The following is a 144179-nucleotide window of genomic DNA, read 5'->3' on the forward strand; positions in this document are numbered from 1 at the left end:
GAAGCGGCGCGTACAGTTCCCCGTTGATGCTTCTCAGTTGTCCACCCTCGCTGACCTGGCCGCGTACGTTGAACCCGAAGCCAGTCTCGGTTTTGTAAATGGTCACGCATCTCGGCCCCTGACCGATCGGATTCACCTGGCCCACCGGGTGCTGGGGCACGCGTCCGTTGTTGATCATCGTCACGCTGCCCGTCCTCGTTACGTCCTCGTCCGCCGCGGCTGGCAACCGCTGCTGCTGCTGCTCCTCCGACTCGCAGTCCGCCATCTTACACTCTGACCGCCCATTGATGTTCCGATCGTACGCGGATCCGCCGCGAGACTGCGCCTGTGTCGGAGCCGCTCTCGCTCTCCTCCCGACTTCCCCCACTCCTCGTACGCCGCGGACCAGGTGTAGCTTGGCAGGATAGACTCGAAACCCTAGGGGAATTCATCTGACCTCCTCTGAAAGATCGATCGTATCACTACAGAATTATCAATCCTTGGAATTCACGTGCACGTCCATTGATTATAGAGGAAATAATTGGAAACGAAACATATTCTGCCGACAATTTTGTGTTATACCGAACACGGTGGTACGACTGTATTGCACGCGGTACGCATGCGCCGACGTTGCCGACACTGATCGCGGGAACGTGTAAATTTGAAATGTTCGGTCGCGTCTTTTCGAGCCTTGTGCGGGCAACCACAAATGTTCACGGTTATTGAGCAATCGGAGTACCCCAAGCATACTATTCTGACAGATTACATGAGCATAGATAATTTTACTTTCATACTATTCCGAAACTCTTAGTTTTTCCTTTCTATAATATATCACAGAGTTGGGCAAAATGTAATCCAATTACAAAATCTAAATTCCAATTACATTGTAAGTTTTATTTTAAATTTAGTGTAGTTAATTACAATGTAATTGTAATTAGATTACATTTTGCCCAACTCTGATATATCAAAAGGCTGTTTTAGACAAGAACATACACAATTGCGAAAAGAAATATAAAAATGGGTACATGGGACCCGGTTGCCCACACAAGACTCAATACTGTTACATGCACGTTGCTGTGGTGTTTATTTTTAGGGGTATATTGGTGTGAATAAGAACGAAGGGATTAATGCCATTTATATCTGCAATATATTAAATAATTATTAGATACATTTATGTGCGATAGTCGTTTCGAAGTCATGTCACTCGTATGTACAGTTATTTTTCCTCCTTAATTTAAATCTCTGTTCTCCGCAACGTATCGGTACGCTTCGATTTTCGTCCGACTCGTGAAACCAATGAATCAAACGACAAGGATCGCGTGTACTCGATTTACGCGTTTGAAATATCTTTTTACCCTTTTTGATATCGTACTCTCTTCTTACGGGTTCTCGTTTTCCATTTCACGTCTACCGTTTTCTGTGAAATTCGCGAATTGGTACTCCCACGAAATTAGTGACAACGCGTCAACGAAACTTCCGTAACGAAGCTCGGTCGAAAGGGTTTTTGGGGTACACGTTAGTTATCCGAATCCCTTAAAAAAGAAAATACAAAGAATTAAAACTTTGGTACCTGCTCCAGTGATCTCATTTCCGTTTTTCCGTTTCTCCCTAATCGATCACGCACTTTTCTCCGCCTACCGTTTTTCACGCCAGAGGATAATTACGAGATAGACACACACAAGTTTGCTATAAAATCACACCTTACATTCACGCTTAATTAGGGGACAAAGGTGACGAAAACATCGAATCGGGACTTATCCCTTTCGCTTCAAAGAAACTGGAACAGCGACGTCAACCTCCGTATTCGAATCACGCTCGCGGAGGCTCGAAACAAAGACGAAGATTTCGAGCGGAAGTTTTCATTTTACACTAGAGGAACAGAAGTGGGACTTAGATCAACCGGACGTGAATCTCGGCCCCATTATCGGGAGCTGCGACAACAATTACCTACAGGAATCGATTTCATTTTTCATATCATCGAAGCCATTGTAGGTCAAGAATTAATTCAAAGACGCTAAAATTTTTCAGGACTGGAATCGTTCTTACTGTAATTACTCCCTCTTAGAGCTCAACGGGGAGATTCTCGTGCAACAGGTTCAGAAAAATAAAAAATTTGGATGTGGTATTCCAAAAAACAATGCCTTTAACTTTTCTGTCAGAAAATGTAAATTTAAAAAATAACTTTTTCGTCTAAACGTTATAACTATCTTAATTTGTCATATTTTTCTTCCAATATAGGCATAATCCCAGCGTAAACTATTTAACTTTAAGAAAATTTCTTAGCTTTTGCATTCTGATGACTGTGACAGTGGTTATATGGTCGAAGAGGATTAGAAGTCAGGCATCAATGTCCAATAAATCATAAGAATTAAAACATTTTTTTTATCATTTATCAATAATTTTGTCGAAAAAAATTTCGAAAAAATCACTTGCTTTTAGAACTGTTACACGAGAATTCCCCTTTGACCCCTTGCTTTACACCATCGAGTCAGACAAGTGACAACGATTTCAAACTGAATTTAAATATTACTTTCTTTGAGTCGACGTGAAATACTCTTTCGCTGGTATTAACATTTAAGGTTCAGAATAAATATAACACTTGTCATAAGAATAGAATTCCTTTTGTATCTGGGAAACTATTAATAGTTAATATATAGGAAGTACTTCTTGTGAGTGAAGTCGTAAAAAAAAAATCGTTGTGTAAGGGATTGACGAATACTTCTACATTCTCATCTTCCTTCGCTTTTCTACCTTTGAGGTTGTCACTGTTAGAAAATGAACTTCGCGGAATACGGAGGTTGAATAGTGAACCTTGTAATCTGACGACAATATGTGCGTTATATATACATCATAATGAATACTTTAAAAGTTTTTAATAAATATCGTATTGATAATATAAAAGGGCACTGTGAACTAATTACAAACATTAGAGGCGTAATAATAATAATAATAATAATAATAATAATTATAATAATGTAATAGTAATAATAAACGTGATTGTACCGAATAACATGCCCTTCGTTAAGGTAACCCAAGAATAGGAGGAACGTGCATACATCGAAAATTGTTCGAACTTATACAAGTCTGACTAAGCATTTAGTACAACAGCGCGTCTCGTTATATAAAATTCGAAGATATCTCTCTAACAAACAGTGTTCACTGTCGACGCGACAACGCGTCGTCGACACACGTGAAACGCTAATAATTTTGCGCGTAATATACACATACACTGTACAGAAAAATACACGCATTCCGGGGGTTCTGGGCGAGAAAACCTATGTATACATTTCCCGGCGAGAGTGCTGTCGTCGCGACGAGTTCATTATTAATTTTCCGCGCCGTGAAACCGTCGTTTACGGCGTAAATCGAAAACACGATGCGATCGCACTGTTTTCGTCCTCGTAACAACGATCCAGCATCGCGGCGATTCACCTTGCGACTATTTCCACGTTTACATTTAACGAACAAATGGATTAGACATTTGGATGGGTAAAAATCGGCACAGGTTTTTGGACACGGGCTCGCTCGTTCCCCGTGGACATCGAAATATTCAGGGTACACTCGAATCCCACGGTTAAATACTTTACAGTGAATCCCCTCAGCAAACGCCTGTTTCACAACGAAACTCTGCGTTCGTGGCGCTAAAAGTGATCAGGTCGGCGCACACGGAACGTATCATTTCTGGTTAATATTTTTATACTTTGAGAAAGTATAAAATTGTTCGGTACTTGTTCCTACTTACGGTAAGCACGAATAGTAGATTATTATTTGTATTATTATAGTATAGAATTCATTAACGCGCAGAACGAACATTCCGTGCGCACCAACTGAACCGCACAGGGGGTGTTTCTATTACTCGTTTCCTAGGGTCGATCGATTAAACGAAATTCACGTCGAAGGATTTTTAAAAGCGTTTCCCCGCTTAACAGAAACAAAAAGAAAAAAAAAAAAAACAGTGCGACCGAATACGTGCACGTGACCGGCGTGCGCGTTCCTCCGAAATGTACACGCACGTTTCTGATCGATCCGTAAAGCTTACGCGTATCCGTTTACAAAAAAAAAAAAAAAAGCTGCCGAGAGATTGAGAACGTACAGAACCCTGGAAAAAGCCTTAAATTCGAAATCACAATCGCGTCTCGTATTCTCTCGTGTTACATTTAAGAAGGCTTATCATGGAAAAAAAAAAAAAAAAGAAAAACTTGAAAAAACCTTTCCTATCGCACGTTCGATATCACGAGGTGTGAACTTGTAAGTCAATAATGATCTTCATCGATTTATCCGTTTGAACGTGTGAACACCGCCGAATCTCCAATTTCGAATTTACATTACGTAAATGCTGATCTTTCTTTAATGTATCTATAGTACGATGATCCCTGATTAGCAATCCTCCTCACATTCGCGAAATTATTATTTTTCTCTCGGCCAATTTCTCAGTTTGCGCGCTCGTGCTTCCTTCAATGGTCTGGGATGGTTGTAGGCGATAATCTTTGGTTACCGAAAAAGTGTCTATTAATACGATCGCGTTTTGGTTATTATTAACTCTCTCTTTCTCTCTCTGCACGACCGGAAATCGTGCCTCGTAACACGTTTATTAATAATAATAATATTTCGTAGATCTCAGAAACATCCGACTATTCCATTGGACACCGATAAATGAACGCGTTTTCTTCTTTTTATATACCTTCACTCTCGTAACATTTATATTATTATCTCTCTTGATACTCATTTAAAAGGTTTCGTTAGATTTTAGGTCTTTCTTCTTGAAAGAGGCTCACCAGTTTTAACCCTCTCATATAAAGATTCTACAACAATGTAAACTCGCGCGACTTTGTACTCGACGCGATTCAAGTGTCGCGCAAGACACCCCGGAAACCGAGAGATCGTCATCCAACGTGAACTCTCTCCAGTAATCATTTGTCATTCGAGCACAAACGAAATCTAGAGTATACACGGGTTGCTTGGAATTGGACGAGAACTTTAATACAACCGGCCGATGAAAATGCAACGGCTCTAGGCCGCTGTTAATCGCGAATGCCAAATCGACCGTGTTCAGAATCTATAAAATATGCGTATGGTACAAGCCGCGAGTCATAAATAACTAAGCAGACACGGTTTTAAACACGGAAACGATGTTAATCTTCCACCCAGTTCACTCGGTCGGGTAGTCGAAATAAATAATGCTTTCGACCATTATTGTAAAACGTTCGTCACGGGACAATTAAAAGCTGTTCTCGCGTCGCGATCGGGACGTGCAAGGCTAACAGAGACTATAAGTGAATTCGTTTAAACCTATGAGACAGGATAATTCGTATCCATCTATACATATGTATATATTTAATTTAATTGACACAGTAATCGTTTTCAAATGGAATGTTCATAAAGTAAGACGCGCATTCTATAGTGCCGTAGCGCGCTTCGAACAACTCCCCCTCACCCTCCATCCATTTTCACAATGTACAAGAAAATTTACATATGAGAGGGTTAAAGTAGGATCGACGGGATCCGATTGGGCTACAGCCGTTTATTTATAACTAGCAATCTCTCTCTCTCTCGCGCACTCTCTCACCTTCCTCCCTTTTCATTTCTCACGCAAAGAACAAAATAACGGCGGGGGAACAAGAAATCATCGTGAATTCCTGTTCGCGGATTTGGCCATGAAAAATCTAGCATCTTCTCTCGAATATTCCCTAAACGTATGTTTGTTTTTTTTGTAGCCTAACGTAAGAGTAGAAATCCTGGAATATTACATCGATGGAGATGATAGCAAAAAATAACTTTCAGTTATTTAAGCTAGACATAGGCTATGTGTGTAAGGAGACTATTATGCATACTCGGGAAGAACATCAATCTCTGGTACATGATAATAGAGAATTTTATCCATTAGTCGGAATCTTCTTCTATGGTTGGAGGTAACATATCGAGATGTTGCGGACTAAGCATCCCCCTGGAGAGCGCGTACTCTGCCAGAGCACGATGACAGAATACGTATTGGTCCGGCATTTGAATACTGTAGGCCCTCTGCGCACGGATTTTCTCCACCGTTCCACGGATGTCCACGGTCCCGGTGTCCTCTAGCCGCGATATACAGATGTCTAACGTGCAGAACGTTCCTACGCAACAAATGTGAACGCCTATATTCACCAGTATCTTCCGAGATCTTGTACTCGTTAAGGTGGCTCACGGAAATTTTCAAATAATTATAAATTTAGTTGAAAACTTAACCGAACATTCTTAAAAGCTTCAATGTTCGATCGCTACCAACCAATCGCAAGGTCGACGATAAAATTATTGAAAAAGAAACGTTATAAAAATGTCTTCCTAACACGAGCCTTATGGAATTGTAGGCGATACCGAGAAATTAATCACTTCTTATTTAGTTACAATGACATTTTCATACAAAAATTAGGTGATTATAGATATTATTCACGGAGATTATGACAGCACTAACTGTTCGATGGAAAATATTTTTGGGTAATGTAACATGATTCAAGGAGTGCTTTAAGATGATTGTACTGTGTTAGTGACTCGAAGGTGTCTTAAAGAAGCTTGACCAACAAAGTTAACCGGTTAACAGGTCAAGGAGATCAACCGCGAATTCTCTTAAGTACCTGTCCTTCCTATTCCGGCACTGCAGTGTACAACTATAGGAGGTCCACGCGGATGACCGGCCCATGTGTCCCCTCTGGACGCTAGTAACTTATTCTGCTGCTGCCTCACTAAGGCTAGAAACTGTAACAGAGCCCTGGCCGACTGTGGAACACCGTAATCGGGCCACGCTGTGTACAGCATATGGCAAACCTCTCTTGCCTCGTCAGTCTGAAACGATAAACATACACATAGTGTCTGATTGCTCATCCCTGTTCGATCGATCGAAACGAAAACAGTATTACGCATAGATACGTATCCTATTCGTTTCATTACCTTGTTGTTTGTAAGGAGAAGCATCGATATCGTGTAATCGGGATTGGTGTCAACTTCGAGTGTAGTCACGGTGAAACCACCCGCTTGTCTCTCGTCACCAGGCTTCGGACCCCAGTACTGCGCACACTTCGTGCGTCCCCTCTCTATCACTCTGCAACAACGAAAATATCTCTCATCGTTAATCCCTTGCCATACGATTTCTTTTACGACTTCACTCTCGAGAATTACATTATCGTTAATAGTTTCCCAGACATAAAAGGAATTCTATTCTTATGGCAAGTGTTACATTTATTCGAACCCTTAAATGTTAGTACCAGCGGAACAGTATTTCACGTCGACTAAAAGAAAACGAATAATATACACGTTTAGATGAATACAATTTAAAATCGTTATCACGTGTCTGAGTCGATGTTGTAAGGCAAGGGATTAATAATTAATAATTCGCACAGTGTGGTCCTTTTTCCCGAAAATCTGGCGAAAATTCACATTTTGAAGTAAGCAGCAGCTTTTTGCTGGTATAACATATTTAATGAATATAAGTGTAACAATAATATAATAAATATTGCATATATGCAACGTCGATCTTCAACTAGTACTCGTCTTTACGCATGGAATAAGTGAAATAGAACTTGTTTATTCCAAGCAACAGTTATAAATCTTACTTTGTTTATTATTATTATTTTCAACGATGTATGTCAACTAGATACATGACCTGCTAAACATAGACATGCTGGTATTTTTCATAAAAATCGAAAAAAATAAAATTTTCACAATAGTTCATTTCAAAAATGTTTTGAAATTAAGATTACCATAGTGAATTCGACATTTTAATTATATAATTTTAGACGAACATCAGGAAACTATCAATTTCCACATACATCAATTTAAAAACAACATTTATTTATGCCAGTGATATTAAATTCTTCCATTGTTAATTTTGCATTTTTTATAAGATATTCGAATTCAGCAACCCCAAAAACACGAGAATACCGATTTTTATGAAAGTTCAATGAAGTTTTGGCCACCATTTCGGAAAAAAGTAATCACTATGCGTCGTGCAAGTTTTCCATTTCCGGGATAAACTCGTGAGCGTCTGCTGTTCCCAGATCATCCTCCAAAAATCTCGACAGGTCTTCGGCAGCGGTCCCTGGGTACTGATGAACGCGTTCTTTTGCTTGTAACCGTCGACGAAGTTCGCGTTTATGTAGTCGGACGTGGAATCCCCGTCTATCTGGGACAGGCATACTCGGCTGTGATCGTAGCAGAGCACGTCTGTGTACCGATTCTTCGACTGGTTCGATCTGAGCCTGGAAACAGAGAGCAGATCGGCGATCGTGTCAAGCCTACGTTGGAAGACCAAAGAATTTTTACGGAACTGACAAAAAAAATGCTACTTTGAATTTCGAACGATAGTCGAGACACTCCGAGTCAAAGACGGAGCTCAACGATGTCACCGCAACTGACAGATTTAACGAATTTATTACCATTGATGGGAAGTCTCTTTTTATACAGAAGTTTCACAATATCATCGTATGACACTTTGTACGGTAGTTTTAATCTTTTAGCTGTGGTCCCGCTTTTTAAAAGTGTGTATCTACGTTGCGTCGCTAGAACGACGCGGTGACGAGTATACTCGTCAAACACAGAATATGTACAGCTGTTGTAAAATTGAATTCAATTATAGCAAAATAGCTCTTGTTTTTTTTTTTTAAATTAATACTTGTATTGTTTAGACTTATTTATATTACTTACAAAACTTAAATATTCATAATTCTCTAAAAGAAATTATTTAGAAAAATGATGTTCGGCAAAAAGAATGTAAAAAATGAAAAGAACTAGTCTTGTCAACTAGTCTCAAAATATTCTACAATGTCTAAAATTTACAAATATGTTTTAATTTTCATAAAAATATTTTAATTCAAATCACAAACGGTAGTTACTTTTTCTCGCATGACGAGTATACTCGTCATTACATAAAAAATTGCCATTTCTTTATGACCAGAATATTGATCATTACATAAGAAACTGCCATTTCTTCATGACGAATAAAATTCCTCATTCACAGCTGAGAGGTTAAATATACATGTTATTATTAATTGATTCTGTGATAAAATTCAATTCGGTTGTTAAAGTTCTTTGCCATATTGCATATTCTGGATGTTGTATCGGTATTACTGTACCTGAATATGTAGGAAGTAGGGTAGAATATATTGGTATGCTTGGCTGCATGAGAGGGTACATTGAAATTTATTTGATTTAGGAGGATTGGGACCAATCTACTAAGCTGTTAATAACATTGGGGAACAAAAAAAATGTTGTTCATGTTGTCGGTGGATTTAAGATCGGTTTCAGAGTATACTAGAGTATCCTGATTCGCATGTACATGTTTTCAAAATAATCGAAACTGTTGAAATTTAACGTTTCTGCAGATTTGAAGTGCCTACTACTTTTGCTTTTTTCTTACCTATCCCTCTTGTGAGATTTGTTTACTTTCGGGTTAGTGATTTCCAAAGTAAAGAATAAAATAGGCGATTCGATTTTATTTCAGATGTGAACTTTATGGAAGTGATTGTGTATTTCTTTTTTCATAACTTCCTAATACTTTTTATCCAATTATCCTGTCTCTTCCTATAGCATTTCATAAACAAAATTAACCCCTTGGCCTATGATTTTCTTGACGCCTGCAGTCTCCAGGATTACATTGTTATCGATAGTTGCCCAAAAATAAAAGTAATTCTGTATTTATCGTAACTGTACTTTCACTGTAAAAACGTAAATATTAATACCAGCAACGTCATACTTCACGCCAACTAAAAAAAAAAACCGAATAACATTCTTCTTTGTTTAATCGATTTTTAAATCGTCAACACGAGTCTGACTCGATGTTATAGGGCAAAGTGTTAATTCAGAATCATAGAAACTGCTATGTTCCATTTCCTTCTCTTATTTTACATAAACATGTAAGACGTATGAATATCTCAAAAACTTGAGCCAATCGAGAAAAAAAAATATTCAGGATCAATATCACTAAATTACTAAAAATCAACTCTGAAATCCCTGGCGACGGATTCACTGTTCCCCTCTGTAATTTGTAACTGGAAATTCCACACATACTTCGCGTTGTTGAAGGAACCGTCCGGCGGTCTTTGTTTGATCTCCTCGTACTCTGCTATCAATCCGGCCCGTCCTCTCGAGTGTATGTCTTCGATGAGCTGTTCCATGGTGACGGCTTGCAGCCCGAGATCGCCGTGGAGGCTATCGTCATCGCTGAAGCCTGAACTAGCCGAGGACGGAGGCTGAACGGGAGACGGCGCCTCATCGGTTCCCATCCAGACGTCGCCGTTCGTGATCTCGATGTCCCCGATATTCGAGATACCATTTTTCGGTTTGCTTTTATCGATTATAGGACTAGTCGAGCTACTGACCGTGGTTCCATTTGGATTCTGTGCAACGGTGTGGTTCTGCGGTGGTGTCGGCGAAAGAGGACTACCCACTCTGGGGGTAACCTGTGCACGCAGAAATTTCACGTGTTAACCCTCAACGATTCGTTCGTGTCCTCGTTCACCGTAATGATATCTTCGCCCGAGTTCTTAACTGTTCTAACTCCATTAAAGAAAAAAAAAGAGATTTAGTTGATCAATCTACGTTTCGTTGGTCCGAAGAATACAAATTGACTATAATATAAAGAAAATTTAACCTATACAACAGCAAATATTCTTTCAAGACCTAACTCCGAAATTTTGAGTTTTTTTCTTTCTTAATGGTTGTATCTCCAAATATGTTCTAACTACCAATACACATTTTATGTTGATAATAAAATAAAACTTTGTTGAATATTGTATGATATTATAGTGTGCTTGTTTCACTACTTTCCTGCTTCTATAATATTAACACGTTAAACGCTATGTTGGTCCCTGGGTACATATAGTATCAAATTAAAAAATAATACAATTCACAATTCATACAATATATTTACACCAGTTTCCTGGATTTTATTCAAACGTTTCTCAACAAAACTGAAGTTTCCCTTCACAAGTATTAGAAAAAGTTCCAACCTTTTTGCTACGATTTCAACCTTATGTATTCGTCTAAATGGCCAGTAAACCAAAATTGGCTCCTCGTTTAAAGTGTCAAACTTCGTAAACGTTAAATTTCGTTTTTCAGTTTAGAAGCCAATGGACATAGAACAATTTAAGAACCAGCACGATGATATATATATATATATGTATATATATAAATCGAAAAAAATTCATTTCACGTCTCTGGACCGTCGATCGAACAGGCAACGTGGTTCCCATTCAGGTGCGTAACATGGATGCAAAAGTACTGACCTCGCAAAGTTCACCCCCGCTTCTGTTTGTCATGGATTTAAGACAGTGGAGCAGCCATGCCTCATGCTGTACCTCCAACGTGCCCCCCAAACGGTGCGGTAACGATTCTCGTGGTATATGTAACGTCAACTGAGGAATGGATACGGTGAACACACGGTCCCTCAATTTCTCACGTACGAACAACCGTAGGATCTTGAACGGCGCCTTAAACCAGAGCGGCGCGGTCACGATCAGTACCTTTTTCAGTTTCGCCGGGTAACCACCCTGAAACCAAAAGCAACGCACAACCGGTTGATATATAGACCATCACGGAGGAAAACATGTAAATATTATACTGCGCGGGAAAAGTATCAATGTCGATCTACGGGTAGCAAAAGCTGGAAAATGACACGAAATAGTTGATATTTATGCGATACAGTTTTACAATGCATTATGACACAGAGGGACTGTACACACGTAACCGATATATATATATATAGACTGCATAATTTATTTTCGAAACGGAGCGACTTTCAAATTCGACCTTTGAAAGACGGTCGGCAATAATAGAACAGTGTATAAACCGGGCACAAGCCCGCGGCCCGTTTAGTGTGCCAACTGCGAGCAATCCACCGGATATATTACCTGCGTTCGATCCGCGGTCAGCTCGAGGAACACCTACGGAACCATCCCCCCCCCCCCAGTTCTGTTCGATCCGAAATTAATGGAAAAAATACCTTCCTTTCTTTCTCGGTACAGGATCGAAATGAATAATTCGACGTATACACGCGAGGGCACGTTCGTTCGACTAACCTCCAACAGGAGAAAATTTCAGGTGACAATGGTGACAGGTCGACGAAAGGTTAACCGAGAAAAAGAGGTTTAGTTTCTGGAGGATACGAAAATGCAGGAAACAACGGTAACTTAACCCTCCGGTGTATCCTCTCCGCGGTGTATATAGAGGGCGGAAGTACCGTGACGGCTACGTCAGCAGCACCACTACACCGTCACGATCTTAAAACCCACCAGAACCTATATATCGAGAGCCCCCCCCCCTCTCCCCATTTATTCGCGGAGTGAAACCTAGAAAAATGAAACGTTTCGACCGTGCACATTTGCGGGATATTAAAACCGATCAGCCAAGGGGTCATCGTGGGCATCGTCGATGGATTAGAAAATCAGGATCAAACGGAAAGGGGGGGGGGGGATCAGTGCAGTGGCCAGAGATTCGGTCACCACGGACAGATAGCACACACTTCAGGACACAGGTCGAATCAATAGATTAGAATTCTCGTTTACCGTGACGTAGAGGCGTATCGAATTACTTCTCGATTGTGCATCGATCACCACTCCGTTTCGACAGATTTCAGTCCAATCACAGGTTTCCGAAATACATAACAGCACACACACACCGACACGTAAGACAGGAGACACATACACACGCGAACAGTTCTATCTTGTCAACGATGGGAACACCACAGGGGCTGCACCAGAAGTCACGATCGAAAAAATCACTGCCGGCACTCGCGGTCAGTCAATCGATAACCCGGGAAATTAACGTAACCGCCGTGGTACCTCGGCTAGCTCGACGCCGATCGAACGAACGCCGATTCGTGGCCGTGGACGGTGAGCATGACACGACGAATTCCAACCGCGGTGTGAATTCAGACGGTGACACGTTCGTCGACGAGGGGTAAGAGGGGGCAGTCGAGGAGGGGGTGGTGGGGGGGGGGGGGGACGTTAATACGAAAGAAAATCGGAAAAATCGTAGAGCACCACCGGAACAAACCCACCGGAAATGGGAAAAGAAAGAATCGAGTTACTGTTCGCGCGCGAGACGGAGAGAGAAAGACAGACTTGTTCCCCCCTCGATCCAATGGACGATAATGCCGCAAACGGGTCACGATGATTACTGACCGCGAGCGTCGCGACGTTCTACCCGCGTGAAGAACGCATGCGCGCGCGGCAACGCGCCCCTTCCTTCCCCCCTTTTTCGCCAACGCTCGACGCTTCTCCCCTCCCGAGCATCCCTTACGCGAATTTCTTTCTCCCTGGCGAACTACTACCCCCTCCCCCCCCCCACCGCCCCAGCAATCCCGAGAAATGTGTGTGCAGTTGACGTGTGTATCGCGGCCAGGGGTTCTCAATCGGGAGATTTTTAGGGGTGGGAAGGGACGATAAGCTTGAACTCCCCCTAACCCCTGTCGACGGAGCACGATCAACCCTCGGCGCCAGGAAGCGAATTAAAGGGGGATGTGTACAACACACCTGCTTGAAAAATCGATTTTTTTTTTACTTTTGGAAATGGGAGACCCTGTCCTCTTTCTCTATTTCTGCTCGTGACACTGGAATCTTCGTTATTGATTCTCTGGTTTTGGCGAGGGGAAAAGGAAGTTGTATGCCGATGTTAGGGCGGTATTTTTAACATTAGTGAACTGCGGATTTTTATGCAAACTAACATTTTCTGAAGTACCTTCAGCGCCACGAAGCGAATTAAAGGGGGATGTGTACAACACACCTGGTTGAAAAATCGATTTTTTTTTATTTTTGGAAATGGGAGACCCTGTCCTCTCTCTCTCTATTTCTGCTCGTGACACTGGAATCTTCGTTATTGATTCTCTGGTTTTGGCGAGGGGAAAGGAAGTTGTATGCCGATGTTAGGGAGATCATTTTAACATTAGTAAACTGCGGATTTTTATGCAAAGTAATATTTTCATAGAATTACATTTTCCTAGAAATTTATTTTGAAGTATCTTACTGGGTTAAGATTAAAATAGAAAACGCATTGGATCCGATGAAAGTTTTGTTTGTAATTTGAATTTCACAGAGCCCTATCGACTATAAATACATTAAATCCGCAATCTAAACATTAGGTATAACCCAACGGATATCCCTACAGTGGGTGGCCAAATTACACTGTTCAAAAGCCATATCTGGACTTTTAACATTCAATAGCAGCTTCGCAGAGATTTTTGTGCCCTGAATACGAATCCGAAAACGGTTTTCCGCCAGTGCCTTCAGTTTTCGGGAAATTTGACTTTGTAAAAAAATGCAAATTTTTAAATTTGATCATTTCCTGTGTTCAAATGGTAATTGTTATTCGATTGATCGTTGTGTTAAATTATTCTACAGGCTGTCCCGAATAAAATGGCATACGTTATTATTGCATTATGAACATTTAAACATGTTTCAACAACGATTAAAGGGAAAATGACACCTGAAATGCGTCAATTTTTGGAGATATTGTACAATTTTTTTTCGAAAAGTAAGGGTCCAGGAGAAAATCTGACTGATTTTTCCTTCGAAAAGCATCAACAAAAGTGGTAAGTCATACTTTGTTTTCATGCAAAACATGCGGTTAGACCCTTACTTTTCTTATTAACACTTCGTTTCATCATTCGGCGAGTGCTGCCCACCCTAGAAGTTTCAAACCCTTCTTTTGTATCACTTTATTAAAAGTGCAACCATTTCTCTAATACCAGAGGATACAATTTAGGTAAATTGGACTTCCAAGTGGCGGGCAAACTCCATATCTAGAAAAAATTTCGAATAACGAATAAAAGATAAAGAAAACTATTTCGTCGAGTTCGGGACAATAATCGAGAGGAGTCTGTAGGAAGTATTAGAAAGTTATGAAAAAAAAGTCCAAAAAAAAAATACACAATCACTTCCAAAAAATTCACCTCTGAAACGAAATAAAATCACTTATTTTACTCTCTATTTTGGAAATCATTAACCCGAAATTAAAAAAATTTCACAAGTGGGTTTTAAGAAGAGGACAGGTAACGAAAAAGCAAAAGTAATAGGTGCTTCAAATCGACACAAACGTTAAATTTCAACAGTTTCGATTACTCCGAAAATCGCAGCCAATTTATCTAAAACGAATATGTGATACAAAATCATCCACTCTGAAACTGATCTTAAATCCCTGACAACACGGAACAAAAATATTCTTAATCCCCCGTGTTATAGATGTAAAGGATGGCGTGACGAAATATTGATACATTATAGTTTTTGAGAAATTACAATCGTTATATGCCAGTAAAAACACAACAATATGTTTTGTAATAAAGATGGTGCTATTATAAGTGTATTTCCATTCCAGAGTGGTACATCGAAGTGTTCATAATAATTTGATCACCCACTGTATATCATCCGAAGAGAATTTTTCCGAACTCTGTACGCCGGTGGTAAACAACCGACTAAATACCGAGACCAGCACATATTTTTATCCTTGTGCCGTGAAACACATCTCGTTATAAATAGTCTCTGGTAAGTACTCTATAATTGCGTCATTCCGGCGAAACCTTTGAGAGACACCCTTGGGCGAGTCCGTGCCTCCTGCCGGCTCGGTTCACTGGGCAATTGCAACCGGGGTTTTCGTCGAGCGTGAACAACCCCTTAAGCTTTCCTGTTCTTTGAGATGCACCCCTCTCCTCTATGTACGAGACGCCCCGGAATTACTTTATGTACTCTACCCTCTATTATACTGGGTGACTCTGAAAGAAAACGGTCCTGCCAAGGGGGCTGAAAGAATCGAACTTTTTGTCCCGGTTCAACGGAAACTCCGCACGTTGTGGACTCTATTTCGTGAAGCTTCGCGATATACAATCTGGTACAACGTCGAAGAAATTATTACCGGCTCGCGGAGATGTTAACCCTTTCACTCAGAAATTATTTCAAAGTTACCAAAGATATATATTCCTGTATTTCTGTGTATATTATATGGACACAGAAATCATTCATAAGAACATTTTAATATTTTGAAACCGTCTAATACCGTTTTTTATTTTCATTCGTTGTTCGACAACTTTACTTCTATCACAGTTATAATGTATAATAGTTCCTATTAGAATTTTATTATATGTATATAATAAAACTCAATTTTTTTTACCTTTAATCAATAAACCATATGGCAATAGTGGAAACGGAAGGGTTAAACAGAAGATCGCTCTATTATTATAATAAGATTACAATCAGAGCTGGGTAAAATACTATGTCAAATAGTGTAAATAGTAAATAACCTGTTTTATTTTAAATCATAGGGTGTACTTTCGGAAATGAAATATTTTGTTTCTCGGAAAGGTTTTTTTTTAATTTTATTTAATTACGATGGATTCCAAACAATTTAGTAGACGACAGACACAATGATATCGAAGAATTGCTGTTTTATTCGTCGCCATTTCGTGACTTGTTCACTTTTGTCACAGTTATATATAATAATAACTTCCATTATAATGTTATTATACATAACAAAACCTCATTCTTCTTACCATTGATCAGTAAACCCTCTTGAAATATTTGAAAGGAATTAAACATTTTCTAAGTTCCTATTGTATTTGTAACAATGCTCAGCACCTGAATGCTATCGAAGAAAGAAGACAGAGGACACAGATAATTGTTTTACTTTACTGATAAACTTTCAAATGCACGTTCAAAGGTTACAACTGGATAAGGGGGTCAAAAGTGCCCCTAGACCGATTTAGATCTATGATACACCATTCGATAGCTTATCAAAATAATATTACAAGTACGTTCGAATCTAACTGAATCGTTTCGAAAGTTTCATAAATAGGTACCTACTTCGGAAAAGGAAAGCAATACTTTTAAGTAAACTTGTACCCAGATGAAAGAGTACTTCGATCAGAAGTTTTCTATTCTTTACAATTGTATGCAATTTAGCGGAAATTATATATATATAAATAAATGGTCCAAATTACATTTATTTGCACATCTTTTTTTGAACGAAATCAATTTGTTAAAAGTTCATTGCCCGATACAATGAATTACAATGATTCAATCAGTTATCCAAATCTCACTAACACTTAGAATTCGAGTACTAAGTTGTACTTGTGAAGAATTGGAATCTTTCTAACATCAAACTACTAACAAGTATGTTTTCGAATCTACAGGTAGTCATTCTTGATTTTATGCATTTATAGCCAATAAGACATTGTGTCATACAAAAGAAAAAAAACTTTCGTCAGACGCAATTTGTTTTCTATTGTATTCTGAACCCAATAAGATATTTAAGAGAAAAAATAAATTCCTACCTTTGCAGTTGTCGTCAAAAATTACTTTAGAGAATCCCATTTTGCATAAAAAATCCGCAAGTCTAATAATTACATTTCACGTATACTCGGTGAAACTTTATTGCTTTTGAGTAGTAATTAAAATCCATGAAATGAAACTTTGTTATTGAAACTGACTCGGATTCGTAGATACATATTGAACTTGATCCCATCCTTAGCTGTACACGTACATTTCGCGTTGCGTGGCACGGGTTCGTTACCAACTCGTCCTGATTTCGTTCGCGAGTCAGAATAAAAACGAAAGATGTTGATTAAATTTCCTGTGTAAAGATAATGGGCCTGTATATTTGGAGCGATCAATTGGCAACGGCAAAGCCCCTTTGTTCTCGCGGGGCTCTGTGTCGAATCCGGGTGCGAATTTACACGACGATAAAACGTTGCCAGGTGAGAGATTGGTCGAATTTTCTCGAGTCGCGGTGAACACACGGGAATTATTTATTATTATTCTCGGGACAATTAGAGTAAGTGCAGCATATTCGAAATAGCGTTGGTAATTTGGAGTACCGAAGTAAATAAAAAAAAACTACTAGCGTTACTCTAATTTGTAATATCATAAATAATAGGGGCGAATTGCCTGTTAACCCTTTCGTTCCTACTGTTGTCGTATGCTCTAAATTACGAAATAAAATGTTAGTATCGTGCATTTTTCATATCTGTGAGTATACATACTAATTTCTTCTACATAGTCTTATATAGATGGCATGACACACATTTGAAGGTGCAATTAAAAGCTTATCGGTAAAATGAAACGTTTCAGTAAGTAAACAACTCGTTCGTTGGCTCTTTTATTTGATGGTACTCAAGTTTGAGTAGTTTGTTACGAATACAATAGAAACTTACGAAACTCTAGTTTGTTTTAAATATCGCAAGAGGATTTATTGACCAAAGGTACGAAACATTGGGTTTTATATCTGTAAAAACATTATGATGGGAATTATTATATATCACTGTGAGAAAAATGGCATTACACAGTTTCAAAATGTTCTTGTGAATCCTTTATATTGTTCATATGTCACGTAATATTCACAAAAGTACGAAAAAATATGCCTTTGGTAATTTTGAAACAATTTGGGAATGTAAGGGTTAACCTTACTTAATGACATTCGTGGACGAACCGGAATTTTGACATTCTCGGCTCGATCTTCAGTGGAGTGAAACGTCAATTTGCAAAAGTTCTTCAACAAGTATTCTAATCGTTGTAATCATGGTTAAAACATGTGACAACTTCGGGGTAAATCCTTTAATCTAATCATTTGCATATTACTTTTATGGTTTCGTCTCGATTTTGAGAATATTTCGAGAATACAAAATGTGACATGAAATTTTTAGGTTCTAAGTCTATGTTTCTAATTCGGAATGTCGAAAATGAATTGTAATTTTCTTACTGGAAAAAATCCTTCTGTGCCTTCTCTGTAATGTGAATTACAGCGAAGACAAAAATTGGAGAAGAATGGGTGCAGTGTTTCATGTGTGAAATATGGGCACTTTGAATTTCAACATTCTACCTTCAGAATTCGTTACCCTCTATTACACAATTATCTAAAATGAATAATATTTTGGATATCGAAGGTTCGAGGTATCGTTACTTTATACCGAAAAACAATGTTCAATCAAATTGTTGAACTTTAAAAATTGACTTTTGACCAGTAAAAAACACGATTCCATATCACTGTACTGTGAAAAGAAATCGTATTAACCCTCATCCGTCCCTCATTTTCCCAATTCAGTTTATCTCTCGGTGTCAAATTGCTCCAGTGGTAAAAATTAATGCAACGAGGTGATAAATGGTGAAATTTGCAAATTCTTTAAAGTAAAAATCACGAAGCCTCGGCTAACTTTACCCGCGCATAACAGAATAACGTAAATTCTTAGGAGAATACTGTGTCAAATTGACACAAGGGACGAATGAGGGTTAATGCACGCTGGCGCGGAACATACCTTCAACAGGGTGAGAATCTTCTGCGATAGATCGTAGTCGAAATTCTGGTACTTGCTGTCCGACATATCGTATATGAAAACCAGACCATGCTTTTGAGTCTCCGCGCTTTCGAGAGCCGCGTCCAATTGATACACAACGCCCTGCGGATGCAACAGAGAAAGTTCCATTGTTAGAAGACGTCTTGTCGCGGGAGCGGCCATTAAGCAACTGGTTGCATCAATCCCTTTATTATTCGGTATTGAAGTGCATTGTGCTTTCGGGTACGACACACCGAGATCGTGGAATCGGTAAACCGTTTCTCACCGGTCGTGATTCGCGTCGCGGTTAACATAAGGGACACACAGTGGTTTAAGGTGATTATAGATTACACACTTGCAGGGTTGTTTGATGCGATGTGTTCTGCGGAAGGTGCAAATGCGCCGTGAAAATAGCTATTACCGCCCCTGTCGCGTCCCTGGAAGGCTGAAACGAAACGTTTCGAATCTTTGTGTTACACGTGTGCACATACATATACATATGTATATACAGAGTGTCCCACATAACGTGACTACGTTAGATATCCTGCTTGCTATTGATTTGCAACAAATGTATTTTAATAAATGCTCGAAATGATGTCCATCAACAACGATACATTTTTGCACTAATCTCTCTGTCATAGTTATTTTATGATTTAAATCTACTCCCTTACATTTCTCGATTTTTCGTACTCAAGTTCACACGAAGGTCATACTATTTAAGTCATTGGATTGGTTTCGACTCAACTATTAACCATCGTGATAAAAATATGTAGTTCCATTTGAACAAAAAAAAACATCAATGACCTTGAAATCTCGAAAAGTATGACCTTGAGAAAATTTTTTGCTCCTCCTAACGCGAATAATATTTTTCCCTCGTATTTTTTTGTATCATCAAAAACAAGTGAGATATCGAAGGTGTTCACGTCAAGTGGGACACCCTGTATAGTATAAAAGGGATGTTTTGTTTTATTATTGACTCGAATCGATCTCTCCTTACTAAAACTGTAAATTTCCCGGTGCGTAGCTCGCTGAGTAAGGGTTCCTGGGTCGGATACAAAAGCGCGAGACCTTCTCGTCTTCTGGTCGCTTCGTGCTGCTCGTACAGAGCTAATGCTCGGGCAACCTCGAACTTCCTCGCTGTTAGAAATTTCACTGCTGTGCTCCAGGACACCGGACCGGCTCTTCTGCCAGCTCGACACTTGTTCACCGCTTCGATAAATTCTTTTGTGGCCTTTAAATTGAAACACAATGCTGATTACTTTGTGGAAATCATTAGACAAACGCGGTCAATCGAATGTCAAGGCATCACTATGTACTTAGCCCCGAATAAAATTCAACGCGTTCGAGACTGACATATTATTATGACACTATTCCGAGAAATAAAAAAAAAATGTTTAAGTGCCGTCTACACGCGACTCGTCGGTCTCGATATGACAGGGTGTTTCCGAAATGGTAGTACAACCAAAAACGAACTGTAATTCTACATACAATGATAAATGGAAAAATGTAGAATAATAATTATTTCGCACGATGCTTCGTTTTTCGGGAAAATCGAATTTAATTATTTGGCATTATTTGCTGGATACGCGCGCAATTCAATAGGACTTGGTTAACACGTCTGTTCATTGCACTCGGTTTCTACTTATATTCTCGCTATAAACATACACGCGTTGGATAAATCCTTGAAAATTATCTTGGAAACGAAGCATCGTACGGTAAAATGTTCTTCTACATTTTCGACTTATTTCTCCATGTAGAATCGCATCCTTTCGGAAACATCCTGTATATATCGAAAATCTCTTGCCAATGGTAAAATATGGTAAACAATAGACGAAACTCGGAAGACCTCCGTGTAATTGAATTCACAGTCTGCCGGTGATCATGAAAGTGGCCCGAGTCACAATTAAACATTCTGCTGAAATACTTTCATATTATTTTAATCTAAATCAATGTAACGCCAAATAAGTGAATTCGTTCGATTTTTTTAGATATTTAACTTGTACCACTTTCATAATCATCGGGCAGAGATCGTCGAAAGGACCATTTAAAAGATCAATATAATCATATATGGAGTCGATATACATAAAAATCAGTTCGTATAAGAAGCAACAGAGAACTCACTTCTCCGTGTATAATATGTAGACGAACACCGGAAGACGGAATGCATGCCCAGAAATTCACGAGATTCTAATCGAATCGGAAATAGGTCCGTAGATTCACGGTGCTTAAAACGATCGTGCGTGGGTCTCTCTCGCCGCGTTTCTACACTTTCGAAACGTGCAACAGTCATTCGTCAATGATTTGTGTACATGCCCGGAGTACCGATATAACTTCCGGTGCCCGACTACCTCCCCACCGGCCACTTCCGCCATAGTACGCTCGCCGGGGAGTCGGCGCACGGTAAATGGACAGAGGTTCGTTCCAGGGTCAAGAAGAAATTTAATATCGCGAATCGATACTTTTGTAAATCCCCCTCCCCTACCCTCCATGTGGACTGGCCAGAGAGCTCCACGAGTCTGGCTCTCGTTTATCGACGTTCACCGGAAAATGTGCGCGGCGAATACCGGCGACCGTGTATAGATTTCGTTTGCATTTTTAATTTTCCCTTTTTAAAACACTCGACTTTTTTCATATCCCCTCTCTCCCTCTCTCTTTGTATTTCTCTCACTCGGGCGGCGGTGTTTATGAAACGGAAAAAAAGTTTCTACTCATCAACCGCTGTGCAATTTCCACGATTAATTTATCAACGCTACGATGTCGTTTCCTCGAATTAATCCTCCCCCTTGCGTTTGTAAAACGAACGCGACGACGGTCATAACAAAGAAACGAAATGTTATTCCCGCGATGACAGTATATACTATCTCTCGTGTGGAATGGAGAGAAACATCGCCGATCAAACTCCGGCTACACGCATACCTATACAGGCATACACATACGCGCGCCGAATCACGATTTCGTCTCGCGCGCATTCAACAAGCAACGGAAAAAACGTCGGCCGGTGGTCGACGAATCGAACGATCCCTCCGTAGAAATTTATCGTCGAGCGAATTCACGGAAGCTGGTTTAAATGGATACCGGTTCCTTTTGTCCCGCGATTTCCGTTCTGTAATTTCTTCACCGGACGGAGCAGAGAGAGAGAGAGAGAGAGACAGCAAAAAAAATTCAAAGGACCAGACTGAGAGAGGACGCGAGAGAAAGAGAGACGAACCGATGTTTATATTACATACACACTGGTAAACACACGTCCGCCGATGTGCGTCTGCCTCCTCCTTGCTCACGATGAAATTGACCGCCCCCACCCCCACGCGTGTCATCAAAAACAATTTCACGGCGGCACGAATTCGTATCACTCGAAACAACACTATTGAATAATATAATATCGCTTACCTGCTCCTGCTCGACGGTTAACGTGGCTGCCATTTTGACTTAACGCACACTGACATAACCGACAAAACCACGCGCGCGCACACACACCACTCACTCTCACACATACACGCACACACACACACAGACAGAGAGAGAGCAGCAGCACACACCAGAGTCGCGTCAACGGATACGTATTTTTGTGCTAAGCCTGGCGATCCTCTGCCACATTTTGTTCCGCGGACACACACGTTTCCCTACCGTTCGCGTACAACACACTAATATATATACCCTACTCCGCGCACCACTGGTCCTTTAGGTTCGACAGCCGGACCAACTCACTTCTTCGTGAACTGGTAGATCGGTCCGTCGCTCGTTCATTGTCCGGCACACGAGACAGCTATAGCGGATCTGCCGCCGTATACGAGCGCACCTACTCTCACTCCTCCCCCCCCCTTCCCAAACCCCCCACCCAACGTGTTCAGACGCTCGATCGTCTTTCTCTCCGTAGGTTGAGCGCCATCTTTAGACGAGAGAGGAACACACAACCGTGTAGGCGACACTACCACGCGCTACTGCCTGCTCCATATGGGACGGCTGAGGGTTTCATTCCTACAGTTGTGTGTGGGGAGGGGAGGGGTGACATACCTTGAGTGTTAGGTTCTCGATGATAGTGGTGGAGGGACGGAGGAGTATTAGCGGAACAACTCTTTATTTAACCGAGATAACCGACGAAGCGATGCAACGAAAAATTTAGTCGTTGAAAATTCATGCGATTAACGGAAAGTTAATACCTTGAAACATGTCGACGATCCACTGTAAAATCGTTGGTTGTCGATTAATTTAATTTTTTTTTTTTTGGTACAGTCCAACTTTTCTTTTTTGGCTTCTCGAAATGACTCGATAAATAATCATTATTCCAAAAGCAGCCAATGTTTGTCACATGATATACACAACATTAATTGCAGATTTATGTTCTGTATTTTTTATCGGTTCTCTGTCCTTCTCACGCCGGATATATGCTATCATTGACGGGGTATAGCCGTCGTCAAAAGAGTAAGACTGGCTAGACAGTCGGTTAGGGACTCAGGGATCTCGTGAAAAATTAATGTCGGAGACTAGGCACGTGTCTTCGTTACGTGTGTTCGTGGTTCTCGCAAATTTGTAATAATTAGAAATTTAGTCGAAAATTTCACAGAATATTCTTAACAGCTTTAACTTTTTATTGCTACCAAAAAGTCGCAACGTTAACGATAAAATTATTGAAAAAGAAACGTTATCATAAATTCTTTTTTACACGAGCCTTATGGAACTGCAGTTGATACTGAGTTACTCATTTCTTATTTAGTTACAAAAAATTACGAATTAATTAACGACCAAATAAAACTGAAAATTCAGAACAAAGAATGCAAACTTATGTTTTAATACGTTCGGTAGCATCTTCTACGAATATTTACTATGAGCGGCAATGTCGCTTGTTTTTCTTCGGTTTGCTCGACGAACTTTCCAATTTTTTCTTCAAAATTAAAGAAAAATTTTTGTTTCTTCCACATATTTGTACATTTCTTTCCATTTAAATATTTTGAAGTAGTTTAAAATATCAATCATTCAAATTAAATTGGTAAAATGGATAAAAAGTATAAAGCCCCAGTTAGATACAACTTCAAACATGGGAGCTACCTAAATACGTGTTTCATTGCGGATGATTCGATAGCCGAATATGTATACATATATGTATTTTAATTCGATTCTGTTCTCGAAGATACTGTTTTAGAATATACAAATCGTATTTCCCACATTTGCATTTGAATGTTTCACTCTAATCCCGATCCAGATAGCACATAACGTCTAATGACGCCTTGAAGACGGCTTAAAGGTGCCTCAGACCTGAAACAGCCATAAAAAAGGCGTCTTTAAGGCATCACGTGCTATCTGTGGAATGTAAGAAGAATCTATGAATGGAAAACGAGTTCTTCCCTCAGCCCACTCTTACGTTACAGCCACTCCCACTTACGCCAACTGATTCTTCGTCCAAGTTCCTCTCCCTCTCTCTTCAGCGTCATCGTCAACTTTAGATACATTACTGTCAACGTGCCTCTCCACCCTCGTCACTTACACGCATCACATTCAACGACTTGAAGTTCATTCGTCGTGTCTCATTTTAGAAGTCCATACACTTCGAAGCGTTCTACCAATTCCCGGATTCCTCGGGGAACCTTATAGCTCGTTCGTAACACTTCGATCGTGAAGGAAGTAGGCGAGAAATCGTTATTGAATCTTTGCCAACGAAAGCAACAAGTTTGCACGTCATCCAGAAGCGACAAGTCCCGTAATAAGATTAAGTATCGAAGTTCACGGTGGCCGACTTGGATCCTCTTAATAGTTTTATCGATTACTGGAGCCCCCGTGCCAATTTTTTTTTTTTGTTGCATATTTCCCGCCAAAATAACGAGACGCGTGGGAAATAATTTTGATGATTTTTAGTGTTTACCTATGTAGGATGTTTCATCGAGAGCGTAGCCAGAGCTCGACGTTTTTCCACGGGGTCGTTCCCCATTTTGTACACGTTACAAGTAAAAAGAAGGTAGACGAGTATATTATGTTCTTTTTTTTTTTTTGTAATATAAACATTTTTCTTATTCAAACGTATGTTCTTACATTTACACAGTACAAAAAATTATACTCAGACCTGCCGGCCCGCGGTTCATAATTGCTATGACTGGGGGCGGCCGGTGGTGGGGTGGTGCGGGACTTTTTTTTGGGGGTGGATAGATTTCGATAGGAGCTAAGGGCTGTACAATTTGTCTCATCATCCATTCCACTCCGCCCCCAATACACGGCCCCTTGTTCTCTTGCGCATCCTTCCGGAAGTTCGCTCAAAAAAACAACATACACGCGCGCGCGTCCACATAAACGCCAAATTACACACAAGCAATCGTTTCGAAATCGTTCTCTCTCACTCGCTCACTCTCTCTCTCTCTTTTTCTCATTTATACAACTACAACTCGCTCGTTCGTTAATCGTGCTTCTTCGCCCCGTAGTTCAGCAACATTTAAATATCGGTATTCCTCCGTAATAATTAATCGTAATCATGATAATAATTAATAATAATTAATAATGGTATAATAAACTATCTATCTACGCGTGTAAAGTGTATGATTTTTTTTTCCAGTTTCTCCATGTTTCTCGTGGAGTGTGTGTATCTCTTAATCCTAGATTTTCTTCGTATTTATATATGTATATATGTATACATATATGGTATGTATAAATGTATTTACATACACGTAGCGGGGAGAACAAATAATAGCTTTGTCTGCAGCAATAATACAGAGTATGCTTCTTTTTTTTTTCTTCCTCTCTATAACTTTATACAACGTCGTCACCCATTGTAGGTTCATCGTTTCATCATCATCATCATCGTCATCAACATCATCATGGACGCTCGTGAATCAATAACGGCGCTATCATTCCTTTCTTCTCTAGCTGTTCGTTATTTATTTATTCCCGTAATATTAACGTTACCCTTATCGACACTAAGATATTTAAAAATTTACTCGTTTAAATATTATTTTAATCAAGTCGTTGTATGCTAGACGAATGTTGAGATCAAAGAAATTGCGGGTTCCAGGATTCCAGTGATTTGTTCTTCGGGTTATTTTTTTTTTTACTTACTTCCTCTTTTCTCTTATTTTACAAGGTCGTTCTCGAAGATTTACCAGCCGTGGGTGAACTGTTCCGACGATCGATAAGCGCACGAGCGCGCGTGTCACAGCTAACTTCGATGCGTCTATCTAAAGCCGTTGGCCTTCCTCTTCGTCCATTCTTTTCCTTTTTTTTTTCATTTAAATCCGTTCTGACAATCGAGCTGGTGAATGTACAAGGATTATCCGCACGGTGAGGCGTCGCGGAGAGCTCAAATAGACGTCAGTTTGGATCGCACGGAAGTTCGACGAGGTCGGGCGGATGGCTTTTGAATTCAGACGTATCGTGAATAGCGACGGTTCGTCGGTTCTATGCGAAAAATGATAGGAACTCGGCCTTCGGTCGTCTATGGATTCTGGGCGTGACTAAATCCGTTTTCCTTTTCTCCTTCTGTTTCTGTCTTTTAACTTACGCGTTACGAAAAACACAACGTGTGTGCAACCACGCGAGAACGTTCACGTCGTTCTAAAACATTGGCACTTCGAAAGTCGTTACACCTTTACACCTCGCGCGTTAAATAATGTTACGATAGTTATTTAGTTACTAATTACAATACAATTAGAATATCGCTGTTCTGTCGGATAGACGGTTCTTTGCGTATGTGTGTGTGTGTGTGTGTGTGTTCTTTTTGACAAAAATAACAGGTTCTTTCCACGTTTTTTTTTTACTCCCGGTCTCTTTTTTTTCTCGTTTTGTTATACGCTCACCCTTATTACTGGGTCATCACTGGGCCACATCGTTAAAATCCAATCTATAAAAACATTAAATTCAATCGAGTCTATATATACACGCGTCTTCTATCGATCTCATATCCCGCGAAAGATAATCATGGTATCGGCCAAAATTTTCATCAGCATTCCGGTTTCTCTCTGCGTGTGTGTACGTGTGTCTGTGTGTTTTCCCGTTATTTTTTGTTCCAATGCCTCTGTTCCAAACGACAAGTCATACAAACCTTTTTCTGTTCACGAAACAAACTTCGCCGCCCGTATAGCCGATATATTTTTCGAATACGAAGAACATATATCGAAATAATATCCGTTCGACGTGTATCCATCCCCGAGAAAGTCGAACTGCAACGAGAGATTAACATCACGGAGTTTAATTGTATATATATGTACTTGACGCGAAAGGTATTCAGAGTAGTCTTATCCTGTTAAACTGGACAGACGCGAACAACAGGTTAGGCAGTGTTTTCCATTCTTGTGCCCTTCATATCGCCCGGGACACAGGAATTTAGCGAGAAATATATATCGGCCATTTGGCAAAGCGCTTGATCAAATTTTCATTATTCTTATTCATTTTTCCTCCATTTTTTTTTCCTTTGGTTCTTTAATAATCGATACCAAAAAGCACCAGAGATCACGAGAACACGGTCACGGGATCGACGGTTTATCACTGATCCAACCAACAATGTTTTTCCTCATTTTAATCGACATCTAATTGCACAAAGGTACCTCTAGACAATCCTCTCGCAGTACTTGCTATAGTAAGAATTCATTACACAGTAAAATCGATTATCTACATTTATATAATATAGACAGTATGTATTGAATACAGGCACGATATAAGTAATTACAAATAATGTATGATCCAAAGTCCTCCTCCCGGTATCACAATGGTAAATGGACGCCGCGGTGCACGACTGACTCGTGTCACCGGCTCCAATGCTTCAATGAAAATACTCGCGGGGACTTCATGTCCGCCAACTCGCGTTTCTTTTTTTACTCGAGAAAGGAAAAAAGAAAAACACGTAAAAAGGACATTCAAATGAAACAACGAATATTCCTTTCTTCTCTCTTTTTCTCGCTTCTCTATCTCTCTCACACACACACACACTCTCTCTCTCTCTCTCTCTCTCTCTCTCTCTCTCTCTCTCTCTCTCTCTCTTGATTGGCTCAGCCAATATCAAAAAATCAAACTTTTGAGTTACTCGTCAAATATCACAACAAATTCTTGCACCTCGGTACAGGTTTTCCCGGAGAATCATTAAATCGTCGGATTCTCCTGTCATCCCGGTCTGATTAGCGTATACGCCGCGCTTAACGGGAGAGCACAGAGGGGCGGCAACAGGTTGCACTCGCTGGTTTGCTGCAGCGAGATTTGAAATCGAACAACGAATCAACAACGGCTCTTGCGACCGCGACAGGGGGCCTAGGGCTACGTCTCCTCTTTCTTAATCTCGTTGTTGGCCTTCAGTTTAGTCAGCGTCTCATCCTTTACGTTCGACAGAACGGTCAGGGAATCCTTCACCGCGTGATAGATTATGTTCTTGATTTGCAGCTTGTCCTCGTGATTGGTGTGCGTGTCCGACAACGCGCGGAACTCTTGCGTGAGATGGAAGCAATGCGAAACGTTTTCCGGCGATACGAAATCCTCGGCCACTTTTATACAATTGTGAAGATTACGGACTTGATGGGGCGCGCCGGCCGGCACGAATACCGCGTCACCTAGGCACTGAACGATGGCGTATCTGCAAAACGAAAGACGATAATTACGTTCCACGTTTATGCGCTGCTGCTAATACGGTTATATAATTTTAACAAAGCCCGAATCAACGATTCTGTATGTATATATGTATATATATTTACCCTTCGACGCCGTATTCGCGGTACAGGCGTTCTCGTAATGGTCCATCGAGATAGCAGCTCTGATCGTGAATCGGATCATGATGGGGTTCCAAACGGGCACCACGTTCCAATGCCACCGCGTTCAAAAGATCGCGAATTTTATCAGCGTCCCGGGCCGCGTAAATGTGCCATAACGCACCGGGTGCTTCTCCTCGTTCGCGAACACGTCGCCGTGTCAAGATATCACAGCCTGCTTCATCTATCGCTCTCAATGCCTCTAAAATGACACAACAATATGCGGTATCGCGTTAGTCCACCGTACCTCGATCATTTTAGTCTATTCGAAAACAAAGCTTTAATTGACTGTCAATGATACCTTTGACGTGTTCATCGTTGTCGGCATCCTTCGGAATCCCAACGTAAACCATAACGTTCACCGCGTCGGAAATGTCCAGGTGAAGATTGGTCGTACCCTTGTTCGGATGGAGGGCCGACCCGTAAGCGTTGTACATCTTCGGCCCCAGATCCGGTCTGACGAAGCAGTCGGGCAGACGGCTAGCAAGATTCAATCTTCCGTTCCGGTGGGTGTACTCCGACAACGGCAAAACTTTCATCAGATCGGCGAACCTGGACGGCAACAACTCCGCGAAATCCTCGCCCGGCGGCCAATCCTTCAATTTCAGTAACATCGGATTCCCTCTCTCGTCCTTCAATCGTTTCGAGAAGTGCTCGAATCCTTCCCAGAATTTACGCATCGGTTGATTCGGTACCAGGTTTCCGGTCATACAGTTGATTAGATCGTTCTTCTCGTCCCCGAAGTCCCGGGCGAACGAGTCCGGATGCCAGAGATTCATGTCCAAAGACTTCGCGACGTCCGACACGATAACCGGTTGTCCACGTTTCCACTGGTCTTGAAATATTCGATAGTTGTTAGGGTTATTCGGATCGTTTAACCTGAGCAATTTGCCGTCGCATAGCCAGGAGTGCGGCACATCCGGGTAGAGGCTCTTGCTCTCTGTGAGCGTCATGATACGAATGGGCAACGGTTCCCTTCCCTTTTGCGTCCACTTGTATCGTCTCACGAAATGCTTCAGTTCCCTTGGCTTCTCGTCGTCCAGTCCGCCTTCCCTCTCCTTTTTCACGCTGTGCTCGATCACGCTGGATATCACCTCGTCCAGCGTGTCCATCTTGGACTTTTTACCCGATTTCGTTACGTTGTTAGGCGCGTTGTTGCCGGACGGGGCGTTAACGCTGCTGGAATTGTTCGTCGGTGAATTCGATCTGGACCCGTTGCCGTTCGACTTGTGGGACGGTCGGATGAGCAACTCCCGAAGGGTCGAGTAATTGCCATCCCGATCCTCGTCGGAATCCGAGCTCGAACCAGTCCTCACCATTTGTTTTGTTCTCCGATGATCCGTTGGACTCGTTCACCTTCTTCTCCTCCTTGATTTCTTGCTTCACGTTCCCGTTCATAACCGGTACCGTGTCGCCCTTTATCAAGTTTCTTAGATAGTCGTTGGGTGATGTCTGAACGACCAACGAGCAACCGCAGTGCTGTGGTATTCCCCACTCTCCGCGGCACTCGTGTAGCCGTTGTCCAAGACGTACCAAGCTGTCGCCGGCAATGATTTGAGTAAGCATGAGCCGTTCGGGTTCGTGTACTTGTCTGTTGGTGCACAAAAGCCACGAGAAATCGTCCCTGTCCTTTCCACTTTCACCCCAAATCTTGATCGTTCCATTTTTGCGTCCCTGATTATAATGGAATACTTGGTAAACCTTTTGCATTCACGTATGTAACATGCTTATACTTAACGTTAATATGGTTCAGTGTTAAAAAGCTCGTTATTTGGTAATTGTATATCACGGATTATCAATACTTTATTTATCATCACGCTTCGATTACATTACAGAATACAGAATCAGTAGAAGAATGACGGTGGTTTCTTACCTTGTAACAGTCGATGCACACAACGAAACCGCATTTACCGCAGGCCCAGTGATAATTGAAAAGTGTCGTCTCGCACACGTCGCACATCTCTCGAACACCCTGAACCACTCGCTTCCAAGCTACCGTTCCGTCTATAAGTCCCGAATTTGCTGTCAAGGTGAAGGAACAATCGAATACGCGAAGCGTTAAATCATGCGATCAAAAGAAATCAAAAGAAGCGAACGTAAGTAATTAGAATCCACATAAATAACAAAAATATTAAGTTAAATCGAATAATTAAATTATAGAACGAACTTTCCCTTCTCTTAAAGACACAGACATTATTGAACATGCATGGTAACATTTCAGCTTGTATCTTGAAACATTAGTTTTCCGAAAAGATCTGATTTAAACGAACTACGCTTACCTTCGGCCTTGTGCTGTTGGAGCGCGTCCTTTTCTTGATGCAATAGATCGCAAAATTGGTCCCCAACCTGACGAAGTAATCTGTGAGCCATCTCCAAGTCCAGATCCTCCTTGTCACCCTTGTCTTTATCGTTCTTGTCAGATTTTTCATCTTTCTTCGTGTCCGAACCATCTTTGCCTGGTAACCATAACCGAAGATCTACCTGTAACGTCAAAACAACAACAATCGTTAGTCTCGTTTAACTTAAATAAAAAAAAAGAAGTTATTTATCGTTAGATTTCTATGTTCCTATAACGCACCTCAGACGCGTCCTTATGCGGGTCGCTGAATCCTGCTATAGCCAACTGCCCATTTTTGGTGTACCGTAATCTACGGAATGCATAAAATCTGCAGAAAATATTTTGTGGAAGGTTTTTCGAGCGCTGGTGCGGTGTCCATCTGCACTCACGACATTTAGCCAATTTCGGGGCGACTTCGAAACAAGCACCGTCTTGCAACCAGCTGTCACCAGTTTTCTTTAGTTGTGATATTGGCGGTCTACGAAAGGGATCGCCCCTTCCACCGCTTCCACCTGGCCCGCTGTTACCACCGCTCGTACTGTCGTCTCTACGTTCTTTCTTTTGCCGCGGTTGCTGGTCTTCGCCACCCACTTCATTACCTTTCGTAGTCTTTGGTCTTCTACCTCGTTTCCTGGGTTCCTTGTTGTTTCCTATCGAACAGAAGATACCATTCGTTTGAGTGGCATTGCCAAGCATTCGTTCGGTCGTTTACATAGATCTTATGTATATTCAGTGTTAAAAAGCTCGTTATATTATCTTTCATGGATATATCAATATCAATTATGTCATCATTTCAAAAATTACATTAGAGAAGTAATGCAAATGTATATTTAAAGAAACAGGGTAAGTGTACGAGACAGGATTACAATGCTTTCAAGAGCTTCGCGAATCTAAAGAGTCTCAGGATATTACTAAAGTTTTAAATACATCAAAATTTACAGTTGTATTTCCTTTTGAACGTTTACTCCGGAATTTCTAGGGTTCCCGCACAGCTCTATAGGGAGGAGTAAGCTTATCTACCATGGAACACAGATCACTTACCCTGCAAGTGAATAGTTAGTTCACCTGATGGGGAGTCCATTTACAAGAAGCTACGTTAACTAACCGTTTCCTGAGGAATTGTTGGAATTGACTGTGGTATGCCGCACCCTCGATGCAGGTTGAATAGAACCCAACTGTTCGCTGGTATCACTGGCAGAACCAGCTTCGCTCTCATTACTAGACTCGCTGCCTACACCAGCTACTGCCCCTTGCTTGTCATCCTTTCGTCTCCGCTGATCTTCCGCGGTTGTTTGCTGCCTCCGTGCGACGCCCTTCTTTCGTTTTACCTACCACAGGGCATAGATTATTAAGTAGTCAGGAAGTTCATGCTCTTGCCGAAACTACTGCCAAACACTACCAACTTATGTCTTCTGTTCTAGCTCCTCTATAAGTACACACAGTTTACAATGGCCTACCACTATAAGCAATTCCATTTAAACGAATTATGTACTGGCTATAAATCATGCATAAAAAAATTGAAACTTTTCTTAAAAATGTTTTTCGTAAACGTACAATTATTTATTGAAAAATCGTTAACGTTAATAATGCTTAGTGACAACAATTGAAACGAAATAATCGTTAAAACAATCAACAAAAGAGACTGTTTCTCGCCGAGGTCGAAAGAGGTTATGTTCTCTTAGAAAAGAATAATATTTTGAATTAAAAGTATCTAATATATTACCATACTTATCCACAGAATGTTATGCTCTTCGTGTGAATCATAACAATGTATAAGATACATAAATTTCTACTAAACACGTTAAATTTACGCGAAAGAACTTGTTCCGACACACGCAGGAATACCGCTTTTCTACGTGCGCTCGTGTTATCAAAATGGCGTCCCGGCTGAAGCGGGAAATTCGAATACGAAGTAGACTGAGCGCGTCACAGTACAGACCGATCTGTCTTTGTTCCGCTTTTTCCAGCACTGTACTACTCAAAAAAAAAAAAAAAAAAAAAAAAAAGAAAAAAAGCTCAATCTATAATCACGATCCTATTAACGAAGAAACAACTACATAATAGAAAACCAAACAATTAGATATACTCCAAAATTCCAGGCACGTATTCGATTCTATTCGTTCGAAAGTAATTCCGATTTGTCCAGGTAATCATATTTAAATATCGTTACTTGGAAATTATTTGCGATGAATCAGCGATTTCATTAAAGGAAACAAGAAAGAAAACGAGATCGGGAACAAATACTGTTACGACAAGACGACTAATTGCTTCGAATAGAATCTATTTGGAGTATAACTAGTAATTAACGAGGAATAATCTATTTGCACATGCAACAGCATTGCAAACACGTGCAACGGCGAAACCATAGTCTTTCTAAATGTAAACAGCCGACTTAGAAAAAAAAGAAAGAAAAAAATATAGACACACGCACGTACACACAGGATGTTTCATAACCGAGGACGACGATACTTTGTCGTGCGCGCGATTCATCGAGAGTGAATCTCGGTCTCTCGAACACGGGGCGTATAAAAATATTGTTTTCACGTGTCATGAAACACCCTATAAATACAATCCATATAGATACCTTGGGTGGCTTCCTTTTCGGCGGCGACTTCCTCTCCGGGTCGCTGCTGGACGAGTCCTCTTGCAAATTCTTCGTGTCTGTCGCGTGACCGTTAAGCGACTCTTTGTTGGTCGACTTGCGACTGCTCTTCGCGGTCACTTTGCTTTTGTTGATACTGTTCACCGCCATGCTGCCGATATTATGGATCGAGTTTACGGCACTCGGCAGACAGGTGGTGCTGGTGTTGCTGTTGTTCGACGATGCATCGCGTTCTTTGTTATTGATCGGTTGCGTGGGAGTTTGGGCGATGTTCAGGGGCAACGTGACGCAGGAACCGCTACCGATCACTCCGGTGGTGTCCTCGGTTCCGTCCTCGCCGGAATGCCTCTGCAGCCAGGCCTTTTTCAGCTTGTGCACCGGATAGCTGGTGCTGCTAGGAGGTCGGGGCGCTGGACTGTTCGATTTTTCGCTGTCCACCGTGCTCGCGGTGCTCGCTTTCGCTGGCGTGCCAGGTGCGCTGGGCGCTGGACTGGGCGCCGTCGATGGGGCTGGACTTGGTATGGGTGCTGGGCTGGGTGCCGCGCTCACCGTTGGATTCAACGAGCTGACGCTGCCCGTGCTCGCTGGTCTTACAGAACCATCGCCGCTGGCTGTTCTAGGCGCTGGACTGACCGCGGTTACGATACGCTCTTGGGTCTGACTGTTCGGTTGAGCGAGAAGTGCCGCGGTGTTGACCACGGTGGTGATCGATGTGGCGGCCGAGGCTATCAACGGGCTTGGTTCGCTGACACGCGATAGAATCGGCGGGCCAACGCATTGCAGGGACAACGGTTGCTGCGGTTCCTCGGTACGCCGTTTCTTGCAGACCTCGAGCGACACCGGTTGGTGGCCGATGGTCTCGGTCAACGACGGTGTCGGTGCTTTTCGCTTCGGCGAACCGGACCTCTCTACCCCGAGATCGAGCGGTTGCGTTTGAAAGGTGGTGTTCAGTTGCGGTTGCGCGTGCTGCACCGTCTGACCGGGTTGCTGATGGGGACTGGTGTGATGAGCGGGATGCGCGATCGGCCTGGACAAAGGGGCCGATGCGGCTGTCGGCGGTGAACCATGAAGCGGCGGCGGCGGTAGCTTCGCTGCGGGCATCGAGCCGGTGAAACCACGCGGATCGTAGACGGATCGGCTATGCGCGGGCGGCGGCAACGGCGGCGGTGGCGCCCCGTGATGATGAGGCACTTGCTGGTAAGGCGAGCTGCCGGGTTTCGAGGTGAGCGGTATCGGGGCGACGACAGCCGGTTCCGAGGCACGGCACACCGGTGTACCGGTCATGATACCGGAATTCGGTTTCCCGTAGATGTGTGGCGGCGCCGGGCTGCTCACTTTCGGCTTCGAGCCCGCCGTTGGCGCGGCGTAATGCGACGTCGGCGAGGCCGTGGGCGGATGCGGATGCGGATACGGATACGAGGACTTCGCCGTGGCGTAAGGTAACCCGGCCGGTTCCGGCCTCGTCAGATAACGCGGTTCTGGCGGCGACGGATGCGGTGGCTGATGTGGATGCTGGGCGTGCGGTGACTGTCGATTGTGCGAGTGCGGCGGTGGATGCCCATGGGGACTTGGTAATTGTTGAGCGGTCGTTGGACCGCTGCTGCTTCTATGATGGCCCTGCTGTATGCTCTTCGACGACTGCAGGCCACCGTCTAGATGGTGAAGATGGTGCGGACTTTGCGTGGGACTCCTGTACTCGTAAGGTTTGTGTTGCGGCGCCACCGACTGGACGTTCAGATAGGGCATGATCTTCGGGCTCGGGGAGTGTTGCTGCGACACCGGCGTCTTCGGCAGCTCCCGGCCCTCGTTCTTCACGATCACCGAGCTCTTGTGATCCGAGAGGAGCGACGGTGGATTCTGCAGCACCTCTCGACCGTGATGATCCCTGTCGAGGCCGCCCGCCAAACCTCCTTTGTTCTGCAACGATTTGTGCTGCTGCCCCACGTCGGTCTTCACCTTGATGTCGTGCATGTACGACGACTGGGGCTGGTACGTCGAGTAACTGAACAGACCGACGTTAGGTTCGACCTTCGGCAGGGAACTATGCGACGGGCCCACCACCGAGGGCGGTTTTTCGTGCATACTGGTGACTGGCAGCGACGACTTCGATGTCCTCGAGTGCGCCGGAGGTGGCGGGTAATCGACTTTACCAGGTACGCTCGATGGTCGTGACACCTGCGGGACAAAAGGAACGGTGAATCGTTAAGACGATTTTTCTTGTCGACGGATCAGTCGTCGCTCTAGCTCTTAATTATTCTATCTCCTCTAAAATTTATTAAAGTATGTTAAATATTACATTTTTATTGGGCAGCTATTGAGGCATATTTGGGGAAAAAGCACAGCATTTACTGATCTTTAGAGATTCTAGGCACACAGTAATTAACTCCATAATCTCTTCTCTTATACTTAATAGCATTCGAAGAAGTTTCGATATTTGTTTCTTCAAAAACAAAATGTGACCTCAAGTTCCTAATAAACGTCAATCGAATTACTAAAGTTCATTTTGACTAGCGAAAACTATGGAAGTACAGGGCACACAGTAATTGCCTCCTCTACCCTATGTGTGTATTCGTAGAACCGTTACGGATGGAATGACGTAATCCTCAATGGCCGATAACCACCGGCATTGCGGCAGTTCATCCGCAAGAACCTATCAGTTTTCATCGCGATTCTTTCGAGTTTCGCGCGCTATCGCGCTAGACAACTCCGTTTATGATGTTCATTCTGAAGCTCGAGAAAGAGAGAGACAAGCTCTCGTGTTCGCATACCTGTTGAGTCGGAGGTGCAGTCGCTGCATAATAAGCAGCCATCTGCTGTGCCGCAGCATGATCTCTTGCCTCGGCTTGCCTGTGTAGCCTCTCGGCCGCTGCCAGGTGTTCCCTCATCCCCAGGTTCTCGTTTTCCCTCTGCCTCTGCTCCCTCGCGTCACGTTCCCTCGCCTCCCGTTCCCGTTCCTCCCGTTCCCGTTGCTGTTGCTGCGCGACCGTGACAGGATGCGCGCCCGCCGCTCCTGGCCCGGGATGATGATGACCCACGTGCGCCGTCATCCCCGAATGCGGGGCCGCATGGGTTCTGCTTCCTGGCGGCGGCAACGGTATGAACGTGTTCCACGCCATCGACGTCGATTGCATCTTTCTCTGTGGAACATGAGACACCTACTTCAATAAATACTGCCAATCAGTTTCGCGGTTCGTTGCGGGACGACGCCAGTGTCATCGTCACGCCTGTTCGGTGTTCTCGTCACCGCCCATCTCAGGTCGTTCTCGAGCATAAACATATAACAGGATGTCCTAAAAGGATGGGTCAATCCGCAACGTGGATATTCCTCGAAGAAATACAAATCGAAATGTCCTTTACCGTTTTGCAATCCAAAGTTTCGTTTCCGAGATATTAGCGGTTAAACGAACTCCAATCAGCTGAGCGGTGGGCGGCACGCATGCGTAGACACGGTCGAGAAGCGTACGGACCCCCAGGACACTATCCCACCGCTCAGCTGATTGGAGTTCGTTCAACTGCCGATATCTCGGAAATGATGCTTCGGATTACGAAACGGTAAAGGACTTTTCGATTTGTAGTTGCATGAGGAATGTCCATATTGCGGATTGTCCCATCTTTTTTGGACACCCTGTACATGTTCTCGAGCCTCTGGACCAGTATTTCCCAATATGTACGCCCCACCAAGGGGTAATTGGAATATTTTAGAGGGCAATTAGAAAATCATTGACATCCCGTCAGTCCCGTCAACACAGTTTTACCTATGTGCCTTTTGTTGTTTCAAGCAGCTATTAATGCTAAACTTTTTCAGAACTTGTTTCACTATTATACTAGGGGGCTATTGATCCGTAGAGTTGGGGCATGATACAAAAGAGGTTGGGAAACACTGCTCTAGACTCTAGCTATTTTTGCGCTCGCTCTGTCATCGTCGGTAGCCACGGAAACGCGTTCTGGCGATACCGACACACGGAAAGGAGGAGAAAGTGTATACCCGTGGGGCCTAGGCTGGTGACACGACCGTTTCGCGAGCGGTTCGACGGGGCAAGATATGTGTTTATTTCAAGGCGGCCTATTTTTGACCCACACCGGGGAACAGCGCAAACACACCGTCTCGTTGCTGCCCGCTGTGAGACGAGAGATATTGCGAGTGTCGTCCTCGGTCTTGGCGATGCATGAACAACCGACATTATACATAATCTACATCGATTTATTGCGACACCTTCAAAAGGGAGTGAAATGGCCACGCGAACGATTCTGTGGTTTTCTGCCAGCGCGGTTAATTTTAAGCGTCTTATCGTTTCTCATTGATATGCAGAAATGTGTGTATACCGTAGGCAGACGGGAATCGTATTATACGTTGCGAACTTGCGAAACCGATAAGAAACCGTCTGTCTGCGTGACTGGGACTTTCCACGTGTAACCAGCGCGCAGCCGTTCTGATCCCAGCGAGCAGAGACGGAATGCAATCGTCAGATTTTTTCCTATATACATATATCGGAACCGCCTCCTGACTTCAGCGAATCCCAAAGTTCAGCGAATCTAAATGAAGAGTATATAAACAGGGTGTCCCATTTACATCGAGACTCACTCGAATATCACCGAAACTATTGACAATATTAACCAGTGACGATATTAAATGATATTAGGGGGCACACTTTCTGATGTAACTTTTTTCTATGTGGACACGTAGAGGTCATATGAAGGTCAACTTTGTTTTCTTTTTTAAAGGAATCGTATATTTTTTAACGCACCACTCGATGCTACTCGCTATTCTCTACATAAAAGTATTAACAGGGGAAGGCACGAAAGTGTCCCCCTCCGATTTTTATGAAACTTCGTATGTCTGTTAAGCAGTCAAAAATAAGGGATACGTATTTTTTTTTATCGGCTGAGACGCGACTTTAAGGGGTGAAACCACCCCTCGAAGTTTCGATCCTAAATTTTTTTGTTATAAACTAACTATATTTTGGACAATTTGTTAGCACCACATTATTCTACATAAAAAAACGCAAACCTCGTACATTAAAGGTTTTCATGTATCTCCTCTGGTTTTCGAGATAGTACTTTCGGGTCGAAACTTCGAGGGGTGGTTTCACCCCTTAAAGTCGCGTCTCAGAAAAAAAACGTATCCCTTATTTTTAACTTCTTAACAGACATACTCAGTTTCATCAAAATTGGAGGGGGACAGTTCCGTGCCTTTCCTTGTAAGTCACTTATGTCGAATTAGTGCACTAAAGAATACACGATTCTATAAAAAAAAAACAACGTTGACCTTCATATTACCTCCACGCGTCTACACAGAAAAAAGTTGCTAACATTAAAATGTGTGCCCCCTGATACCACTTAATTTTTCCTCCAAAACCTTTTTTTAATATCGTCCACAGTTTCCGAGACATTCGAGTGGATCAATTTAAATGGGACACCCTGTATAATAGATATATACATATACATACTTTCGTGGCTCTGAAATAGCACACCAGAGTCGGAATTCTGAATCATCATCGGCCAACAGTGAGCAGGATTCGAAAGACAAAACCGGCGTGACCAAGAGACTGGCTACGGAGAATTTGAATTCTCGAGTTATCAGAGATACGAGCCTCCCGACGGCTGATAACACGAACCACAAACACCGATCGTGACTCACGTTTGGGAGCTGCACCGACAAACATCGCGAAGTCTACGCCTCGTGACAATCCCCGATCACGATTGAACACACGCCACCGTTTTTTCCATATACAGGGTGTCTCGCGTCGACGAAGAGGGGAAAACACAGTCGACAAAAAAATCCCGCCAAAGCAGAAAGTGATTTACACTCGCGAGCAAACTCGACTTCTGCTAGGGGAAAAAGCAGTGCAGGAGAGCCTTCTATCACTTGGTCTCGGGAATTATTGAAATTTATGTGAAATTAACATTTATTTCGGTACTTAAAATGAATTTGCCAAGTGGTAGGAGGCCTTTATATTACGCCACTTTTTCCCCCTAGTGGAAACTGAATTTGCTCGTAAGTGTACACTGACGTGCAAACTCGGCTTCCGGTGGGGGAAAAGTGATGTAAGGGAAAGGTTCCTACCACTTGGTCTGGGAATTATTGAAATTTATGCGATATTAACATTCGGTTTAACATTCATTTCAGTATTTAAAATAAATTTATCAAGCGGTAGGAGGCCCTACTTTAGTTTAGTACGTGATTTCCTGGGGTAGTGGAATTTCGTTATACCCCTCCAAGGCCCAGCTTTGACTCAGCGTCTTTAGTTATCGCATGGTCCCGCAATTGGGACTACCGTGGGCGTTACTCGGGGAGCTATTACCCTAGGAGGCCCCAACCCCTACATTGCTCGGTTTCCGGTAGGGGAAAAAGTGAGGTAGTCGAAGAGCTTTCTACCACTTAATTTCGGGAGTTATTTTAATTAACACCAAATTAACATTTGATTGAACATTAATTTCAGTACTTGAAATAAATTTATTAAGTAGTAGGAGACTTTCTTCTACGGCATCTTTTCTTCTAGAGGAAGCCGAGTTTGCACATCGGGGTACAACCGCGTCCATAATGCTTTTCATTAGACTGTGTCAAGGTCGACCTGTCGAGTCACCAGATAAAATCCATCTCAGTCTACGATGAACAGAAGGAGGAGCAGAGCAACAGCAGCAGAAGGAGAATTAACGGTGCGTGCGCGGTGAGGGAGTAGCAGCCTGTCGTGAACAGACCGCGAATCTAATTATAGTCTCGTTCGAGAAGAAGGTTTACTATGCTAATCGAGCCGGCCGAGTAAATGTCAACCCACGTGTTCTGTTTACCCCGATGGTGCACTCTCTTTCATTCGACACGTCTGTTTGTATTCTACGCGTGTGTCCCATCAAACACACACACGCACTGTGTGTGTATATTGTCTTTCAATGATTCGTATCGTTGCTAGAGAAGCTACATACGTTCCTGGCAGCTCCTATAGTTGACGATGGGATCGATACCAATACTATTGATGATATTCGATCGATTCGACACACAAAGTGCTCAGTGGAAAGTATCGATATGTGTTAAAACTTTGGGTATTTGGTATTAAGTATTAATACCGATTCTCCTTGAATCGATACCAATCCAATACGGCACAGAATCGGAACCCTTTTGATACCTCATGGAAGTATCAATACGTGTTAAAACTTTGGGTATTTGGTATTAAGTATCAATACCGATTCTCCTTGAATCGATACCAATCCAATACGAGACAGAATTGGAACCCTTTTGATACCTCACGGAAGTATCGATACGTGTTAAAACTTCGAGTACTTGGTATTAAGTATCAATACCGATTCTCCTTGAATCGGAACCCTTTTGATACCTCATAGAAGTATCGATACGTATTAAAACTTTGAGTACTTGGTATTAAGTATACGATTCTCCTTGAATCGATACCAATCCAATACGACACAGAATCGGAACCCTTTTGATACCTCACGGAAGTATCGATACGTGTTAAAACTTTGAGTACTTGGTATTAAGTATCGATACCGATTCTCCTTGAATCGATACCAATCCAATACGACACAGAATCGGAACCCTTTTGATACCTCACGGAAGTATCGATACGTGTTAAAACTTTGGGTATTTGGTATTAAGTATCGATACCGATTCTCCTTGAATCGATACCAATCCAATACGAGACAGAATTGGAACCCTTTTGATACCTCACGGAAGTATCGATACGTGTTAAAACTTCGAGTACTTGGTATTAAGTATCAATACCGATTCTCCTTGAATCGGAACCCTTTTGATACCTCATAGAAGTATCGATACGTATTAAAACTTTGAGTACTTGGTATTAAGTATACGATTCTCCTTGAATCGATACCAATCCAATACGACACAGAATCGGAACCCTTTTGATACCTCACGGAAGTATCGATACGTGTTAAAACTTTGAGTACTTGGTATTAAGTATCGATACCGATTCTCCTTGAATCGATACCAAACCAATACGACACAGAATCGGAACCCGTTTGATACCTCACAGAAGTATCGATAGCTATTTGATATCTACACGAAAAATCGATATTTTCGGCAGCATGTTTGTTCGAGCGCCGAGTGTTGAGTGACATGGAGTTTGACTGAATGTGGGGACGACAAGAATCAATACTATCGCTGTGTTTGCGAGACACATACACCCATCTCTCGATTTACACGGTTTCGCTTTCATACGGTTTTTACATTTAAAAAAAGGAATTTTTTCTATGTTTGATTTCGGTTATTTTATCACTGCGTATACAAATATATGGTATATACGGTATATGGTTTTTAGTTTCATTTCTTTGATTTGTTATGGAACATAGCTAATTTATGTTTATGTGTTTTTTATTGCCATAAATGAACTGAAATATATTGCGTGAAAAATGTATGAATACACTCAACGTTGAAAAGTATTCATGTTTCGAGTCGGTATCAAATAGGTATCGATGCTCTCGTATAGGTATCAAACAAGTATCGATACTTTTGGGTAGGTATAAAATAGATACCGATTCTTTCTGATACCTACGTTTTTAACATGTACAATAGAATAATGTATAATAAATTAAATTTCACGATAATGCAAAATTCACATTAATTTCAATAGAGTAAAGTTCACGAAGTTTAATATTATAAACGTAGGAAAGTAGTCAAATAATCAAACAGGCTATAATATCATCTACTGAACAGCTATTTATTAGAGTATTTAATCAAAATTTATCTTGTCATCAACATAAAGTTTTAATCGTTGTTATCAATTGGAGATACGACCATTATCAGCAAAAAAAAAAAAATATTTCTTGTTTCCTAGATGGAATTTTCTTTATATTATGATGAATTTGTATTCTCTGGACCAACGGGACACGCACATAGATTGATCAACGAAATTCTTTTTGACAAATGGAGTTAGAACAATTCGAAACATCACTATCACCGTTTTCGATTTCAATTCAACCGGATAAACTTCGAATCGATCGACGATTCGAAGATCTGGACCAGAAAATCTCCGTGGAAAATTGTAATGCCGAGTGTGTAGCGGTCTGGCAAGTGTAGGCTGGCGAATAATACACTTTCCAAAGGATGATCCAGCAGGCCAGACACGAGCGAGCATACACCGTCAGGGAACAAAAAGCAGATTAAGCGTCACGGGTTAAGAGTTCAGGAAGAGAAAGTCAACGAACCAATGGCAGCCAGTCCCTGATTGAGCCTGAATGCCGCGTTCTGGCTTTTATTACGTGCAATCGCTCGGATTCGGACCGTCTCCTCTCTCTCTCTCTCTCTCTCTCTCTCTCTCTCTCCCGTCCTAGCGCGTGTCTTGCGCGACTTTAACAAGCGTTTTACAAGCTTTTGTCCAGCCCCCTACCAGCTCTGCACCTTTTGTCGAGGCCTGAAATATACGCGCACGAAATACGGGCACGTAGAACGCCGTTGTAGAGTTTTCCAATAAAAATGATATGATTTTGAAATGGAATAGCAACCATGTTTAAAATGTTATAAATGTCACTAGCTGTCATTTGTCTTTTCAGTATACTCTGACAATTTATCATGGGTAAATACACGCTTCAAGAACGTTTGGTTATTTTCCAAAAATTTTCTGAAAATAGACCTTCTTTTTTGAATACTCAACGTGCACTTCGCGAAAATTATGGTCCACATAAACGCCCTTCTGTACTTGCTATTCGTCGAATCGTTGAAAAATTTTAAAGGAATTTTACTCTTTACAATGTTTGACGTAGGGTTCTACTCTCCAAACTAGTTCTATGTTTTTTTCCACTAGAAGGCAGGTCAGTTTCTTGACTTCGCGAATCCCCTAATTAGACTGCGGATTTTATGCATTTATAGCCTACAGGGGTCTATGAAATACAATAAAAAAAAACAAACCTCATCAGATCCAACGAGTTTTCTATTTTACTCTAAATCGAATAAGATACTTAAAAGGGAAAATAAATAACGATTGCTCCTGTCTTTATAAATTACTTTAAAAACTTTGATTTTGCATAAAAATCTGCAGTCTATTCATAATTACCTAAACCCATGTGCCGTTCTTGTGGGCATTATACCCTTTAGAAACTATGCGACATAAATTCCGGCCTGTTCAAGCATTTAAAATATTGTACGCCCTTCTTTTACGAACCTTTATAGCCACGAACAGTAATCCCCCTCCCCCCACTCCCGCTAATCTAAAATCCTCTACCGTGAATGTATCTTCTGTGCTCGCGAGCCAATTTTAACGTTCACCTTTCCAAGCACTGAATCTTGAACCTGTCCAAGCGTAAACGTGCGCCATCGAACATCGATAAACGCAAAACCCATAAAAGAGTGACACATTTTATACGCGGTACACGACGGAGATAAGAAAAAAAAAAAATCCGCTCGTTTTATTGATTACCGGTTTGTCGAGCGAACTGGTATTTATTCTCTCTCTCTCTCTCTCTCTCTCTCTCTTGGCTCTTCTCTACACGACACGCTTTTTAAACGTGCATCAATTTGCCCGTGTTTCGCAACTGGCCAGCCGTATCGGCCGTGCATGCGTATGCATGTGTGTGTACGTGTGTTTTAACGAGCGCAACGGATTCACAGTGCGCGAATTATACCAGCGAATCTCTAGCCTGGGCCGGCCCCCTGAGTCATCGCGCGCGAATTTCTCGTCGGACGTTACGATCGCGATCGTATAAAGGGTAGACCAGGAAACGCAGAACAGCTTAGATTATTCTACTGCTAGTTGTTCGATCGAAAATATTTTTGCATACTGAACCCTTTAATTCAATTTAAAAATGCATCAAATTCTGTCTAATTTTTCTTAGCGTGGATCATACCAAAAACTTATGGTGGTATATTTGACGAAGCTGTAAAAATCTCAGGAACATGCCAAAGATGGTTCGAATAATTTCCAAGTGGAGATTTTCTATTAAAAGAAAAACCCAGGTCAGGCGTACCAATTGTTAATAATGTTTCACGCATAATGAAAGAGAACAAACATACATAAACTTCTATTGATATTGCAAACATGCTTGGGGTTCACTAAACCTCATTAAGAACCTTGGATTCGTTTCAAAACGACAGAACTTTCACTTATATCCAATAGAACAATAATAAGGTAAGAAAAATATATAAATTGAGACGAAATAATATTTATTATAAATCTGTACGTATCTAATGGGTCTTCAGTGACTCGACGTCCGCTGGTAGAGCGTTAATTAGGAGACGAAATTGCCCACGTGGTCGAAGGGACGAAGATAATGGGGGAAGGACCAACGCGGAATGTCTCAGTTTATAACGTCGCGACGAAAATATCCAGGCGCCTTCGTGAACAACGGCAGGATGGGAGAAGAAAGTAAAGAGAAAATGCAATGAAAACAGACGCGTACCCGACTTCTTCGTTCCGCTGGTCTCCTATATATAAAAATGCCGGACGAAAATAGCCGGCATGAAATTTGTAGCTAACGAGAACGATCCCACCTTCGTTCAACTTTACTTCTGGAAGTTGTACTGCACAGTACCGATCGAAAATCTTCGAGGTGAAAGTAAAAATTCTTCTATCTCGAGTGTGCGGATAACTTTCCATTGGTGTGTGCTGGATATAGACCGAAGATAGAGAGAATTCCGTACTAATCATCAAAATGATGATAACAGAGTAACGTGAGTGAAATAACGACAGAAATAAAAGAAATTACGTCCTGTATTTCGTCCTGGACCGATCTCATGAAGGAAAAAACATTAAAACAGAACAGCTTTTTCAAAATTGGACCAAGCGAGTTGAGTTTTTTTTTTTTTTGTGAAGTTTCAAGGATTAGTTTACTGGATGATGTGTAAAAGAATCTTTGAAAAGTTGCTATTGCTCGGAATCCACGGAGAAAATAGTAAAGGTCGCTTTTTACAATATTATTTATATGAGACTGTAATGACGATTTGATAAATACATTTCGAAGGTTTATGCTAGTTATATATGCTGTAATTTTTATTGAGATCGGTTGTTACAGAAGCGAGCGACAGTCATCGAAAGATACAAGAATCTTTAGATTTTCTACACTTGTACGGCGAAAGTCGCAAAAAACTGCGATCTTGAATATTTTTTAACAGTTTGTATCCCATAGCAACGTTAACAGATTTCGATGAAATTTTCAGCATTAACTCTTCGAAGCACACGATTTTAAAGAAAACAAAAACCCTAGTTGCACAGAATTTTTTTTAATATAAAAAAAATTATATAAGAATAAAATATCAAACTGTATGAATATGAGTAACTTGAACTTTTCGAGGTGGGTTAAAATATATCCCACCATGCATAAAAAGCTAAGCAAAGGGTGGGACAGTTTTTAACCCACCTAACCCTAAAGAGTTATATAAATAACAAAGATCTAAGAAATGTATTTTACAAATTTTCATTACAGTCTCAGATAAAACAAGTTACAAAAACCACCTTCGTTAGTTTTTCACAAAACTTTTTTGCTTTCCACATCGATTAATAAACTAATCTTTCTAATTTCACAAAAAAATATTAAAGTTATTTGGCGTAATTTTAAAAAAAGTTGTTTTGTTTCAAACGGTGTAGGAAGATATTTTTGACCGACTGTGAATGTTCCTATCTCTGACGCTTTCCAGTTAACGAAACCGAAGTCATTTTTATCGTTATTGTGGCAGTCTCGAGACACAGCGGTGATCGAACGAAGTCACTGGGAATAAAACAACACGCTTTCACATCTGCGTGACAGTCGAGACTGGATGGGTTTGTCCTCCTCTTCCTCTTGATTTCGAGGAATTCGAGGCAAAGTCTCGAGACTCGATCGACAGGAACCAACGGCGAAGGGAACAGAGAGCCATTATTATCGCGCCAACCAGACCCGCTATATTAATTATATAATTGCACGCCTGCTCGACGACAAGTTCCACGAACGCAGACCCGGGGGCCACGTCGATGACATTTTGCGCGCAGATGCAGATGCACTCGTGGTAGACGCATTCATCTGTTTTTTTTTCTTTCAGGTTGATTATAATAATAGAATAATAATGTAAATTTATTTAACGGAAAGTCCCTTTTGTTATATGGAAGGAATACAGAATACAGTAAATCCTCGATGAGTGCTCGAAGACTTCGTGGCATTGACAAGGGAAGGTTCCCAGGTGTAACGCTGACTTTTTAATGAGGTTTAGCACAGAAACTACTCTCAGAAACCTATGCTGTCTATGAATTCATAAAGAAATTAATATTAATTAAATAAACGTGAAATCTGTTTTTTTTTTTTAAATTGAATTAATTACATTTTCTTCATTTTCTATATTGAAATCTATACGTTATGAAAAGGTATAAGGACAGATATCTATTAATATTATTATCATTTAAAATTCGACTTTAATAATTACAAAATCTCAAGTATTCATTCATTGGTACGTTTACCTTAAGTAGAAACGGAATGCAATGACCAGACGCGCTAGTAAAGACCAATTCAATTACACGCTGATCCAGCGGATATTCAAAGTCGATTTTCTCGAAAAATTAAGCGCCGAAAATTAAAAAATTTTTTTTTCTACATTGTCTTTCCTATTTTCTCATAAGGAATCACGTGGTGCCTCTGCTTTTTCATATTATTCGACCAGACTCTGTATAGATATGTTTTTCCTATTTCATTACTGACACATCGTGGCTGTTCAAGACTTTCGGATACTACTGTGAGAATACACTACCGGCCAAAAGTATTTGGACCAGAGTTCATGATTGATAGAACAGTAACTGATTGTATTTTGTTACGATATGATCAAAGTTACGAGATTGGTAGAATTTATTCCATTCAAATTTGGGGAAAATATAAATCGAAGAGCTGGCTTGGTGCCCGTGGAGCGATAATCCGCTCTGCTCGTTCTTATTTCCAATTTGTATAGGAGAACTTCTTCTTTTAAACTTCAACTTATTATTTTTATTAATATAAATTTAAACGATAACAAATAACTCAATTTAAATGAAATACAATTTCATTTAACACAGAGACCTGGTTCCATACTTGTGGCAGGTAGTGTAGGTATGTCATAGTAAAAGCGTGAAGTTTAGTGTATTTATTACCGGGCTGCGGGCTGCGTGAAAAGGGGACGTATTAACGCCGGGAGTAACTGGCACAAAAGAGGGACTGTAGGCAAGTAAATCAACCCCCGTTTGTTCCCACTGTCGCTCCATCCCGACTGCCCCGTCCCCCTCTCTAACCCTCTGACTCGCTTCAATTAATTCACGTTCGACGATTTGCTCGTTCGACCGCAATGGAAGCTCTTTCCCCTGCCAGTCCCCATTTCAATTTTAAAACGTTGTGAATGCCTCGCGAGGCATCAACCTCCGTTCTCACGCAGAAATGGCGCCTGATCCGAAAACTGTAACCCTTAAAAACCTCGATCGTTGTGATCGATGCTTCTTAAAATCGATGGGAATGATTTTGTGTCCTCGTAAAACCATTAAGTTGTATAAATTCCCTCGTTTCGGTAGCCGAAACTGTAATTTCAAACACGCTTTGGTCTATTCAGAACTGTGCAATGTCAATTCAGAATGGGTTACCTGCAGTTTAATGGAAAATGAACGTGGAAATTATTTCAAAAAAAGAAAAAAATCTTCAGTTTAATTTTTACCAATATAGTAATTATTATTGAGTAGGATGCGGCATAATAGCGTGTACCTTTTGACGAAATATTGTCAGCAGTCGTTTTAAATATTAATTTACAAATGACATTTGCAGCTTGAGATTCAGGCCGCTTCTAGGTATGTTAGGGCCCCTTACAGCTACGATGGCACCCCTGTGCACGCGGGGCTGCGTACAACCCTTGATTGCAGTTACATGGAATATGCGATTTTAAAAAATGCTTAATTTTACGAGAACACAATATCGTGCCCATCGTCTTTACACGTTGAAACGTTCGATCTAGAATGGAATTTAATAATCAAAGATTTCAAAGTTATTCTAACTGCTAAAATTTTTTTTTTTATTGTTCCCATAAGATATTAGACTATTCGCGAAATGTAAAAACGATAGTGTTGGTTACGAGAACCAGCGGGTATCGCAATCGGTCATCGAACGACCTCAACGGGAACACCCGGGAAACACGACGAACACTCCTGTTACCCGCGATAGCTCGTCCCTATAGTTTATCAACGGAAATAAGACGTTATCGCGGTGATTTACGACGGTTTGCCGTGAATGGCGAGCGTAATATGCCTGTCGGGGTGGGGGAGACATTTCTCGCCAGTTTGGCAAGCCTTTCGCTGGGAAAACGCGCCTTCGACACGCCTTCTGTCGATTGCGTGCATGTGCAATATCATTTTGGATCATTCTTACAACGTTTATAGTAGTTAGAAATTTTCCGATACATTACTTTATCCGATGCAAATAGTCTGTGTCGCTACTGAGATGACTTTATGTCGAGTATACTCGTCGTTAAGCATAAAATTTGCATTTGCTATTTAAAGTAAAATTTCTTTTATACAGGGTGTTCCACTTAAAATAGACCACCTAAATATCTCCTCTATCTGTGATCATGCGAGAAATATTTTTTACGTAATTTAAATGGTTTCAAGAGACGAATCGGATGATGGGAAAATTTTTGTATAAGTGTCATTTTTTAATTGCTTTTTTAAGGTCACTCATGTTTTTCTTACGTATACGCACATCATTCTTCCTGTTGTACATTATGGCCAACTTATTTTGCATTTATTAATGTATAATAGTATGACCTTGAAATGACCTTGAACTCTAAAAATTTTAAATTCACTCACATAATTTTTTCTACCATCCGATTCGTCTCTTGAGCCATTTAAATTATGTAAAAAATATTTCTCGTATGATCACAGATAGAGAAGCTATTTAGGTGATCCGTTTTAAGCGGAACACCCTGTATACTCTTATATACCTATTCGTACCGTGATTAAAATCAGTTATTTGACCAGCCGTGGTACGATTAGTGTTAACACAGTGTAGAATATTTTAGGACAAAAGCAAAAAGAACATACAAAAAAGAATCACTTGAAAAAAAAAGAAATATGCAGCAGTATATATGCGAGGGCTGCTTGATACGGCAGTGACTATTTTTTGACAATACTCTGCGTGGCATAACTATAAAACCACTCAAAAATTTTCAATTCTTATGTCTTGTGTTTAAAATAAAAACGAACCATGTTTGCCACATCTGAAATCGTGTTGGGAAATACTGTTTCTCCAGAATAAGGTACATTATATTCCCTGGAAAAAAAGTATTTCATTTTTATTTTCACCACAATACACTAGGATTGACAAATTTTAGGTTAGTTTCATAGTTACGCCACGCAGTGTAGATGGCGCTCCAGTCGCAAGAGCAGTTTTACCATTTTATTAAAATTGATTTCAATTTTACTACGAATGCATTTACGCTGCTCCTGTCGAGTATACTAGTCACAGCTTAAAAAATAATTAAACCTTTAATTGTTTTAAATAAAACAATTAAAAGGTTAACGGAATCAAGATTTTCGAACTTTTTTCAATACGAATCTTCACAAAACACTACAGGATAAACGCCCAAGATTCCGTAAGTTTCTTCAAGGAACAACTTCGTCGTGCTCGTCAATAGGAAACGAGCAACGATCGGCGACCGCGATCGAATAGTCTGCCACCAGGGTTCGAATTCGAAACTGCGTCGGCTGTTTGCGAATAACATAGCGAAACGGTATCTTATCGCGACGGAGACCTGGTATTTATACTTCCAGCAAAGAGATAGCTGACGTGATAAGAGGACAGATAACGGGCGAAGGAACCGGAGCCGTCGCCGTCGTCGACGTGGATCATTTTACACCTATAATGCCCGACATTCGAGCGTCGATAACACACCGTTTTGTGACGATCCTCTCTATGTGCGTCACGAAACATAGCACGTTTCTCCATTTCTCTTACGAAGACCAGCACTTTCGACTTTGTGACCACGAAGAACAGCACGTTTCGATTTTGGTCTCGAAAAGTAGCATGTTTTCATTTACAGCGACGAAGAATAAGCATGTTGTGCTTTTTCGCTACGAAAACTAGCACGCTTCGGTAGTCGATCGCGAAAAGTAGCACACGTTTCACTTCTAGCTGCGAAAAGCATCAGATTAAGGTGGTACGTACTAAATTCATAAGACTAGATAATTACGTAAAATTTATACAGATTGTTTATTAGAACGAAATACACACACAATAAAAATTTGAGACTCGATCGCCGATGAAATAAATAAGAAAATGCTTGTCAAAAATTGAGTTTTCAACACAGCTCTCATCGGCAGTCTTACGATTTCGTACCGGAAGTACATATAATCTTTTTTATTCACAGAAATTAGAACTGCTAACTAAAAACTAGGTACTGAAAGTATAAATCCTGAGTTTTATGGTAATAAACTAATGTAGGTGATTGGATGGTTATTGGGACTATGTGGAAGACTTGGCAAAGTTGCTGAAGTAGGGTCACACCCGCGAAATACAAATACATTTAAAAAATATTTTACTTATTTTGTGTTTTAGTGAATTCTAATTTTCTAAATTATAATGCACGAGAATATAATTATCTTTACATATAAGAATATTGAATATTGACTAGGCGGGAAAATTGAACACGTACCACGTATATAGATATGCGTGCAAGAACAAAGTTGCCAAACGTACCAAAGACGAGCACAGTGGAGTCATACACGACTAACCAAAATATATTTTTTATTTACAATATAATGATGAATGATCAACGAAAATGTTGAATTTCATTGATTACGAAACGGTGCTCGCTATCGTGGTGAATGTCAGACATGCTACAACGATTCCTCGATGAATGCAACACAAACAACGGCGTTATTCCCATCACTAGAGGAGAGTCCCCCTGTGGAACCAATCACAACAGAGTAAACAGAAGCTAATCAAGGGCTCGGCTTTAGAGAAAAAAAAATACAAATTTATGAGGAGCTGAAAACCATTCGACTTTTCCACGAATGCTCCAAAGTGGACCCGAGTATGTCGCACTAATCGAGACCTTACTGTAGTTATCGGTGAAAACGATGAAACGTGCTTCTTTTTACGATAAATTGGAATCTGCTAAGTCTTCGTAAGACAAATGAAACGTGTTACTTTTCGTAAAACAGGTCGTTTTTATCGCTAGTGTCGCCTCCACCGATTTGATTCATCGGCGTGTTTTTTGGACGGGGCACGATAACGATCCGATCGACGGTATGTATCACGCGTCGGGGGGCAACAGCTGCGGATCCGTCTGTACACGAACACCGTGATCGTCTCTCGTTCGAAACACCTTGCGGTTGGCTGGCTCGATCGTGTCCCTCGCGCTCGACCTACTTTCACAGGATCGTTCGCGATCGTTATACCGTCATGGAGGCCAGTTCCTGATCAGGACCCAATTTCTGATCAGTAGACTGCGGATTTTTATGCAAAATTACATGTTCTGAAGTAATTCGTAAATACAAGAGCAAATGTAGGACATCCTTATTTGTCTTAAGCATTTTATTACGTTCGGAATTATATAAAAAAGTCATTGCATCTGATGGCAATTTTGCTGTTTTCTGTATTTCACAGAGCTCTATAGGCTATAAATGCATAAAATTAGCAGTCTACTTATCAGTTTGGTATATAGATATCATATACAATAATACGTTTCTTACAATAAAAGTCTTTTTTAATTCGAAAAATTACAAAATAATTATTATTTTGATATTTGGACGTAAAATTTGATAGCTCGGAGTGAGATAATGATATACGATTTAGGTGATCAGAATATTAGTCACCTTGCATTTACTTAAAAGTTTAATTATAATTTAATTATTATTATTTCTGCACTTTCGTTAATACCAAATTAAAGATAAAACATTTATGTTGGATTCAGTTCATTTTTCTACGTATAAGTTAACAAAACAACGATAGTTACTCTTAAGTGATCGGGAACTGAGTCCGTAACGGTATTGTTTCCTGTTTTCGTGATCGTCTTGGGGCCTCCGCGGGGCGAGAAAAAGAAGGGAAAACACGAAAGGTGCAACTACTTCTGCTGTCTTCCGTTCGATCAAATTGATGGAACTTGGAAAAGTTGATATTCGAAAATCGTTCACAAATAATGGTAACCGAGTTGATATATTCATATCCTGCGTGGCATAACCCCTTTTGGAGTAACATTTTTATAAACGATTAAGAAAATTATTTAGGTTAAAAAAAAATATTTTTCAACCATTTATTTTACAATTGTTTTAAAGAAATGCAATTTTATAATAACGTGGCACTACTGAAAAACTTTTAAATAAAATGAGGATACAGTCCTATTTGTCTCCTTTATGGACAAATTTTCAAAAATATGGACACTTCAAAATTGACCGTATGAAAATTAATTAAAGTTCACGCTGCGTCGAAACTATCTCAAAATTTCCAATCCTTATGTATTGTGATTAAAATAAAAATGAACCACTTTGTTCTAAGGAGTATAATCTATCAATTTCTGGAGAAACGTTATTTCTCAACACGATTTCAGACACGGTATAGTTGGTATTTTTGTATTTTAACCACAACACATAAGAAGTGAACATTTTGGGGTGGTTTTATCGTTATGCCATGCAGTCTATGACACATAAAAGTATCGTCGTACAGATGATTTTCCTATCCATCAAACACTTTTTTATCCGCTGTGTTTGATCGAAAGCTGACGGTTGACAGGCCGAGGGAAAGATAATTTCGTGACGAGAGTTCCGCGTATACTGGCGACGTCAGCCAATCATGATATATCGGAGCTTCAATTACTCTGAATCAACTCGTTCGATCGTTCGGCTGAAAATAGCCGCCGCCCGTCTCGACGGCTATCGAACTTCGATTTCCAAGCGAAATCGTCTGAAAATGCATTCGATTGGCGACAAGTACCTACATTTGCGCCCGAAAAATAATCATAATGCATCCAAAAAATACTGTCCTGCTAATTGACGTATTTGCAAAACCTTGTTTGAGAAAAAAGCAATTTTTAATGCCTTTAATAATGCCAACTGTACCGTTAAATATTTTTTATAATAATTGTATTTCGTTGTTTTTATGTAAATCGAGGTTGCAATTTAATAATAAAATGACAGTATTAGGGACACTAGCAGTAATTAGGGCATATTTACGCTTTACGAGTCAACAAAATTTTCGGTCGAACAGCTAACAGTAGAGTAACCCTTTCAGACCTGATGTTTCTTTTAAAATTAAAAAAAAAAAAATTTGATTATACATTGTAACCCAGTAAAACTGTTTAAATGATATTTCGTTTAAAACCTTTTTTTTCACTTAAGTATCGCATTATACTTAAGAGTATATAAGGGTTATAACACTCAGTAACAATGTATTAACACCTGAAACTAAAGAAAAATGCGAAAAATTGTACTGCTTTCAGGTGCCCCTACTATTAATCGTCGCTGCACAGTATGTAATCAATGTTATTCGGAAACATGAAGCAATTCAAATTTATAAGAAAAATATGGATCTGCAACAAACTGTACCTAAGACTTTATGTGAAATTGTAAGAAACTTTGTGTACCCAAATGTGACCACCAGGTGTCTGAAAGAAATAATTCTAATCTGGCCACGTTTCGTGGTACACCCTGTAGAATATAATGACAATTTCATTACATTATTTACCAAACGAAGTGTCCACATCTAAACGGAGTCGGTTTAAATATCTCTGGACACCCGGTATTGCCCGTAGTCGCGATGCAGCGCATTAAATTTCAGACGAGCCACGGGGAACGGCTATAAGAGAGGCGACGATAGAAGAGTTGCTGACGACGCTGCTCGCGGGGAGAGAAACTACTCTCGAGGTTTCCTATGTACGTACGTGCCCGGTCAGCAGACGCGACTCCGAGGGACTTGCTGACTATTCGCATTTCTGTCCCTCCCACGGACACACGCGTCCCTGTAACCGCGGTTTCGCTCTGTCGGAATTGAAAGGTAACACTGCAGGGCCGTTCCTAACGAGGGTGCAAAAGGTGCCCCCACAGCTGGGCGGCAAAACCAAGGAGCGGCCGCAGATCGTACATCGCATAGAAAATATTTCGCTAGTAAAAATACTAATCAAAACGTTTCTGATTATGAAAATTTTAGAGAAACAGAATTTAATAAAATTCATTTTACATGTAAGATTTGTAACACTACTTGTATACAAGAATAAACTATCTTTATAAAGAGCCCAAAATAGTATAAGATATTTATTTGGATTAAATTCGTGTAGGTAATTAATGGTCGCTACATATTTATCAACCATAACATCATTATTACAAACATTACAATTTTGCACTTATATGTGGAATAAAATATTCGTTTTAAATAGGACCATTTATTCTTTAAGGAACTTTGTTTCATTTTATGAAAATAAAAATTAAAGAATATTCCGTTTGCATGATAAATGTTGAAAAAGTATGTATATATACATAAAAATAAATACTGCATATTAAAATTTTAATTAAATAATACTGAATTGATAAGGACGGCGATATTGTTTTCGCGCCCGGGCGACCAAGAACCTAGGAACGGCCCTGGGTAACACGCTCGGAAAACGAAGTTGCAGAAACGGCCACCTCAGAGAGGAAACCCGGCGCGAGTGAAGTAGAAGAACATGGAGGACAAGTATCCGAGTAATTTCGAAATTCCTTCGCTCGGGTTTCCAACGGCGTTTTATCGTCCCTGGTACGGGTTCGCAAGAACGGGAATTGCAAATTGCATTCTCCCCTTGACAGGAACGACGTCTTTTTGTCGAGCGTTCGACCAACTCTTTTCCCTCCCTTTCCCCATCCCTTGTTCCTCTTTCTCTCTTTTTTCCGACGTCTTTCCTTCGACGAATAATAATGCGATATTTCATGTTCAATATTCATTCAAGTCGGTTTCATTGACGGAACCGGTATACGGTTGTCGAGATTCCGAAGGCTGACAAATCGGAAAGTTACGATTACCGTTTCTCTAGAGGAGTGATAGGTAAGCAAATTCATTGTCTGAATAACGGGTTTAGAATAATGAATAGATTGCGGTAGTTTATGGGAATTAACAATTTCAGTTACTGAGATCTAAAAATTAAAAATGGAGAGAATTTTGAATTTTACACTAGAGGCTTTACTAAGTTAATAATAACAGATAAATGGTACAAAACATTATAAAAATCTTCCTTTTAGTGCATTTTTCCAAATTAAGGGACGCTATAAATGCAGAAACATCTGCAGTCTAATAATTAATAAAGGATATAGAGAAAAAGTAAAGCACTTGCCCCCTCTCCTAGACGGAGAATAGTGGCTTTTGCCCCACTCTACAAGAACAAAATTGGATTTCCCCTCCCCACCCTTCTTAGAATTACAAAATTTTTCTGTAATATTTAATGTAGCAGTATAATTTGAAACACGAACAACAAGCTGTAGTAATAAAACGCATACTACATTATTTATATGATTATTTATATGACTATTTTATTGTTATTATATTATAAAAGTAAATACTGCATATATTGAATAATATTAAATTAATAAGGGGGGCGATTCTGTTTTTGCACCCAGGCGGTCAACAACCCAGAAACGGCCCTGCCTGTGTACCCGGTTGCCTACACAAGGGTTAATAGAAAACGTACCAGAGTCCAAGTCGCCAGACAAATACGTTAACATCGACGTGGCAGTCGAACGATATCACCGGTCCGAAATTACGGCGGCGCGCAGGTGGATCCGTCGCGTTGACGGATAACGTATCCGTCCGCGTAGCCCGCCACCGGTTTATCGTTTCATGAATTATTTATCCGAGGACCGTGCATGTGGCCCGCTCTCTCGAATTCCCCGCCGTTTCGACGTCTGTTATTACTTCCAGCGGGGCACACACGCACGCAGCGTGGCATGACGATATGTATGTATACATGCAATGTGTGTATGTGTGTGTGCTTTTAGAAACGAGATCATTCCAGGCCGAATGCGTGCGCCATGTTCTGGACCACACGATTTATTCCCTAATTATGAGGAACCAGCAGAGCGAGGGGTACAGGGATCAGAAGGGCGAGCTAACCAGCCCAGACACAAAAGGATGCAACCGAAAGGATCCAAAGGGATCTGTGGCGACTCTCTCTCTGTCTTGCACAGCCTTTGGATCCCGTCGACCCAGGGTCTGGGGAGAAGGCTTCCTCTTTCACTCTGGCTCTATTATTTCGACGCGATTGCGACGGTCTGAAAAGGAGATCCCAGCAGCATATCTGTCTACGGATCCCTCCCCTTTTGTATTGTCTCTTTGGGTAAATTGCTGGAGAATGTTAACCGACGCGGAGATTCATGGGCGGTTCGTGGGATATACAGGGTGTAATAAAAGTGTAGTAGCTCCCTGAACTGGGTGACTCGTGAGGTGATTTGAAATAAGTTTTTCCTTAGCAAAAATGTTCTCCGAGGCTCCGTTAACGAGATATTAACGAAAAACCCCGGCCAATCAGAGCACGAGTCTACCGGCCGAGCTTCCGCGGTAGCGCTGGCTACCAATCGCAGCGCGTAGCCGGTCCTACTGCGAGAGCTCAGCCGGCAGACTCGTCGCGCTCTGATTGGTCGGGGTTTTTCGTTAATATCTCGTTAACGGAGCCTCGGAGGACATTTTTGTTAAGGAAAAACTTGTTCCAAATCACCTCACGAATCACCCATTTCAGGGACTTACAACACTTTTGTTACAATTTAGTATATTGCGTGAAAACGGGAAATTGAGAATTCCGTTTTGAGTCGTCAAAGATGCTACACGAATGAGTAATTATCGCCGCTATAATGTCCCGATGGAAAGTTCCTCGCAATAATCGTTCGAAACATTTCTCAAGCATTCTCCGCGTCTTTTTTTTCGTACCTTGATGCATCTCCTCTTAGAATCTCGATAGCTCTATCCATCAAAGGTTTCTGACACTGTTTCGCCGAACACCCGGTACACAGGACGAGGGAGTAACTGTATCCCGTCGATTGGAGGCTTGTGGTTGGCCGCGTGTACGCGGAGACAGTTGGGATTTATGCTCTCTCCACCGCCTACCAACTCGTTTCGAACCGAGGAATACCGAAGGAGTTTCCATCGGTCGGGGGAGAGAGGCGGAGAAGGTAATTAACTTTGCACGGGATTAGAAGGCGTGGGTACCGAGCGAATTTACGGCAAACGAAGGAAGAAGGCTCCCTCGCGAACCGGGGCAGTCAGGTGGAAACTCGAGAGGTGCTCCTTTCCCGGCGTCGTAGTCGCCTCGACGCGAGCTTTAAGGTGACTCCCGCAAAGTTTGAATAATTATAGTTGAAAATTTAACCGAACATTCTTAAAAGCTTCAACCTTCGATTACTACCCAAAAATCGTAACATCAACGATAAAATTATTGAAAAAGAAACCTTTTAAAAATTTCTTTTTAACACGAACCTTAAAGAACTGTAATCGATACTGAGAAATTAATCACTTTTTATTTAGTTACAAATCATGAAGTTTTCATTAAAACCTAGGTGATCATAGATGTTTTTACAGAGATTATGACGGAACGGAAAAAAGATATGTTAACGATCAAATGAAACTAAAAATTAAGATCGAAGTATGGAAACTTATGTTTCAACCCGTTTTCCAATTTTTTCTTAAAAATAAAAAAAAAAACATACACAAGAATTGAATATTTTAAGGTGGGTTTACACTTATGTCACGCAGTGCTTTAGAATCGGGGAACGACGTACGATCGAGTCTCGTAACAGTATATCCAACTGTCCTAAGAATGGATTCACCTTGACCAAAATTGACACAGATCGATCCTACAGAAGGTGCGCCTCCTCTCTTGTATACCGTTCGATATCGAGGAGTTCGCTAAAACGGGAACGTTCGATGACGTCGCGATCGAAATAGCGCGATCCCTAATTCTGTATCTACCTGTACCTGGGATAATTCTGTATCAAGGACGAATATGTTTCGAATACTTTATTACTCTTGCAATCTTAAAAGTGATTTCCGTTTAATAGACATTCGAGACCCAGTTTCCGAAACTATTCTCCAAAACGTCGCGAGACAATTCTCCCCGATCAAAACGATTTATTTTAAATGAAAACGAAACACGATGGTTCAGGGCCATCGACCGACAGGAATACAGAGCTCCTGACCAGAAAGTTAGAACCACCCACGATTTTCCAAATTTTTCGCGGTAATCGTAGAATTAAAAGCCAGAACGCTGATTTCCGTAATAGGTTTGAATAATTTTTATTATTCTATTATGTATGTATCCATGGTTATATTTGCCCAATATTTAATCTGTCAAATAGAAAAAAAAATAAAAAAATATTAAGAAATATCGAGGGTTGGCAAAATATCAAATGTCAAAATCATAAAGGTAATATTGGATAATCCTTTATACGTACTTTAGTAGTTAATAAAATTTATTTTCGAAATATGTTCTGACCTTTCAATTTTCACGATTACCGGGAAAAATTTGGAAAATCATGGGTGGCTCTAATTTTTTGGCCAGGGACTGCACAATCCGCGATACTCGTGCGAGTGGAAGATGCCACGACGAACAGAAACGGCGGCAGGTACAACACGAGGCATTCCTGTCTAACGCAAAAACAGGCTCGAGTGTCAACCACGATCGGTGAGGCAACCTCGAGCATTTTAATTTCATCGACTTCCTCGCTGTCGACTCGTCGGAAGAACGAACGGAACACGGTCGTCCCGAAAGCCTCTATCGATCTAAATAATCGCATACAGGAAATGGTATGTAACGGATCGATGCGAATAATAAATCGCCTTAGAGAACGGACAAATCTAAAAATAGAAGATTGAAAATTATTTATGATACGTTCGAACGGGAATACCACGAAATGTATGGAAACTTTTCGTTTCGCTCCGCATATCTTTTTTAAGCTGCTGGGAATCAGAGTGACTATGTAAAAGTGGTCTTAGAGTTGGGCGGAATTTCATTCGAATAATTCACAGTGAAAAGCAGCAGTATCTAAGCTTGTCGTTCTGAGCTTTAAACAATTAATGAGATCAAATACTTGTTCGACAAATGTCGATTCATTCATAAAGAAGTATTATTTTATTATAACCATTGAAATGTCCACGTTTGAACAATTAAAAATGACGAAATACTTTTTTTTATCTTTCATTTTATTCGAAACTTTTTATCTAGATAATGAGTTTGCCCACCTCTGAAGGGCCTCCTACCACTTGGTTTCGAAAGTTTCTGAAATTTATGCCAAATTGACATTCAGTTTATTTATTTCAGAGCTTGTTTTAAATTTACCAAATGACCTTCCAACTACGCAACTTTTTCCCTTAACGGAAGCCGAATTTGCTCGCGAGGATACTCGTTCGAAAAGGGTTGAAAGCGTATTTCACAACGTAGATTCTGCGCAAAGTATCCCGTGTGCCGATATAACGTGCAGGTTCGAAGTTGTTACACTGAATGGCGAGCCGTGAATCGCCTGGAACCTGTATATAAGTACACGGTATCATTAAACGGACAGCCATGAAAAAGAAAGTCGAGAGGAATGCGAAGCAGCTCTCGAAGCAGCCCGAGCAGACAGGAGAATTACATCAACCTGTGCGTCAATTTCGCCGCGTTCCACCGTGGATACACCCGTTCAGAGGAGACGCAGCAAACTGTAACGAGCATTCGCAACGACAGCAAAAAGATTACGCATCGACATTGTTTTTGTCGATCGTTGAGCTGGATCGTTTTATGGAACGAAGGAAACCAGAGGAAAACGCGTGACAACACGAAGATTGATGGAATTGGAGGATCGATCGGAGGATCTACGGGAACTACGTACGCGAAAAGGACCTCTTACCTATCTGGTAAATTTATTTCAAATAGATATTGAAAGAAATATTGAATCGAATGTCAACGCTAAAATTACCAAATCCGTCATAAATGACGGATAGCAGATTTCTTATCTTACGATTCACTGAAATTATAATAGTGCTTTTGACGAAATTTGTGTTGATTTTCAAATTACTATACATTTTATATTGTACTATATTATGCTAGAGAGTATTATATATTATGTACATTACTGTATTGTGCAATTGAATTTAGTATACATGCAACGCTGGTAGTTCTAGTGCTAATTTGGCATAAATTTAAGTAACTCTTAAAACCAAGTGGTTACAGGCCCTTCACCTACGATGTTTTTTCTCCTTACGAGGGAAGATTCCGAATTGACAACTGTCGATTTTGATGAAATTCTGTGAAATTGTAGATCTCATAAAAATATTTTACACGTATCTTTTTTTAGCCACATTGAAGAGGGGAAAACAGCCCTCAAAGTTAGTGTTAACTGTATTCGGTCGAATATATGGGAAACTGTTAAAGACATAAAAACGGTATAAACTGCAATATTGTGTTTTTTTGTAAGAAATCTGGCTGTATGTTTGCATTCCACAATGATCCGTTCGTTTGAACAATCTGAAAAATAAACAACAGATCCATTTGTTTTGACAAACAGACTGTTGAATCAGAATTGCTTTGAATATTTAAAGAGTTTATTAAAATTCTGGTTGAACTGTGTTCTTATTTAATAAAAGTTTTACACTCGTGAATCGGTCGAGCATCGCTTGATGTTACTCCTTACCTACCTGTTACGTTGATTTATAACAGTGCGCAGTGCAGGTAACTTTTACACCTGCAGCCTCAATATTAATCATTTGAAGATCAACCAGCAAAACATACCGTAAGACCTAAAAATCGTATAAGTGTACCTATTTGTTTGATTATCCGCATCGAAGTACTCCATATTACGTAAAATACGAGAAAACATCAAATAGGTATAATAACTTTTTCAACAATGGAAAAACCTAAACTCCAGTTTATCCATAAGTTTATTTTATATTTGGGTATAAATAATTTTCATATACAAATGTACAAGAAAATCGATTAACATTTGACCAGAAAAATGAACAAAAAGTGCTTTAAAAGTATTGTTTAAACAAATTAATTATCTGAAATTCAATCATATAGCTGGATTCCTTATTAAAAAACACGATATTGCAATCTATACCATTTTTTTATATTTCCGATAGTTCCAGAGATATTACATCGAATACCGTTCACACCCCTAGCATTAAGGGCTGTTTTCCCCCTTCAACGCAGCTATAAAAAGAATACGTGTCAAATATTTTCATGAAAACTACAATCTCACAGAGTTGCATCAAAATCTACGACTGTCAATTCGGAAATGTTCCCTTGTTAGTGGAAGCCGAATTTGCTAGTCAGTGTATTATCAATCTCTGTTTTGTCTTTTCGATTGTTCGCATGGTATCTAGCGTCACGGTGTCCTGTCAAGTGCGTGCACGGCTCCCCGGCTAATTACCGCATCTCTCGGTAACCCCCCGACTAATTAGCTTCGGTAATTTCTGAGGAAGCGTAGTTCAGGTTTATCGTCCGTTTATAAATAATGCGTTCCAATTAGAAGTTCGCGTTCCTCATGCGGCCGTAAATTAACGCCATAACACATAGGCGAGAGATTAACAAGCAAAGGCGCGCGTCGATAACAGAGAATTATGGTCACGCGAAATTTTCGATTTGATCGTGACAAAGCTCTGTTCGACACGGGTTACCTTTATCAAGCCGACAATCATTTCATCGACACGATTTTAACCGAATTTCACCGACAATATTTAGTCAACGATTGTCAGTGAATGATTGGTTAACATTTTAGTGAACATGGTCGGTGAATGATTAGTTAACATTTTAGAAAAACTTGTCGGTGAATGATTAGTTAACATTTTAGTAAACATTGTTGGTGAATGATTAGTTAACATTTTAGAAAAAATTGTCGGTGAATGATTAGTTAACATTTTAGAAAAAATTGTCGGTGAAAGATTAGTTAACATTTTAGAAAATATTGTCGGTAAATGATTAGTTAACATTTTAGAAAAAATTGTCGGTAAGTCATTAGTTAACATTTTAGAAAAAATTGTCGGTGAATGATTAGTTAACATTTTAGTAAAAATTGTCGGTAAATGATTAGTTAACATTTTAGAAAAAATTGTCGGTGAAAGATTAGTTAACATTTTAGAAAAAATTGTCGGTGAATGATTAGTTAACATTTTAGTAAACATTGTTGCTGAATGATTAGTTAACATTTTAGAAAAAATTGTCGGTGAATGATTAGTTAACATTTTAGTACAAATTGTCGGTAAATGATTAGTTAACATTTTAGAAAAAATTGTCGGTGAATGATTAGTTAACATTTTAGTAAACATTGTCGGTGAAATGATTATCAATGAAATGATTCTCGGTGAGTAAATATTCCCGGGCGAAATTTGGTGTCGATCGACAATTGTGTCGGCGAAACGATTGCCGATGAAAGAATCGAGTAGGTAATTTGAAAATCTTGATACGAAAAAGAAAAAAAATAAAGAGACTAAGAGAGGGGGAGAGAAAAAAGAACGGAAAGAGAGGACGTGAGACGCGTTTCATCCAAAGGTCGTCCTCGTCGAAAGGTCAGAAAGCTACGGGTATATCTAGAAACTTTTAAGGTCACCGGAAACTTCGAAGGAAACTCGGCTCGTGCTTCAAATTCAATTCTCCCCCATCCTTGCTCCTCTTTCCACGAGGTTCACCGCGAGTGGGGCTCGTGTGAAAAGTGGAGCGAAAGTTCGTCGGAATGAAATCTAATAACGACTTTTGGACTGTCGACGACGCAAGGAACGTTCGAGCAGAGAGAAGAAGAAGATGATCAGAAGAAAGATGGGAGTGGTGGTCGTGGAACGGAGGGGGGATGATTTGTTCGTCTTTTTTTCCCTCTGTAAAATGGCAGCGTCAGCTTTAATCCGCTTTAAGGGGCTATGCTAGTTTGACGGTTTCAGAAAATCGGATTTTTCTTTTTTGCAATTTGCAAGAATTTGTTGAGGAAGAGGAAGGTATTTTTTATGGTCGGGAATAGGTGATTAACTGTAAGTATGAAACATTTCTCTTTTTATGTTGTAAAACAGTACTTGAAACTTTGATCGCCTTTTTCTTAATCGGCGGCCATGATAACTTAAAAACTAATCGACCGATTTAGTTTAAACTTGGCATATCTGTTCATTAGATGTGTCGTTTTAGCCCGTCCACGAGTTTTTCGATACATTAAAAATTACAAATTTGCGGGTTAAAAAACCAGCCATTTTTATGCAAATAAATTAAACCTTCTGTATGGGAAGGCGCCATTTGTTTATTTCTCAAATTTTTTAAATTATTCTGTTACGGGCTATAGGTTATAGGTTATAGGCTAATGTTTATTTTTTGTTATTTCACACAACCACAACTCTATACTATGGCCGCCATGGAAAGGAAATTTCGTTAAGACGCTCTCACAAACTGTAACTTTTAAAAAATACATTGTTTTTACTTTATAAAAATACAGCATACTTTACAAATATTATTTAGTAAATATATATATATATTATTCAAATTGATAAGTTCAATAGTTTTTCTTTAAAAAATTCCCAAAAATTGCCTTATTATATAGCCGTCACACTAGCATAGCCCCTTAAGCCCATCAACGGGGAAACGACATCGAGAAAAAGAGAAGCATGGTGTCGTGGCACGAAACGAAACGCCGTCGAGCTCTATTGTTGCGTACCGTGGAGTGCATAATTAATGACCTTCGTGCCATTCGAGTTTTGCATTGCAAATGTCGGTTGGAAACGTTCGCTCGCTTGCTCTCGCATGCACGCGGCATCTTTCTTTCTCTCTAGTCGCATAAATATGTGCATCGGACCCGTTGCTCCTTCCTACGATAAACACCGTGAAAGTCTTCGGATCGAGGAACGCGAGTCTCCTCTAACGATCGATTCGACCGATCATCCAGAAAATTCTGCGACTTAACGCGTGGCACCGGTGCCGGTGAGACAGCTAGCTTTATCAGATAAGAGGGACTTTGGTAACTCAACTAGCACGCAAAAGAAATTGTTCGTTGTTCCTTGAATCCACGTGGAAAAAAAGAAAACTCTAAATTATATAATAATCAGTACACTGCGGATCTTTATGCGAAATAAAATTTTATACAGGAATTTACAAAGGCAGAATTAAAAACAACGACTTCTTTGACCTCCTAGGGAGTTTATTGCGTTAAGAATAAAATGAGAAATATATTAAACCTGATGTAAGTTTTATCTTCTATTTCATTTCACATACTCGTTTATACTATAAATGCATAAAATCCGCAGTTTAATAATCAGTTGGTCCTCTGAAGTTGATTAAATACATCGATCAGTTAGAGTTCAGCGCACAGATTCGAGAGATTTGTAGAAAAATGTCAAGCTTCACATAGATTTCCAAAGTCAAAGCTTGTTTACGATACATCTTCCACGTTTTTTTTTACTGATTCCGTAACGTCTTAGCTTTAACCTCGAAAAAGATTCGTCCCTCTGACTTGTTTCTATCAGAAGTTCTACGATTTTGGTACAAAAATGAGCAGTTTGATCCGCTGCCGGACGCCGCGATCATGTTGCAACTACAATTTTAGAGTGTCCGCGAATTAAAAAAATTGATTTTAAAGAGAAGAGATCAGAGAATACGGGCATATTTTTCACGAATTTTTCAATTTGTGACCTAGGGGTCAGATTGGCGAAACAGAAATATTTTTAACATTTTTGCATTGCAACAGTAAGTTCGCGTGCAAATGCAATTATGGTCGAAATAAAATAAAAATCAAGTTCGTATCTTTAACAAAAATTCTCCTGTAATGGTAGTTTTCGTGAAAATCGGTGAAAATTGCCAGCGTTGATTGTCTATATTTCCTAAACAATTTCGGAAACCAGCAAAATGACAACTTAACTCCTCCCTATTCTCACATCAAGTATATTTCAATTTGAGTAAAATCCCAGACATCGTGTAGAAAAGTGAGAAATATAATGCATCGATACGAGCGTATAAAAAAAAAACAAACAAAAAAAGAAATAGTAGACTTCATTATTACTAGATTGCGGATCTTTATGCAAAACAAAATTTTATACAGCAATTTACAAAGACAGAATTAAAAACAAAGACTTCTTTGACCTCCTAGGGAGTTTATTGCGTTAAGAATAAAACAAGAAATATATTAAACCTGATGTAAGTTCTATCTTCTATTGCATTTCACATACTCCTTTATTCTATAAATGCATAAAATCTTCAGTCTAATTATTACCAAAGTGATAATAACACCGAAACCATAAATAATATAATTTGTCCCTCTGTTCACAATAACTCGATCAACAACTGTATAATCTCATCCTCCCCGATAAAATCCTGCATCGTCGGCAAAATACAAGCCACTAAAATACACAAGAGAGAAACGAGCACGAAGGAGGTCCCTCGAATACTTCCACGAACACGTTGAGCGAGCGCAAAAGCTTGACACGCGGCGCATAAATCAGAGCCGAGAGTTTTCCATCGCCATCGCGTTTCAGCCTTCAAAGCATTCCAGAGAACCGTATTATGTATATTTCTTTCCACGGCCTCGAGCGTCCTTGCGGGACGCCTGCGCGCCTTCCCAGGCGAAAAAGTTCGAGGAAGAACAGAGAGAAAAAGTGATCCATCCCCGTTGAATTCGGTCCAGAGAAAAACAATTTTATCAGACTGTCCTCAAAAGTGTAGGTGGAGCAGAATGCTCCCCTATTCTTATCGACCACTTCGAAGAGCAGACGGTTATCGAATTCCGTCTCCCTATTTCTTCCACAATATATTCCCCAAGGTCGCCTCGTGGAACGATCTACGAGCACTGGCGATCTATCACGACCGGAAACGGCGAACGATTAATACACACACACACACATGTAACTGACCTTCGAACAACGAAACGGAAACAGGACGCTTCAGACGTTAAATCCACCATCTGGCTGGTCTCGATTCATCGTTCAAGAATAGGCGTAGCACAAAAACACACCGGAATCGGTAGTAATTTTATCACTAGAATTGGCGAAAGTGGAAGACTTCGGTCGAAGAAGACGCACGTAACACTGGTGGCCTCGAACACACGCGGCGAACTAAACTCGCATGGAGTTTTTCTTCAAGATTAGGGGACTGAGTGGTAAAGAGTCGAATGCGTTATCAGGCACATCCGCGAAATGAAAAACACACTCGGATGATAAGACGGTTATCGAGGGGGAGAATTATCTGCGACGTGACGGACACGGAGACGAGAGTTACACAACGATCCACGATGGGAAGTTGAACAACACCGAGAGAGCCTCCCTTCTGCTCCACGATTCGGCAGTTCCGCCCGGTACGAAAGCTCGCTAAGGACTGGTAGGACATTTTCGTAGGGTGGAGAAGAGGGCAGGTAGAGGTCCTAACCGGTGCCTGCCGCGTGAAAGGATCCTCCTCTGGTTTTATGCACCCATACGTAGCCCCGGAGCAACGTGACCCAACGGTTCTCAACGTCCTGGCAAACTACTTTCTCTTCTCTCACGAACTGTCACTGACTCGAAGGGGATACAATATGTTTCGGGCTGGTAAATAAGAGGGAAAATTAGAAAAAATTTTTTTGTGCGTACAGAATTATTGTTTATTACAAAAATCAACATGTCTTATTATATGGAATTTTCTTAATAATTCTGGAAGAATTGAGATATGTATCTATCAACAGAAGAACATAGATGCCATTTAAAAGCGTTTTACTCAGAGATAGGCAAACTAATTATCTAGATAAAAAGTTTCGAATAACGAATGAAAGATAAAAAAAAGTATTTCGTCATTTTTGATCGTTTAAACGTGAAAATTTCAAGTTTTATAATAGCATAATAATTCTTTATGAATGAATCGACATTTGTCGAATAATTATTTAATCTCATTAATTGTTTAAAGCTCAGAACGACACCCTTAGATACTGCTGTTTTTCGCTGTGCATTATTCGAATAAAATTCTGCCCAACTCTGGTTTAACTCGACACACAGCTTTCAAAATCGGTACCAGAAATATTTAATACGAAAACTATCAGCACTGAATGTATGCTAAATTAAATTAGTATAATATAGTAATGTAGCTTATGTACAATAAAATCTAGCAGAATAGAGGTTATAACATAAACTGTATAGTAAATTAAAAACCAACCGAAATTTTGCTAAAGAAACTAAAAAGAATTAATCCAAACAGCCCAATACACCGCGTGGAGCAACAATAAAACCACCCTAAAATTTTCAATCCTTACGTATTATGGTCAAAATAAAAACGAATCATTTTTTCCCAATATCCTATTCTGGAGAAACATTATTTCTCAACACGATTTCAGACATAGCATAGTTCGTTTTGATTTTAACCACAATACATAAGAATTGAAAATTTTATGATCATTTTACATTTACGCCACGCATTGTAGTTTTTCCTCAATCACTTCACAAAACATCAACCACTTTTCAGTGCCCAGAAACGTATATGACCTTTTAGGAGAAAATATCACGCACCTGTGACACGTGATCGTTCATCAAAAGTAATCGCTGTTTTAATTCCAGCACGTAGGAGACGAGTCCGCGAAATGTAACGCGTTTTTCGACACTGTCAAATTGGTCGCTCGACACAGGGAGACGACGAGAGATTACACAACGTCCGATCCAAGTGATACGGGTCCCACGTTCTGATAAAACAGACTGTAGGAAGCTTCGCGTTTCAGATCAGCCGTGTGTACGGATTGCGTAAGATCGCATGGAAACGCCACAGAGAAAAATTCCATGTCATCGAGAGGGGCTCGTAACGACTCAGTGTGATCTCTCGGATCCTCTGGATCTCTGTCGCGGAGAACAATCGTGAATTGTTTCCAAGGTCGAACACGATTCTTGTATCGGAACCGACGTGTAGAAACACGAGCGGAAGATTGAAGATTACGACCCCGTTGCATTATTAACGCGTCGTCTTTTGAATTACAAACGAATACAAGGAGCTTTATTAGAGTTTCATTTCAGTCTGATAATTAAAGAAAGCGAAAAATCTGATTCTACAAAGATTTCGTAAAACAAAATAAGAATTCAGTCCATATTTTTGATATTCTCATGGAAATGAAAATTTCGATTGTTTATATTGCGTTATCCTTGTCACCCAGACCCAATCCAATAACCCATCAATTGTTTTACGTACTTGTTTAGTGCTGGCATTTGTTGCTATTGCGACGAACGCGTGCGAACGTTATAATTTTGATGGAATTTTAAGATACGTAATCTGGAATTTCGTATTTAAAATAAGAAAGTAAGCTTGAACATTCAAATGTGTTCATTATTATTAGTTTGTACGATGTCCAAATTTAATATTTTATATACTTTAGATTATTATATCATAATTCTTCTATGTATCATATTCAATTTAAAGTCCTTATGTATCGGATGACTCTTTTTCTTTTTTTGAATATTTTTATGATTATGAATATGATAATTATTTATATACAGATTGTTCGTAAGTACATTAGAAAGATCAATCAAGGTTCATGGGGTCCAGAAAAAATCAAAGAAGATTGGATACAGTGCAATGTCTGCGAAGAGTGATGTCACGAGAATTGTGCTGATAGAGGTGGTGTTAAAGGACACTATACTTGCGTCCTATGTACCAAGGGTCAATTGACCCCATTATCATTAAATTACATTTTTTAAAAATAATTTAAAGGTCGAACTAAACATCGATGTATCAATATCGATAATGAACTTCATTATGTTTATGAAATATCGATTATAGGGGGCTAGACATCGATGTTTGATTTGGTCCTAGCATATCATTGGCGATTCTACGTATTCATAAAACTGCCATTAATTATTTTTCTTGTGCTAACAATTGCGTCAGCACCTGAAAGACTATTTTCCAAAGCAGGATTAATAGTTCTCTATTTATAGTTGAAGTTTCTCACCAAAGAAACAGACTAAAAGAAAAACTAGTTTCCAAAGTGCTTTTTTTTTACGATATGTTGATACAAAATTTTAATATTTTTGCAACAATATTATAATAATACAAGATATAATAACACAAGACATAATAATAATATATTATCATATTAATAACAATATATTACCACGATTCGATAATTTTATACTTTCGTTCGGATAAGAATTGTGGTAATACATTTATAGTAACATAATAATTTGTTAATAAACACTTTTGCAATCTTAATGTTGCTAATTCGTTGTCCTGGTTTTTTTATTTTACGCTTCGTAGTAAGACCACTGTCGAAAATCGAGGATTTAAGTTCAACAATTATCGACATTCAGTTAACGATATTAACATCGATGCTTTACGAACATCCCACATCCCTAGTTCGATCTCGAACAAGAATCAAATGGCCACCGTTGGGAAGGATCAGCGATAAAATGAGAGACCCTGAGGGTCCAACCGGCCAGGCAGCCAAGTATACACAGAAGTGCGGGACAGGTTTTCGGTGACTGTCAGGGCTGTAACACGCACAAAAGGCAGGTGCTGGAATGCATTGATTGCCTCTGCCCCCCACCATCACTCTTTCTCTCTCTTTCTTCCACTCTTCCAGCATCCACATCGAGTCCCTACTGCCCGTATCTGCTCTGGGAACCACCCTTCTCTCCCAGGGAACGGAGGAGACCCTCGAGCCCTGGGGAGAGAACTCGTTTTCCCTTCCTTCGTCTCTCTCTTGGATTATCCCTCTTTTCTCGGTACGAGGGTGGGCCCCCGTTGATCGACCAACGTTAGCCTGCTTTCGTTTTGCTTTCAACCAATATCGGTCGGCCGAGTGTTTATTTGTTATTCGAACGGGATGATCGACGTTCCAGATAGAGAAGACACGACCTCAACCTTCTGTCAGTTAGAATTTCAAATAGGGGAGGGAGAGCTTCGATCGAAACCAATTGGCGATATTTTCTTTCCTGATGATATGCTTCCTTTCTAACGAAGACATCGTATATTTCCACGAAACACTCGCAATGTTTCGCGAACTCGAGCGGGGCAAAGACTTTACGAGGGAATCCGATGTAATTAAGAACTTTAGGTTTGTAAGGTGTATCTCTCAACCTTGTACATTAACACCTACAGTGACAATTTTCAATTTACTTTTACTGCAGCAGTATATTACTGTGTAAATGTGTATTAGCCTGTATGTGTATTAAGTATTTATTACTTCTACTTCTATTTTCTTTCTCTCTTGTTCTTTTCTTTTCTTTAATTTCAACGTTAAATATTATTAAGTTTAATTCTATTACAATAAGTGTTTTCTATTGTATGAATGTATATTGGGCGAATGTACGCCCGTCTCAATAAACTATTATTATTATTATTATTATAATTTTACTAGATGTGTTAACCGTTTCAAATCTGCTGGTCACATTTCGGTACACGAGGTTTCTAACAATTTCATAGAAAGCCTCAGGTGCAAGAATGTTGCAGGTATATATGTTTTTTATAAATTTGAATTTTTTCATGTCTAGTCAATTTAGAATTGAATAATATTGATTACATACTGTGCAGTAACAACAGGAACCTGAAAGTAGGGCAATTTTCCACATTCCTTCGTCAGTTTCAATCGTTAATAGGTTATTATTAAGTGTTATAAAGCGCTGTGTGATGTGTCTTGCCTCATTTGCGCTCTCTTAAGTATGATGAGATACTTACATAATAAAAGTGCTTAAACGAAATATAATCTAAACAGTCTACTGAGTTAAAATGTGTATTCAAATATTTTTTTTTATCCTAAATGAAAATTCAGGTCTCAAAGGGTTAATAAAGGCCACGATTCCAGCTTCGGAAACTTTCCTGAATTTTCAACCGGGTCCGTGCAGAGTTCTCGCGAAAATTCGCGCAAAGGGAATTTCTATGTTTCCCGGAAACGGTGGTTGTGGTTTCCCTGGATAAATGCTTGCCTTTCTACGAAACAGCGGCAGACACTCTCTCTGGTGCTAGGGGAACGTATGAATTATTCCGTATGAAGGGTTCGAAACGATTTCTCGTCGGTCCGTATTACATCTTTACTTGGAGTAAAACGGCGGTTTCACTGGTCACGTTCGCCCTTTCGAAAATGGTGTATTTTTGCACAAACAGTTGCGAAATGTATTATAATGTATTGTCGAATCTGTCACCACACGATGAAATATATATATATATAGTGGATATAGAAAAGCTTTGGGAAAATTTTTAACAGGACTCGTCAATTTTATAATCGAATTGTGGCAATTTCGAAACGAACGCAGAGTTTCCTTTCCGCCCCTCACCACCGTATTTTATTCCCATCGAGCGACTTTAATCGAATCCCCTACGCTCCACCCCAAAGACAATTTCCCGGAAAACTCGGCTGCCGGATAGGAATTGAACAGCAACGATCCCAGGGACATCAGACTGGGGACGGGTGGATTTCCCCTTGGGAACAGATTCGGGGTTACTTGCTATTAAACCCTCGGTCAATACCCCAAAAAATTGTTCTATAATGATTCCATAACGATCGACCTTGAATGTATTACACTTCGAAAACACTCCACACGGAAATATTTGAAACAATGAAATTGTAGGATAATATTAGTACGAAGGACGTGGTTCCAAGATTTACCATAAATACTTCTATAATCATTCCATAACGACCTACGTTGAATGGATTCCACTTCTGAAACACTCCACACGGGAATATTTGAAATAATAGAACTGCAGGATAATATTAGCCCCATTACAAATTTATTCGATCGTGACTTCCAAGGACGCAGATTCACCATAAATAATTCTATAATGATTCCATAACGACCTACGTTGAATGTATTACACTTCGAAAACACTCCACACGGAAATATTTGAAACAATGAAATTGTAGGATAATATTAGTACGAAGGCGCGTGGTTCCAAGATTCACCATAAATACTTCTATAATCATTCCATAACGACCTACGTTGAATGTATTACACTTCGAAAGCACTCCACACGGGAATATTTGAAATAATAGAATTGCAGGATAATATTAGTACCATTACAAATTCTATTCGATCGTGATTTCCAAGGATTCAGATTCACTATAAATACTCCTATAATGCTTCTATAACCATCGACCTTGAATGTATTACATTTCCAAAAACACCCTACACTATAATAATTGAAATAATGGAACAGCATGATAATATTAGTGTAATTAAAAAATCCATTCGATCATGCTTTCCAAGGATTCAGATTCACCATAAATAGGGTTTTAATTAAATTATTCCTTACTGATTTAATTAAAATAAAATAATTGAATTATTCCCTACTGACTTAATTAAAATAAACTAATTGTTAAATTGTTCCCTACTAATTTAATTACTCCTATAATGCTTCTATAACCATCGACCTTGAATGTATTACATTTCCAAAAACACCCTACACCATAATAATTGAAATAATGGAACAGCATGATAATATTAGTACCATTACAAAATCCATTCGATCGTGGTTTCCAAGGATTCAGATTCACCATAAATACACGAAAATCACCACCGATCATCCACGTACACACAGGAATCGATTGTGTATCTTCTACCTGGCAAACTGGTAATTTCGTTAGGATTCGAAGATCGATTCGATCGAAACGAGGGAACAGGGGAACACAGAGATTCTCGAGCTCGAAAAACGAGAAGTCACCGCCCCCCCTCCCTCTCAACGATGCTGTTCGTCGGTTAAAGGGGCGAAGGGGTGGGGAGGTGGGGCGAGTATAATTCCCGTGAATTTTTGTCGAGCATCTGTCGGACACGCCGTTCCCCCGGGGCGCGGAGAAAGAGAGAAGGCCGGAGGTCATTAAAAACACGCGCGCCCGGAGAAAAACAGGCAGTAAAGGCTGACTAACCTTTTGGTGTGCCAGCCTAAGGGACTCCTCGAAGTGCTTGTGAACTGCCTGCTCGGCGGCCCTCTGCTTCTCGAGCCTCTCCCTTTCCATCTTGGCTTCCCTTTTCTCGCGCTCCAGCCGGACTTCCGCTTCTCGTCGTTCCCTGCAACGCAGACAAAAGTTTCAAGGTTACACATGGGCTTCCATTCGTAGAGTGAGAATGCGCGCGGCATCTCAACCCTCGTTCGGGCCACTTCGTACCTCTTTCGACGTGGTTCTCGTTTTTATGCGACAGTTTTTTAATGTTACTTGTTCCGAAATGAACATTTTTTATACGGAAATTTTTTTATTGACCCCTCGACAGAATACGTTCATAGCGTAAGGGCCCCGAATTTCACTTAACGTATGTGTACGTTTAGGTTTTCTTTTATTGAAGCATTATTAGGAAATGGTCATTCACTTGTTAATCAGGTATGACGAAATACTTCGTCATACCAGAAAGAACTTCAATGGAGATGACTTTTTCGACATTTTTAATTGTACGCCATATGGGAACACTTCGAATCTGCAGTTTAGTTTGAAACGGCATTATAACGTTTTTTTATAAAATGCACGTTGTACATTCTGTCGTGTGAATTCGAGTACTTTACATTTTAATAATAATTTGCATGGTGTGATTTACTAATAATTTGCATATTTGAGTGATTTCTTTTTTTTTCAAAATATGGCTAAAAGTTATCTTGAGGAAGAAAATATTTACGAATTGCTCGATAGTGACGACGAATAAAATAATTATTAAAATTTTTTTAATTAATTCTTTGTACATTGAGAATATTTGATTTATATATTTTAAGATTGATTTATATATTATAAGTAAAAAGCGATTTTCTTTTATTACTTTAGGCGTGATAATACAACTTCTCACTGCGAAGAAAAAAGTGCCCATTCTAAAATGAGTTGAACAAAAGTCAATTCCCCGATTAACAGGTTAAATATTTACTAAGAAATTCTCTAACAGAAAAGGATGTTCTACCAATTGAATGTCCAAAAAACTTTAAGAAGGCAGTGGGAGGGAGGGGGGGGGATTTGGGCCCCTTACCCTATTCAAACAGATAATTAGGCGATAACAATGGATCAACCCAGATCCATGGTTTCAAATCTTCCAAATAATCAGCGTTCAATTTCGTGCATAAATACAATTTCAGCACCAAGTAAATACGTGTAATGGAGAAACAACAACTGTCACGTTTGTAACATTGCCCCTCGACAAACACAAACAGCTATCGTGCCCTCGACAACGTATAAATACATATTGTATCAGTATTGGAATCTTCACGCGTGTCAATGTAATTATTCGATCGCGATAAACCTTTTTCCCCGTAGTGTGTTTTCAATTATCGTTTTCTATTCGAATCGAATTCCCGCCGCCTCTTTGTCGAGAGGGACCTCGGTTCGAGGAAATCTCAGGAAAGTCTTTTGTACATACATTTCGATAAGACCGCCCTCCTCCAACCGGCGCAGATAAAAAGAGCCCCCAAGCGATAATAACGTCAGACGTTGGTTTACCCGTATACCATATCGTGACTTTTTTCTTTCTTTTTTTTTTTTAACGGACTCGGCCAGATAAGCATTCATTAATGCTTGCGCAAGTTATTTATACTGTTACGTGCGCAACGCGCGTGTTTATCTCGGTTCTCGGTCGGCGGACTTTACAATGCACGCGTTCGGATTCGCGCGCGATAAACACATATACAGTACCGGACAAAAGTATTCGTACACCCTTTAAAATGGAACAACTTTTTTTAAAATTCGTCCAAATGACTCGAGTTCTTTTGCGAAGTTAGGGACATCAGTTTAATAAATGACGGGTAAAAAAAAAAGTTGAATAGTTGCAATTGGTCGGAATCGCGAAGAAAATAGAAAAGGTCGTTTTTTACAACTTTTTAATCTGAGGCTATAATGAAAATTTAATAAATACATATTAAAGATTTATGTTAGTTATATATACATATTGAAAATTTCATGAAAATTGGTTAACGTTGCTATGAGATACAAACGATTAAAGATGTTGAAAATCACAGTTTTTCCGACATTCGATCTACAACTGTAATACATCTAACAATACTTACGTCTTTGTCGCTCGTTTCTGTATCGACTGATTTCAATGAGTTTCAGTATGTATATAACATAAATCTTCGACATGTGTTTATTAAATTTTCATTACAGCTTCAGATTAAAAAGTTGTAAAAAAGTATAGTAAACTATTTTCTTCGCAATTTCGAAGAATTGCAACTTTTTCCATTTTTATTTTACATATCATTTAGTAAACTAATATCCCTAACTTCGCAAAAAAATTGAAGTCATTTGGACCAATTTTAAAAAAGTTATTCCGTTTTAAAGGATGTACGAATACTTTTGTGCGGCACTGTACGTGTGCGCGCCTTGTATTACGATCCAGCCGTCCGTTTCGGTGCCAGGCGAGAGAAAACCCCGTATTTCCCAATTAAAAAATGGAAAATAGCACCCGAGTTCCTCGAACAGCTGAGAAATATATGTTTACTATTCGCGGGGCGAAATCTTTCTCGCTCTCTCCGTGGACACCACGCTATTGTTTGCTTCGAGGTGCGTGAATTGGTTATCTTGTATCGTGTTCCCGTTTGTTCTCCCAGCCGTCACGAACTGGATTGTGATCCTCGACGGAAAGCAGGCGAATTAACACTGGGACTACCAAATCCGTCAAAATGACGGATTACAGTTTTACCATTACTGAAATTACAGTGGTGCTTTTCACGGAATTTATGTTGGCCTTTAATTTACTACAGATTTTATTTTATGATGTATTATGCCACATTGTCTTATATATTGTGTATATTATTGTATTATACAATTTAATTTAGTACATATTCAATGTTGGCATAGAAATAATATATTCTTTTCAATTTGCTACTATGATTGAAATGTTAATTAATAGTCCCTTGGTTGCTGATCGTTGGATTTACTGAACCTATTAAATAGCAATCGGTAGATAATGTGATCAGGAACTGGGTCCGTAACGATACTCGTGGAAATTGAGAGAATCTATACGTTGAAGAAAATCTTTTGGAGAGAACAGAGGACACACACACACAAAGGAAAATTTATTTTTGGAAATCGATCTGTCGCACATGTATATTCGTGTCCACAATATACAGCAAATCTTCGATTAATGTTCGAAACTCGGGACTGCTTTGGAACAATTATCGTAGAGGGACACTATTTCTACACCTCGTAAATTTCAGGCCAAGCCTCGGTGGCTCGTTTTCGTATTTTGCCTACAAAGATTAGAAGCAGTAGTGGGATTGACGCAGAAGCATTTAACGTAGAGATCTTCCCGATCATTTATCGAGAATTTACTGTATGTAGAAATTATCAATAACAAACAGACACGCTCTAGCAAAATTTTATCCTGAAAATTAGATTCCAGACTCCTCAAATGATATTTCTTTTATTACAAACATAGAAATCTTCTTGTTAATACATTTGTAAATTTGTTCGTTTTTCACGGTTCTTTTAATTTCGTTAAACTTTCTGTACACTTACTCTAAGTCTTTTTAAACTGGTTTATGTTTACGCATAATTGTATATCTGAAATTTCGTTTGTTTACACTTCCATGTACAGTAATGTCTCGATGAGTGCAACATACCGGATCCACTTTGGAGCATTCGTCGTAAGGCAGAAAGGTTTTCATAAATTAGTTCTTTGCCCGAAGTCGAGCCACTGCTTAGCTTCTGTTTACTCTGTTTTTATTGATGGGAATAACGCCGTTGTTCGTGTCGCATTTATCGAAGGATCACTGTATATTCTACCAAAATGTTCATAATTCGTTTATAAATAAATATAATAATATTTATTTATAAACGAATTATGTACATTTTATATAAATATGAATTATGTACATTTTAATAGTAATAACTATTATAATCATTTCGAGCGGTCTTTGCAAGAAAACGCGCTGTATGTGCGCATGTACATCGAGGAGGATCCGCGGGGAATCGAGAAACGAACCGATTCGATCGTTGTTCCAGAAGATCCCTGGAGAAGACCTGCCCGTCAGTATGTAGGTGCACATATAACCGCCGTTCCGAGAATGAGCGGAGCTTATTATTAAGCTACGACGTGTACCGGAACAACCAGTTTCTGCATCCGAGGTGCGATTTGCATCTCTGAAACGAGGGCTGACTTATTCAGTCGGGGGCCGAGCGCTGCATAAATCGGCTCCGTGTTTTGCAACGTTTACCCGCGAATGATAGTCCCTCCCGTCTGTGTGTGTGTCCGAGGATTTCTCGCAGGCGTTTTATTCGGTGAAAGCTCCACGTTTTTTGTTTTATCGCTCGAGATTTCCTGAACCGTGGCAAATCGGTTCTTTTTTCTCCCTCTGTCTCTCTCTCTCTCTCTCTCTCTCTCTCTCTCTCTCTCTCTCTCTCTCTCTTGCCGTTGTGTGTAAAAAAGTCGTGAAGTGAAAAAGATTCAATCGATCCTCGAGTAACGAGGGTCACCTGGGATTGATCAACACCAAAGGAAATAATATTTTTGTTTATTATTACGACCGAGTAATTCGGAACAAGACAAACTCAATGTACACAAAATGAATTTGGAATTGTATAATCCCCTGCAGGAAATCGAATATAAATACACAGAAATTTCCAGGAATCTTTCGAATAGAGATTCACTTGAAAGGGTCCAGGAAGGATTTTCCCGACGTGATTATCCTTTAATACGATTTCCTCTTCCTCACGGTGTTTCGCCACGGTTATGCATAAATCAAAAGCGACTGTTTTCCTCGAATTTCCCGGCACGTACGGTGGAAACGCGCGGATTTTCTCGTTGGAAAACTTTTAATTTTATGGGCAAAGCCCCCCCCCCCCCACCTCCTTCCCCTCTATTCCGCCAGGCGTTCCGACCGCGAACGGCCGACGTGGCAAAAACGATTGCACGTGTAACGAAGCGATCGCCGGTGATGTTAATTTAAACATGGCTGCTCGATGTTTATTAACGCCGCGGCGAAACACCGGGAACCTGCTTTCCATACAAATGACGCGGCTGACCGTCCACGCGGAAAAACTGCTACGACCGGAACGAAACATTAATGACTTTCTTGATACTCATTCGAGTTGGCCGTACGGCCACGTTTTTCTTGTTGTTGTACACTTAGTCACCGAATGCGTCTTTCGTTTATGGTATTAGCAAACAAGTCGAAGTGACTTGTCAATACACTCCGTTATAACGATGATGAAAATATGTTGTAATTAGATTGCCGATTTTATGCATTTACAGCCTATAGGGGTCTGTAAAATACAATAAAAGACAGAAGTTTCATTGGATTCAACGAGTTTCCTACTTGATTTTGAACCTAATAAGACACTTAATACTTTGACTGCCACAGTGAAAATTGCCTTATGTAGCCAGACACACTTTATCCCGTTTTTTAAGTCATAAATCGTCGAAAATATGTGCATGTAGCTGATAAAGGCTGTTGGTCTTGTTTTAAATTCTATTATGATCTTCATTTTACGCAAAAATTTGATGACGATATTTAAATAATCCAGCTTCTTTGCAATGTACGTGTCACCCGTATTTGGGTGACGTGGCAGTCAAAGTGTTAAGAGGAAAACTAAATTCCTACATTGGTTCCTGTCTTTACAAATTATTTTAGAAAAGTTCATTTTGCAATAAAAATCCGCAGTCTACTTATAATATTACATTATCTCAGATCTTCTGCAACTGATATTACTAGATTGCGGATGTTTATGCATTTGTAGAAAATTTTAATATGCAAAATGCAGTAGAATAAAGAATTTCATAAAATTTCATATTTATATATTACTATCAACGTAATAAGTAGGCACATATCGCCAGTAGTTTACGAAATATTTAATTTTCACTGCCGAGGGGCCTTCGAACACTAATCGAAGATTTACTGTACCGGGTAGAATTCTAATTCTAATCGATCTGGTGAAATTGTTCCTTCGTTCAGACAGGTTAATCGACGGGGCGCGAAGTGGGATGGCCGAAGGCCGACAGGACAGGAATTCCTTCTACCCGCGTGTCTCTTTTTTGGTACGATGCTCAGAAATCGAGCAGTCCAGAAGAGGAGGCAGCGCGCGGTGGCGATGGTCGATAAACCAGTCTACGGTATGGGAACGCAGGACAGGTTCTCGGGGGGTGTGCGGGCAACCTTTGAAAAATCCGATCTCCTCGGAACTGGCCTGACCAGAAGACCGAGTCCCCCGGCTTCTAGCGCGACATACACCGAGCGTATCGCCAAAAAAGGCCTTACGCATCCTTGCTTGACGGCCCTCTTTTGTTTTGCTCGTTTCCCAGCTGCCCGAATGGATAGCGTTCCCTTGCACGCGCGTGCTCAATGACGAAGAGTCTCATCAGATGCCTACACTGTTTTCGTGAGAATATATACAGGGTGATTCATACATGCATGTCAATATTTCAGGGGGTAAATCTACGCACTAATGTAAGTAAATAAAAAACATCATATATGAGCATACAGTGAGTGTAAAAAGTATTCGTACACCCTTTAAAACGGAAGAACTCTTTTAAAATTGGTCCAAATGACGACTTTTTTTGTGGAGTTACAGACATTAATTTACTAAATGATGTGAAAAGAAAAATTTGTAAAAGTTGCAATTGGTCCGAATCGCGAAGACAATATTGAAGGTCGTGTTTTACAACTGTTTGATCTGAGGCTATAATGAAAATTTAATAAATACATGTCGAAGATTTATGTTAGTTATGTACATATTGAAACTTTCATTGAAATCGGTTAATACAGAAACGAGCGACAGACATCAAAAGATGTGGGAATTGTTAGATTTACTACAGTTGTAGATCGAAAGTCGGGAAAAACTGCGACTTTCAACATTTTTAATCGTTTGTATCTCGTAGCAACGTTAACCGATTTTGATGAAATTTTCAACATGTATATAACTAACATAAATCTTCGATATGTATCAATTAAATTTTCATTATAGCCTCCGATTAAAAAGTTGTAAAACACGACCTTTAATATTGTCTTCGCGATTCGGACCAATTGCAACTTTTTCAAATTTTCTTTTCACATCATTTAGTAAATTAATGTCTCTAACTTCACAAAAAGACTCAAGTCATTTGGACCAATTTTAAAAGAGTTCTTCCGTTTTAAAGGGTGTACGAATACTTTATTCACCCACTGTATGTTCTATACAGGGTGAACCACGAATCGTGATCAGTAGAGATTACTCTGTTATTAGCAGTCCGATCGAGAATGTTTTTATCAGGTATAGCATGGTTTCAAGTTTTAACGTGATTATGGCAAATTTTTTGTCCATGATTTTTCAGTCAGCTTCAATTCTTTGCAAATACACCTATAATTTTTTACGCCTATCTGTTTGAAAATTTCAAGACGAATTCAGTAAATATCATAACATAATATGTGTTAGGCGTAACAAAATTATAGGTGTATTTGCAAAAAATTGAAAGTGATATAGATAAAAAGTTTCGAATAACGAATAAAAGATAAAAAAAAGTATTTCGTCATTTTTAATTGTTTAAACGTGGAAATTTCAATTTTTATAATAAAATAATACTTCTTTATGAATGAATCGACATTTGTCGAACAATTATTTAATCTCATTAACTGTTTAAAGCTCAGGACGACACCTTTAGATATTGCTGCTTTTCACTGTGTATTATTCGAATAAAATTCTGCTCAACTCTGACCGATACACACTTCGAGGCTGAGCGACTAGAGAATTGTTTATTTCTTAATTATAAGCATTAAAAATACACGATAAAGAACTGTTAATGCTGCTCCGATACCTAACCACTATACACAGGGAGTCCCATCTGACGTGAGCACCTTAAATATCTCACTTGCTTTTGATTTGCAGAAATTTTATTTTAACAAACGTTTAAAGTGATGTCCATCTACTTCGGTACTTTTTGGCAGTAATCCCTCTATCGTAGTTCTTCAATTATTTAAATCTACTCCCTTGCATTTGTGGATTTTTCATACTCACACGAAGGTCATACTATGTAGGTCATTGGTTTGGCCTTCGATTAAACTATTACACCACGATAGTAAAAATATGTAGCACCATTTAAAAAAAAAAAAGAAAACACCAATGACCTTGAAATTTCGAAGAATATGACCTTCAAAACTATTTTTGCTTATCATAATATTTACTATTTCCAACCAAATAACACTTTCCCCTCACATTTCGTTGTATCTCCAAAAACAAATGGGAACATTAACACTTTCGCGACGGGAGACATAATCCTACGTCATTTCAAAGCCTTTAGCTGAATACGGGTAACATAGTCCTACGTCATTTCAAAAGCAATAACTACAAACAGCAGAATCTTGCTGTACTCAGCTACAGACTTTTCGAAATTCTATGTTGTACTCGGCTAAACATTTTGTCCTGTTATCGTCACGGATGTGTTAAAGTTGCTCGCGTAGGTAGGACACAATCACACCCACAATCATACTCGCAGAAGCACAAATAACTCCCCCTTCGATTCTTCTCGACTTGGAAACTGTCCGATGAAATTCGTTTTTGATATCCTCCGTCAAATCCATCGCGGAACATATTAGTAATCGGTTTATCAGAGGCCCACTTCAACACGTCCGAATCCAAGGTATTCCCAAACCACGCGAGCATATAAACACACACATCGAAAGCACACGTTTTCCAAGTCCAAATACCTATTATTACGAACACCGAAGGTTGGGCGTTACCTGCGTAATTATTCTTCGATGATTTCGCACACGTCGATTCGTCGTCGAGATGCAATAGAGAACACACACGGGATGGAAATCAAACGGCGTCGCTAAAACACGGTCCCACGAGGAGTCGTGGCTCGGTCGCGTCTGCTCGCGATTCTGTGTCGACCTTCGGCCCGCTTTCCCTTTCCCCTCCCAGACAAGGCACATTTATTTTCAGGTAATATTTACCAAACACGACAGCGCACACACACAACGCAACAGAGAGACACGCGTACGGACACGGGACAGAAACTGGTGGATCATCCCGAGTGTATGTACCGTCTCGGTGAGAACAGACCGAGGAGACAAATTTCCTGGAAGGGCCATTGATCGGTCGTCGGCGGTGTTTACGAATCGTGATCCGTGTACGTAACGACGATCGCTCCGTCTCGCGGAATTCCGGCGCTTACGCTAGGAAACGTAGATACCCGAAGACAAAGATGGGCAAATTCATTATCTGGATAAAAAGTTTCAAATAACGAATAAAAGATGAAAAAAATATTACGTCGTTTTTAGTTTATTGAACGTGGTAATTTCAATTATAATCGTAAAATAATATTTCTTCTTGAATGAGTAAACAGTATGCAAACAATTATTTAATATCATGAACTGTTTAAAGGTCAGGATGACGGTGTATTATTACTCATTATGTATTATTTGAATAAAATTGTGCCCATTTCTACCCCAAGGACGACGTAGGCGGGGGAAACTGGCGTGAGACGGCGTACAGTGGTACGTAATGAATTTTTTTTTCAAATCGGTCCACAGGCTTTGGCGTAACTAGGTGGGGGCCAAGATGAGCCCCCCCTCCCGGACCCCCCAGAATACGGACTGGCCACCCTCCGTCCAGAAATTATTCAAATATCTAAACAAACATTCGTCAGTTACTAAAATCTTCTGTTATAATAAAATAAATACTTAACGCAACTAAATACAAAAAATACAATACTATCCTCATTACGTGAAAGTATTATGCAAGTAAAATTGTATTAGAATTAAACTGTTCAATTTTAACATTGTACTTAACTAATAATCCTGCAACATCAATTCAAGGGTCGGATGCAATTAAGAGAACCAGCGCTCCAGAATGTGAAGAATATTTTTGCAAGGAAGAAAACAGCATATTGAAGCTTATATGTATATGATAGATTTTAATTATAGGTATCTGCACATAATATACTCTTGACTTTAATCAATCTTTTCTTTTATTTTTAAGAATTATATTTATATCCTTCTATTCTTAGTTTTAGTGTTAAACAAATTTGTAAATAATTATTGTAAAATGAGTAACTTTATTTTGTGCAACCCACTCACGTGGTATAAATTACGTACAGATGCCTGATGCGGAGTGTTAGGGGGCGAAAGTCAGGGGACCTGGTCCCCTAGAAAGAAATTCTAGTTACGCCAATGTCCACAGGTCTTCATTTTTTTAGTAAACATGATGTTTTTTCGTTTGGAATTCTTTCCTCTGTCCAGCGTAAATGTTCGATTTCGTTGTTCGATTTGTTTATATCTAGCGAAACACATCGATTTCTAAAAGATGTTCGGTATGTGGGGGCTCTTTTGGTCACTGGTTACGAATTTCAAGTTAGAAATTAATTTTCGAAAATGAACGTATTCAGATGGAACTTTGTGCGGATAGAATTTTCGGGGACGCTAATTACGAATATGAAGTAACCATTGTAAAAGTGGAAATATTAATTTCTACATAATTATGCAATTAATGACATCTGGGAAACCGATCGATGTGAATAAATTTCAAGAACGATGTGAATAATTTCCATGTATCGGCGACGAGCAAAAACGATATTTCACTCTTATCCAGGTAGAAAACGAGCGAGCTGGCGATTCGATTATACCGGAGGCTCGAATTTTACGGCTCATGAATTTTGTAGGATGCGCTCAATACCGCTTTCTTCGAACTCGCCTCTCGTTCGACCTTAAGAGTCCAGGGCCTGACATTCTAAGGCCCCGTAAAACTGCCAATATGGCTGCCAGACACCTGTCCCCCGTCTTTACGTTTCTTCCTTGCTTCTTTTCCGTCCGTTCCCTTTCCCCCTTTTTTTCCCTGACCTGCTCTCTCTCTCTCTCTCTCTCTTTCATCGTGGGGAACAAACACACACGTGTGTACGTTTTTTGTATCGATTGGCTAGCAACACGCCATTTTTGCGTTCGTTGCGCACGTCCCCAATCAGCGAAATCTGCAAAGCCAAATTTTGTCCAACGCCTGTTATAAAGTTATGGCTACAAGTTTCATGCAAGATTCGCTATAAACAACTTGCGCGCACATTGGCAGCAAGATATGTAGCAAATTCGCTTGCGCAAACCTTGTTCCAGTTTTGCTCTCAATTTGACATAGATCGTGTTGCAAGACTTTCTGCCAATTTGCTTTACCATTTTGTCAGCTGGCGTTTGCTATGGTTTTTTTTAGACAACTTTTGCCATTTATTGCTGGCTATTTGCTCGAAACTTGTACACAACTGGTTGTCAGGGTCGATTCGAAAAGACTTAATGGTTAAGTCTAAGTTAAGTCTTAACCTATGAACCCAACTGGCACAATGTTACCTTTCTATAGAGATACCCTGCTTGGGGACCTGGAGACGAGATTATAGTGGACAGGGGATAAAATAATAAAAATAAAGTTGATCAATTTTTATGCACCAATGAGATAATTTAGATCAAGGCTGATAAGAATTACACTGTGCAGTTATTATTTCCTAAAGTGTTGAAAGAAGAATTAAGGAAGACCAGTTCGAAAATATTAAATAGTATTTTTAAATATTAAGATTTTATTTTGGATCGCCTGTGACCCCACGGTGTTACTGACGCCAAAAAATAGAAGGATGTCGTCCTAGGGTTAAATATTTCCGTACACTAATTGGACCTATCTCGTTTATCTAATAATTTCAGTCTTGTTTTAAACAAGGACTCAAAACCGGTATGGTTTTGAAACCGGTATTATGCCAACAAAGCTATAACGAAACCGATATATTATCGAAAACCGAAATAAATACCGGTATTTTTCTGGTTTCTATAAGGGTAGGGCTTATATAGGGTTATATAGGGCGAAGGTTCAACCGAAAATACCGGTTTAATACCGGTATAATATCGGTATTTTACGTTTCGGTAGAAGTTCCTGGTTTTAAATTGTGAGTGGCCTCAGAAAATTCTTTTTTTTTTGTTTTATTTTCTTTCTAAAGTTCGTCTGCAACTATCACGGTTCTACCGTACTGTTTCCTGTCGCCAGAGTCTGATCGACTGAATCAATGACCGCGCCAAACCTGTCAGCTTGTTCTATGACATTACGTGCCACGGCAACTTCAACGAGGTAGACGAAACGCGCTTACAAAGTGGCTTGTATACCCCGTGCATGGAATCGATGTGCTCCGGAAATGTATTCGGATAACTAGAATTCCTGAAATCGCGACATCGATCGCATTTCAATGTATTAGCGAAACACAGCAACCGATTGCGAAAACACGTCGCCTGACTGCCTCCAAAGCGACACATAGGCACACACAAGTCCAATCTCGACGCCATTTCTTACGTCGAATGACGTGTCCCCACGGCTTTTCTTTGTGGCGTAATTGGACTGGAAAACCAGCACTGGCAAAGGTCACTGGATTATTACCCGCATACATTGCATTCTATTCTCCCATACATACAGACTACCGTTTGCGTTCTGTCACGATGCGATCTAGAACATAGTGTCCCAATCTGTTCTGGCTCAACAGTTCATTTTCAAAGTTCTTTTTTGTTCAGTGTACCCCACGAGTAAACTATGTCAACATTTCAACATTTTCAAAGTCCTATTTTATTCAGTGTCCCCTACGAGTAAACTATCTCAACATTTTCAAAGTTCTTTTTTGTTCAGTGTCCCTTACGAGTAAAGTATCTCTATATTATCAAAATATCAAATATTTAATAAGTGTACATTGAAATTAAAGAAAATAAAATAACGCCAGTAGCACCCACTTTGGGAGTATATGATCTAGAAACACGTGCAACGGCAAAGTGTATTTAAATAGGTCGATTTACTTTCAATCGTATCGATCGATTCGCGAACAGCCTATCCCACCTCGACGTATTTACATATACAGGGTGTCTCAGCTAACTTGATCACCTCGAATAATGACTTAATGGTACACTTTACGAAAATTTTGAGTCATGGAACTGAAATGGCGTCAAGGGGCACATCTTATAAGGTACGTGCTTTTTCTGTGGGTGGAAGTATTTCAGAGATTTCAAGTTTACCTTAATTTTTGTTAACGGAATGACCTATTTTTTGTACCATAGATCTATATAGTTATAAAATTCTGATTAAAAGTGTGTTGACCTTCATACGTCCGAAACCTAATGGTTAACGAGATATTTACAAAATAATCACTGTATTGAAGTTTAGGGACATCATTTCGAGCACTTATAGCTTCGTATTAAAAATTATTTTGTAAATATCTCGTTAACTATTAGGTTTAGTACGTATGAAGGTCAACGCATTTTTACTCCGAATTTGATACTCCATCGAGCTATGGTACAAAAAACCTGTCATTCCGTTAAAATAAATCAAGGCCACCGTGAAATCTCTGAAATGCCTCCACCCACAAAAAGAGCACGTACACTCGCGAGTAAACTCAGCTTCCGCTAGGGGAAAAAGTGACGTAGGAGAATGACCTAGTATGCTCCTACCGTTTGGTATAGGAAATTACTGAAATTTATGCCAAATTAACATTCATTTCCGTACTCGAATTAAATTTACCAGGGTACTAGTAGCTTCTTACTCTTATATCACGTTTTCCCCTAGCGGAAGTTGTATTTACATTCGAGGGTACCTTATACAAAATGTGCCCCTTGATGCCATTTAAGTTCCACGCCTCAAAATTTTCACAAATTGTACCGTTATGTCATTATTCGAGGCGATCAAGTTACCCGAGACACCCTGTATATTACTCGACGAAAGAACCGAGAGATCGTCGTCACGAGAGCGAAACGAATTTCCACGGAGTCGAAAAATAAAGCGTTCTACCGTTCCTTTTTCAGTATGTATATTATTTTTTTTCTTTTTTTTATCACGAGACGGCTTTGTGCTCGCTCTATGTGTATCGCCTCGGTGCAAATTAGCGGCTGCATTCCTACGCTTTCTGCACCCACCGTGTGATTACCATGATTTCTACGTGACGTAATTTCATCGCAGACGGAGCGCGCAGGTATATATATACACATACATACATGTATACATATATATACAGATGCATGATACATATATACATATAGATATATACACACAGATTACACAGGTACACGGCGAAACCACGGGGAGAACGGATAGAGAAACGGGAAACGAGGACGGGACGAGAGAAAAACGAGAAAGAGAGACGAAACGAGTATTCGTGACGCACACGTGCTGGCCGAGAGCTCGTCGCCTCACGGACAGCAGGGGCGCGCGAGCGCGCACACCTATGCGCCGGCCAATGCATCATTTGGACAGGTAGGCTGGGCGGCAAACGGACGTCGTGTTCAGGTATATGTACGAGCCTCGGTGTAACGGGTATGTATACCGGGTGGGACCGAGAAATCATCCGATTCGAGTTGCACGCGAATTTCACAAGCTGTGAACACCGGAAATGAAATTTTTCCCTGTTTTGTAACTTATTGAAATTCACTGTTAACCTTGTAAAGGGTTACATATCTTTGGGCTATTAATTAAGGGGCAAAAGAATTTTTTGTTTATGCAGAATTATTGTTCATATAGAATACGTAAAATGATTAAATGAAGTTGCGCAGTAATCTTAAGGTGGCAGTAATTAGAAGATCTACCCTATATGTTTTTGTCAATTGTGATCGCGACGGATTCGGTTTTGTATTTATTATGTCTTTGTTGTACAATTAACCGAACAGAAATGCGGTTGGTACGGGCGATGAAAGTAAAACTTGTTGCCTGTAAGCGGATTACAAGAAATAATAGAGGACAAAGAGAAAGCTCTCGGGTGCCGACACGAACGAGAATTCCGTTCCGAAACGGAGGCTTAATTAACACACGAGAGACATATAATCTTTAATGCGATGCGTGCGGATGCAAATTAATCGATTCGCCTAACATACGCGTACGTCACTAAAAATAAAAGTATATATGAAGAGTCATAAAACTACAGATATCGTTACTTGTCTTCTTTTTCTGTCTTTTTTTTCTTCTAAATTCAAGCACAATACCGACGATGATTCACGGCACTACGATCCTGACCTCACGCCTGGCAAAAAGTGATGCCCGAACGAGGAAACCGCGAGTTAAACAAGGAGTAGTCAATTAATAGAAATCGTGAACGAACTTGACATTCCAGCGACTCGAACGAGCGGTTTCTAAATGTATTAATCATCAATGAAAAAGAAACGTCGTCCTCGGGATCGGAATCGATCCGAGAGACCAATACACACTGTGATAGCTACGACTCGAATCGATCACATGACACGTTAACCCTTTGAAGCGCAGGATTTTACAAAACAAATGCCTAGTTGTACTTTTTCTTCTATAAAATTGAACAAAGTAGTTTTATTTTAACCCTTTGCACTCCGAGCAATTTTTAATACGACAAGATAATATTTAATTTTAACACACAATTATACATGCAATGTAATAGTAGAGGCCCCCATGGAAAAGTGAAGAATATTTTAATTTTTAAATGTATAAATATACAAAGTTACTTTTAGATTTCGCCATAGCGGCGACATCGGATTGCAAAGGGTTAATTATTGTTTATTCTTAGTAATTTCACGATTTAACACTAGAACTACCAAACCCGTCAAAATGACGAATTACAGATTTACTATTTTACCATTAGGCCCTTAATTTACTAGAAATTTTATTTTACGGTTTATTATGCTAGATTGTATTATATATTCTGTATATTATTGTATGATACAATTTAATTTAGTATACGTTCAATGCTGGCAGTTCGAGTGTTAATCAGGGCCGTTCTTGGGTTGTTGACCGCCTGGGTGCAAAAACAGTGTCGCCGTCATTACTAATTTAATATTATTTAATTAAGGATTTGATATGCAGTCTTTACTTTTGTATCTACGTATATACAGAGTTTTTCAACATTTGTCATTCAAAAGGAATATTTTTTAATTCCTATTTTCATAAAACGAAACAATGATCCTTAAAAAAACATGGTTTTATTTAAGTACAATGTTTGTAATAGTGATGTTATAGTTGATAAATAGGTACCATTAATTACCTACAAAAATTAAATCCAATAAATCTAACTAAATATCTCATGTTATTGTGGGCTGTCCATAAAGATAGTTAATTCTTGTATACGAGTAGTGTTACAAAAATTACATATAAAATTAATTAATTTGAATTCGATGTGTCCAAAATTTTTCAAAATCATAAAAAAAGTCTTCATTATTATTTTCACTAGCCAAAATTGTATATATAATAAACAATCCGCGGCCGCCCAGGTGCGGGGGTACCTTTTGCACCCCCGACAGGAACGGCCCTGATATTAATGGTGGTACGAATAACGTCCCACTATGCCGGTTCGAGCACTAAAAAAGTGGGACATTCTTCCTACCGCTATGCATCAAAGAGTTAAAAGGGAACACACGGATGACGATTTCTATTTTGCATCGAGGAACTGTCGTTTCACCTGCCGCGACATAATTCCCGAGCATACACCCGTGAAGTCGAAACGAAAACGAATTTACGAGCATGACAGGGAGATCCCGACCGGTCTATAGAAAGCCTTAAAGCGTGAGAGACTCGGGTAAATGTCACTAACCTTGCGAACGCCAGGCTACCCACCCAGGGCTGCCACGTTTACTCGGAAGCCATTAATATATCCAGAGGCAACCGGGCAACGGCTGGCGCAACCGCGATAGGCCGTCGTTAATAATACGAATCGGATTTAGTTTCTGCGTTCGAAGGATGGGGAGGGGAACGACGCGTGACTACTGGCTCGCCTGAGTCGGCGTTTTATTGCGGGGGAAATGTAATTGAGACTCGTCACGTTAATGTTGCACAGGATTAACCTGTTGACTCGGCCGCTACTGCTACCTCGTTCCGTGATCGTCGACGAGCACGATTCCATCGGAGACCGTTTAAGTTATTGGATCGTTAACGGAGATTCGTAAAAAAAAAAAAAAAAAATTAAAAATTCATTGGTTACATTTTTATTTCGCTAACATTGCCCTGGACATCTCAATGTTATATAGAGGAATATTTGTGTCGACTGTAATTAATGATAATAGGCAAAAGAAGCAACCCCTGAGAATTGGAATCTGACATTCGCCATGCGATACCTGGTGGCAGAAAGCGTAAGCTGTGGAAGCCATCCCAGTACGCATAGCGATTACAGTTAATAGGATTACCACCTGCCCAATAGCATATATTCTTTATTGACATTAACGTATTTACTGATATAACTAGACTGCGGATTTTTATGCAAAATAAAAGTTTATAAAGTAATTGATAAAGTCAGGAGCAATTGTAGAAATTTATTTTCCCTCTTGGCCAAGATTGGCCGAGGTTTCTTCGTTAATATCTCATCAACAAAGCCTCGGATAACATTTCTGCTAAGGAAAAACTTGTTCCAAATCACCTCACGAGTCACCTATTTCAAGGACCTACTTTGTTACACCCTATATACTTTTCAACAGGGTGGCTATCTTTGGGGATGAAACTCGAGTATTTTCAGCGCACACAGTATCAGACGCGCGGAAAAATGACGGTCGAACGAGGTGGCACGACAAGTAGAGAGGTGGGGAGGGCAATGAGTTTTGTTGGCAGTTGGTCGGCAGCCGGAATCCACGGTGGGATCCGCCGTTTAAGCTTTGACGAGTGGTCGACGTTTGTAAAATTGGTCCCGGTGGGAGGCCGCCGACGTGCCAAAACGTCTTACTACCGCTCTATTTTTGCCAGGGCGACGAGAGCAAAGGGGAACGCTCGTTTGGCTCGGTAGCCTGGGAAAATCGAGGGAAGGACACGGACAGGGACATTTGCGCAAATTGTAAATCACACGACGCATTTTTTTTTATTCCCCCGTTTAATTTACAATTTGTTTTTTTTTACAAACATTAGGTAAATTGTTCTGTCGTTTTGGTACAGTTAGCATGTAGATACTCTGCCATTGGAAAGCTGCGTTGTTGTCAGGATGTAAGATCAGTCGGATGTGTTTTCTTTAGAGTCGGTATATTAACAATTCGTCTCGATCGGAGCTATAATTGTGGAGTGGCGATACAGTATCGGACAAATGTTTTCGGACAAAAACCGTTTCCTGTAGTATTTGAAGTAATCCCTTGCCTTACAACATCGGGTCAGACACGTGATAACGATTTCAAACTGAATTTAGTGAACGTGTATATTATTCGTTTTTTCTTTGAATCGACGTGAAATACTGCTCCGCTGGCATTAATATTTAAGGTTTAGAATAAATATAACACTTACTATAAAAAGAAAACTTCTTTTGTATCTGGGATAATGTTAACGGTAAAGTAATATTTGACGTGAAATACTGCTCCGCTGGCATTAATATTTAAGGTTTAGAATAAATATAACACTTACTAGAATTTCTTTTGTATCTGGGATAATATTAACGGTAAAGTAATTCTTGAGAGTGAAGTCGTAAAAAAAATTATATGGCAAGGGGTTAAGGATAATAATAAAGTTACGTTAAATAATCAACGTTTGTATTGTGTAATTGTTGTTTTTTTAGGTGGTCCGTACGATATATTTTCTAAATATCCTCCTCGAAGAAATTATTTATTTTGTTAAATATATAGTCTATTTGGGGATGTCCACACATCCTGAAACTATGGATGATTGCGCTGCATTTGAGCCGTCTGTGATGTTTTGTTTGAAAATGTTTCCTGAATTTTTACCTCGTACCATCCGAGAATGGATAAAATAAAGGTATACTTATAATGTTCTCGTGGTGTTCTTGTTTCATATTACAATTTATGGTTGTGAATTGATGGCCTCGAAAGACAGTGACGTATCTGCTATCGGCTACGCAACTAAGTTGTCTGGAATGCACGAGTTTGCACGATAGATCGACAATAAAAAAAAGAATTCTCTATAAATACCTCGAGAACCCCCGTGGCTCTAAATAACACGGCCGAGAGAACGGTCTTCCCACGATTACATAAATACGCGTCTTCTAATTATAGCAGACCAAGAAATAATAATAAGAGCAGTAGGTTCTTGCTACCCAGAAAACTAGACAGTGCTTAACGGTGACTAACAAAACATTGAAATAAAAATTTATCTTCCAGACAGTGCGATATTAAAGGTGACAGTCCTTGGCCCAGGTACCATTCAATCTCGAGAAGGTTAAAGCTTCGTGTATCGCGATAAATCCCTCGGTTAATTGGAGGACCGTTTCGCCTCGGAAAATGAAATTTCCTCCAGGTTGGAAAATTTTGTTTGATCACAGTAAAAACGGTATTTAAAAAAATCCTCTATCGGAGAAATGAATATTTCTCTCTTCTATGGCGTATAAATGCCATTCGACCGGTATGGGGGTGTCGATGTGGGGGGTAGGTTAGCGAAGAATAGCGCGCAGAGGGTGGGGCACACACAGTTCAGTCCTCGACATGGATATTTCAGCGAAAGCTCCGAGGACGATCAATAAATCCCGGCGAAACGCGGCATAAAAGGTCGAACGGTCGCCGCGAGGGTGGGTTCCAAGGGTTGATACGGTTCATCGATCGGGGGAGGGTGATTTCACGGGGTGAGAGCTCGGACCGGGGTTTGGCTTGAATAGAGACTGGAAACGACGTAAAATCGAATAATGACGAGAGAGGGAGATGAGGTCGGGTTTCCAACAGACGTGCACCGGTAATCGTTCACCGTTGGGGATGATGTGGGGGGGGGGGAAGAAATTCACTTTGTGTGCCGAGGGTAACATATGCCTCCGGTTCAACCCTTTTCCTGGCGCTTTCTGTGTCGGTGAACTTTTACAGAAAGAAAAAATAAAGGGTAAATAACTCGTGAAATTTCGTCCGCCATTACGAGATTACGATCAGTAGGAGAGGATCGGTGGAACCTTCCGGATTTCAGAAGAATTATATGTGTATGTGTGGAAATACCAGGTCGAAAGTTAAATAGGTAACAGGTTTGAAATATTTTTGAAATATTATTTACAGTATAATTAAAGTTGTTCCTTTACTATCTACTCTTCCAAGGAAATACCAAAAAGTTACAACACACCAGTTGTGCGATAATACCAGCAATAAAAATCGTGAATTATCGAACTGAAATTCATCTCGATTATGGTCGAGAGTGATTCTATTTAATCGTTGATCGGAAATGAATCTCTATCCGTGTTATCTCGTGGATTATGATTACACCAGACGGATAACCGTGTGGCCAACTCGATTTACGCGTTCCGTGGACACGGATTAAGACACGCAGAACCGTGCAGTGTTACGAACGGGCCACGCATCGCTGGCACTCGGTCCGCCAGTTGCTCGCAATCTCGCGAATAATGGTATTCCATTCCGCGTTGGCCGACCGCCAGCCTATGTGTTTACGGAAATCCCGGGGGTAAAGGGAACGAGATAAGGAGCCCCCACCCTTTCCCCTGAAGTCGAGCGAAAGCGGGACTAACTCTATTTACGGATGCACCGAGCCGCGAGACAAAAGAGATTCTCGCGAGCCAGTCCCCGCTACGTTCACAGAGCAAGAAACTTCTGACACGAGATTCTTACGATTCCGTCACGGACCCAATTTCTGATCAGAACCGCATTTTTTTTCCTTCTTTTGTTTTATTTGCAGCATTCGAATCTTATGGGAGATTTATTTGTTGGACAATTGGAGTAAATACTGTAGCAAAGAAAAGTATTCGTACAGGCTTTAAAAGGGAACAACCTTTTTAAAGTTGGTACAAATGACTGGAGTTCTTTCGTGAAGTTTGGGACATTAGTTTACTAAATGATGTGTAAAATAAAAATTGAAAAAGTTGCAACTGGTCGGAAATGCGAAGGAAATAGTAAAGGTCGTTTTTTACAATTGTATAATCTGAGGCTATAATGAAAATTGAATAAGTATCGAAGATTTGTGTTAGTTATATACATGTTGAAAGTTCCATAAAATTAGCTAGAAATATTACCAATATTAACGAGCCATTGTGGCGGCATTCGGAACTGCAGCCAAAGTTTTTTCCGAAAAATTATTAAATAATCTAAAGAGATTTTGTAACTATTAAAGTGGAAACGTAAATGATCATAGTGTCAATAAATATTCGGCACATAAAAATTAGATTGTTTAATATCTATAACTTTTTCCGACGTATAGATTTCCGTATGAAAAATTGAAAAAATGTGAGTTAGCTCGATAGATCGTGTAAATATGTACAACTATCCACTTGTAATGAATGAACATTGATTCCACGACATTGGGACATTTCTACGTCGTTGCTCGCGGCCAACAATTCATAGAACTGGAACTGGGCATTAATGGGGTAAGCGCCACGTTGCAAAAATCAATGGTCGGCACGTTTCTAGTGCACGACGACCGAGTTCACAAATGATTTTTTTTCCCCGAGGTTGGGAAACGCTCTATATGTATATCCCTTTCAACGTCCAAGCTTATCTCGACGGTCATCGGTGTTGACACCTTTTTTCGCGTGAAACCAGAGAACTGGACCCATTCTTCTAAGCTCGCAAGACGGCAGGGAGGGAAGGGGTGGAGGTGAAAAAAGTGGAGCTAAGCTCGTAACCGCATAAAAACCGTTCAGACCGTGACTGAGGCCCTTTTTTGTGAGTATCAGCGACAAGCCTGCAGCCGAGCCAACTGGATCGAGTTTTTTGTCTCTCCCTCTCTCTCGAGACAAGGCCTCAGTTTCAACGGGGACCGTCTTTCGCTTCCCGGAAATGGTTCTCATTTCATGGAGATTTCGCAAAGTCGACTGATTTTTCACACTTTTAACGGGGATGGACCTTGGAAAATACTCGCGAAAATCCACTGTCATTAGATACAGTATATCATCGATGAGTGTTCCAAGGTTCCTCGAAATTGTATGTTATATGTCATCCCCACCACTTCGTATAAGAAGTCCTGTACTTTGAGCCATCACTGTATGTGTTATATATGCCAGTGGTCTTTTTGTGCGGCCCGCGAGCTAAGAATAGATTTTACAATTTCGAAGTTGTAAAAATAAGTACGCACTATAACAGGTGCTTAGCTGTAACGCTCTTAGTGACTGAAATATTTACTGGGTGTTTAACAATAACGCTCTCAGTGGCTAAAATATTTACCATTTGGTCCTTTGCAAAAAAAGTTTGCCGACCCCTGCTCGAAAGAATCGAATCGGGATCGAACATTCTTAAATTGAAACTTCGAGGGTGTTAAGAAGTGAATAAGAATATTTTTGTACTCGAATAAAATTTTGGAGGCATCGAAGCACAGGTTTTTAGGAGGGTTTTCTGTTGCGAGGAATTTGAACGATGACGCGGAATATTCGTGGCCGTTGGACTCGAGTCGTGCAAAGAGAGAGAAAGAGAGGGAGTGTGTGACCGTGTCGCAGGATCTACAGCGGCGAGAGATTTTCAAGAAATAATTGCCTTCGCCACGGGTTAAATCGACCGTACGGCCCACTGGGAAGCGACCAAAGCATTCTTTCTCGCTGGCGGAATATAATTAGACGCAGAAGAAGCAATGGAGCGGTAAATCACTCGGCGCGAGTAAAGATCAAGGGGAACGAGGGAACACGACGATTCGGTTACCGAACTCGCCCCGTAACCATACCACCGATTACCTTTTCACCCATTGTGGTCTGAAAAAATATTCTAGACTTTTTACTCTGTCACTCGTAGACGTATCATATAACTTAACTAGATTTCGATACACTAATTGAATAATGTGTTAATGTATTTAGGGAGTATTCGGATAATATTTACGAGCACTGTGATTGTAAAATTTGTAAGCAAATATGTCGATCATCTATGAAATATGAAGCTATTGCAGTGACATTGACTGTCGAGTGGACATCGATATAGGTTAACGCTGTATGGACATCGATGGAGCGACTTCCGGTCCTTAATATCCTTGGAAGTTATTGCGTTAGATATGAGTGAATTCGTCTTGACCCACGCTTTCATATTACATTAAAGAACACATAGAATTCGATTTAAAAAAACCGAAGGTCATCGTTATTTCTCGAAAATGCAGTGTTTCGTTTTTTAAGGATCTTCGTTTTATTTTATGCAAAATAACAAATATTTTTCAATGCTTATTTTCATAAAATGTAACGAAGATCATTGAAAAATCAATGGTTTTATTTAAAATGAATATTTCATTCGACATATAAATACGAAATTAATGCATAATATTTGTAATAATGACGTTACGGTTGATAAATAGCGACCGTTAATTACCTACACGAATTTAATCCAATAAATATACTTAAATGTCATGCTATTTTGGGTTGTCCATAAAGATACATAATTCCTTCTGTATATGTATGATTACTGTTACAAAAATTACATATACAATATTAATTTGATCAAATTCTGTTGGTCTAAAATTTTCATAATCATCCGAAAACTTCTGATTATTATTCTTACTAGTCCAAGCTTTACGCCCAGTTCCGGGGGCACCTTCTGCACCTCCGCCAGGAACGGCCCTGTCAAATAATATCATTTCAAAAGTGAAGAAGATCTGGTTGTGTCTGCAGCGGTGCTAATCAACGAACAAACAGCGACGATCCACGAAGCCCGTTAACCACACGAAGTAACGACCACACACTTGCGTAACGGCTGGCGCGAGCCTCGAAAATAGAGCGAGACGCATTACGTACCGTATATATTCGTGCGGAATTACCGAGGAAGGTCGGCAGGTTGTTGAACGTGTGATTCTCGCGTATCGACGCCACAGCCTCTGACCTTTCCGCGGGGAATAATCGTTACGAATTATATTCGTCGGAGCTTTACGAGGTGATCGACGGATCGAGAAGGCCAGAGAGGAGGGGGGAGAACCAGAGTTGGGTGGAATTTTATTCGAATAATTCACAGTGAAAAGCAGCAGTATCTAAGAGTTTCGTTTTGAGCTTTAAACAGTTAATGAGATTAAATAATTGTTCGACAAATATCGATTCATTTATAAAGAAGTAGAGTAATGTTTCGATGAATGTGACGTGTTCATTTTCACTTCGGAGCATTCGTGGCAAGGTGGAAAGGTTTACAAGCCCTCATAAATTTGTTTCTTGCTCTAAACCGAGCCTCTGCTATCTTCAGTTTACTCTGTTTCTATTGGTTCATAGGAATTCCTCCAGTCGTGGGAATAACGTCGTTGCTCGTGTCACATTGATCGAGGAAACACTGTATTATTTTATTGTAAACATTGAAATTTCCACGTTTAAACAACTGAAAATGGCGAAATAATTTTTTTTATCTTTTATTCGTTATTCGAAACTCTTTATCTAGATAACGAGTTTGCCCATCTCTGGGGAGGACGATGGCTCCCCTAATCTGCCCGCGATTTTATTGACGTGGAACACGCATCGAGAGCGTAGGAAACACGCTTGCGTACGATTTTACCCGCTGGGCTCCAGAGTCCTCAGCGGCGAAGGTCAATTGCTCAACGAGAAATCAAGGCGATCTGGAAACTGGATCGACGTTTCTCGTTCCCCTCCAATTTGTCCCTCCCATTTCCGACATTCTGACGCGATTTCTGATTTTCCTACGGCAATGCCGCGAGGAACAATTATAACGGCGTGGAAGAAACACATCGTGCAATCATTTTGACATTCGAGTCTGAAAAAAAACTGATAGATTCTTAAGGGGAACACTAGTACGACGGTCGGGATAATGAGCCATCTTTAAGAATTTTGTTTCAGAAATAATCTACAGTTTTAACATAAAACGATTATTGTCTAGTTTTCGTACAATGTCTTAAGAGATTAAAAAAAAAAAGTAAGTTAATAGAAAAATAGTGCAGAAACTTTAATTTACGATTAATCTTCTAGACCCACCACAAAAAAACATAGGTATCGTGTGTAATGTGAAACTTTGGAATAACAGCTCTAAAATCATATGTAAACAATTTTTTACAAACTATATATTTCAAACATCCAAATTTGTCTATAATGTACTATGAAAGCCAACTGTCCTACACCAAAGGTTGCCATGCTACCCGAAACCATAATACTACATTCACCATGTTTAACGATATTTACAAAATATTGTTCTTTCAAAATACAATTCTTTTGCTCGAATTTTTCGGCTATTCACCCCGAAATTAAGAAAATTATATCCAACTGTATTACTGCCATGATCTTACAATAGTAAAATACTACAGAAGTATTATACGAGCATCGCCTCTTTGTAAGATGTATATTTAATTTTGACTCTCACTGTACGTGGGCGAGACACGGTGTTCGTCGAATGATTTCCTTTGAGAATATCGTGATATCTATTCTGGACGCTGATACACACGTTTGGATCACGTATTCGCGCGGCGTTATAGGCCACTGTTCGTTAGGATCGGATTGCGTGGAATTCGAGGAAGAAGATGAAAGAGAGAGAAACTTGTCGCGGTTGGCTCGGCTCCCAGCTGGCTCGCGAATATGCGGGGGCGAAATAATTTCTCGCGTTTGGAATATCGGCGGGTAGTGAAAGACAGAGATGGGGAAACGAGGAACAGCCCGGATTCTGGGCGCGCGAGTGGATTATTTTCGACGAGTGTTTTGGCACTTTCGATATTCGGGTCAGACGGTCTCTATCGCGGAACCACGCCGCCCACTAGCTCGAGCTGGGAAAGCCCCGATATGCCAGGAAAACTGAACGGTACCGAGGATGGAATGCAGAATTTTGAAACTTGAGAAACAGTGCTATATCGGAGATTCGAATTTACACATTCATCCTCTTGGGGGATACTGGAGACGTATGTGTACATATTCAGGGACTTAAACCGGTATGATTTTGATACCGATATTATGCTATCAAAGCTATACGAAACCGAAATACAGATTCCTCGCGATTATTGTCCGGTTTGTTCTACGCGATTATTGTCCAGGCATCAATCGCACCACTGGGGAGGGGAGGGGGTGAAATTTGTCATTCGCATACTCTGTTGCTCCTCCACTTTTCTTGCCGAGGCTCGGGCTTTGGGCGAAAAATGAATTAACGAAGGTCAAGCATTTCTTCCTATACGATTATTGTCCCGGCGCGGACCCGAGTTCGGGACGATAATCGCGTGGAGTCTGTATTACCGAAAACCAGAATAAATATCGATATTTTTTCGGTTTCTATAAGAATAGGGCTTATATAGGTACATGGGTGTAACCATTCCTCCCCCCTGGACGGAAAAAAGTGGGTTTCACACTATTTTAGAAGAAAAAAATTGGACTTCGCCCCCCTTCTACCCTACCTCCTTTACGGTACGAGACGTAGGTTTATAAATATGTACAAGAATTCCAATTATGGGTCATGTGCTCCATTTAAACTTACGTCACACCGTCATCAAATCATCACAACGATACGCCAAACTGCACCGTGCGTGTGTTCAGGCCACACGGCAACAAGTGCCTTGTCTCTGTTCTCTTCGAACGGTTTTTATTCGGTCGGAAAAACTCAACCGGAAGAAACGTGCAATAAGTTTTCGTTGGTCCTGTGCATACCTTCCAGGAAGTTAGTTTCTCGTTCATGTGTGCAGCCAAGGGTGGTAGAGGGGGGCACTAGTCTATTTTCGTGAAATCGTGATGCACTTAAACATTCATATCTTGGAAACTATTTATCGTATCGAGTTCGTTTTTTGATTATCTTAATCTAGAAGGATTTCCCTGCTATAATAATTCTTTCGTTGCATGAAAAATCGTTTCAATTTCAGAGATAAATTTTGAGATAACCTACCCCTTATAATTTCGCGTAGATTACGATATATTTCATTTTGAACAAAGTCCCCGACATGGAGTGAAAATAGTGATCGATTTAGCGCGTGGAACCACTCAATTATGCATTAATATTCTTTCTTCCCTCTGTTGAACGGTTTAAATCTTTTAACCTTATACGCTGGGTTGCAACATACATTTTTATTGTCTTACTAATTTAGTACCATTAACTATTTCGATTATACAAAAAGATATGCTATTCCAACAAAGCACAACTATTTGAAATAACTCGACCAATTTACAACATGTACGTTTCATAACGTTTTCGCTCCCGTGGTCCCTCCAGATGTTTCCTAACGACGCAACGAGCGACGGTGGCTCATCGTTGCTGCGTCAGCGATGAGTTTCGCCTGCCACACGATTCGTATACGTGGTCAACGTTGTGATAAAACTGTCGCCGCGGCCGTTGATTCCAACAAAACGGGCGACGCTGCTGAATTGACAAACACAGCGTGTCTCCGATAAGAGTCCCCCCGGGTCCCCGGAGTCGATCGATAAGACGCTCGCACGAGCAAACTATGAAAACAACAATCGAGGCGTATCGATTAAACGAAGAGGGAGGGAGGGGATAAGGAAGAGAACGTTTTGCATGCATCGCGTGTGCTGATCCTGCTCGATAAAATCAGACCTATCTACGTTTAATAAATAAACTGCGGATGTTTACGTAAGTATAGATTTTCGGGGATTAATTTACAGAAACTAGAGTCTTATCCAAGATACTGTACTTCCTATTGTGCCAGGTTCTAAAGAAATACAGATGATGATTGTGGAACAGCGAATCCTTTCTGTGAAGATTTTGATCTTTTTATTGGCTCTACTCCAGTCTCTCAAAAACCAAATTTACAGTGTCCAGTAATTACTATTTTATATTTTCCAGTTGTATGTATCAATTAGGTTTTATTATTCGTTCGAATTATGTGTTATATGAACATGTTTATATTTTTTTTATCTTGTATTGTAGTGGGAATTATCCGGTAAATTAAATAAATAAAATTAGAAACTTCTTTAAAATTGATCAAATTTTCAACCCCCTCGGTGCATTTGACGACTGACAATGAGACACAACGTGCACTTGTTTTGCCTAAGTGAGTCTAACTCGTCATTCGAGTTGAGACAATATTTAAAACATTCTTCTTAATTTCAAAGTAGTTTGTATCAGTGGTAAAAAAACAATTCAAATCTCTATCATAGGCAACATTTTTTCACAAATAAATCTTTAGGTGTCCAAAGGGTTAACACTAGATCCACCAAAATCCGTCAAAATAACGTATTACAGATTTACTAGTTTACCATTACTGAAATTATTTACTACAGATTTTATTTTCTGGTATATTTTGCTAAATTCTCTTATATAGTCTGTATATTATTGTATTAATACAAACTTATTTAGTATACATTCAGTGTCGGTAGTTCTAGTATCAACACAAATTCCGATGAAAGTATCTCTAGAATTTCGATAATTGTAAATTAAAAAATCTGGAATCCGTCATTTTGACGGGTTCGGTAATTCAAGAATTAAGTATACCAAATGCTAAAGAATCGTGTGTGCTATAAATGCATGAAATCCGAAGTCTATTAATAACACTTTGCATCGCTGCTGCGTATTCCAAGATTTGATGAATCGTTTATAAAAATGATTCGGGAGCTAAATATATTTATAAAAAAAAAAAAACGCTTCTGGTATGTATAATCGTGACGGAAGAGGCACACGCAAGTCGAGTTCGTGCAGCGTTTAACGAGAGAATTCGAACCAGCAGCAGCGACAGACATATCTGACTGACCCGCTTGCCTCTGACACCGATAACACACAACCTGCGTGTACCAGAGATAAGATAAACCACGCCGGGACGCGACGATACACTCGTCGACAATGCCGATTTTTGTCCCCACGAGGATGCCCGTCCGGATAAGGTGGAATAACGCAAAATACATACATATATACGAACGGGCCGCGATAAGCGTCTCGAGTGGCCGAGATACAAAGCGTCGACGACGGCGACGACTGCGTAATATACAGAGTGGCGTGCAAAACAATCGGGAGCACAAGGACACACTATGGTTCGTGGACACACGATTTTACGAAACACGTCTGTCCCCCGTATACAGAGTTTGGTAAAATGTAAACTAATTACAAAATATAAATCACAATTACAGAGGACTCTAAGTATATTGCCATAGTCAGGCCTGTAGGGGAGTAAAATGGGAATCAGTTCAGAGCCCCCTCCATGCTAAGTTCTATCGTCGTAGTCTCGGCCTCAGCGCCTGCGCAAAAGCTGGATCGTGCTGGTGGGCAAGAGTGGAGGGAGAGCGAATTTGTGTCCTCGAAAGTACGTGTGAAGGGGAAGTGCCTCGTGTGGCAATATGTTTAGTGGCAATATAGTTAGAGACCATAACTTCTAAAGTATAAATTGTATGAAGAAACTTTTTATAGAAAAGTTGTATGGTTCGGAGGGATACATTATGTAATGCATATATTTTTGTTGCAAGTGGAGGTGTTTCGGAGATTTGAAGGTCAATTTCGTTTTTTTAAATAGAATGCTATATTTTTTATGCCAAAATATCGAAGATCGTTAAAGGTTGAGTAAAAAAGTACTGACCTTTATTGACTGTAAACCTAGCAATTAACGAGTAATTTTACTTTGTTTCTGGCAAATGGTCTGTGCGTAATATCAAGTTGGAGATTCAATACCAGCAAAGATTTCCGTAAGACCGCCGAATTTACGTGGCAATGTTTATCAACATGACCGATTCTGCGTACGTCATCGCCTATTCTGTCCGTGGTTCAGTATTGAAGTTATCATCTTGAGAAGTTATCAACAATCAACTTGATATTACACACAGATCATTTGCAAGAAACAAAGTGAAATTATTCGTTAATTATTAGATTTACGGTCAATAAAGGTCAGTACTTTTTTACTCAAAATTTAACGCTCTTCGATATTGTGGCATGAAAAATATAGTATTCCATTTGAAAAAACGAGGTTGACCTTCAAATCTCCGAATCATCTCCAATTACAACAAAAAAATATGCATTACATAATGTATCCCTCCGAAACATACAATTTTTCTATAAAATGTTTTTTTCATACAATGCATACTTTACAAGTTATTCAGGGTGAACGAGTTGCGTGGACCACCCTGTATGTAGGCAGACGTTCTGTCGTGACCTTCGGACTCTAGTCGTAAGGTTGTCCGACGCTCGAAGAAACTCGAGAGATACGGAAGCAGCGTCGCGATAACGCCCGGCGGGCGCGCGCGGATTTAACGAGATTCTGCGACGTTTCGAATTACGAAACGAGTAGAGAATTTATCGAGCCCTCTGAATCATGGCTTGCACGAGTTGAAACCAGGGACTTCTAACGAAACATAAAATACCGGTACTATACCGGTATTATATCGGTATTTTCGGTTGTACCTTCGCCCTATATAACCCTATATAAACCCTACCCTTATAGAAATCGAAAAAATGCCGGTATTTATTTCGGTTTTCGGTAATACATCGGTTTCGGTATATCTTTGATGGCATAATACCGGTATAAAAATCATACCGATTTGAGTCCCTGCTTGCAACTGTGTTAATTAATCCCGGTTGAATCCACGACGGGAGCAATTGTACACGACTCGAGGGAATAAACCTCTCCACCGCTCTCCCTCCAGTTCCCCTCGGATCGATCGTGTTGCAATCGTTTCGTCGATCGACTTTTTACTTCGACCGTGTTCCCGCGTGTTACACGGCTGCGTAAGCGGCTTTGACGTTGCGGAATATAAATTTTCGAGAGCGATTCGATTCGTCGAGGTGACCTTGGACGAGCCTCCTCTCTTGCCCCTATATCGCTTGTGATAATCTTTCGATTTACCATTTATTTTCGGTAGTAACGATAAGAACACTGTGAACACTTTTTGACCTTCGCGGGCATGTATAGATGGGAGTACATATGTCTGTATATCGCGAAACATGATAATTCAATATACTTATTCATTATCCCAAACTCCTCGAGCTGGTATCGGCCCAGTTCCCGATTAGAACCCAATTCCTGATCAGTTTAGTATATAGATACCATGTAATAAGTTCACTTATAATAAAGATCTTATCAAATAATTAATAACCATTCTGAAATTCATACGCAAAATTTGATAGCTCGTAGTGAGATACAGATATACGATTCAGGTGATCAGAAATTGCTCCACTTGCACTGTTCACTTTTAATTAAAGTTTCAAATATGTTGTTTTGTACGAAATATAATCTCTTATATATCGATTTTTTACTCGGAAAATTTAGTAGTGTTTTTTTATTGTTAACCTTAAAAAATTATCTAGTATTTATGAACAATGTATTCTGAAAATGAAACATCGAGAGAATAGTAAAAAAGAAAAAAAAAATGAAAGGATGAACATGACTTTTTATTTTTATCTTTAACTTTCTTATTAGTAGACTGCGGATTTTTATACAAAATGAAATTGTCTAAAGTAATTTATAAAGACAGAAGCAATTGTAGAAATTTATTTTCTTAAGTATCTTATTGGATTCAGAATAAAATAGAAAGTTCTGTCTTTTATTGTATTTCACAGAGCCTTATAGGCTATAAATGCATAAAATCCGCAGTCTACTTCTTAGTAATCAGAGCGATACAAGTTAGCCCGCATGCAATGTGGTTAATTATTAGGCCTTGTCCCATACTTTTAACCGTTAGTGTATGTGTTTATACATGGCAGTGACGTGTCACCAGTCAACGGAATTGATCATTTGAAAAATCGAATCGGTATCGAACGGAGGATCGAGAAGTCAGATCCTCTTGTTGACAGGGATCGAAGTGACAGGAGCGTCGTCATAGGATCATTAACCGAGCCATGAAACTAGATTCACCGGACGACGACGATGCAAGATTGGATGGGGGGGGGGGGCAATAAAACGAGACGAACCAACCGACCGATCGACCTCCTCTCACGATTGACCTAGATCGTGGCCTCACAACGGAGCGGAGGAGAGCTCGGCGATTGTAAAAGTGTACTCATCGAGGATTCTAAGCTGCTGTAACGCGCCTCTTATTGTCAGTCCATTTGAATTAGACTCGAAAACCTCAATTTTTAAAAATAATTCTAATCAGCTATGGTTTTGCATGAAGTTGTTCGGAGGATCATCGTGACTGTGGATTTTTATGCAAAATCACATTTTAGAAGGTTGTTTGTAAAGACAAAAATGAAAGTATAAATTTCTTTCGCCTTTTAAGTATCTTATTGGGTTCGAAAGAAAGTAGAATACTGGTTGCATCTGACGAAAATTTTGTCCTTCATTGTATTTCACAGAGACTTATAGGGTATAAATGCATAGAATCCGCAGTCTAGTGATTAGAAATGAAATGTGTACGTTTGGGACTCGTGAATTATTGGGGAGCATTGTTAAAAAAATTCGATGAGGTTTGAAAAACATGTTTTTCGCGTGCAGAAGAATGATTTCAGAGTAGAACAGAAGGTCAAACAGAAAATGTAGATATTAGAAACGCATAGAAAGTGAGATATTGTTCGTTCAAGGTCCACATGTTAAGTTCCAAAAGAATTAATAGCGACAGTTTTAATTCTGTTCTTAATAAACAATGTGGAGCGATTTTAACGTACTATATCTCACTTTGTAGGTATTTCTAATACATACATTTTCTATTTTACCTTTCTTTTCTTCTCTGAAATAATTAACATTTTCTTCTGCACGCGATAAAACATGGTTTCAATATCTTTTCCAATTTCTTTAACAATGCTCCCCAATTAATTCACTAGTCTCACGTAAACATTTCATTTCTAATTATCCTCCGAACAATTTCATGCAAAAACATCGCTAGTCGGAGTTATTTTTTGAAAAATATCTTATTCGACCTGACTATCTCCTCTCGAACGATTTTTTCGCACGGCTACAACACACAAGAGGATCTTCTCTTTCGGCGTGACACGATCGGTTACCGATGGAGAAGGATATTTGCGGTCGTGATTCAACGGACATGACACGGAGAACCGGGCAGAAAATCGAGATAAATATATATATATATATATAGAGAGAGAGAGAGAGAGAGAGGAAAAGGTAGTAAAGACCGCAATGATCCAGTGGATACATACAGTACCGGACAAAAATATTCGTACACCCTTTTAAACAGAACAACTTTTTTAAAATTGGTCCAAATGACTTGAGTTGTTTTGTGAAGTTAGGGATATTAGTTTGCAATTCTTCGAAATTGTGAAGAAAATAGTTTACTACACTTTTTAACCTGAGGCTATAATGAAAATTTTATAAATACATATCGAAGATTTATGTGAGTTATATATAGGTATTGAAAATTTCATTGAAATCGGTTGACACAAAAACAAGCGACAGGCATCAAAAGATGTAAGAATTGTTAGATTTACTACAGTTGTAGGTCGAATGTCGGGAAAAACTGTGATTTTCAATATTTTTAATCGTTTGTATCTCGTAGCAACGTTAACCGATTTTGATGAAACTTTGATCATGTGCATAACTAACATAAATCTTCGATATGTATTTATTAAATTTTAATTATAGCCTCAGATTGAAAAGTTGTAAAAAACGACCTTTACTATTTTCTTCACGATTCCGACCAATTGCATTATTTAGTAAACGAATGTCCCTAACTTGACAAAAGAACTCGAGTAATTTGGACCAATTTGAACAAACTTGTTCCGTTTTAAAGGGTGTACGAATACTTTTGACCGGTACTGTAACTAATGAAACGACTCCTCGGCGGGGAGATCTCTTTCGAGAGGAGAACCGACGGTTCTCCCGAGTGGAGATGTAACGAGATTCGGATCGTTGGTTCTCGACTCGACGCTCCGTTTGCTTTCTTAACACTCTAAGGAGAGGAGCAGCGCGGACGGACGGTGGTTTGGAGGAGCAAATGTTCCGTAAACAAAGAAAAGGGGGGCATTTAAACAGACGACGAGCTCTATCAATGGTCTTTTTGCCACCCATTGCACCCTGAGACGATTGGTAAATTGTGATCTACGTTTTTTCTCTCGACAATGTCACGGTGAAAAACGACTGGGAAGCATTTTTCCAGCGGCAATAAACGCGATACTTGTAAACGGAAACGATCGGTTGGAATACCAATGAGCGAAAAATATAGAGGGTGCACCACGAAACATGATCAGCTTGGATTATCCTACTGCTGGCTGTTAGATTGAATTTTTTTCGCTAATATACAGTAATTCTTCGATGAATGCGACACGAGCACCGGCATTATACCCACCATTAGGGGGACGGGGGTCCCCTTCCCAAATTAATGAAAATAGAGTAAACAGAAGCTAAGCAGAGGCTTGGCTTCGGGTAAAAAATAAATTTATGAGATACTGAAAACATTTCCGCCTTCCCATGAATGCTCTGAAGTGGACCCAAGTACGTCGCAATCATCGAGACATTACTGTGATATGATTCAAGAAGAACTTTCAGATGATTGTACCAAATGTTTTATCAACCATTGTTTCCCGAGTTTTTAAGGTCACCTTCAGGTTTTCTTATAAATAAACTTGTAATTTCTTTACGCCCACCTTTTAACGGATACCGAGACGAATTCGACAAGCATCGTAGCGAATAATTTTTGTTTCCTTTTAAACCAAAGAAACATTAAGGAAATATCAAGACATTTACTATTTTCTTCGACATTCTGAAAAGTCGGAAATTTGTCCAAACACATCGTTTAGTAAACTAATCCTTCTAATTTCGCAAAGAAACTCAAGTGACTTGGTCCAATTTTGGAAGAGTTGTTCAGTTTTAAAGGGTGTACGAATACTTTTTTTATCCACTGTATGTATATTTGTATATCTATTTTCATTCATCGAAGGTCGTGGGTGGCGTACTACGCGCGATAAACTTAGCTTACAGGGACCAGAAATTATCGTTCCTCTCGGCAGAAATTCAACTATGCGACACTATGAATGATCCACGAAAGCCTCGATCATCATTGTCCAATTACGCAACCGCCCCGTTTTTCCAATTCCTCGCGCGAAAATCTAACGGAGAAACTTTGTGTTATTTCTGATCTTGTTTCCCTTTAAGAGACTTTTTCTTTGCGACACAATCTTATCTCGATCTGTCTAGATTGTACCGCGACGAAATTCATTCGGCGTCGGGGAAAGTTTCTCCGATTACTCCGAAAGTTTCCGACGTGACTTCTGTGTCCGATCGAAGTTCTTTGATAGTTTTATCGTGGTAGATGAGAAGAAAACGGAGCAATATTACACTCCCAGATCGTTATCAGTAAAAAGGTGAAATGTATCTTATCAGTGGCACCGTTTTCCTAGCAGTAAAATTTCGAATAATCTGATCGAATAAATAGGGTAAATGTCCCAATTACTGCCAGTGTCCCTACTACTGCCACTTCATTTATTTTACTTAATAAAAAGCACACGTATAAAGAATTATGTGCAAAAAATTTTATTACTAAATAGGGACTCTGATTTACACAAATAAAGAAATATACGTACTTGTATGTACCTGGTACTTAAAAATTAATGTTGAAACATGGGAGTGCAAATTGAGCGTCGAAAACGTCACTGCGTAAGTAGGAAGTGATGACGAAATTATACTAAAGAGGAAGCCGTAATTTTACTATTCAACCTATATCGATTGTACAAAATGACTTGTTGAAGTGTACAAGAATTACTTTAACTTTTACGGTAACACTTATAGGAACACTGAAATTGCCCGCAGATTTTAACGAATTATTACTTAATTCTTCGTATTCAATGTATAAAACTAATTGTTTTAATGAAAGAGCTGTTTAAATAATATCATGGTCCGAACTGAGATGATGTTTACGTTAATGAACATGTAAAATGATTACACGATGTTACGTTACAATCTTAAGGTGGCAGTAATTGGAACATCTACCTTATATTAAAACTAACGTGAAACTCACAGTGGATCGATGATAAGTATTCACGTGGTGGTCCACGGATATTAACGATCTCCAATAGGCTTTTCCAACATCCGAGAAAACTGTATCACACCTAACCCCGCAACGAATCAGCTGGACGTGACGCATCGAGCAACGATACCCTTATGACTCGATACAACTCGGGACAATCGTTTATCACAGACCTTTCGGGGACCTCTTTTATGCCCGACCTCGAATGACCTCCAAAGTCGTATATGCGTGCGTCACCAGGGTACATCTCTCTGATCCCTTCGTCCCCCTGTTCGCGGAACGTTCCTTCTTCTTTTTTTTCTTTCCATCCGCGGAGCGTGTTACATTGTTCCGCGAGCCACGGTCGAGAAGGGCAGGTAGAAACCCTCGGGATAACAAAAGGACCAGTCGCGCCTTTGTGTATTTCCATAGAATGCGGCAGACTTTCGTGATTTCTCTCTACCTGAGGCCCAGGGGCTAGGGTCTAACAAAGGGAGCAATGCCTGGCGTCTCGAAATTTTTTTCCCTATCCTCGTCGCCCTCTATCGCCCCTCTTCTGACCATCCCTCTCCTCCCGCGTTCTTTCGACCCTTGCCACCACCCTTCCTCTTTTATCTTTCCCCGCTGGTCCTTACGAAGGAGCCAGGCGCCCGATTAACCGCATTGTTACCGTTTTCCCGGTACCCATTACAGGACGCCAACAGTTTCTAACGCGCTCTTGTCTTTTTCTAATATTTTTCCTTGGTTGGGGGGGGGGGGGACCTTTTACGGCCCTGTTTGTAACCCCTTTGTATAATGTAAGTTGTAAACACGGCAGGTGGCAGAATAGTAGATATACAGAGAATCTTCGGTGAGTGCTCGAAGGCTTCTCGGCAGCGACCATGAAATATTTCATAAAGTAATGGCCGTATGGGACCGAAACAAATATCATTGGCTTCGAAATTCCAAGCTCTATCGCTGTGCTGAACATCATTAACACATTGACTGCCACAGTGAAAATGACCGTACGTAGCCAGACACACTTTATCTCGTTTTTTAAGTCATAAATCGTCGAAAATATATGCGTGTAGTTGATAGAGGCTGTTGGTCTTGTTTTAAATTATACTATGATCTTAATTTTACGCAAAAATTTTATAACATTTAAATAATCCAGCTTCTTTGGAATGTACGTGTCACCCATATTTGGGTGACGTGGCAGTTAAAGTGTTAAAACGTCTATTGTAGAACAGAGCAGCCAGGAATAATTTCACTTCGAAGGATCGTTTCAGACACCTTTCCCCTACGTTACATTTTTACGTCAAATTTCCGTTCAAGCGAATATCTCCTAAAGATGCCAAGGGAGGGGGGCACAGCGTTTCAATTAGCGTATAATCGTGTAAACGGAAGATCGTTCCCTGTCTCAAATCTTGTTTAATTTCTGCCCGAATTATGAGCCGGTGCCCGGAAAATTCAATGTAGTCTGCTATCCGTGGCGAAAGACAGAGAGGGACAGCGAGAAGGGAGAGAAAAAAAAAACGGCTTTGCCGTCAACTTAATAACTCGACGGCTCGAAAACGAAAGGCTGCCGACTAATTAAGCGTGTCCGGCTGAACCAGTCCCGGTTTCACTTGACTACTCGACCGTCAAACGTTTTCTCCCCGGCGTGTTCCGGTTCAGGGTTGTGACTCGATATCGAGAGCCCCCTTCCCTTCTGTGTTCCAATCGATTACCAACAGAGAGATACTTTACCCGAGGAGAGGATTACGAGAGTGGCCGCCTCGACGTGGAAACCGTTCGATTGGAAACGGTTCGAAACTCAGCGTACAAGCAGAGGAGAGACTTCTGTTATGGCGGCACGCTCGAATAAATACGGCCTGTAAATCCATGGAAAATGTATCTTTCAGTGGGCTGAATGGACACAGTCGCGAGGCTACGTGGGCGAGGCCTGGTTATCTGTTCTGCCCCGACGAAGTGGGGGGTACATGAAAAGCTGCCAGCTGAGTCCGACAGGAATCCGCTGGGGTCAAAGCAGCCAAAGAAGGTTCTTACAAGGCAACGTGAGGATGATATTGACAACAATTCACTTGTGTTTCTTCGTCTATCATAGTCGGAAAGCAATGTGACTTTCACGGATACGATGATTAGAATTGTTTATCCAATTCAAATTATTACACCCTGGTTAGACCTCACTTAAAAGGGAAAGAACCTTACTGTAGGATGACAGAATACATATTTCTAATGAATCCTCTTGATTTTCGTCTGCCTTGTTCTACACGATTATTGTCCAGGTGTAATCCCCACCACTGGGAGGGGAGGGGGGAGGCCGTGGAACCTGTCATACTTTGTTGCCCCTCCACTTTTGTTGCAGAAGCTCGGACTTCAGGCAAAAAAACAAGATTACGAGAGCCTGAAGCATTTCTTCCTATGCGATTATTGTCCCGGCGTGGACCTGGATTCGGGACTATAATCGAGAGGAGTCTGTAAATATTTAGCTGTTTGGAAATGGATCGATGTAAACGAAGTGGTGCACTAGGGTTTCCCTTCGAACGGTCTGTTAGATCGCGATCGAGATATATCGGCCGTCACACGGCGACGCGACGAAACGAATTCCAATTAATTACGCGCAATGACGCCCGTCGAATGGAGACGGATTACAAATCAGGCTCCCGTTTCGTACCGGACATTACGCAACGGCGTCGACATTGCGAGCGAAAACCAGTTCGCGTGCATCTAGCCGATCTAGCCCCTCTCTTTCTCGCAGGTTCTCGATCGATCGAGGTTTGATTTGTCCGTTGTATGTAGGGGACATAGACATAGAAATATAGACTGGACCGGCGTCCCAACTTTAGAAAGGGACGAGTTACTTTCTGACTTGATCTACACGATTATTGTCAAGGTGTTATCACCACCTCTAGAGAGTTGGGGGTGGAACCCGTCAAGCGCATACTTTGTCGCCTCTCCGGTTTTCTTGACGAGGCTTGGGCCTCGGGAGAAAGACGAATTTACGAGAGTCTGAAACATTTCTCCCTACAAGATTATTGTCCCGGCGCGGACCCGAGTTTGGGACGATAATCAAGAGCTGTGTGTATCTCTTTCTAATATAGCTGAATCAACCATTCAAAGTTTAGATCCTCCGATACTCACCCCTCACTACTTAAATTTAAAAAGAAATTCTATCTCCTACAAAGCTATCTACAGACACCTCTCGATTATCGTCCCAAAGTCGAGTCAATAATCAAATATGGAGAAATGCTTCAGACCCTCGTACACTGATTTCTTTCCCGAAGTCGGAGCTTCGGCAACAAAAGCAGAGGACTAACAAAGTATGCGTTTGACAGGTGCCACGACCCTGTGATGGGGATAACGGCTGGACAATAATCGAGAAGATTCTGTACCTTTTTCTAAACTTGGGACGCCTGTTTCAGGGAGATGCGCAGTCTATGTTTCTATGTCTATGGTAGGGGAGCACTTGGGACAAACGTAACACGGGACGAATGCAAAAACTGTTTTAAAACAAACGACAATCGACCAACAATTGTCTCCTTCAATCTTTATAGAAATAATACACCAAAATTAAGTTTCTATTGTATCTTTTTGTTTCAATTCCGTAAAATTCTTCGCAATTTTTTATGTTACATTACGCTTATATTAATATTAATATCTATTTATAGATAAAAGTATTATTCAAATACAAACATATTATTTTAATACATTTTCTATTAATTGGTCTTTCTTTCGAATTAGACACTGTGTTGCAATCGTCCCCTAGCGTGGCGACAAAAGTAACAAATCAGTAATTTTAAAGAAAGTCTTATTTCAAAAAACCGGTGCTAATATATTCCACGTTTTTACGTTCGATTATGTTTCTCGAATAATCACGGTTTGTCATCATGTACGAATTTGTTTTTTTAATTTCACAAAATTTAAAAGTTACCAGATTCAAACAGCTAAATTGTTACATTTGCCCGTGGTTTCCCCCATATATGTTATTCCGTTGGGGAATCGGTGATCGGATCGGCATTGCAAGTGTTTTCGGTCGACAAAGACCGTTGTTTAGCGGTCGATGGGGAGGCACACGACGTGTAGTAAGTGGAACAGCTGGACGAATGTGATCGACGTGAAACGGTGAATATTCAACGACAGAGAAAAGGACAGTGACAGAGACAGATATCGGAGGGGCTTGAAATTTAACGATATCCACGATTAACCTCAACGAAAAATCGAACCGGAAGACACAATTTTCCGTAATTCCGTTCGTTTCCTCTGTTTTCACGTTACGTGTCCCGTAACGACTCGTAAATTATTCATTTCTCGCCACACTTTACCTTGATACAGTTCCGTAACGTGGAATACTCCGGCGGAATCGATTCGCGTGACGGAAACAACCTATAGCGTCCCCCACCCCCCTGCGTCGTTCAACGATTTTACCTTTCCGTTTCGCTCGAGAAAGAAACGTTGAGTCTGCAAGAAGAAAACAGGCCTCGATCCGACAATCACTTTTTTTCCCAGCGTCGATTCTTTCTGCCTCGATCGAACCCTGGAGGATCCGTTTCACGCTTTATTGTTAACGACTCGATGTAAATTTCTCGGCAATTCCAGACTCTAATAAACAGTCTTTTTTCGACGTGTGTGTCGAGGGCGGATCTCCTGGCGTTTTTCCTTTCTCGAGTTATGGATGTTCCGATTTCGATTCGTTTCTTCGGAAAAAGCGGAACTTGGGTAACGGGTCACTGGCATTGTAATAACTAGACTGCGGATTTTTATTACGACTTTCGTTGGTTAATTTACTGAACTGCAATTATGCCAGATTTGTTACCTTTATTAAAAGTTTGATTAGGTTGCGAAATAAAGTAAAATTTATTACGCATCTTCCCGAAAATGTAAATATTCATATTTACGATAAATGTATAAAATCCGCGGTCTAGTAATAACACACACTCACACTAACGGCCAAAAGTATGGGATCAGAGTTCACGATTGATGAAACAGTAACTCATTGTTCTGTTGTGATGAAATAAAAGTTACGGAATCAGTACATACACAAATCACTTCCTGTTGAGATTAATTATTTCGATATACTTCTGAATCGATCGTCCGATCAATCAGGTGTCAACCCTGTTCGGCCTATTTCACGAACTGTGCAAGATGCGACTTTTGAGTTAGATTGTCTATGACCGAAAACCGTTGGAGTTTATGCACGTCGTCGGCCACGTGCTGTGTTACCAAAGAAAGATATTTTATTTTTGTATTAATAAGAGTGATTTTGTATTAATAATTATAAGTATTTATAAAATGAACAAAGTTTTAACACATTACCTTCATTAACACTAGAACTACCAAACCGGTCAAAATGACGTATTACAGATTTCTCATTTTACGATTACTGAAATTGTAACAGTGCCTTCGGTGGAATTTCTGTCGATCTTTAATTTACTACGCATTTTATATTAAACTGTAGTATGTTAAATTATATTGTATTACAATATTACATCATTTAATTTTGTATGCATTCAATGCTGATACTTCTAGTGTGAAGTTTTTGCATTAAGTAACTAATAAACGGTTAAAAAAATATTTTCATTAACTGACATAATTTTTCCTTGGTACCATTCTATCTCCACTATAAGAACCCACAAAGCTCATTGTAATCGGTCCGTTATTTCAATAGTTACGATTCATTGAAAAAACGCTGACCCTAAATTCCAAACAGTTGTAAAATCAACAATCTTCAAAATTTTCAAAAATCCTTCGAGATACATACACATATCTCCAAATACTGCACCATATCTAAATTTGAACAAAATCCTAAATGGTGCTCCAAAAAGTATCCGATTTCGCGTGGGATGATATCTGTTATACATGCCCAGTGACGTGTTACCCATGGGAACCGATCTTCCGAAGAATGAAACTCGTAACATCCCCTATCCTCGCATTCAGGGGAACGGAAACGTTGACCTTGACTCCGAAATGGATTGCTTTTCCGAATATTCCCGGAGACTGCGCTCGTTAATACGAGACACGGTTCCGCGATTCGAAAGGGGAAGGGGAAAGTTTAAACCGGCTCGACCGTAGGAACAAAGCTCCGTGGATTCCGGGATGGAAGGGGGGGAGGGGGGACCACCACGCACACTTTCGAATTCACGCAGCTCGGTGGAGTCGGTGCGCGCGCTATTTCGGTCGTTCGTCGGCGGCCGCCTCGTATAACCCCCGATGTACTCCGTCGCAACTCTAATTTTACCCATTTACGAGGCCCGTAAACCGCGAATCCCGGTTCCGTCGAACGTGACTCCGCGGCCTGGCCGGGCGATTAGAACGATTCCGAGAACGCGTCGATTACGTTCCGATCTCCGTCCCACCGTCGTTCCCTTCGGTCTATCCATCAGTGTTCGCATACTTCCGAGAAATTACGAGGGCACAGAGCCGTGTAAAACACGATCCGAGTGAACACGCGTTACCCGAGGAGAACGTCGTGGCTGTGCGAGCGCGCTGGTCGCATTGTGATACCCCGATGAGCCATTGTTTCGTCATCGAGCCTATCGAGAATGTTGAATCGAGAGAACCCCGAGGGGGCTATGTTTCTAACGGCTGTGGTGGTACAACCGGGCAGCAGGTGATTTGATAGGAAGGTTATTAAATTAAAAATTTTAGAAGATTTGATAGAAAGAATACTAAATTAAAAATTTTAAAAACCCACGACACGAAAAGGACTTTATTATTTTTAGATTTATTTTTGGAAAAGGGCTTTATTACTTTATTTATTTATTAGATTCAGTTGTTATTTGCCTCGCCATCATCAGACCCTCAAGATTTGAGTCCAAACTCGAGGTACAACAACCGTGGCTGAGATCCCTTCAGAAATTGTGAAAAACGTTGAAGAACTTGAAAACTATTGAACCGATTTTGACCAGATCTTAAAACTTTCCTGGAGATATACACTTTAACATTAGAACTGCCGATGATAAACGCATATTTGCTTCGATCGGTGGATAAAGGTGAAAAACTTTTGAAAATTTCGAAATTTAGAAGTTGAGTAATTTCTTCACTTTTATATCGTAATAAAAGGTGCAAAAGATTTGAGAAAATGTATTGCCATAACATTTTAATCGTCGTTGTAAGAATGTATTGACCAGTCATTTTGACTGGCTTGGTAGTTCTAGTGTTAAAACAAAACAAACCGCATAAAAATCGGATCATTCAACACACAAACATAGGCGTCAAATTTATAACACCCCTCTTTTTTGCGTCGGGTGTTAAAAATAAACCCTTTCAGACCTGAATTTTCTTCTGAGAGTAAAAAAAAAGATATTTGATTACACATTTAAATTCACAAGGGAACTGTGAGTTTATGGAGTGATCAGAGACAAGGATAACGATATGTTTCAATCGTGCCCGATTGTCCTTTAAGGGTGTGAAAACTAATCACAAAGGTGGCACTCTCACTATTTTCGCATATAACTCTTAACGTACAAGAGATAGAAAAGAAAAAGTTTCAAATAACAGTTTGATACTAGGGTTAACAAAATTTTGAAAACATTCTTTCTCTTAAAAAGAAAATTTTGTAACACTTCTTTCAAAATTTTATTAACGCAATTTTATAGCGCTTATTGTACCATTAAACTTTTCTTTTAAACATTTTCTTTCTATCTCTCTTGCACTTTAACCTTTGTGTTTTCAATTCTGAATTTACTAGACCTATTAAAAACATTCGGAGCATGAAGAAATTCAAATGTATAAGAAAAATATGGATTTGCACTGTACTTAAGGCTTTGTGTGAAATTGTAAAAAACTTCGCGTATACAAATGTAACCAGGTCTGGAAGGGTTAAGTCGAAAAGAATGAAATTTGTGTTCGTTTTCGAGAAGATTCGAGTTTTAAGGTTTGGAGTCAAAACTTAAGACTGTAAGTAGAAACGGCCTGCAGTGAACAGACGCGTTATCCAACGTCCTATTCTATTGAAACTTGAAGCATTACTCCAAAAAGTTTTATTCTTTCCTTTTTCGAAATATTGTTTTTTAGTGAATTACCTTCTATCTGGAAGGGTTAAGTCGAAAAGAATGAAATTTATGTTCGTTTTCGAGAAGATTCGAGTTTTAAGGTTTGGAGTCAAAACTTATGACTGTAAGTAGAAACGGCCTGCAGTGAACAGACGCGTTATCCTATTCTATTGAAACTTGAAGCATTACTCCAAAAGGTATTATTCTTTCCTTTTTCGAAATATTGTTTCTTATTGAATCACCTTCTATCTGGTTGTACTAACCGAGTTCAGACACCCTATACCGACTTCGTATACTACACTGGCAAGGGAAGGACTCCAATTTCCAGGTTTCGATTTTAACGGGATTTTGTAAGATGATAGTATACAGGTTCCTAATGACATCTGTGAAATATTATATGTAAACACTAGAGAATTTTAAAAATACAACCAATTAAAATTACAAATCTTCAAGATATCCTATGAATATAAATAAAAGTTATCGAAGCTGCGTTGGCAAAATAAAAGAGAAATATTTCAGTGAACAGAAAGCGATCCCATAATCTCCGATTTATCAACCAATCTTCTACTTCAATAAGTTTTACTTGTATTCATGGTACAATTTAAATGTACATAACCTTAATTCTTTATATCTTTAAAATAATCGAGTGTCTACACCTAATATTTTACATATATCATTAGGAACCTGTACTCCATCGTCTCACAAAACCCCGTTAAAATCGAAGTCGGACAATTGGGTTACTTCTCCCGTAAGTCGAAATACTCCGAAATCTACAAACTGTACCACAAACAATGTATTCTACAAAATCGATCGATCACGAATTATCGTAGATTCCATAGGACCCTGCTCAAAGTTTTCCAGTTCAAAGTTCCAATGGTAATTCTTCTATCGAGCCACGGGTGGAGGGGCTTCGATACAACCGAAACTTATCGGCGAGTAGATCCGAAAGATATAACGGTGTTTTCCCATAAACAGCGAGAAACCAATTTATATTCAGAGTACAATATCACTGACGTTCCTCCGGCCTGCACAATACTAGCAGGGCGAAATAGAAGTGGATCGTAATTCACGCGAAACTTCGAGCGAATACAAAGCTTCGCATTACCTCCCTCCTCCTACTCCTCCTACCCCCGATACGGTGGTCGGTACACTCGACGCGCTCCGAGGGAAACAGAAATTCTGTATGCGTGTTTGGGTTAGGTGTGTGTGTTTTCGAGTTGGCAGAACCTCCGTTCGCATCGTTCTCGAGAGGCCTGCGTCGAGTTTCCACGGCCTATCGGGAGAGGATTCAGTCAACCTGAACGAACGCCTATTGCACCTGCAACCGGTCAACACACCCTAGCCCCCCTACCCCCCCTCCCGAGCACCAACCCGTGTAATCATGCTTCGTCCGTGATTTCCACGCGCTCTCTACCGTGTTCCATTATTAAACCGTGGACGATTACTCGGCTAGAGGCGTGTAACATAATATCCGAGATCTGTTCGCACCGAAGAACAATGGGGGAAACAAGAATTGATACGTATCAATTCGATCTTGTTTCGGTGTTTTCGACGAAATTTTCTTTACGTCTTAATCCAATAAACAGTCCTTGCTCGGGTAACGACATGGAAGATACACAAAATGGCCACCGTGGGTATCATATCTACGCAGATGAACCTATTATCGATTAGTATCCACTATCACCGTCATCGTGCTCGGTAATCTTGAGTACACCTATCGTAAGAACAACGGTCGTAGTCGGTTCGATTTCACCAAAAGCTTATCGTTACTCGCGACAACTGCGAATCAAGGTCACCCACCTCTCTCTCTCCTGAATAAACGTTCTTAACTTTCCTCGTCGACAGGAATCCGTTCGAGAAACGTAGTTTCTCGTACAATACGTCGGATAAAAAAATAAAGAACACACTGGTGCTGCATCGTTAGCGGATCGTGGGGCCCTCATTTAGAAAACGGAGTTAGGGGTCACTTACAGGGCAAGCGTCGTGGCGGCGTTAGCAACGTCTCCTGGGAGGAAGTTGCTTTGCTGGCTGGGTGGCAATTGATGATGATGATGATGCTGTTGCTGTTGTTGTTGTTGTTGTTGTTGTTGTTGTTGCTGCTGTTGATGATGATGATGCTGTTGTTGTTGTTGATGTTGCTGTTGTTGCTGCTGCTGGTGTTGATGATGATGAGGATGGTGCTGAAAGCCCGTGGCCGTTTGGTGGGAGGGCGAGCTGCCCGCCGGCATCAAATTATACGGCTGATAGAGCAGCTGCGGCTGGGCCTGGCTCGCTGGGCCAGCAGCCGCGAGTAGAACTTGCGTTTGTCCCTGATGTACGTGATGATTATGATGGTGGTGCGGGTTACCCTGCGTGGCCGTCTGCGGGCTTACCGGAAGGACCGCCATTGCCGCGCCTCCTAGCACCGGTGGCATGCTTCTACCTTCTTTGTCGTCGTCGTAGTCGTCGTCGTCGTCGTCGTCGTCCTCGCTGCTTCGTTCTCGACCACTGCACTACATGTTCTCATCATCGTTGGAGCCGCACTTTCGGTTCCGGTGCGGCTCATCTCTCTCTTTCTCTCTCTCTCTCTTTCTCTCTCTCTCTCTCTCTCTCTCTCTTTCTTTCTCTCTTGTGACAGGGTCAAACCGTCGCGAGAACGCGGCTGGCGTTGTAGAAATCCGTTCGCAGGGAACACGAGAAGCCGAGGTAACTTATCCTTCGTTCGATTGGGCGGACACCACCGGAGGAGGTGCTCTCTCACCGACGGACCACCGATATACCCTCCACCCACCACCACCACCAACTAACCAACCAACCACCACACACGCACCACGTACAATTTTACAACTACTTTCTCGGTATCCAGAGGTATATACGAAACACGGGTACCGACGATATCACAACGACGCAAACAAGAAACACACCAAAACCGGAGTCGAGACTTTACGGTTTTTTTTTCTTCCTTTTTGTATTTTTCGGTCACAAGACCGGCAGAGCAGCACCCTGGCGCGCACTGCGTGCGCACGATGAGATCACTCAGTCGCGCGAGACGGAACCCGTACCACCGGCGTTACGAACCAGCCAACACCGGGGACACACGATCGGCTACGAAGCTTGCCGAACGACCACGAACCACACCGCTCTCCAACAGACCGTTGATCGACCGACGGGGAACAATGGTCGGGAGATCAGTTTTCTTTTCCTACGTTTTCTTCTCCGGAAGACGCGCTCGATAATGCAATGCTCTTTCTCTCGGTTCGCCCCTATTATCGCGTCGTCTCCTTCTTCGAGACGACTGTTACCCGTTGAAATATATCACTTAGCCCCGTCAATCGAAGAAAGCAAAAAAATAAAAAAAAACAGGTCGAGAGAATCCGAGCGGAGGCTTCGAACGATCGAGAAGAAATCGAAAAGACGCGATATATCGAGAGGAGGGGGATCCAAGTGTGTATCAGGTTGCACTATCTTCTGTTAAACCAGCACGATTAACGTACACCACTCGCGTGACCTCCGGCGAACAATGGTCAGAACCCACTACCGTTTCTCCTTTACTCGGCAACCACTCTCAAAGAGATCGACGGGTTATTTGTTTCTGGAATCGATCGTAGGAAACATATCGGAGCACTGCATCCGTAAATCCAAAACGTTGGGGAGGCAGGTCTCGCGGTAACAGACGCGCCTTCGACGAGATTCCTCCACAGGGAGGGCCTCTTGGATATCCCACTGGTCACTGTCGCGTTACCCGGGGCGACGCACCACTCGCGTATATAACGGGCTGCTAGAACGGATCGCAACGAATCCCTCTAAGACCCTGGGATTATCCGATTTGGAGAAAAATTGGGCCTAGATCCGAGGATACGGAGAATGAGGCCCTGCGTTACACCACGTTCCGGCCACGTATACACACACACGCGTCACAGAAAAAAAGAACTGACACCACACAGGAGAGAGAAGAACGCGGACCGTGATCAGATCGCGTCGAAGGCCGCTACTCTACTGCGGCAGCGAGGAAAGCTCGCCCCCCACCACGCCCACAGCCGAGCAAACTTCCCCGCCGACTGCTCCCCCTCTGCCCCTGACGCTCCCCACTCCGCCCCGTAGAGCTCCGTCGGGGCTCCGACGCCCTGCTCCCTGCTCCCTTCCCGTCGACACCCACAGTTCCACCTAACGTTGCTCCTCCCCCCTCCCCCCCCCCCCCCCCCCATCGAGCGTTCTCTCTCCCCCCCACGCGACAAACGTTTCTCTTTCCTCGCGTACATACACCACACGCGATAGAAGGCGACCGAGCGCGAGAGCTAGAGCCCAGGCCAACTCACCTCGCTACACACACACACACACACACATACTCCGCGATTCTACTGCCTCTCAGCCGCAAAGAAAAGATGAAAAAAAAAACATATTCCGCGTGCATTGACGCACACGTGCTCGATTGCACTCCCCGGTGCCTCTGCCCGCACGCGGCGAAACGACGATATCGGGACGACCGACTTTTGCTTGGGAGTTACCTGGGTCGTTTTCTAGACTGTTAAATCGTTGTTAATTGAGCATAGATATATCCCTGTCACTGGATGCGACGATCATTTCATTCCTATGGGGAACATTCTAAATACGTAATCTTGTAGATCTTGTTCATTCGCGTTATTCGAAATATGGTTCGAGAATCGAGGGGGCTAAATGGAAAATCGGCACAAACCACATCTACGTCAGATTGTTAATTTTTTTTTTCAGATCCCATCACAAGCTATAATCTTATTTTTTCTAAATGTAGTTCCGTAAATTTATAATATCGTGGCATATACTCCTCTTCCACTGAGCTTTTGAATGTCAAATTTTCCGTCGTAGGATAACAGAAACGATACTTTCGGAGTTATTGCGATTTCCTATGTATATATCGGTGTTTCCGACACGAGAATAATTCCCTCAATTCTGCCCGCATCGTTGCATTTCTATCGTGTGTACGTTTTGCGATGGTGTCCTTGCTCGACTACCGATCTCGACGCGTCGTGGCGAAGACGGACACCGCTCGACTCCCGCATGCACATACAATCAGTCACGTCCAGTGCATGCGCGTTTACGCACATTTCTCTCGGGTTTACGTTCAACCGCCGTTTTCCATCGTAGTCGTCGTTTCTCTATTCTTCCGCCCCGTCTCTTCGCTGGTATGCGAGCACGTTACGTAAAGCGAAATTATTATCCACGGACGGGCGCATTAAACAGGTAGGATGTAATGTATCGCGGTGGAGTATCGACTCGAGGGATCCAGGCGCTTCGAGCGATTCTATCGTTCCACGAGGGGGAAACGTGGGAGTTACACATGGTGGGTAATCGTGCGACTCGATCTACGGACTTTCATATGCAGGATCCGGCCCGAATAATATGTTAAAACGGGTACCGCGTGATAAAAAAAAAATAATAATAAGAGAAAAATATAGCAGTCTGGACACGGTTGAATAGGAGAATAGTTATTGCATTGCAATGCTTTTATTACCATATTTACTACCATAGATTAATTTTGAAAGTTCGATTTTCTCGAAAACGAAACCCAGAATGACAAACTTTTATTCTATATTTTTTTCATAGGGAATCACCCGCTGCCCGTTTTTCCATATTTTCGCGACGGCATGGAAAGTCGCCCTGCATGCCAGAGTGAAACGACCCTTACAATCTATTTATCTGAAGATGGTTGAATCGAAATGGTTGACAAGAGGACAGACAGGGTGTTTCCGACAGACAATACTGAAATGCGGACATGTTTCGAATTAACAGATTATAGTTATATTATTACGTTGTACGAAGTTCTTTTAATAAATACTTTTATCAGAACTTGACGTGTTACAATTGTAAATTAAAAAAAAAAATGTCGTGCGGCGGGATATCCAGTAGTAACAATATTATTCGGCTGGACCCTGTATGTACAGTGTTTCGTCGATTATTGTCAAGGACGCGTCCGCATCGCGACAAGCTTCGAACAGACACAAAAATTTGATGTAAACAGAACGCTGTAATTATGACAAATGATAGGCTGTCAAAAAAAGAAGTTTCACACTATCGTATACGCGCATTTAAATGAAAAAATTCTTAAAACTTTCTGAAGATGGTAATCATGTAGCAATTTTGGATATAAATTAAAAAATATTTCGAATAGATTTTAAATCTATTGCACTAATCTGCCACATTGAAATTACAATTTTTGAAATAATACATAGGTAGCGCATTAAATGCATGCAGCATGTATGTCGCTGATTCTCCGCGTGCTACTTTAATCCGACCGTCTATTCCCGGTTAATCCGAGCGACGTCGAACCGGAGGAGTCGCATTGAATCGTCAACTTGGACGCTCGTTAAGATAAGACCCCGTTTGCCTTATCGGAACCGCGATGCAGCGAGTACCTATTTACATCCTCGTTTCGAAACGGTATCTCCGCCGCAGCGTATCTTCCACACGCCTTAAATCGTGAAAAACGCGCGTAGCTTCTTAATAGAACGAGTGTACGCTTGTTTTTCTTTTTACGCGAACGACTAGGCGAAAGAATTTTCCTTATCTGTCTGACTCGTTCATTATCGCACGACAGGACATCTGTTATTCGCGTCGATGTGGAACCAGTCGAATTCTACAGAATCTCTAAACTGTGAAAACACTTGCTTTACCTGTTTGTTAATTGTTAAATCGACATAACGAATTTCCAGATGAATACAAAAGTGAATCTTCGAATGATTATCAAAAATAAACTATATTCTCTTTCAATACTTTCTCTGCCATACCACCTAAATATGAGTACCCACGTACCACTGCAAAGTGGTTGGATCATTTAACTACCGTTACGAAATTTTTCCGTGAAATTAATATTACGGTATAACTTAAATCAAGACCAACAGCCTCTATTAACTATACGCATATATACATTTTCGACGATTTATGACTTGAAAAACGAAATGATATCTGTCTGTGGTTACATACTGTATTTTTTATTGTGGCAGTCAACGTATTAAAAAGTTATCTACCGGTTGCTATTTGATACGATCAACAGCCAACGAACTATTATTACAAAGTGCAATCACAGTAGCAAATTACATTCTTTAAAAAACCGCGTAAAATTCTAATAGAATAACGTGACGAATTTTTGTTTGTAACCCTGATCTAAGAATCACATTAATAGACGTTCTTATCTGTAAGCGCTGAAATTTCAAAGTCTATTGATATGTTATCGGTCAATAAAGTGTTCAGATTGGAGTTTAATCGGGACCGTGGAAATTTTCGCAAGTTCTTTTCGCAGTAGTATGGGCAACCATAGGCAAGACTGTCACGTCGACGACGGGTATCACAACTGCTTCCTCGCCACTACAGGTGGTAATAACCGAACGTCGTCGTATCGTTCGCAAATAAGCCGTAAAACCTAATTGCCGTCGCGGCAGCGGCAGCGACGGTGGCAGTCGACGACCCCTGTTCGTGAACCGCACGAATCGACACACCGGCGCGCGCGGCGTGCTCGTTATTGCCGGATGACTAATGTTTCGTGCCCATTAGTCATTCCAGCGTAGCGTAACGCATTCTGCCAGTGGTGGTCAAAACAAAAGCGTACCGGAGAATCGATAGCTCGGCCGGGGGCTCGAATAGAAATTCCATGGGACACAAAGAGAGAGAGAGGTGTATACAGGGTGAACCACGTAACGTGCTTAGATTATTCTGTTGCTAGCTGTTCGATAGAAAATTTTGTTGGTTATCACAACACGATTCACGGAGAGCTTTAAGACTATTGTATTAAATTTTTTGGTCGACGTTCTTTTTATAGATAAATCTATAATTTTTGTACGTCCATCTTTTGACAGATTCTGAGACGAATTCGGTAAACGTAAGAAATAATTTTGTTTTGCATCTAAACCGATGGAACATTAAGAAAATATCATTTAGTTTTATTAAAACGATATTCAAAATGGTGTTCATAAGTTGCAATATTACTGTTTAGTTCTATTTATGACGTTCGCACTGATGGTTGTATGTAACAAAAATTTTCGATCGAACAGCTAGCAGCCGAATAACCTAAGCTGATCATGTTTCGTGGTCCACCCTTTATACAAAGGTGTCCCACAATGGTGAGACAATCCGCAACATGTATATTCCTCGTGCAATGACAAATCGAAAAGTCCTTTACCGTTTTGAAATCTGAAGCTTCAGTTCCAAGATAATAGCAGTTAAATAAACTCCAATCAGCTCAGCGGTGGGCCACACGTACGCGCAGTCAAGAAGCGCACCACCCACGTCACTGGTCTCTACGCTCAGCTAATTGGGCATTGTTTAACTGCTGATATCTCGGAAATGGAGCTTCAGATTACAAAACGGTACAGGACTTTTCGATTTGTATTTGTATAAGCAGTACGCATGTTGCGGATTGTCCTATCTTTTTGGGACACCCTGTATATTGTGCAGACATTCGAGCCTCCACTCGTTTATCGAAACAATAACACAGATTACGTAACACGTCGAAGAGAGTCAGGATAATAAAAAAAAAAAGGTCGATCGGTTCGCGGGGCGATAATACACGATGTCTCTCTCCCCCCTCCCTCACTCTTCTTCGAGTATTTTCCTATCTAAAATCGTTTGACCTCCATACGCGCGTTGGATGCAGGCGGCCCCTGCGCTGGCCTCATGTTTCTTCCATTCGAGAGAGCGTGTATCGCGCTATGAATAAATGGATCTCCACCGATGAATTTCAAATTCCCCTCGAGCCGAGACCCTGTTGTTCCCGGCAGAGGTTGGCGTTGGTCGTCGTAGTCGTAGTCGTCTGGCCCTGATCGACGGATAATCCTCGATGATCGCGTGTCTTCTCGCGCGTCGTTCGATCTCTAACCATCGATTAACTGTCGTCTGGAGGGTGTCCACGCATGAAATTCGCCATGATTCCCAATCGAAACCGTATCATCACGGGGCCATCGAAGGTCGGCCACGATCCGCGTCGATTAACGGCGCCAGACAGAAATTATTTGCGTCACACGGAGAACCGGATGGAATCCCGAGAGAAATTAATCGCGTGCTGAGAACGACGGGTAAGACACTTTATTTATACCGGCAGAGATGCTATTTAACTCTTTGACGCCTAAACCTTTTAATTATTTGAAAATTATCGGGACTGATGTATATACTACCGTCTATGAGTTTCTGGACGCAGTACACTTCTGTTCTTTAATAAATAATACTATTATTTTTGTTGCTATTTACCGAACTGAATAACGTTGTTTTGGTTAATTTTACAATAGCAGCTGGCTCTCTTATCGTTAATACTTCTTCAGAACTCGAGTTCGTAATCTTCTTTCGTTCGCTGTTAATCTAATGTTAAGCGTCTTACTCGCATGCTTTGTTTCTTTTACACGACTGATAAGTCAAAAAGGCAAGTAAAACTTGTTCCCTCTGTATAAGTACAGCGGACTCTAACTATATTGCCACTAAACATATTGCTACGCGAGGCACTTCTCCTTCACACGTACTTTCGAGCACACAAATTCGGTCTCCCACCACGTTGCGTACATGGGCGCACCAGCACGATTCCGCTTTTGCGCAGGCACTGAATCCGAGGCTATGACGATAGAACGTAGCATGGAGGGGGCTCTCAACTCATTGCCATTTTACTCTCCTACAGCCCCGACCATGACAATACAGTTAGAGTCCACTGTATATCCAACGTATACCTTTCCACTCAACGTTGGTCACAGTACATTTATCGCTATTACCTATTAAGAAATATCACTTACATTCCTCTATAACAATTAACCACATTCCCGTTTGAATATTCCGTAGAATATTTCGCAGATTTTCTGGACGGTAGTGTACATGTTGTATCATATTACGTTGAAGTCGAAAATATCGATATTAAACAAACCTCCTTCCTTTCATTGTTTATTTATTTTCGTAGCGAAAATTTGAATGTCTCTATTGAAAACGTGGAGATCTACTTCACACATCAGTGAAACCACGGACATCCTTGCCTAACAAATAAGTATAATATTCACCCACAGAATTTCATGCACTTTTAAAATGACCGTTGCACCGGGGCAACACTGGGCGTTAAGGGGTTAATCGAAGGAAGAAACAAGATATCCAGACTGTCGGGTGAATTATTGGCGGTGTACCGGTGAAACCGGTGGCACTGCACGGCTGCTACGTCTGCCTCGCAACCCGTGGGCTACGACGGAGAGCAGAGAGCGGGCCGTAGAGAGGCGGACGCGAGAGGAAAACTTGCCGCTGGTTTATGTAACACGGCCGCCCACCGAACCGAGGGGACATTAATGCCCGGTTTCGAGTGTGTCTGTTCTGTTTCTCCCGCATTCCCGGCAGCTGGCCTGCCCGTTTTGCATGCGCTGCATCCTTCCCCCGGCTGCGTCACTCGAATGCACATTATGCACCGTAGATACACACGCACACGTTGCGTGTACGTTACGTACACAGCGGCGCGTTCCAAGGACAGAATGCCCGCAGGACTGCCATCGATCGTGATGTCGTGCAATTCGTGCGAAATTTAGGTACGTTCCCGTAGACTGATGTCCTCCATTAATCCTCCGAATACGGATGTTTTTAATGTCCGTAGGGACGTGGTGTTTAGGTCCTTCTTTTCAACACTAGAACTACCAGAGCAGTTAGTACACTCTTGTAACAATAATTAAAATGTTATAATAATGGATTTTCTCAAATCTTTTACAACATGCATTACAATATAAAAGTGAAGATATTGGTTGATTTTTAAATTTGTATATTATCAAAAGTTTGACACGTTTATCGATCCGATAGAAATAAATATATATTTATCATCGGTAGTTCTAGTGTTAACCATACTTTCGAATGGGATGATTTAAAAAACACCTGCTTTTTTATACGACAAAATACGAATTCCTTGATTAAATTATATTTACAAATCGATGGGTTAGATATGGCTTCGAAACATTTGGGTCCAAATGGACTCGGTCACTGTACTGCAAGGGTTAGGTTGGAGCCCCGATTGTCTTCGGTCACAATTCGGTCTTTCGACTTCACAATTCGATTTTTCGGAAGATTGTTTTCATTGGGTAACACGTCACTGGCATGTATAACGAATACACTAACGGCCGAAGGTATGGAACCACGGTTCGTGATTGATCGAACAGTAACTCAGTACAGTAAATCTTCGATTAACGCTCGGAACAGTCAGGACTGTTTTGGAGCAGTTATCGCAGAGGGACATACGATTTCTGCACTTCATGAACTCCAGTACCGAGGATGAAACGAAAGTATTTAACGTAGAGATCTTTCCGAGCACTCTTCGAGAATTTCCTGTATTACAATAGAATAAAAATAACAGGATTCAGTACATACGGGTATGTACAATTCACGTCCTATCATTTTTAACAGTCTTACCTTCGTTAACTCTTCGTAGAATATTTTTCTCTTTCTTTAATTACATATCAGAGCTGGTCCAATACTTTTGGCCGTTAGTGTACGTGTTATACATTACAGTGACGTGTCACCACTCAAGGAATTCGATCTTCTGAAGAATCGAATCGGTATCGAACATCCCCGGATCAGGAGTGTCTCGTTGAATGAACGAAATGTTTTGTTTTGTAGTGTACAAGTGATAAATTAATATTTTATACAGTGACCACACACCAAGATAAAACCAAATGTATCCATCGACTCAAGGTTCTTTATTCGCGTCCCGGGGACACGTACGATTGCTTATCGACGGTATGTGCAACACACCGTTCGTTTTTTCCGACGGTGTCACACACCGGTGACCTTGTCGCCTCAGCTATATCAGCCACGCATACACACACGTCTATGCGCGTGCCACGAGAATGCCGGTCATAATATTCCCGGGGCAACGGGTGGATCGATAAGCCTGCTCTGCATACTTCTCCCGGCTGGCTGGTTGATAAGGAACCTATCGGACGGAGTCATCGTGCTTTTTCAAAGGCAACGCACGCCTACGAGCCTATTCCCCGAGGGAATTTGGGTTAAAGTTCTCTCTAGATCAGAGGGACTAGGATGAACGTGTCTATTATATCGGGGTTGTGGAATTTTTGAGCGACGATGAAGCTTTGGACAATTCCATACTACGGGGCATTCCATGCGAAATCGTACAATTTTTGGAGTAACATTTCCGATTTTCTTAACACTCCTATATATTGTAATCTTTAGTGATATGTGAAGGAGTTTTGAAACTTTTTTTCAATTCCTGATTCTACAGCTGTTCGAAATATAGTGTCAACATTTTTTCAATAAATCATAACTGTTGAACTGACAGATTGATTAAAATTAGTTATGTAGGTGTTTATAATGGAAACATAAAAATTATTTCAGTTAAAAAATATTATTTAACCATTTATTTTGTGTTTTAAAGAAGTTCAAGTTTATGAAAGTAGGACCCAATTGAGAAATAAAAAAAAAAGAAAATAAGGATATAGTCCTTTTTGTCCTCTTTATGGACAGATTGTCAAAAATATGGACATTTTGGAATTGGCCATATGGAAATTAATTGAAGTTAACGCTATATTGACAGGTCGAGCCGACGTGCTTCCATGTAGCGTTAATTTAAATTAATTTCCATTTTTGAAATTAAATTCCATTAATGACCAATTTTCAAGTATTATGTGTGTTGTTTTAACTCGCATCTGTTAATTCTTTAAGAAGAATAAACAGGGGCTATATCCCTATTTTTTTCAAATTTTTCAGGCGGGTCCTACTATTACAAAATTGCATTCCTTTAAAACAATTGCAAAATAAATGGTTACACAATAATGGTTACACTATAAGCACCCACAAAGCTAATTTTGATCAGTTTCGTAGTCCAACTGTAATAATTCCCTAAAAGAAAAAACAACGTTGACACTGTATTTCAAGCAGCTGTAGAATCAACAATTTTTCAAATTTCCAAAAATCCTTCGAGATACATTATATACATCACCGAAGACTACAATATATCCAAGTGTCAACAAAATCCGACATCTTATTCCAAAAAAGTGTCCGATTTCACGTGGAACGACACAAACTGTACTTTCAATTTTTACAAATTCCAAGACGAACTACTATTCTTCCCTGTCGTAATGAAATAAAACACGGTATTCAATCTATCGCGGCACGAATTAAAACGGAGTGGGAAGGGGGGGGGGAGAGACATGTTAACATAGACGGCCAAGGGGGAGACGGTCTGTGTTTACCGTGGCGGGGGGACAGCAGCGCGCGAAACAGCTGCGTGACACAGAAACGCGGCGTGTCCGCGATAAAAGTGGCGGGAATAAGTAAATTGGAAACACCGCTCGATTCCGTCGCAATATACGATAAAACGGCCTTGATCGAGGTTCACTTGCACGCGCACACAAATACACACACACATACATATGAGATCGAATACACTATCGGGCACGTGTACACGTGGGTTGGTACACGAGCGCAAACACATACACGCTAAAATAAATCCGCAGCAGACAGACACGTATTACACGCATAGGGCGAAGGTATGCTCACGTGCGCGTGGAGCACAAAAGCCCTTTGTACGCGTTTCAGACCGGTGACTATCGATTTTATCTGGTGGCCGGGGCTTCTGCGAGTGTCCGTGAACGCAGCCACTCTCGGGCCCCCAGGTATTTCACCCCGTTTCTGCACCTCCCCCTCCACTCCCACTCGACCCTTTCGTTCGATGCACTTTCCGTCCACGGTTCCCGAGTTTTCGCTGGTTTCCGCCTCCTACCACCCGCGCTTTTATCCGTTTTATATCTGGCTCGATCCGCTTCTGCGTGGCCTTGTGGCTACGTTTATGAACATTCTACACTGGGGAGTGACACTGCTCGGAACATTAAAAGGCTGGTACAATTCCGACACGGACCCAGTTCCTGATCCGAACCCGATTGCTGATTAGTTTGGAGTATACAGTGGGTGATCAAATTATTATGAACACTTCGAAACTGCGACTCGTTTGAATTTTGATCAAGAATGCTGTTGGAAATACATTTATAATGATATCTGTTTTATTACGAAATATATTGTTATGTTCTTAGTAACGTATGGCAACAATTTTTTGTATTATATATTTTTTAAATTATAAAAGACAGAAAATTGTTGCCATACGTTACTAAGAACATAATATATTTCGTAATAAAACAGATATATATATGTCAATATTTTTTTGATACAATATAATTAAGCAGTTTGTTAAAATAAATAACAATCAACGATAACAAACACATAAATGTCTCGATGAGTGCGACGTGCTCATTTCCACTTCGGAGTATTCATGGCAAAGCGAAAAGGTTTTCAGCCCCTTATAAATTTGTTTTTTGCCAGAAGCCGAGCCTCTGCTTAGCTTTTGTTTACTCAGTTTTGATTGGTTTCACAGGGGGACTCCTCGAGTGGTGGGAATAACGTCGTTGCTCGTGTCGCATTCATCGAGGAATCACTTACGATTTATCAACGGTAGCACAAATTGGTAGCTTGTTACAAGTATGCAATATAACGAAATAATACTACTTCTTTGGCAAACGATTATTACATCTCATTAATTGTTTAAAGCTGAGGATGATGTCCTTAAATATTACTGCTGTTCACTGTGTATTATTCGAATAAAATTCCACCCAACTCTGATAGGTACTGTTTAACAAATTTATTATAATAAAACCTTCTTTCCGAAAAATTACTAAACAATTATCAACTATTTTCAAATATATACGTAAAATTCTATAGCTCAGCGTGAGATACTTTAGGAAATCAGAAATTGCTCACCTTGCACTTCTTACTTTAAAAGTTAAGTTATCATTTAATTGTATTACTACTTCTGCACTTTTGTTAACAGCAAATCAAAGATAAAATACAGATTTATTCGAACAACAAATTCTTTTGAATTTGGTTAATTATCCTACATATATATGTTAAAAAAAACCGCGTCAATTACTCTCAAGTGATCAGGAACTGGGTCCATAAAGGTACATCTATTTTCAAGGTAGACCAACGAAATTCGTACGTTCTTTCCCACGGAATCAATAAGTCAGCCAGGTCGAAATTCATCGGGACAAGTGTCGCGTAACGCCGTACACTTTGCGTTAACGTTTCGTAACGAGATTTACGTAATCAGGCCGCAATGGGGGGAGGGGGTGGGGTGGAGGAACGAGGAGTTACGCTGATCGATTAACCGTTCGTCGAGGTGAGATTCGAGGGTAAGAAGAAAAGAACGCTGACTATATGGGTGATACGAGCTCGGTTTGAAAAAAGGTTCGTTCTGTAATATTTCAGCCGATCCGACGACGACGCACAGTGATTCGAGTCCTACATGCTAGGTGGACAAAACTAATTTTCAAATAAACAATAACTAATTGTTTGAATGTAATCTATAATAACCATATATTAAAATTATCACACATGAAAACCTTAAATCCTGTTTTTGAACGTCTTCAGACTAGGCAAACTACGACTTAACGGCAGCGAATAAAGCGATAGTCAATCGATCACGTTTCAGACATCGATAGAAATATATTACAAGCTTATTAAGGTACACTTAAATTTCAAATTTGTGATGGATATAACATCTCAACGTTTTAATTTTAGTTTTAATACCTTCAAATTATCCATAAATTTTTTGCATTTTTGTATATCAGACTTCGAGTCAAGTAATTAATTCTTATTAGAAATTTACAATATGTAAATATTTGTCAATGTTTTATGATATGTGTCATATCGTTCCTCGCAACGTGAGCTGAATATACGAAAAGTAGAGATTTTCTAGTTTCTTTTAATGGCAAATTCGACTTGCAAAACTTTGCGAAACTATAATTACGCGTTAAAATTAATCTTAACGCTCACGCCCGTGATATAGTGGTTCGTTCAGCCGTTAATATTTAGGGACCAATCCTATGGTGTCCTATACTAAAACACATTTTTATCACCTATCAGTCATTTTCTCGAATTTTTCCATCGTGCAGTATACGTCTCCATATACTGTCTTTCTGTTTATAATTTTCAGTTTTGTTGTTTCTACTATGGTTATTATTATATTTTTATTCTTCTTGTTATGATTACCGTCATTGTTGTTGTTATTATATTTTGTTACATTATCATGTTATATTGCAAAAATTCCTTTACCACGTTAAAAGTACAACACAATTTTTTATAATTCCAATTGACCATATGTCAGAAGAGGTTCAAGGATCATGTCAGAAAGATTATCGTAGACTTGGGTGGAACACACTCGCAAAAAATTAAAATGAAATGCCCAATTTTTATTTAATAGCAGTAGCCTTGATTACTTCGGACACCTTGACAAATAGTTTTCTCCAATTCTTCCAAAAAGAAACTTATCTCATAAAACCTTGAAATAATCAAGTTGCTATAAAAAAGATAATGATTTGCAATTACAGCTAAAATGTAATTCTCTTTCTTTTTTTTCATTCATTTAATTGGTCATATTTTTTTCTTATTAATATTTCTAGTAAGATAATAAACTGTGATAACAATCATGGTTGTTTTCTAATAATTACAATTCCAATACCGCGAAAAAATAGTTTTCTCCACTTAGACCTAGTATATAGGACTCGAACCACTGTGCGACGTCCGTAAGAGGGTTTGTAGAGCCGAGGTTAAGAGCCAGTGACGTGTCAGTACGGGAACGTACCGCGGAGAAATATATACCCGGTGTGTGTCTTTCTCTTTCTCTCTCTCGTTCTCTCCTTCTCGCGGACCCGCCGTTGGATTAACTTCCACAACCTTCGCGGTAATTGTAGAGTTGACAAACGTCTGGCTGCCACGAGTATTATCGGCACACGGCCGCCGTATTAAGTTTCAGGCGCACGATCGCTTATGCATGAGGCGCGAGAGTTACGTCGGCCCCGGCAACTTTGATGGGCCAGCACGCTTCCAATCATAACTTCGTCCCGAAGAAACTGCAAAAAGAGCGAAAAAGGGGGGGGGGCAGGAAAGAGAGACAGAGAACCGGTCGACCGGCCGGCCGTGTAAGTGGAACAAGTTTTTAAGTTCTCGTACTCGTTGGCTGGGCCCCGTCGGGTGTAATCGACTTTCGTCGCCGGCGAACTTAATCCCTTTCCTCCTGTGGGAGGTTCCTCGGGACGAACCCGGTTACGAACTTCGGGTGGCCTGGCTCTGGATGGTCTCTCTTTTCGCGATGGAAAAACTGGTCATTAAGAAGTAGCTAGCGACACGCTTCGAAAAAGGGGTGTGCTCGTATGGGCTACTCGCGAGGAATCACACCTTTTGTTGCTCGAAAGTATCCTCGAGGGTTTCACGGTTTTAACTGGTTCGCTACTTTCGGATGATTCCTGATCCCATGATTAACCCATTGTATCACTTTGGTATCTTGTACAGAAATTTTGTTACCGTAGTGTGAAGAAACAGTAGTCATTTTAAGACTATTTAACATATTTTTTAAATATTTGTTTTTATAAACAATTTGTTTATGATAGATAACGGTGTTAGTAGTCACAGTAAGACCGTTTTTCTAATGTTTGGATTTGAAGAAGGCTCGTACTGCCGATCGTACAAAAATGTTCCAATTATTGTCACTAAAGCGATAAAGTAGACGTCCACTGTAGTGGATAAATGCAAGTGACGGCATTTGAAATTTCTCTTCAAATTCAGTGGAATTTGCCGTCTAAGTAAGTGTTTAAACATGCATATCCATTTGTTGCGTATCTTCGTATCGCATCACCATATGATACATTTTCATACGCAACGTTGCAACGCTCGCCCGTCCGCATTGATACACAACGTTGATACGATACAGTGATACGCAACAAGTGGATACGCACCTTAAAATATTTATAACCGTGAACGACTAGGTGGATAAACTCACTTGTGGCTATACAAGACGTATAAATTAATATATAAGCGGCTATACGTTCGCCCATGTTGCGAACTACAATTCGTACCTGTACCAAATTCGTTAAGCGCACGCTTCTAATTCTCTCTGTCGAATGTCTCGCATCCAAGACGCTTCTTGGAGATTCCAAGGGTGTTCGCCACTAGGACATTCCCGGTGATTCGTGTATTTGTCGATCGTCCACGACCTTGACAGTCGATCCAGCCCCTGCGAGTCTCGAGTTCGATAAACTCGGTGCGCGCTTGCTCGGTTATATTGTGCCCCGTTCAGGACCGTGCCATGACCTCGACAACACAACGCATCGTTTTCGAGCCGAGGAGAGTTCGTTGATGCCTACCCAGGCTCCGGTGAGTGCACCACCCCCCTCCCCACCCCCTTTTCGCTCTACCTAATCCCACACCTCCTCGTCTGTCGACCTCGTCGCGAGCCTGCGAGTTCACCTAGAATCGTCTACCTTCTCCCGTGGCCAGCCGAGCAACAAGTCATTCGACACCGCCTAACGAACCGGGATCCCTCGTGAAGCACGACAACGACCGGTTACCGAGCGTAGGCGTAGATTCCGCACACAAGGGAACCTCCCGAAGTGACAATCGCCGATTTTTATGCAACTCGGTGAGAGATAATTGTTATGATAATAATTTTTCATACGTAGGTTTTTCGTAGCTGTGCTCTTATCCACGTTAAACGGATGAAAACAACCCTCGATGTTAGGGGTGTCAAGTGTATTTGGACGAATATCTCGGAAACTGTTAGAGATAGAAAAACGGTTTAAACTGCACTTAGAATCCAGTTATATGATGAAAGGCTCGGCCTTCGTGCAATGAAAAAAACAAATTTACAAGGGTCTGAAAGATTTCTCCTGTTCGATGCTTGTCGCGACGCGAACCCGAGTTCTTGACAATAATCGACGAAACACTGTACATCAGCTTTCCATTTTTAATATAATTTGAACACGTGTGTTTACACGTGACGACACTTTATTTTTACAAAATACGTTATACGTTTATATAATAAACATTATTTTTACAAATATATTCCTATATATAAACTATTTGTTTACTGGATAGAAATAATGAAATAAAAGAAAAGAACATGAATCTTACTATATATACTACTTACTATATATTATACTTTCGGCCGTTAGTGTATGCGTTATACATGCTAGCGGTTTGTCACCCAAGGGAATCGATCTTCCGAAGAATCGACTCGGAATCATCCTAGTTGAAAGCACGATTCGACAAGGTCCTACGGCGTGTATGTGCCTTCGTTGAGAGGCGAGCAGCGTCGAATCTCTGTTCCCGTTGCACGGGCGGAAGGGCAGATGCACGGATCGTTATTTCCAAGATGGCCGACGACGGCCCACTCGCCACGTGACCCAGGCGCGGTGCGTGTGTGCCGTTCCTTGCTCCACGCGCGCACACCGACGTGTTTGTTCCCCTGGCCCGCGAGCGTGCAACCAACGGACTACTCCTCGATTTTCTTGTTGCTGCCTTCCCCTCCGCCTTCTCCGCCGCCTCCTCCACAACCACGTTGTCGGTGTTGCGTGTGTCTGTTTGCGCACCGGGGAACTTTGGAGCCGCGAATTCCTCGCCTCGAATTCCCACAACTATCCGTAGAGACTTTTTTTCCATCGAGGGGCCCCCCGGGAGTATCTTGTTTCGCGTGGGACATCCATTGTGTCTCGGCTCGGAATAACCAACAAAACTCCCAAACGGGGCCGTCTGTTACACAATTTCTTCCGCGCGCCAATACGATTTACAATCGGCGATACAGAACGGTGTCATCGGTTGGGTAACGCGGTCCTGAGCCACAGGGGAGATGAAAATTGTAGCTGTTATTACATCTAATCGGAGATATTGATCGTTAGGGAGCGTACGGTTTAACCCTTCCAGACCTGGTGGTCGTATTTGTGTATGTAAAGTTTCTTACAGTTTTACACAAAGCCTTAGGTACCCTCGCGAGGAAACTCGGCTTCCGCTAGGGGAAAAGATGGTGTAAGGGAATGACCTCCTACCACTTTGGTACCGGAGTTACTGAAATTTATGCTAAATTAACATTTGGTTTAACATTCATTTCAGTATTTGAAATAAATTTATCAAGCGGTAGGAGGCCCTTAGACATAGATTACTTTTTTCCCTAGAGGAAGTCGAGTTTGCTTGTTTTTTTTTTGTTATAAATTTGAATATCTTCATGTCTTGAATGTTTTTAGTAGTGGATTTAGAATTGGATAATATTGATTACACACTGTGCAGTGACAGCTGTTAGCAGAAACCCGAATGCAGTACAATGTTTCACATGCCTTCTTCAGTGCCAAGTGCTAATACATTATTATTGTGTTACAGAGTGCTGTGTATGTATTTTTCCTGATTTGTGCTCATAGGTGTCACGCGATACTCGAATAAAAAAAAAAGATTTTAAAATGTGTAACCAAATACCCTTCCTACCCTTGACACTTTGACTGCCACGTCACCCAAATATGGGCGACACGTACATTGCAAAGAAGCTGGATTATCGAAATACTGTGGGAAAATTTTTGCGTAAAATTAAGATCACAATGTAATTCAAAACCACACCAACAACCGCTATTAACTATACGCATACATTTTCCATGATTTATGACTTAAAAAACGAGATAAAGTGTGTCTGGTTACATACGGTTATTTTCACTGTGGCAGTCAATGTGTTAAAAGAAAATTCATGTCTGAAAGGGTTAACGTGTTCCCTGTCGAACGAGCGAACTGCCCGCTACAAGTTACCACTAACATTCTATCGAGTGGAAAAAGTAAAAAGTCAATAAAATGAAGTTAAAAGACAAGAAAACTGAATATAAAATTGTCTTTAGACCGGAGAAGAGAATACAGTAAATCCTCGTCTTCGAATGCTCCACGTCACTGAACATAAATATTTCATAAATTAATGATCATACGGGGCTAAAAAAAATACCATTGGCTTCAAAATTCCAAGCTCTATCACTGTCCTAAACCTAATTCTCGTTAAAAAAATTAGCGTTACACCTGGGGACCACTCCTTGTCAGTGTCGAGGAGCCTTTAAACACTCATCGGGGATTCACTGTAATCGCGTCGGCAATTTCCTCGTCGATGGAAAAAAAACCACACGGCGAAAACTTTCCCCATTAACCAGCCCCGTGGCTTTCGGGCCGAGTAGCATCTCGGCGCTGGCGTGCAACCGGGGGCAGAAAAAAGTTCGTTCCGTGAGGTCTCTCCCCGAGTGTGTATGTGTGTTTGTGTGCAGCAGCCTCTCACGCACACGTTTCCTGCATTGTTACTTGGTATGGATCGCCGACGAACAAGCCCCTTTTATTATTACCATTTGTTGCCGCGTACGTGTTTCCTGCTACGTCGCCAACACATACGAGCGCACACACTCGAGGCATAAAGCTCTCCTCTCTCTTTCTTTCTCCCTTCGTCGCTTCGCTCGCCGTCCTCGTTTCCTCTCTTACGGCCTTCGTGTCCTCTCTTTTTCTTCGTCGTTCCCCGTTTCGCCATCGTGCTTTTTCACCGACGTATGCACGGCGTCGTCCATACCAAATGACCCATATATTCCCCCGGAATGTTTCGGAAAAATAACGCGCGTTACGGCCGTTCGTCGCGCTCCGGGAATTTTTTCTTCTCCCTCTCTCTCTCCCTCGCCCCTTTCATTTCGAAGACGTCCAGCATTTTAAAGTGCATCCCGAGGACTCTGCGAGCCGGGTCACTTCGAGTTTCCGGGTGGAAGTGGTACACCATTTCAGGCACACAGGCCCTTGGGATTCTCTCTTGGGAACACGATTTTGTCGATTACTGTTATTCGATTTATCGTTTTAAACGGCCCTTCACGAGTACTTAGAAAAAACAAAATTTACTTTTGATCTTTGTGCGCTAGAGATCGGGAAATATGGTATATCAATTATTTTCGATAGTTTTTGGTATTGCAAACTATGGATGTGTTTTTTGTTGTTGTAATAATCGATTGTTTCGATACTTTCGTGTTGTCGAGGGGCATTATTTCTTGAGAAACAAATGTATACGTATTATGTTAAAATAGAAATAAAAATAAATCAACAGCGGTAACTTTTCATCGACGAAAAAGTCATTGTTTTCATTATTATACAAAAAAAAACAATTTTTGAGAAGAAATAAGTCAGTAGAAGACACAGATTAACTTTTATTTTGGAAGGTAAATTGGGTGTTGAGCCCTTTGACAGAATCATATAAACAATATTTTTTACATATTTAAAAAGACTTTTAGTATAATTGAATAAATAATATAGAACAGAAGATCAAGAATTCAAGCCAAAAATGGCAACATGCTTGTTTTTCTAAATTCTTAATTGCTGTTAATATTTGGAGATACAACCATGAAGAAAAAAAAACTTTAAAAATTTCGTTCAAATGTTAGGACTTAGAAGAATATTTGTTATTTTTTAGGTTGAATTTCCGGATTACCTAAATTTTTTCGAAAAATGGAGTTAGAACATGCAACGGAGCACGATTTCAAACGTCTTAAAAACCAAGTTTGACTGTGTATCAGCAGATGATACCGAAATTGAAAAGAACACTGGAATCCGAAGTGCCCTAATATTCCCTCTGGCCTAGCAAACGCTCGAAACACACGTTCGAATTTCAGAATTTGTTCCTTAAAATCCTCTAGTCTCGGTCACGACCTTCCCCCAGCCAGTCTTGATCCAAACTATCCAAAGTGTATCTTCCGAACTGGAAAGACTCGATACGCTCGAATTCCAAAATTTTTTTTTTTCTTTAAAATCCTCTAGTCTCGGTCACAACCTTCCCCCAGCCAGTCTTGATCCAAACTATCCAAAGTGTATCTTCCGAACTGGAAAGACTCGATACGCTCGAGTTCCAGAATTTTTGTTTTTCTTCGTTAAAATCCCCTGGGTTGGTTCACGACCTTCTCCCGTCAGCCTTGAACGAGTCCCTCGTGGTCTAATGCAGCCCATTAAAGAAAAAGGATCCGCCCTAGAAACTTGAGATCTCCCCCCACTCCGACCAAAGGACTCGAGTTTCGAAAAGTGACACGAATATGGGGACGAAGGGAGGTGGCCTGGCCGCGACTGGTCGGTTCGATCCGTCCAACCTGTCTCGTCGACCGGTTGTTCGCAGCCCGGAAAAACGTTCACCGCGCGACGAGGACGTCGACCAGCCGACACGATCGCTTCCTCGGTCGCTTTCTTCCTAGCGGAGTTGGCTCTGAATGGCGAATCCGCGCGAAAGAATTCTTTTGTTCCGTCGTTCATTGTCAGGCTCGTTATTATGTAATACCCCCGGTTTGGAGAAAAAATTGGGGAGGGGGGGGGGCAGCACGGTTCCGACACCGGCCTGTCAATTGAAACGGGCGTGCACTCGTGCGGAAAAACAGGGAAACAACGGGACGAGGAAAAGTAGCTAATTGATCGGGCTGCACGCACCGGGAAAAACCTGTCCGCCCCGTCAACCGCCTCACGGACCTTTTAAGCACTTTGAAACGACGGATTCCCACAGTGCGAGAGGATCTCGGGAGGAATATCGTGTGGAATCATTGATTTCTCGCTTGTCTTTGAAAATCCTGAGAAACAATTTGAGTACACTAAAGTCTCCATTAGTGCGACGTATAGGAATAACGCCGTTGCTCATGTTGCATTCATCGAGGGAATACTGTATATGTATGTGTGAATGGGAATGGATCATCGAGGTTAAAGAACAGAGAACAGTTTCGACGAGGATACAATTTTTGGCTCGATGTCTGATCACGTGGGCTTCTGAACAGATTCTTGCATTTGTTATTGTTCTTTTCATCCATCATCATTCCAACTACTGGCAATTCCTACACACGTGTGTCCTGCGCCGTAACCCAGATAGCACATGACGCCTTAGAGACGTCTATTTTACGGCTATTTTAGGTCTAAGGCGTTTACAAACCGTCTGGGAAGGTGCATCTGTAAAACTGCACTAACGCTGATTTTTTAATTTTCGGATGTCACCTAACTCTTTGCCTGCAGAACACTCAGAAACGAAACGTGCCAATCGCACAAAGCAGTGGTAACAATAATCGTCACTAATCAAAAGAAATTTTTTTTTCTCATTATTTTTAAGTTATATTTATTAAAAGAAGTAATTAGCAAACATAAAATATTTAATAGAAATATATATGTTCGCACCAAATGAGCACCTTGCCTTGGACGGCTATAGGCGCTGTTCGCAGGCAAAGGGTTAAAAAAAAGGATCTTACTGCCGATCGTCAAGAAATGTTCCAAATACTATCACTAAAGTAATAAAGTAACTATCCACACTAGTGGACAAATGCAGTCTAGAGTTCAACTCCACTGACTTTTCGACAGTCGTGTTTACGATAAATGGATAAAATTCCCAGTGAATTTACAACCATTCCCTAGGTGCAATATCTTTTTTTTGTAAGGTCATTGACAGAGATTCCAGATAAGCACAGTCAGGGTTCCAGGGAAACAGGCCTGGTTCAGAACAGCGGGGCAGATCGCTGGGTCGCTTCGATTAGGTGTCTGGGTTAAGCCGAGGTACGGCGAACTCCGAGACGTCGTCGTCTGCGGCGAGAATACCGTGGAGGCGTCCGGAATAGAAGAGAGAGATCGGTTGCGTGCGATGAAATCGAGAAGATTCGAAAGGGAGAGAGGGAGAAAGAGGGAAAGAACGAACTGTATGGAGGAGGAGACGGGCTGGAGAAGGTGAAAGAAGAGGAGAAGATAGGAAAAAAGCAGCTCGTTAAGGCATGACCTTTAGCAGCGGGAACGTGGGAGGTTATAATACACTTAGTGCACGGTTTCGTTTATCGTCGGAGAGAACCGTGGAGGTTTTGTTGCGCTATGAATGCAGGTCGTAGCGGGGCTGCACACGCTCGGCCAGGGGGAAAGGGGGTGTGGCGGCGGAGGGGAATGGAGGAAGAAGGGTCGTCCGTGTAGACGCGGAAACGAGACGAGCAGACAGCAGTGGAAAGGGTCGATGGTGGGGTATGGTTGCAAGTTGTATATACAGGGTGTCGCGGAAGGAAGGGAACGGTGAACTATTCTTACGAGAAGATGAAGTTCCCTTCAGCCGAATTCAACGAGAACCCGTCGTTGCGAAAAGAACACGTTCAGAAAGGAATATCCTGAATATTTCCATTCGAGGTTTTTCGATCGAAGCTGATGGTGATGGACCCTCCGTTCGCGTGTACTCTGTATAACGCGTACTCGGGAGAAAGAGAAGAGCGCGCAGCACAGTGACGATGAACTGCCACACGGCGCCGGTGTGTAACACGAAGAAGGGAGACGAAGAGAGACACCGAGCACGGGGGTGGGGGAACGAGCGAGCGGGTAAAAGAAGGACGCGTCGAGCGCAACCGAGAGACGAGAATAGAGAGGGCGGACAACCGAGAGCGACCGAGAGCGCCCCGGGGGCAAGAGACAGAGGGAGAGAGAGAAACGGGAGGTCAAAGGCCTCCGTGCAGCGCCAATGTGCCATGAGTAACCACCGGCTGAGCCACTCCACTCCAACACATATACACTGCATTTGCACCACTACTATCGCTTCCACGAGTCCCTCTTCCCTCTTGCTCGTCGATAACGTATTCCTCTCTGCCGCGCACACACACATAAGACACAGAAGGTTCGCCTGCACGCATCGCCAGACGAGAAACCAGTTATATACACCACCTAGCGATGGGACTAATTCGATGATCTTCGAGCATACTCGAGCTTGATAAATTTGCAATTTGTCCACGCCCCGTGTGGCAATCTCGATGATATGTCGACGTACATATACACGGTGATTCGATAAAAACCTGACTCGCGGCAGGGATTACGGTGGGAATTCACACGGCCTTGAAATTTGTTAGGATTTATACACGATCTCTGTCTCACTTTAGATCATAGACGAATTTTCGGGCATCGTTGGAACAACCCATCGGACACGTACGGTCAAACGTGTTTATTTCTTCTCGAGACTGCACACGATTTCCCGAGATCGGACACTATGGCGATATAAACCACTAGACGAGGTCGTCGTCGAGGTGTACGTAGAACTTTGTTCCCATCGCTAGCTTCGCCGAGCGAAAGGACGACGAGGAAGAGGAGCAAGAGCGGAGCAGAGAGGAAGACAGGGCAGCAGAGAGCCGGGATACATATACCCAGGGAGAGAAAGAGAACGCCTCCTTGACTCGAAAGACGAGCACGCATGCGCGTTTGCACGCTCCGGAGCGCATTTAAGCGTCTCCCGGGGACGTGCTCCCGCGTTCCCCATCCGTTTACCAAAGCTCTAGTGGGTGTGTGTATGTATAGCGTCCACCACTCGTGTCCCACGGAGCGGGGGCTGACACGGAGGGGAGAGGGGGGAGAAAATAATGCGTGTCCCGACCCAGCGAGCAAGAATGAAGGCAAGAGTGTTTTCTGGAGAAGGTCAACGGTATCGGGCACGATAGAGCCGCGGCAGCGCGATGCCTGAACAATGGCGGCCGATGCATGAAGAAGGTTAAGGGACTCGATGACGATGGTCGCAGTCTGTTGAGTATGGAAATACATAATCTAAACCGATTTCAGGCGGATGTATAATCGACGGACACTATCGATTGGACGCTATGAATATGTCATTTAGTTCGAAATTCAAAGGAACCCTAGGAGGAATGTCCATTCGACTTTGTTCGAACTAAGGTTTGTGTCCCAATTACTGCTACATGAATTTCATATGATGAAAATGAATATCTGTTGCTAAACAATTTCTTTTCGTGAAGAATTTTTTTTTAAGTAAAAGAATGTAATGTTTGTAATATATTTAATTAAACGAAAACAGATGTTTTTGTTTGTATTACGGGGTATTACAGGCCCTTTCAATAGTTGCAAATGTATGTGACCCCCAGTTTCGGAGCTTGGTCACGTTTCGCTGTCTTTGGGTGTTGCTTTTAACCTAGGTTTTGTGAAGCAGGGTTATTTTGTTAATATTTACTATGATTCACTTTTGGCTTAACGAAAGTAAGGTTATGGGGAAGACCCACGGAGGATCCGTTTTACCCCTTACTATAGGCACTTCAAAAAGGAAAAAGTGGCTTTTGCCTCACCCTATACAAAGAATTGGAACTTGGCCACCCCCACCCCCCTTCCCAGAGTTACAAAATTTTTGCGTAATATTTAATATTGCAGTGTAATTTGAAACACCAACAGCCTCTATTAACAACACACATACATTTGAAACGATTTATGACTTTAAAAACAAAATAAAGTGTGTCTGGCTTCGTACAGCCTT

General features: G+C 40.7%; 3 protein-coding genes across 3 annotated transcripts in view; all 3 read right to left on the reverse strand.

Moving 5' to 3' along the window:
• Positions 1-303, reverse strand: part of LOC107185982 (sorting nexin-27) — a 15474-nt gene extending 15171 nt beyond the window's left edge. The window contains exon 1 of the mRNA XM_015573764.1: positions 1-303. This exon is cut by the window's left edge and continues 76 nt beyond it. Within this exon, the coding sequence (XP_015429250.1) occupies positions 1-265 (265 nt within the window). The 5' untranslated portion in view covers positions 266-303.
• Positions 304-5768: 5465 nt separating this feature from the next.
• Positions 5769-23016, reverse strand: LOC107185953 (tyrosine-protein phosphatase non-receptor type 9). Its single transcript, XM_015573728.1, has 10 exons — positions 22646-23016; positions 20256-20489; positions 19614-19703; positions 19241-19381; positions 11232-11495; positions 10015-10406; positions 7953-8207; positions 6901-7051; positions 6588-6795; positions 5769-6089 (listed from the first exon to the last, which is right to left on the reverse strand). The coding sequence occupies exons 1-10, from the start codon at positions 22676-22678 to the stop codon at positions 5860-5862; spliced, it is 1998 nt and encodes a 665-aa protein (XP_015429214.1). The 5' UTR covers positions 22679-23016; the 3' UTR covers positions 5769-5859.
• A 5149-nt stretch (positions 23017-28165) lies between these two features.
• Positions 28166-119532, reverse strand: LOC107185954 (lysine-specific demethylase 3B). The gene is given in 13 exon segments (XM_015573729.1): positions 28166-28793; positions 28912-29167; positions 29267-30273; positions 30275-30639; positions 30839-30987; positions 31245-31446; positions 31544-31953; positions 32409-32631; positions 33888-36080; positions 36674-37060; positions 73580-73721; positions 119090-119199; positions 119341-119532. Coding segments are annotated over 13 exon segments (5949 nt in total). The 3' UTR covers positions 28166-28480.
• Positions 119533-144179: the final 24647 nt, after the last annotated feature.

The sequence above is a fragment of the Dufourea novaeangliae genome, unplaced genomic scaffold (genome assembly GCF_001272555.1).
Source record: "Dufourea novaeangliae isolate 0120121106 unplaced genomic scaffold, ASM127255v1 scaffold54, whole genome shotgun sequence".
Taxonomy (NCBI): Eukaryota; Metazoa; Arthropoda; class Insecta; order Hymenoptera; family Halictidae; genus Dufourea; species Dufourea novaeangliae.

Bases quoted from the DNA above. Each gene is read 5' to 3' on its own strand.
- LOC107185953 (XM_015573728.1), bottom strand. From the start codon at position 22,678: ATGGCAGCCACGTTAACCGTCGAGCAGGAGCAG. The intron at 10,407-11,231 runs GTCAGTACTTTT...CTGCGTGCACAG, and splicing joins GCGGGGGTGAACTTTGCGAG to GTTACCCCCAGAGTGGGTAG. The intron at 8,208-10,014 runs GTATGTGTGGAA...CTCTGTTTCCAG, and splicing joins GGTTCCTTCAACAACGCGAA to GCTCAGATCGAACCAGTCGA.